The sequence below is a fragment of the Chiroxiphia lanceolata genome, chromosome 4, assembly GCF_009829145.1.
Source record: "Chiroxiphia lanceolata isolate bChiLan1 chromosome 4, bChiLan1.pri, whole genome shotgun sequence".
NCBI classification, from domain to species: Eukaryota; Metazoa; Chordata; class Aves; order Passeriformes; family Pipridae; genus Chiroxiphia; species Chiroxiphia lanceolata.
In genome coordinates, this window is record NC_045640.1 from 75,356,317 (window position 1) to 75,473,742 (window position 117,426).

General features: G+C 45.2%; 2 protein-coding genes and 3 long non-coding RNA genes across 7 annotated transcripts in view; 2 read left to right on the forward strand and 3 right to left on the reverse strand.

Annotated features, from left to right (window-relative positions):
- Window positions 1–13,389, reverse strand: part of LOC116785740 — a 23,062-nt gene extending 9,673 nt beyond the window's left edge. Inside the window, exons 1-2 of the long non-coding RNA XR_004356691.1 lie at window positions 13,378–13,389; window positions 122–123 (exon numbers count right to left, since the gene is read on the reverse strand). This is a non-coding gene — a long non-coding RNA (uncharacterized LOC116785740). The remainder of the gene's footprint in view (window positions 1–121; window positions 124–13,377) is intronic.
- A 20,276-nt stretch (window positions 13,390–33,665) lies between these two features.
- LOC116785706 lies at window positions 33,666–34,752 on the reverse strand. The gene is made up of 3 exons (XR_004356644.1): window positions 34,554–34,752; window positions 33,929–34,011; window positions 33,666–33,784 (listed from the first exon to the last, which is right to left on the reverse strand). It is a non-coding gene; the product is annotated as an uncharacterized LOC116785706 (long non-coding RNA).
- A 180-nt stretch (window positions 34,753–34,932) lies between these two features.
- Window positions 34,933–82,073, forward strand: BMP2K (BMP2 inducible kinase). 3 transcript variants are annotated; one of them, XM_032685542.1, is made up of 17 exons: window positions 35,286–35,317; window positions 37,446–37,576; window positions 53,954–54,072; window positions 54,417–54,522; window positions 55,510–55,652; window positions 55,985–56,106; window positions 56,808–56,889; window positions 57,519–57,651; window positions 57,997–58,100; window positions 59,525–59,604; window positions 60,553–60,713; window positions 61,999–62,177; window positions 62,785–62,880; window positions 63,554–63,732; window positions 64,134–64,291; window positions 67,349–67,462; window positions 76,776–82,073. In XM_032685542.1, the coding sequence occupies exons 3-17, from the start codon at window positions 54,016–54,018 to the stop codon at window positions 78,200–78,202; spliced, it is 3,141 nt and encodes a 1,046-aa protein (XP_032541433.1). In that variant the 5' UTR covers window positions 35,286–35,317; window positions 37,446–37,576; window positions 53,954–54,015; the 3' UTR covers window positions 78,203–82,073. The 3 variants fall into 3 exon arrangements, with proteins under 3 accessions (XP_032541431.1, XP_032541433.1, XP_032541432.1); XM_032685540.1 differs by lacking the exon at window positions 37,446–37,576 and having other exon boundaries at window positions 34,933–35,317; XM_032685541.1 differs by lacking the exons at window positions 35,286–35,317; window positions 37,446–37,576 and adding an exon at window positions 40,429–40,654.
- Window positions 82,074–82,706: 633 nt separating this feature from the next.
- Window positions 82,707–89,417, reverse strand: PAQR3 (progestin and adipoQ receptor family member 3). The gene is made up of 7 exons (XM_032685619.1): window positions 89,122–89,417; window positions 88,885–89,047; window positions 87,976–88,131; window positions 87,061–87,258; window positions 85,540–85,630; window positions 85,102–85,250; window positions 82,707–84,726 (listed from the first exon to the last, which is right to left on the reverse strand). The coding sequence occupies exons 1-6, from the start codon at window positions 89,304–89,306 to the stop codon at window positions 85,108–85,110; spliced, it is 936 nt and encodes a 311-aa protein (XP_032541510.1). The 5' UTR covers window positions 89,307–89,417; the 3' UTR covers window positions 82,707–84,726; window positions 85,102–85,107.
- Window positions 89,418–91,380: 1,963 nt separating this feature from the next.
- On the forward strand, window positions 91,381–96,938 carry LOC116785735. The gene is made up of 3 exons (XR_004356687.1): window positions 91,381–91,591; window positions 92,684–92,777; window positions 96,611–96,938. It is a non-coding gene; the product is annotated as an uncharacterized LOC116785735 (long non-coding RNA).
- The last annotated feature ends 20,488 nt before the right edge of the window (window positions 96,939–117,426 follow it).

A 117,426-nucleotide genomic window follows, 5' to 3' on the forward strand; every position in this document is an offset into this window, starting at 1 on the left:
GGAGTCTGTGATATTCTTTAATGCCTATCAAGTTTCAACTGTGTGGAAGTAACCCTTGATTTTTCAGTAAAAAGAGACGAAAATGTCTTTACGTATCTTTAGATCTTTATTAAGCTGCTACGTCTAGCAAGAGATTTTTCTGAAGCACCTCAGAGGATTGGGCCGTTCAGTTTCTCTTGGATTAATTGAGTATTCAAATCCCCAGCCACTTTTGAAAATTGTGTCTTTAAAGCTACATTCATGCATAGGTGACTCAGCTACAGAAATGGTAACACTATCTCAATTTATGAAAAGAAATTACTCTATTGAAGCCTCACAGGCAATCCCCTGGGGTGGGAAGGAAGCACAACCTGGTGTAAGTATGAAAAGGGAAAAGGTCTGTGTAAAGCCTACTGAAAGCTACAGGTGTCACAGCAGAGCAATCATGGATTTCTGTTTAAAGTCCACAAGTGTAATGCATTTCCATAAACTCAGATCTTATTCACAGACTTTATCTTCAGATTCTATCTCAAAAACAGAGCGAAACCATTTATGGAGCCTTTCTTTTATCTTCTTGCTTCAGATATGCACTGAGTGTTCTTGCTCTTTCATCAGAGAAAAGGTTTGCCTAACATCCCAAATAAGAAAGGGATAATAACATCAGCAGTTAAATAAAACAGACACAGTGTTGTGTTCCAAGATTTACAGGTGCCTGAGAGGAAGATGTGTCCTTCCCTCTCCTGTCTTAAAGCAGAATGAAAGTGACAGGGGGAGATTCCTCTGTGGATGAGATAAAGGGCTACAAAGTTTGTCAGCTGAAAGGCAAATGAGACTGAACCATTTGACTTTTCATGGAGATCTCCCCCCATCTCTGGAAGCAGCCGGCACAGCATGGATGGGTGCCCTGCTAACTCCCTTGCTGATCTGCCTATAACATGGCATGACCTCAAGCTTAGCACATTCTGACTCTTAAGCACAAGCTGGGCACACTCAGGTAGTTGTGTTCTTTCATTTCCTTCTCTTAAAAGGAAAATTCTTGCTATCAGTATTTAAGCAGTTCATATAGTGCCCTGCTTCACTCAGGAGGGCTGACAGCTTCACCACAAAGCATTTATTAACCAGAAAACACAGCTAAATGGAAGAAAAACTTTCTGCAACAAAAGAAGGATTTGTTCATCACTGAAAAAAAACATTTCAGTCTTGTATTTGGGAACCTGTACTTTCTTTCATCACAAATGAGAGGGCACTAACAAAGCAGAACATGGACAGGATATTAATGTTGGCAAAACAGGATGTTTTAGTGGTCCCCAAAGTGCTTTTTCCCCCCTGCCCTAAGCCAGCCTCTAAAGACGCCAGTTGAGCAGTGCCTGGTCTGCTCACTTGAGTGCCTACCCTTTTGGAGTGTGAATGCCCTTTCCTCACTGTCCCTCAGTCAGCTGTGTCTTGCTGTGTCTGTCAGGCCCACGTGTCTTCTGGGTGCACTTAGTGCTGTTCTGTGGCTGACTTCTCCTGGGCACTGGTTCTCTTTTCCAATACCAAACCACTGCCCCCGAGCTCTGCAAAATCGCTGTTTTCAGGGGACGTGAGTTTTCCAGAGCTGGCAGTTACTTCAGCCTTCCTAAAGGCTCAGAAGACGCGAGCAGTGTAGCACATGGGCAGAACTCTTCTGCAGTGGATCCTGTTCTGCCGGTGCAGAGTCACTTGTCAAGGACAATAGCTGTTGGCAGAGCATTAGTATGACAGAGTTGGGCATGCTGCCAAGGAAAACACTCTTTTGTGGTTTTTGCAATGTTTCGCTGGCCTGTCATTTTGAGATCGCCATTGACGGCAAACTGACAACTGCCTTTCACCATTATTAGAAAGAAAAAAGAGACTACTCAGCAAAATGGGTACCGGGCTTTGCTGAAGCCCCACAGTAACAAAAGCAGGTTGGGTAGATGATGCATGTGTGTGTGTGCCTAGGCTGCTGTGAGCCCTCTGTGTTGCAGGAGCCCTGCACGGTGGGCAGAAAAGGTTTACTCTCTACAGAATGAGGCTGGAGGGAGGCCCTCTTTACAGTGGCTTCTGAGAGAACTCAGAAATGATGCTGGTTGCATGAGACAAAGAGCCTTTCAACTTCATAGATGTTGGCTATAGGGCCATCTTTGTACATGGAAATTCTGCCTCTGTTGCCCCAGGGATCATGGGATTATCTAAATTGGCCTTAAGAAGCTGACTGGCTTTTGCACAAGAAGTCTCCTGGCATTTAACAAACTAAGTGGGCAGTTACAGCTGGGGACCATGAGGTTTCAATTATTTCTTGAGATGTCTGAATTAGGAAGAACAGTGCCTATTGATTCTCATCCTGTCATTCATCCACGGGAAGTACCATTGGATGCTTGAAGAAATGCTGTGTCTGAAAGGCTAAATGCCTGGAATGATCTTAAGTCACATAAGGAAGGAGCTGTGTGGCTGTGACCATGCCAAGGCATTAGTGATATCTGTGACTTCTCTGATGTCACAACCTGATACTCAAGGATTGCTCTTCTCTCCAGACACTTGCCACTTCTAACCTTCTCCTAGTACTCATGCTTTTGGTCTCCTAACCCTTAAAAAGGAGCCTGCTTCCTCTCTGCTTACACAGGCACTAAAATAAGGTAACACAGATGAACAGTACTTTAATTCTAAATGGCAGTGTTCAGACAGATTCACTGTGATCCAATTAATCCATTTTATCTTACAGCCTGTATGTCATAAGACTCTTTCTGAGAGTCCTGAGGAACCCAATCTGCTGATGAAACAACATATCAGCTGAGGCTTTTGAGGCTGCCACTGTCCCACATTCCCCTGTGTAGGATCCTGCCCAGAGATGGGAATGATGCTGCGTGATGCACCTGATCTGATCACTGGACAAGCTGCTTCCAAACAAGTGGAAGCGCCTATGCCACTGAGGGATTACAGCCCTGCCTCACGTACTCCTAGAAACCCCCTGAAATGACCCATGCAGCCTGTGCACGTGACATTAAGTGTCTGTGTCCGGGGCTGTTGTTGGGAGGCTGGTTCCTCTCTCTGGCTGCTCAAACGGCAGCAGCACGAGCTCTTCAGGGAAAGGGAACACGGCCTGTGTGCGGCAGGGCGTGAGCTCTAGATTGCCGAATCAGCAGAAAGCTGCTTTTCTCTCATCTCTCTGCAGCCTCCTGGAGTTTCATAGCAAAATGTTTTTAAGACAGCACTGAAGCATTTCCTTTTCAGATGGAGCTTCCTGTTTTGCCTACGTGGTCCGTGTCTATGCTTTGCACTACCCCCTCTTTTCCCTTCCCTGTCTGGGATGGATGTTGCTTTTTGTACCTCTGGTGTCCACGTGATCAGTGCATGAGAACTGCAACTGCCTCTCTGTCACCTAAAAAACAGCTCTCTCAAATACTGAACTCTCTGCACAGTTGAATATCAAGGTGGTTTCAAAAGATGAAAATAAAAATTTTCTGTGGCTTCCAGCAGATTTTAAGATTTCATTGCTAAGCCATTTTTTCCAGATATTTGATTTGATACAGGAAGCATATCATTATGAAGAGAACTCACTGGGATAAGCAGGTGTTTGTGTCTCTTGGGTGCAGGTGTACAGAGAGACTTTGAGTTCAGAAAGCATGAAACACCCTTCACCAATGCTTAACTGGGTGACTTGGCTTTCAGAATAACAGAATTTACTTGGCACTGGATGACACATAACATGCCAACCTTTGCGACCAGAAGACGGCCACTAATGTTGTGCAGGTCTCTTTATTTAGCCATGTCCTGGCTAGAAAGAACATCAAGACCTTGGGAAGAAGGGAAGATTATGCTACAGTTACAAAGAAGCTGCTGATTGACTCTATGGCTCGAGAGCAGTGGCTATGGGATGGTGCCCCAGTTCTGGGAAGGAATTGCCTTCGGCTACAGCTCCTGTTCTTCAGCCCAAGCACCCTGCACCCTGTAACCTGCATAAAATAGCACGTGGGACATCTGACAAGCTGGTATGAAGGGATGAAAGATAATGATTTTGTGCTGAGAGCCAAGAGCTCCAGGAATGAGAGAAGCTGGGCCTACCAGTTATACAGGTGTGTTGCACTAGGGGGGCTCAGTGATATGATTAAGTTCAGATCTGCTCTACATTAGTGAAAAATGCTGTTCTTCAGAGATTGAGCTCTGATGAGCATTATACCAAGAAACTAGCGAGGTGACACCCAAGCCATGGGTGACTTGTGCCTCCGATCAGGGTGGCTGCTCATGCTGGTAAGAGATTATGGTACGCTGTTCCCTCCAGGCTCCAGGTAAGGCTTTGCTGTAACTTTCCTCTGGCAGAGGGACAGCCAGACTGCACTTAATACAAGGTAGATTTCCCTGAAGGACTTATGTAAGTGGGGAGCAAATGCCTTGTACTTCAAAGTAGCATTGCTTCAGGGACAAAGCTAAAGGAGCTCAGAGAGGCAATCGGGGAGTTAATTGCACCTTTGATGTATCCTTATCTTATCAGGATATGCAGATATAAGACCTCTGAGAGGCTGGCCAAGTGCTAAATTGTTGGCTACGTAGAGACTGAGTCGATGGGCCTTGGTTCCTTAAAGTGAGCAAGTCCTGGAGGACTTTAATCCCAGAGCATTAAGAAAATAAACTGACATTGCAAACTATGAACTGTAACTCTCCTCCATAAAGCAGCAAACGTAAGTGCATGGGACAAAGGCCTGGGATACACAGAGCATGTTGCACCTCTAGGGATATTTCAAGTTGTCTCTGCTTCTGAGGTTCAAGGACATCATCTCTGAACTCAAGTGACTGCTCTTTGTAAACAAGATCCTGATCCACTTGCTTCAGTTCCTACAGAAGAGCCTGCTCTGGGGCTGCCTGCCAGCCAAGAGCCTGCATTATATTATGCTGGAATACGGAAAAACCCTCTTTAATTTTCAGTACAGGGGGGCCTGTCTTTGGGCTTCGTGAGGCACCTGCCCTTCCATCTGTTTGCTTGTTTCAGCCCTCCTGAGGAGAAGTGGTTATGGGGGGGATAAGCACTGTAAGGCTTGAAGGCTCTTTTTTTTTCTTTGCCTGTATTATCTGCTTAGCAGCTAAAACCAAGGAGGTTCTGACTACCTTTGTGGCTCTGAGATGTTGCCACTTTTAATCTGAGCCGAGGACAGGAGGATAGCCATCTGTCAGAAGTGTAATTTTCATGAATATCAGCTTGGCAGCCTGATAGGGGAAATGCAATCACTTGCCCCCAGACCTCCTACTTGAGCAAAAAAAGGATGACTTAGCAGAGCACTTCTGAAAAGGGACTATCCTGGTTATCTACGTTCTTTCAGATCAGCTTAATCTTGCAAGTGCCCTCCAAAGATAGCCCAAGTGACTCTTGACACAACGGTGTGATTGAGTCCTGAGCATACAGTGCTTTCTCCAGCTACCTTGACCTTCGACAGCTGAACTGGACGGGCAGCTATCAGTTCTCCTGGGTGTTGTGTTCTTGGCTAATCTCTAAGCCCAAGCACTTAAGGTTATATGGGGAGAAGAGGGAAAGGCACAGTTCCTGCTGCAGTGCAAGGTAAGAATCCCTGCCTCACAGCCTCTGATTTTTACACTTCTATTTCTGTCAGCTCAGGCTACCAGAGAGTTCCAACAGTCCATTGCTCTCCCTATCAATTGTAAGGGAAAAGGCCTTTCCTTCCACTTTGCTGGAGCGGTGTGCCCAGCAGAGGCTGAAGGAGTGGCATGGCACATGGGTGGTTAATAGTCTTGTTTTCCCATCTGCATGGGAACACAACTGTTCCTCTAAAGTTACTGCTCTGTGCAATAGGCTGCCGTCCTTCCTGACTCTGCATCCGGCAGCAACTTCCTCCCTTCAGATAAAGTGAACTTTATCTACAGAATTCTTAGTAACTAGAGGAACCAGCAAGAGGGGCAATCATGAGATCTGCTGGTATGAGCTAGGCTCTCCAAACTGAAGCTCAGCATGCCTTCCCTCACAGCACCCACAAGAGCAATTTCCCCTTCTACAAGGCAAGAATCAGGGGTCACACAGCTCTGAGTCCTCGCACACAACGTTGTCATGCAAACAGATTTAAAGTAGCACCTTAAATGCAATGCAGCACAAGTGTCAACACCACATTCTCAGGCTTGGTTTATGTACTGATGGTGGGGTTAATAGATAAAGAACTTAAGGGCTCATGTTCTGTTTGTTGCATTTGGATTTTGTGACACATTTTATAGTCCTTAAAGTGCACTGCTTTAACCACGTATATAAGCACAAATTATATACACATGAACTGTGCACTCAGTTTCTAGTCCTACTGTTTGGTCATGAGTCAAAGGTCAGAATTATGGATGATGGTACAAGTTCAACTCTAAATTATTCTCTGAAAGACTTCCCTGTGTGTGTCTATTTGGAGGAATTCTGGCAAAGAACATTGGCCTTTAATTACAGAAGGGGAAAAATGAAACGGAAAACAGTTTTGAAATGCTATATAACAGAAGTAGGATTATTTTGAATCTGGATTTTAGAGTTTCTGAAACCACCTTTCTGACTGAACAGTGAAGCAAACAATTATCTGTTTGTATGGAGTTCACATGATACCAATGTCTTTAGGAACAAGACTTTAGGGCTCACTCAGCCAGGAATTTCTAGGACCATTGGGTTCTCTTCGCAGATCTGTAACAGTCTTTATGTCACAGCACCAATCTGATCCTGCCACCTCTTCTCTGTGCAGACTTGAGACTGACGCTCCTTGAGACTGACACTCCTTGAGACAGACACTCCTTGAGACAGGTGTTTCTTCTGCTGTGCTAGAGCTTCAATGTCCTTCTAAAACAGTAAGTTGTCTCAAAAAAGGCACCATAATTTACTTGATGGAAAGAGGATGTAAATCAAACATACACTGACACTCTGGCATTACTCTTCTCTGTCTAACAGAAAATGAGTGGCTTTGTTCTGACCATAGAGCACTCTCATATTCAGTTTCTGAGACTGGGATTAAGAGTTGTACCTGACAGTTGGTGTTGTACAGTGGATGACCAGTCCCTGCTGCATCAGGTGCTATTTGAGGCACAAAAGCAATTAAGTAGTAAATAACTCCGAGGTTCCCTGGCTGTGCTCCAACGCTATCAAATGTCCATTGTTCTCCAATGTCTGACAAGCTGAGAGCTCTTAGTGGGGACCGTGAAAGGGTTTCTCTCTTCACTGCTCCTACTAGTGACAGAGTGTGGGACCCTAATGTCTTTGAGACACCTGTCAAGTGTGAGTTCACCTTTCAAGCCATCCTTCATGAAGATCTTCCTGTGCTGGCAGCCAAAGAGGCCAGTGCCAATTCAAAGTGGGAAGGAATCCAATAAGCAGCTTGTACTTGTTCTTTCTGTCCCTGGGTAAGCTGGATTCGTAAGTTATTGGAGAGGGAGGGGGAGGAGGTAAGAAATGCAAACAGCTCTAACCAGCTGGAACTAGCTCTCTCCTAGCTGGACAGTTACAATTTGTCAAACAGAAACAATGCCTAACTGTTCTCCTTGCGAGTAAACATGACCGGAACAAAGCCCAGCTGTATGTGTGTGTGCTGGTGAACCTCCTTGCACTTACTTGGCTGGCTGTCCACGTGCTGGTCAGTGTGTGGCTTGTCTCTTTTAATCAAAGACAAAAGGAGAGGGATGGGCAGGCAGTGACAGGCAAACATAACCCTTGCACGCACCGAGAGACCTGCAGTTTGTCTCTGCTGGGCCCATGGTCTGTCTCTGGTGTGTCTGAAAGATTTCTGCACATAGTTCCATGTCCTTTTTGACTGTGGAATCTCAAAACAGTAACAAGATGTAACTTGTTTTGTCACTGCTCCTAGTGATGGGAGGGAAGAATGAGGAGAATGTGTCCCATGGTGCCCGAGTGAAGTGGAAACAGAACAGTGAAGTTCTGAAGAAATGAAATAAATTAGGTTAATTAGCCAATCCACGTAATTAAAATTATTTTCTTTGTGTCGGTTTGTCCGTTTTAAATGCCATGGGGGGAAGAGCTGATGTGTGTCTGCCTAGGAACATCCTGAAAACTCTGACATTAGGGAGGGAAAACAGGTGGGATGGTGAAGTGTAGGACAGAGAACAGAAATGCTGGAACTAGAAAAAGCACTGGGGTGATGCACATTGGAAGCTCAGTTTAATTTACTTTCAGACAGTGAAGGATTTCTCATCAAGATGACTTGATGCTTCAGTCTGGATACAAAAATGAGAATAACAGGCAAAGGAATTGCCCTCCCCACAGGCACAGGGACAGGCTGTGTCATTAAGTCCCTGCAAACAGAGCATTAAAATCCCTGCTCATTTTCTGTCTGCTTTCCAAGAACTGTGAGGAAGATGAAGCACCGTGTTCTCCAGTTATGCCCTGGCTACACTATTCTCTCAAAGCCTTTCAGTGCCAAGGTCTCTGCCACGACAGTGGTCTCCTCGGCTGCCACCTTTCAGTTTGTTCTGACCATGGAAGACAATGCCAAATGGCAGCACAAACTGATCCTTGGCTCACAGTACTTGGCAAACCAACCCTGGAACTGATTAGCCTTTAACTTCACTTATCTGCTTAACAGCCCAGCCCTCTGAAGTCAGAGACTGGCACTGGTGCCAGCAGACTCGGGCTGGTGACACTGTACTGGCTCATACCGAGTCTATATCCCAGAGGTTTCCTTAGGAGTGTATGGAAAGTGCCTCAGGAAGGCTGAAGAATGAACGGCTTATTTTCTGATGCACAGGGGACTAAGCTTGCCAATACCCAAAGGCAGGAGAGGTTTCTGAAGCCCTCTGTGATGAAACAAAAGCCTGGCAACACTTAAATAGCCAAGGGGATACTGTAATGGCCTATAAGAAGTTCCCAGTTAAAAGTGAAACGTATCCTGAGTCCCCTAACTTAATATCTTAGGCTTCAGGAGGCAGTGCTCATGCAGAATGGGTGGTCTTCACAGTGTCCTTCACTAATCCCCCCTTAGGTCAGCCCTACCCTTTGAGGCACTTGCATCCTGTTTCCAGCCTGTCTGTTGCAAGTCTGGAGTTGTGAGGGTTGGGGATTTTGCTCAGTTGATCACTGTAGAAAAACCAAAAAGCTTTTGAAAACTTCCAGATTAAAAGAGGTAATTGTGTCAGAACTGAGAAACAGGGCATTGCCAGACTCCTGTCATTGAGGGGAGCAAGAGCAGGACAGGGGAGGAGGGGACAGGGGACGTGGAGAGAGAGCACAATGGCAGTCAGTGGCGAGTCCTCGTGTGGAGCAAGACAGTCTCCTGGCAACGCGTGGCATCGGTGGATAGAGCAAAAGGAGCCTGAATGAGGTGCCAGGGTCCATTTCAAGTGTTTTGGAGAAATTTGCTACTCATTTATTGCAGACCTGCCTAGTTTATTACTAACGTATTCTTCTGCTGCTACAGCAGCAAAGTGTATGTAGGGCACAGATCTGCCCATGGAAGAGCTGGGCAGTGCTTTTGCTTGGCCCTCTTCTGGATCCCTTCCTTGGCCGCGAGGTTTTGTTACCAAGCATTTGGTTGCTATGCCAACTTTTCAGCATTAAATCATAATCTAAGCACAGCAGGAGGTCAAAAGCCTTCTCAGGTCTAGCTGTGTGAGCAGGCTTGGCTGGACACTTCCATGGCCTGTCAGCAACAGCCCAGGTGAAAACTTACCAACAGGGCAATGACAGTTCCCTTTGGCAAAAGGAGTTATGCCTGGAAGATTTCCGCCTTCCCAGCTCTGCCACCAGTGTGAAACCAAGCCCTGTGTGTCACTGACACTATGCTGCACTGGCACAAGGTGCTGTGCAGTGCCAGGGGAGCGCTGGTGCTCAGGGCCCGCACGGGTGCTGGTGAGACAGAAAAGGCTTCCGTGTCTCAGGCTTGCTGAGCACTGCACTGTCCCTCTCACGGTGGGACTGTTCCTGGGCTATTAGAGACATGCTTTGGATTGTCAGGATTGAAGTATTAAAACAAGAAATACGCTGTTGATAAAGATGTGTACTAGCTCATTACAATGTTGAAGTATGTTGAGTGCACAGTTCGTGTGTATTTTCCTCCCACAGCGGGTCAACAAAGAGGCACACGGTAATTGCTGAAATGGCTCAAAATTAAGAATCTTAAAAGTAAGGCTGTGTTTTGCAGAGAAGACATGGAGCCTGAGTTCCCTCTCCTGACCTTTCACACCACTTTCTGCTGTCAACCAGCTCAAAGAGGGGGCACAAAGCACTCGGGCTGCTCTGTGCTCCTCCCATGCTGTAGTAAAGCCAAATGAATTTCCCTGGCATGATCTGGCACAGTGGAAAGTAATGGAGAATCTGGCCCTTGTGCTGCAGAGAATAATGAACTTTTCTTTTGCTCTCTTGCCTGAAATGTCATCTTAGATGTAAATAGAGAATGGAAGAAGGAAAAGGACTGATGAATATGTAGGACAGAATGGTTAAGTGAGCGCATGTCAGATGTTACCACTCTGATCCAGACAAATTTTTGTGCCTCTGGTATAAATGACTACACAAAGAATAAGATACGTGAGTCAGGGACAAACCTGTTAAATACAGATACTCATGGAGGCCCAATATTTACGGTCAAATGCAAACTGATAACTTCTGGACCTGGCCCGCTGCCTTGGGTCAATGAATTCACACCATGTTTACAATGAACACTGTACTTGCTCTCACTTTCCAACTCTGTTCAAGAATATTCTAGCAACTGCTGCATAGGAACACTGAGCTGTGTTGCAGGCCTCAAGGGAAAGGGAGCCTAACACTGTGTCTTTTCTTAATGGCAGCTTTTATTTAAAGTACTGGTAAATGAAAGGGTTCCGTTTGCCCCTGTGAGAGACATAATCCAGAGCTGTGCAAAATGCAAGATCCTCTGAAGGACATAATTCCCACACTAGTAGATGCCACTGGGGGACTTGTGGGTTTTTTTAAAAGACAAACACTGTGTCAGTTTACAGGAGCTCTGGTGAACCAAGACCTGTTGTACTGGCTGCTATACCAACAAAGAATAAAGACAGTGTTTTGAGTGTCCGAATTCGGTTTGGTTTTGATTCTAAAAATACCTATTCAAAGGTTCCAAAGATGCTCCCACTTAAAAACATATGTCCTCAAAGTAAGTGCTAATTATGTGGTGGATGTTGACTGTAAAGGCACATGTTGGGAAGCTCCGATTTCATGCTCTCTAGATAAGTATAGTTCAGTAGCTTGGACGTGGTTTGTTCCTTTCAAAACCAGAAACACCCTAGTGAAGCATAAGTAGTAAAAGGTTCTGGTAGTTTGATCATAATTGGAAGTGAAAGCTCACATGCTAGTTGTACATATATTTTTATCTCCCTCAGCTTTCATCTGGGATGTACAAAGGGTCTCAAGTAAAACAGTCATTTCTGTTTGACTCTGTATTCCACCTGTACTTTTATACTGTTAATCTTGACATATTTCAATGAATATTGAATTATTAAAGTATTGGATGTACTTTAATGAGGTACATGGAGCTTTTTATTACATGAATTAAAGCGGACTCTTGACTTCAAATGCTTTCTCACAACTAACTTTCTTTGTTAATACACCGATAGGAAAATCACAGTTACTGTGTTAAAAAGAACATGGCAAAAAGGTTCAGAAATGTGGTTGATGCTTACCTTCAGGGCTCAGAAGAGTACCAGAGGGAGAAAAGAGCTGAATTTTATTGATGTTGTCTGACCAATGTGTTCAGTGACTGTACTCTGAAAGATTGATACTGGCAGTACATGAATGCCAGCCCCTGGAAGAGATCACTTGGAGTTTTGCCACAGCTTCTGGCATAACCAAGTCAGATCTTGGCAAGGGGTGACTTTTCAGGACAAGGTTTCCTACTAGACTTCTTTAATTACTTTTCAGTTCTTGCACAACATAATACAGTACTGAAAATACAGTGAGAAATCAAGAAAATACCTGTAACATGGCGTGGAGTACCCACTGCCTGGGCTGTGTGTGCACATTGGAGATCACATCTCACAGGTCACCTGCACTCTTCTTCGTTTTCTGGCATCCAGGTGCAGCCCCTAAAGCCAGAGAGCAGCCTGGCTTAGTCAGCCCTGCTTTGCTGGAGGGGAGCACTTCTAGGCAACGTGCTGGGCAAACACACAGCGATGAGCTGAGACCGTGCAGAGCTCCCCAGCTAAAGCAGCACATGGAAAGTACTCAGTGCCTTCGATTCCTGACCAGTCAGGGGCTCCTCACCTACAGAGCAGTGTCCTGCCTCCTAGTCAGCACTGCTTCCTTGAGGCAGGGGTCCCCTGAACTTAAAAAGAAATGCTGCAGTACAGAGGTAGAGACTGTGGAAAGGGAGGTGCAGGGGGTTTTTTACTATGTAAAAATAAAAGCCACCAAGCAAAAATTCCATCAGAGTTAAAAAGGAAGTGAGAGGGAGATCTCCTTATTGCAGCAGCTCTGTTGTTCTGTTTTGCAGAGATGCTGGCATGATTACACAAAGTGTAAGGAGGATCAAAGAGGCAGTCTTGCAGATGACAGCACCTCTTGCCAAATCCTACTTCTTTATAGCCTTTCCTTCAGGGAATTCTGACAGCCGTGCTAAAGCTCTCTACTTATCAGGTGGTAGGTTAAAGGAAAACTTGTCTTGCAGGCTTCACATTGTAAATGCAAGTGCTTTCTTTGCATGTGCAGTGTGGTGTCTGCCTTAAAGATTATACACCATTATTCACCTGATTACAGGGACAACTTAAACAGATATTCCCGGAGGATTAGTGCTCCTGGACATGGGACCTTCAGGAGAAACAACGTGACAAGTGAGAGGCTACAGGAAGCAGAACTACCCTGTGGGACTGGGCTATTTGAATGGTTGGTCACTGATAGTCCATCACCACAACTAGCTTCAAAGACAAAGTCCCAAATTTTGTGGGGGCAGAGCCAGGCAGAACTGGCACGAGCTTTAGCTAGAAGTTACCGTAATCCTCACCGTGTGGATCGAGGCATGAACAGCAAGGCCATGTCAGTAAGGAATCATGGCTAACCTGGATATCTGTACCTTGGTGAGCAGAGGAGATGACTGCAACTGGTTAGCTTCCCATCCTGAAATGGGTGGGAAGGCCTCGGTTGTACAGGCCCCAGGAGCTGAGCAGCAGCACTACACCTTGCATCGCTAACGGGGGGGTCTGTTACCAGTTGGAGGGAGGGGGTTTTGCTGCAGCATCAGCTGTTTTGGAACAGTTGGGCTACGTGAAGATGGGATGACTTTTGTTTTGTCAGGCAGCTTGGCTGCAGAAGGACTGTCTCTAGCTGGGTACAAAGTGCTCGCTGTACACTAAGCTCCAGAAGGCTGTTTTGGAAAGCAGCTGTTGGAACGTGCACCCATTTTTTTCTGTGTGCTTCCCCCTGTGTTGGTAGCAGCTGTCCCTAAGGCTGTCACCAGGCACCGGACACAGCCAGACCACAGAACGCTGAACAAGGGCAACTTCCAGGGCAGGAACAGAAACACTGGAAACCACCAACGGACTCTCAGCAATACTCACTTAGCAAGGAGGAAGCTACCCTTGGGCAAGGCTCTGTCAGCAGAGCCAGGATCCAAGCCTGGTTTTCAGCCCTTGCAAAATGCTGTGTGCACTTGACCTGGTTGATCCACATGGGAGTAGGCCTGGTAGCGTTGCTGGTCTAGGCTCTGGCTGAGCCACACAATGTGGAGCAGGCTGCACCTTTATTACGTGAACTAGTACCAGTGGACAGACAACAGTCCAAGGTAAGGCGCACAAGGCTTCGTTCCAGTCTGGCATAGAAGCAGTAAACTGCACACCCAAGCAAGCTGTCAATGATTGCACGGGATACGTAACCTGTCAAACCCTCCAACAGTAGCTGCTGCTTGCAGGATACGTGGGGTGGTGACAGAGTAATTAAATCTGCAGGGAAGGAACAGGTGAGCACTGGGAAAAGGGACTGCCTGGATAATGCAAAATAATCTAAAACTAATATGCTTGCTCTTGAGCTCAGGTAAGGAAGGAAGGAGGGAGAGGTTGGACTGGCCAGATAAAGGGGAAGTATGGGGCCGGCCGAGCACTGTTTTCTAAAAACATACTTGCACTCTCATTTTCACTTGTAGAAGAAAGTAGGAATTGAAGCTGCTCACCATTTTCAGTGTTTTCTCTAGACTACAAGGTAAGTCCCAAGGGAATCTCAGAAGCTTGTCCTGTTCCTTCCCCTACCCCAGAGCAGGATTAACTACAGCTGTCTGTCCAGTCTGTTCTGAAAACCTCACTGTGCTTCAAACATCACCATCTCCTCAGGCCACTCATTCAATGCTTAATTATCCTTGCAGCTACAAAATTTGTCCATGATGTTTAACCTAAATTTCATTTGGTATAATTTAGGTACCCCTTTATTTGCCCTGATTAAAGGGAACATGGCTGCACGGACTGTTCCCTTCTTGTTTGCTATTTTTATCAATAATAGGCTACTCACCAACTCTATCTTCTCTTTTCTGGGCTAAACCATTCCTTCCACTTAATATTTACTCACAAGCCGTGTGGTTTCCAGACATCTGCTGGTTGTCACTGACATCCTCTTTGTTCACACCTCATCTGGAAGCACAGTATGCCACTCAAACACCAACACCTGCGGATGTGGAATAGAATGGAATGGAAGGGTTTATTCAAACCTCTTGGATGCTCTATTCATGTTTTCAAGTTACACTTGAATTCAGTTCTTCTGTAGTACAAGCAGCCCTCCTGGCCAGTGTCAGGTGTTAGATGCACGATATTTATCAGGTTTTAGAGGCACGATCTCTAATCTTCTTTTTCCCCATTAAAAGTATCACCAGATTTCTAAGGAAATATTTGACAGCACTGAGGTAGGAAAATACCTCTCTGGAAACTTGCAAAATACATTTTTCCATCTGGACAATGAATTATTAATAGCTAGAGTTTTCTAGCAGTTTTTGCACAACCATTAAAATATTTTCCCAGATACCATTTCTTTTGCTTGTTTAAAACATAAGACAGCCAAGGCCGGGCTGCAAAGGGAATGCTGCCCTGTCCTCACTTATCTGTACTCTCTCTATGGAGTTCCCAGGATATGATTCATGGCAGCTGCTGCTTTCCAGGCAGTGCTGTGCTGGCTGACCCTCACGTGCCTACAGATTCCGACCCATGAGGATTTTCCTGAGGCACAGCAGGAGGAAAACAATTGTTTGGGGAATTGTGGCTCTCTTAGCTACTCATATCCCAACCAAACCTTATGGCAATATTTTAGGGGTGGGAAAACGTGGAAATGCTGTTGTGCAATGGAGGTATGAGCTCTCTTTTAAAGGTAGGTTGTTACACTGCAGTGCAGCAGAGCAGACCAGCCTGCTCTTCCTTCTCTAGGGATGTGCCTTAGTGCAGATGTTTTAGCACTCCTTACTGGACTGCAATACTAGTATTGTTATTCCTCCTGAGCTTAAAACAAAACCACTGTATGACTGCCCAAACTAAATGAGAAGATGTCACTTTGCAGCATTTCTCAGCTGCTGGATCTGAGACCAGTTTCCTTTCATCGTTGCTGAGTAATGGGTTCAGCATTTCACAGAATCCTTGGAGGTTTTCTTAGCCAGTGTCTCGGGCTTCTCTCAAAACAAGTTTCTCTCTCCCAACAGGCAGTCAACGAGGAAGAAGACCTTATATGACTGGTGAAGCAGAGCCCCATGCCAGCCAGCTTGTAGTGAAACGAGGTCGCTCCTGAAGTACTTACATAACACTTGCTAAAGAAGTCACCAGAGTATAGTAAATTTAACCATCTGTTGGTTGTAACATTTCTGCTCTACTACAGCCATGAATGCAGAAAATGCTGTCCATCCCTTGGGAACACTTGAGCATCCTAAATTACTTGGCTGAGGCCGGGCTCAGAGCTGAGTTACTGCTCTGTGACATTGCTCCTCACTTTCCCACAGTTGCTTCCAGATGTCCCTTGAAGAGAAGGATTTTGATGCCATTTCCAAGCTGACGGTCAGCTGGGGTGGTCAAAACCCTATCATGTTCATCATCCACAGTGGGAGTTTCACACTGTGCTCTACTGAATAGTTTCTCAAAAAGCCTATTTTAGTCAGACAGTTATGTTAGAAGATTTGAAATGCAGTCCTAGTCTTAGAAGAGACCGATTTTAAAAAAAGGGGGACACTCCCCCCCATGAGGAATTAGTGTTGAGCAGTTAGCTCCTCCAGCAAATCCCAGCAGCTGACAAACAGAAGATTTTCCCTTTTTCTTTAACTGTCAGGTTTGAAGTGTGGGAGCTGACATTTCAGCAAAGTTTGCTCACACACATCCTGAACAGAAAAAAAAATACCTTTCTGAATTAATTAGCATCTCTCACAGGTGAGATGGCGGTGCAATAATATTCTGCATGCTGTGAGTAACAGCATCACAAGCCACACCTTGACAATGGGAGATGAAAAAAGTCTCAGTCCTGTTACTGCGTTTGCACTGCAGCTCCAAGAGCAGTAGGGAAGCAGAAGACTCTCCTTTTGATTATTCAGTAGTTCTGAACACCCACAGCAAGGAAACAGAAATAAACATAATTTCATATATGGACTCACTCTGCAGGTGAAGCTTCCACTCAACGCTGCAGAGAATTTAAAAAATTATTTTGTTTGGAAGCAGGTGTTAGACTGAAGCTAAAGTTGTGGCCTAAATAGTTTTTTAACGAGCTGTGCACATTACAACATTACATGAACAGCTCATGTGTGTCTGACTGGGACTGAACTCTTTTGCCTCCCACATACTGTAGTTCTAGGATTTGTTTCTGATAAGAGTAGTTGCTCTAACCTAAAACTTGTTTCCAAAACAGTACACCATGTGCAAACTGCTTTAAGATGTGAATCTGATTGCCCACTCTGGACTTGATGTAAAAGAAAATTTCCCCATGGAAATGGTGTCTGGTTCATTTTAACACTTTTATTTGCAGCAGTGTGGACTTAATCATTGATGTAGGTGAATTGTATTAAGGGTTTATGGAGATGTTTCTTTCTGACAGGTCACTAGAAAAGCCTCAAAGGAAATGAATCTGGCCCTATTTCTTTCAGTGTCTTTAAGCTAAGGCAGGAAGTAAAGGTTTTTCTTTTTGTGAAAAGTTATAAAACAACTGTGAATCCTTGCAGGGGATCAAACTCTGGAACAAGACCATTCTTTACAAAAGAGACTTTAATTGCATGTCATCAGTTGGTCTTTGCAGCACTGCTCTAGCTGACCTTCAGTTTATCTTCTGTCCAGACGTGACACATTGACGTGCCCCGCTTGGCCCCACATTTACATTTGCATGTGTTCTATATGAACGAGCTGTTTCTTTTCTCCCTCCCCCTTCCTTCAGTGTTTAAGCTTTTCGAGTTATCTGCTTCCTGTCCAAAACTCCCAGAGCAAACTTTTGCACCGCACTCTAACACAAACAGGTATCTGAAAGTTCTGTGGCTCTGCTGCCTTCCCAAGTGTTACAGCTCTGAGTGCACAGAACTTCCAAATTAGCCGATCAGATGGAGAGTTGATATTTTTCAACTGTTTTTGCTGTGTGTCAAGTCTTGACACCGAGCCAGGCTGAATTGGCAGCAGATCTCTGGAATAAGCCACGGGGAAAGCTGCAAAACACAGTCATTTATCTTTGAAACAAAAGCCCTGAAGATGGAATGTCTGATTCTCTTCTCGTTTGGACTGGTGTAAAGCAGGCACAACTCCTCTGAAATTAAGAGCAGAACTGCAGCAGGAAATAACTGAGCTCCTGCACTGTATGCTCCAGCACAAGTGAAACAGCAGTTCTGTATGACAGAGAAACATCTACTACTTCACTGGGTGAGAGGGGGCACAGGGAAAAACAAAAACCCAGCATCCCTTGGAAAGCTTTTTTAGACTGGCTTGGGTTTTTTAAGGTGCATGCTCCCTACACTGCTGGTGGAACTCCGTGGTCACTGAGAGCCTCTCTACGTTTCCAGTGGTGACACTGACAGAGTTTGGCTAATCCAATTCCATTCCCCTGATAGCGGGATTTCTTGTCTTAAAAAGCAAAAAAAGTCAGTAATTTGCAGAGTGTTGTTCTGTACTTTTTGCCAGTGAGCTTGGCTCAGCTTTCCCCCCCCTTCTGCCCCAGTAGCAACGCAGAGCAGCTATTGAGTTAGCAATGTTTTGCTGGCTCACTGCTGGTGTGAGATCAGCCCGGGCGCTAAAAACTTTCCTGTGTTCAGAAGGGCTATTTTGAAACAATCTGATCATGGCTGCCAGGACATACAATGCGGAAGTGAGAAAATGCTGAGGAAGTAAAATGAGCTGCTGAATGACACAGATCTCATCAGATCTTAAAGGGAAACTCCAAGGTTTCAAAAGAGCTGTTTTGAGCAGCTGATGACTCAGAATAACGCCTGTGAAATACAAGTCATTTATTCCAGGCTGATACAGGGATGGAACCTGTACTTATTCAACTCGTTGTCAAGCACAACTCCCACTGCAGTCAGTAAATGGGACTCCAGAGACACGTATCGCTTTCATTTGACACAGAGGCAGTCACACCGGGATCTTTTCCAGTGTCAGCCAGTGAATAAGCAGCAGAGGCAGCGCTGTGTCTCAGTAATGGGAGCGCAGCACACGCTGCTCACAGATTTACAGCCCGAGTCTGAGCACATGATGCTGTCTGGTCTGCACTATGGGTTAGTTTCAGCTTTTGTTACGTAAGAAATGTAACTTTTCCCTGTGTGTTTATACACATGTGTGTGTTTATATACACGCACCAACGGAGTACCAGAGGAAAGGAAAAAAAACAAAGGCAGTTTAAGACAAATAAACACATAACCAAATTTTTAGTTTAAATATGTCACGTATGTTAAATATATCAAATGTTAATGAACAGTCTTAAAGGAACTCTTGACTTTTTGGGGCTTTATGTCAATTTTCTGGCTAGAGTTAAGCAATATGGGTGAACTCTGGTGAGAAAGCTGTATGATGTATTTGAACAGAGAAGCATATAAAAATCTTCCCCATCTGTGTGCCTTGAAGGGACCTGAGCCATGTTTATAGTTTGTTCTGAGGCACTGTGGCCTGTGCTTAAGCCTGGCCTGTATGGCCATAGCACCATTTTAGCACGGTTGCTTTGTTGAGCAGATGTAACTGATATAACACAAAGCCCAACCAGTAACAGGCCAGTTATGCTTTCCAGTGTATAAATGTTTTGCTCATCTCCAGCAGGAAGAAACTGTGGGTCTTTTTCCAGTCTTGAACAAATTTTTTATTTACAGTATGAAAATAATAACTAAGCTGCGCATTTTTCATTCTGATATGTGAAGGCAAAAATAATTCTGCTTTGTATTAGTAGGCCAAGATGGTAATATGCTTCTATTGTCTGGGCTCATTTTGAGTTCAGGGTAAAGAAATCCCTCTGCACTGTGTTGAGTGGGTTGAAAAACTGTATTACGGACTTATCTCTGTTCCCATTACAGTGTCAATATAGGCTGAGAGTAATTTTGGCCATGTCTAGACAGCGGTGTAAGACATCATGTTGGCATGTGCCACAACAACCTTCCATTTGAAAACAAGGTCAGTGAGTGCTGCTGGCGTTGCTACATATAATTATTATCTGAAAGCTGACAGCAATATCAACAGACAAAATTTTTTTTATATAAAGTGAGGATGCAATTTAAGCAGCTGTTTATTTGTTTTACTTGGTACCTCTTCCAGGGAAAAAAGCAAAAACTGTTTTCTCTTACTCTGCAATGTGACTAGAATATCACTTCCGTGCCAGAAGGGCAAATGAGTGGTATCACAGACAAGAGAAAATAGAGTATGTTTTCTTTAAGAAATATCTGGCATGTTAAACAGAAAAACCTCTGTTTGAAAATCTGGCAGCTCACCTTAAGGCATCTTAAAACATGCGAGTGAGCACATTAGCAACTTCCTGTTGCTGGCAGAGCTGTCTAAGTGTACCCTAACAGTATGGAGAGATAATGCAAAGCCCATCTGGAAAGCATGCAGCAGCCTCTTCAGAAAACACTTTGCCTTGGAACAAATCACATCCTACTGCTCTCAAAAAGCAGAGGACTACGAGACCAAACTGCCTTCAGAGATTCTGTTCCTGTGGCAAGAGACGGGAGATCATTTCTCCTACTAAAACCACACGACCCTTCTCTATATTTGCAGATGTCATGGTGGTGAAGTAAATTGATGCATGAAACACCTTTTTTCCGTGTAGGCAGCAGATCACTGACCTGTCAGTCTCACGTCACTGCAGAAGCAGGAAGAGCACCTACCTGCATCTCATCACTGTGAGTCCCATGCACAGTTCACTACACTCTGTGCTTTTCTACCTTAAATTTCCCATGTAGGAAGTGGGTGAATATGTAAGTCTTGCCTCTGCAGCCAGTGTTTTTCACAGAACAGAAATCTAGTGCTTGTGAGCATGAAAAGAGTATGGCCTGAAAAGAGCCTGCAAATAACAATTTTTTTCCCAGTGCAGCCCTGTCAGAGAATTTGTGATCAAGGGAGGAACTGAAAGCACTCCCTGAAGGAACAGAAAAGCTGTGACATATGAAAGTTCCTTTCAGGAACAGTTACCGCACTGTGGAGGTGCAGAGCAGCATTCCCTACGTTTGACAGCTACTCTGCATTTATAACCCTAGCAAAAGACTCACTTTTTTTGGTAACTTCCTTATCGGAATAAAATGTTTGTTTTAGTCATGACTGCTGGTCCTTGATGAGACCAAATTCTGAGTTACTTTCAGGGAAGCAAAAAGTGAATGCGATGAAGTGTTGAGCCTCGGCCAAGCTCCCTTTGTGAGGTCTGCAGTGCTGCTGCAGTTCTGCAACAAGGTGTTCATGCTGATTTGAACCTTGTGGGATAATTTTAACTGGCTTAGGGAGTTATTAACCACTGGCAAATACAAAAAGGCACCATGCTAGACTGACTTCTCTTATCAAAGTCTTTGTAGAATCCCTCTTAGCACTGTTGTTGGATCTGATACCTTGGAAAATCACTGTCCAAATCCTGTGGATTTGGCTTCTAAGGTGCACCTCAGTTTGCTTCTGCTGCTTCTATCTGTAAAAATAATCCCTCAGGAGACAGAAGTTACAAGGAGTTAAAGAGGAAGTGCAGATTAAGACCAGAGAAGCAAAAGGGAGAGTCAAGATAAAGGGGAGAAAGCAGAAGATAAAGTGCAAAATCTATGAGAGAGCTAAGGAAGAACAGGGACGTGCGAACAACTAAAGAGAAGGATGATCTAGGAAAGGGCTGGATCAAGAGTTATAACATTCAAGAACGTATAGCTGAGAAAGAACAATGGAGGAGGTAGTGATAATTGATGGAGTTTTCTCCTTGGAATGCTTCTGTGATGAGTTATCCTAAATATTCTCTTAAAGAGAGACAGGAAGGGAGCAAGAGGAAGCGGTTTCCTTAGGAAGATGGGAGGTTCACTTTGCTGTTGCCTTTATGCACTTCTGACCTCCTATTTCTTCCCCACTCCCCATTTAAAGTATCCTAATTATTACCATACTGCTTGCCCTACCATTGAGAGATATCACCCTCCTCCTCAATGTTACAGGGCATTTTTCCCTTCCAGGCAAAACCATCCTGTCTGTGCTTGTAATTGTGTCTGTGTTGTTATGGACAAGGGTCTTTTCATTCCAAGATTCTGTGAGCTATTCTGGCCAAGCACACTGAATGAAGCATTTATTGCTTTCCCTCTAATGCAGTTTCCTTCTGCAGGACACTCCATTTTAAAAAAGCTGCGATTAAATAGCCCAGGAAATATTGGACCAAAATATTACAGAAGAGATTGCTTGTCACAGCATTTAAAACATTCCATGATGCTGTTGCATGTGGGACACTGATACTCTTGCTGGCTCTGAGGTAGATGAGGATCAAGAGACACAAACATCAGAATGCACCACTTAAAATAAACCAAATGTGTTTTGATGAAAAGGCAGTATGGAAGGAACCCAGCTCTGGAAAGGACTTCTGACTGCAGAGAACAGTTTGGTGCATCTCTTTGGGAATGAACAACTTCTATGTGTACATTTGTTTTCAAGCCTTTGAAATCTGATTATTTTGGGAAGTATCTATTTAGAGAGATCTGTGATGGCTAACTAAACCCACTTCTTAATAATTTCTGGGATCTTGTGGTGTAGCATACACACTGCCTTCCTCATGGAAAGTTTCTAAAGCAACAGAGGCACCGCAAATTAGCAGGGTACCACAACTCACCGGGAGTCACAGACTAAAGGAGAGAGGTTTGGTCTTCTGTCTCCTCCCAGCCTGCATTGTGTCCACTGGAGTATCTCATCTGCACAGGGCATGAGCCAGTCACTCACTCTGCCCCTTTTCATGTGCCCTGCTGAAAGCGTGCTGCATTCAGGCCCGGGGGGGTCTTCCACAGGCAACCGGACCAGAGTGACCGGGGCATGGGGGCTGGACACAGGGCCGAGGGTTAGGCTGAAACCTGCTATTGCTGCACCGTCAACCTCTTTAAAAAAACGGTGCTACACGAAAATCAACACACGTGAAGAATTATCCGCGGGCGTGTTTTGTAATGTTGTTGCTCCCTCTCCACCCAAGCTGGACCCAGGGAATCGTGTTCAGGCTTGCATCAGCAGGCAGTGTCTCAGAAGTGCAAGTACAGTACTGCTTTCCCAGACGGAGTTCACTGACAAGTCAGGCAGAAAGACGTGCCTCAAGAGTCACAACTGGAAGCAGGATTCGCATGTTAATATCAAATTTGGAAATAACCAGGTAGATACACTGCTGGTGCAAACCTCCACAGCTGTATTCTACAGCCTCATGCTGGTCTATGGCACAGCATGGATTTAACTAACTTCATTAGAGTTAGGCTGTAAAGGAACTCCTCCTGTTTGAATGACTTAGAGCTAATGTAATATTTGTGGAAAGCTGAGCATTTTGTACTTCCTATATTTGGGGAATAACAAGGAAGAGCACCTAATTTTTCCAACCTCAATGTTTATGGATGTCTGATATTTTCTTTGCCATTTGCATTGTGGAGAAAAACTGTTTCTGAAGATACTAAGAATCCTTCAATCTGCAAACAGTAGAGAGTCTCCATATATTTAGTGTCTGCCCAAAATTTATGTCTGCAAATTGAAAGCATAAATTTATATAAACAGAAACCTCACAGTAGCATAAAAGGCAAATAAAGCCTTATAATTTAAATGGGAAACAAATGAAGAAAATATTTTCCAACTTTATCCAGCTCTGCCCAATTGGTAAGCACTAACAAAGGTTGACTTTTCTTTTTGGAAGAGATGCCTGCTGGGGAATGAAGAAAACACTGTGTTGTGGGAAGGATAAACCAAGACAGCTGTTTAAATTGCTTACTGTAGTATTAAGCTGTTCTTTGTACTTTTGGTTTATTGCTTGTGCCCTTTTTTTCTGGAGTTGCCTAACATGGTGTATGAGGATACAAAAAATGGCTGGAATTATATTTGTGAACATGGCTTAATTCTCCACTGGAGCAAGCAGTGGAAGAAGAGAAGAAGTTTGAGATGAGCTGTCTGGTTTAATCATTGTAAGGCTGGCTGGGCAAAGGGAGCTTTGCTTGTTACTAGGATAGCAGTCATGGAAACGAAAACCAGCCTAACAGAAGCGAGCTTGTCTGTTGATGCTGGCAGAGAGAGACACCAGAGACATCAATCTTCTTTGTTCAAAGTAGAAATGGTTCACAGGAGGTCAAGTAGTAATTTTGGTCTTAAAATAATGTTGCACATTTGCCTGCCTTATGCAGCCTTGAAACCTTCTTTTAACTTTCTATCAATTAAAAGCAGACACTTAGACAAGCTATTGTTGAGCTAAGTGATAGAATAAAGGTCATGGAGCTTCAGGGTAAGGATGGCTCAAACTTGACATCTCCTGAAAAGCCAAAAAAAGAGAATTCACTCGTTACAGATATTTTCTCTGGGAATTACAATAGTCAACAGTGAAATTCCCACTGGGTCCTGCAACAATAATATAATTATATTTGCCACCTGGAGAGGGAAAGCCTAAGAAATGATAATGCCAAGTTGAGTCTGCCACCTTAAGCCTGTTCTTTTGTGCGTTAGTGAGTCTATGATAAAGTGACATATTGTTTCTCCTTTAGAATATAGTGGGCAATTTATTCTACACTCTTAGATATGCTGTGTGTTCTGCACTTCAAAGGACATCAAGCCGTTCTTTATCTACTTCATCAATGACAGGCAAGTTTGTATCCTGCTTTTAATGATGCCGCACATGCGTTTTTCCAGAGACAAAGCACGTTCGGGGAAGAACTGCAGAGCCCAGCTCGGCAGAAGATTCGTGCTCCCATCAGACCAGGGTTACTGTGGTGGTTGTTTATCAGGCTGACACTCCTTGTACCTCTTGGGCTCCTGTCAGTGGTGAGCAGTGACAGAGTTTCTGACTCCCCAAACCACATTTATTGGACATATTTGGAGCCAAGTTGTGCAAGTTAAACCTCATTTCAGATAAGTAATTATTTCATTTGATAATAGAATATAGCTCTGAACCCCAGACACAGTTGCAGACAAAAAAAAAAGCTGTGCTGCAGTTGGCTGGCCTCAATTGTTTTCTGTCAGGCAGGGTTTTTAGTGTATGCTGCTGGTGACTTCTGCCCTGAGCATGCACACGTGTTCCCATGGATATGGAAATTTTTGCCTTCATGACTTGTTCTCCCCTTTCTCAAAGAGCTCACTTACTATCACTGCACAAATGGCAACTTAGCTCCTCACACCTAATTTTCCATTATACAAGAGTTACACAGCACTAAAAGAAAGAATTTACTTCTTCCCCTCTGCAAAAAGAGGCAACTTGCAAATCTCTGTATGAAAATCTAAAATGTAGGAAACATCTCAGTTTAGTCATTTAGGCTTCATAAATGAGTTCTCCGAGAATAAAGGCCTGGATCTCATCTTTGTAGATCACTCAGAAGTCATAGCATGAAGCTGTGCCTTTAGCCACATAGCTGTTTAAAGAAGTGCCTCATAACGTGGCAGACATGGGTGCCTTCAGTAGCAAGCCTACGCTAAGACCACTCAGGCTCTGCATTCTCCAGGTCTTAAAGCATTTCATGTATAAAGCACAGTGTTCACATATGGAATCAGAATCTTCTCAGAAGCAGTTAAGGCTGGCAGAAGCCCAGCTAGAGATTTTGGTACCTTATCTAAGGAATTATATATTCCACGCTGCATATATATTAGAAAAGGATACATTTAAGCCTAGATGCGACTGTCAGTAAGCACCCCTTGGTGACAGAGACAAGCTGGAGGAAATGCAGGAAGGCTCTGCTTTCCTAGGTCACAGCCAAGAGTTTTTATTTCCAGATAACTCCAAAGTTATTAACTGAAAACTGTCTGGCTTCATAATGACAGTGGGGCTTGAAAATGCTTCTGGAAATGACACTTACTGAATCAATGAATTCAAACTAAATGAAGCACAACTGCGACAATTTTTCTCATTTTGCAAACTGTATCAAACATGAGAAAGCTAAGAAAACAATAACACCATTTCCCTTGAGAGAAGGTAAATCCACCCAACAGATTTTGCTTTCAAATAAATGGACTATTTTTTTAAAAAAATGTTTACATCTGAGCACTGTTTAAAAAGTCCAGCACAGGCAGATATGTGTTCTGCAGACAGATGAGCTATTTAGGTAAATCGGGATATTTATACGGTGATATTAGGATATATTGCTATATGAAGCATTAGTTTGGGACTCATCCAGACTTTGAAAGTGAACCATACCAGATGCTAAAAAGGAGAAAGTAAACCATAGATATAGAAATAATGGAAACACTTCTTCTATCACCTGGAATGAAGCACTAAAGTTAATAGTGCACATTAATGACTGAATAATGAATCAAGCTGCTCGAGGTAATTGTGAGTCTCCTTGTTACCAAAATAGATGGCTCCTTTGCATGTACCTGAGGTATTAATCTCCATAACCTTAGTGGCAAAGGGTTCTACAGGTTAGTCCACTGTTATATATATATATACATAACATTGTTTCTGTGTATGTTCACGTCTATCTGCTGTTGTATAGTTATATCCTTTTCCAGAAGCAGTTTAAACTGCCTGCTTTCAGATTTAATTAGCTACCTTATTTTTTGAACACAAATACAGAGCATACTAAATAAATAATTTAATCTTATTCTTTGTTTTATATACCAATATCGGGGTCATGGCCTTATCAACACTGCCCAGTCCAATCTTTACTAAATTTCCTCGCACAGGCTTTTCCTGCGGTATCATACAGCAGTGCTAACAGACAGTACCTATGGATAAGGCTGCCTTAGGTTTGGAGATGGCACTTGGCAGATTTTCTAAACGTTCGAGTTTGATAAAGGGCAGGATAGCAACAAATAAACATAAATGCCCTGCTACACTTTGCATATACCCAGGGCTCCCAGGGAAGAGGGAGAAATGATCTCTTTGATCACAGATGAAGTACTTGAGCAAGAGTTTGAATACAGACTCTGCCTTGATTGATTTAATTAAATCAGTTCAGAAACTGCTTGAGCAGTGTGCACACCGCGGTGATTTAATTAAGCTCACATCTGAACTGGTCCTGCTACGCTGGAGTGAACATGAGGCCCCAGAATCCAATCACTCCAGGCAGTGGCAAATGTCTGAGGTATCAGCTGACGTGTAACACATTTCCACCGCTGCCAGACACTGCTGTCAAACCTGGGCTGGCACAGTGAATACCTGGGCTGTACCTAACATCAGAGGGAAAGAGCAAGCACAAGTCAAGAGCTTCCCCTTGCTCCCACAGGACAATCAGCTGTCCCAGGCTTCCATCATTTCTCTCCTAATCTCCCCTCTGTATTGCTGCCCCTTTGACGGTGTTGGGAGGCCTAGAGGGGAGCAGGAATCACTCATGAATGATGGAGGGCCAGGCTCTGGTGGTTGCAGACTCAAGTTCTCAAACGTTATGCCTTTTTCGTTCTTTCTGCTCTTGTCAGAACAGTGTTTACATGGGCAGTGCCCAAGTTTGGTTCATGGCTCACTGGATTGCTTTTACTCATCTCCTCTCAAGGACACTGCAAGTCCGAATTCATCACCCTTTGTAAAGACTAAAAGCATTACTATTATTTGTGACACTTCGTTTAAACAGTAATGACTAGGTGTAGGCATTTCCTAGAGACTAATCAAGGGCTAGAAGGAAGTGATGGGCCAGGAACCCGCAGAAGAATTGTTATTGCAATTGTGAACCGAGAAAAAAACCAAGGAAAAAATGCAGAAAGGATTTTTTTTAAAACTGATTACACAATTTTATTGGCATTGGAAAGCCAATGCATGCTCTGAAAAGAATGTATGTCTTGAAAGCTTGTCAGATTGTTTCAATCATCTTTCAATTTCCTAGCCAACTTAAAAAGTGAACTTGAAAAACATTTTACACTTTTGCTGGGTTTAGCTCACAGTTCCTTCTTCCGAACACACACTGTCACAAATCCTGATTTATGGTCCTATGCAAGCCCTTCTGCCACATGAGCAGTTTTTCCTTCTATCGCTGAATGCAGTTTTCATGTGTTCTGTAAGCTAACCTCCAGCACTTCATTGACTTTGCAATAAAAATTGGAATGATTCCCCCAGTGCAGTCAACATTTGAAGGCCCACTACAACTAAGCATGGAGGAACACAAGAGGAAATTAAGCAGCCAGCCCACTGTGGGCTGGAGCCACTGATTCTTAACACCTCTGCTACATGTCACATTAAGTAGCACTAAGTTGGTGTTTCCTTGCCCTCAATGCATAAAAACACTGAGTTCCGTGAACATGCTCAGCTCCTCTATGTGTACCCACTAATTCAACTTTAATCTTTTCTGAGCAGACACCTGTCTGTTTAGACTTCAAAATGAATCACACAAAACACTGAAAAGTTTAAAGCTTCCACAACCTCTTTGATAGGGGTACTGTGTTTAATGGGTTTTCTACTATTGATTCCTTACCCTAAATATAGGAAAGGGTTTCCCACTGCCTAGTTTAAATTTTCTCTCCCATAAATAAAAGACAAATTATTCTTCCTAGTAGTAAACACTGAGAAATGGTGAACAACTTCTCCAACTTAACACCCTTTGCATCGCAGGAAATTAACACAGCTCCAACATAGTTCTTGCCCTAATAATCATCTCTGTTAGCCAGGACAGAAAGTTACTCCCATCTCGTGCCAAAGACTCCTCTATCCTATTAAACATGCACTTGGGCTGCAGACCATGAGATGACGGTCATTAGGACATGCAATAGCTCTGCCTTTACCTTTTTGCACCGTGGAATAATGGACAGCCTATTTCAGGAAAGGCTACTGCAAAATCATGAACATGATTTATTATTACAATATTCCTGTTCCTACTCAGATCTGGCATAAACTTGCAGCAATTCCCTTTTCCCTGTCTTTCCCACTGTTGTGGCATGTATCTTCAACTATGCTGGTGGCAGGCAAAATCGTTCCCTCTCCTTAGCCTGGATGCAAATGCCACTGGCTAAACAACTCACTGAAGTCTTAGTGATTTTTCTAACAAAACCAAACAAAACCTAGAGTTCATGGCTCCACAGCACTTGAAATATACTTTCAGCTAACAGCTTGTGAGTGGAAATAACCTGTCTGCAAAATCAAGCAATTTACAAACAACAGATCTGTATTTATAGGTGAGCCTTTAAAGGTAGGAGTCTGCCAGCAATGACATCTATAGTCAGTGTAGTTAAACCATTTCAGTGGTTTAATGGGCAGCAGCACAAGGACTGTTCACTTGTGACCCAAAAGACATTCTTTCTTCCCAAGCTCTCAGTTCCAGGGTTTTTTTTCCCCTCCCTTGAAGCTTATAAGACTATATAAAGCAGTAAGTATTTTTAGCATAAGCACTAATGACCAGGGATATTTTTGCAGTTCTCTAAGACTCAAAAAATACGTGGGGAGAAAAAAGGCCATTGCTCATTTTATAGAACAACTCTTAACAGTAAAACCTATCTCTGCAAATAGGGTAAAAAAAAAAAGATTTGAAATAGAATTATTTCTCAAACCTCAATGGCTGTGGCTTTTCCAAAACTTTTTACTGCTAATTCACAAGTAATTCTGGCATGTACCAATGCCTCAGGGGGGTTTTGGTGATGCTTGGATTTTTTTTTTTTCACTATAAAGTACTGTATTTACCTCTCATAGGTACTTAAACAAAGGATGCTACAGTCTAATTTGTATGCTGCTGAAATTAAGATATTATACAGGCTGTGCACTTGTGCTTGACCTTCAGCTTTTGTCCTTTTAATCCTTTTGTCCTCTTAAGCAGTTGTAGAAGCAGCAAGTAGTATTGGTGCTGGAATTTGGGCATTTTAGTGTTCTTTTAACAAAGTTTAGCTTTCAGGAGTGGGAACACCAACCAGCCAGCCAGATCTCTGTGTACTATCAGCAGGCCCTTTATAAACAGTGTATTGAGGTTTAAGAGTTGCTGAGAAAGGCCACGTGTTTCAGTCACATGTCTAATTTTTTCAAGGAAGAGAGCAACTTTCTAAGACTTATTCATTACATAAGCTGGGATGGTGGCCATCCTTCGAAAGGCTGCACAGAGCACACTTCATTTCTATAAAAGAAAATCCTTAGATATTTTTAGGACCGCAGAAGTTAGTTGTTAAAGAAAGGGTGAGATCAGGCTTTGTTTCTAAGAGAGAATGAAATCAACTGGACTCCTGGTAAGCTGGGAATAACCAGGAACCTGGACAATGGAAGGCAGGGAAGAGGTTCAACTGCAGGAGGCCCAATACAGATCTAAGACTGCTCTTATAAAGCAAGCAGGAACATGTTACCCTATCAAACAAAGCCAGAGGCCCGGTCATCAGCACAAACACAGGAGACTGTTCTGTTCCAGAAAGGAAACAGATTAATATAAATGTAAAGCAATTTACCAGGTCAGATGTGAACAATTCTGAGCCTGTTACCCCCTCTTTCCTATTCCTTCCTCTCAGATTTTCACCAAGGACTCTTACAAACACAGCTGCTTTGCATTTTCCCCACTTTCCCTTACTGTTTTGAAGCGGCCAAGGGTTGTCATCTCAACAAGGAATTTGTATTTTGTTTGGTCTCAACGCTGCCTGTGGTACAAGTGACCGAATCTCGTGTTGCATGCAATAAAAGACTCTTGACCTCAGTGTCAATGAGAGCTGCGCTGGGTGTCACCAAAGCTGATGTCAGCTATTTGCACCTTGACTATTTTCTCCAGCTGGCTCCTCAGTTTGTTTCCATTTCAACTTCAGAAATCAGCAACTTAGTTGCTTTCCACAGCTCCCTTAGTTTCCTCCCTGACTAGAATTAGCTGATAGAAACTGAAAGGAATGAAAACTTGTCTGTGTTCCCAAGGTCAGTGCTGAGCATGCAGCGCTGCTCAGACCCTCCGAACCAGGGGAGCCTCCAGAGGATGCACTTGCTTTCTGCCTGATTTGTGCCATCCCTCTGCTCCGGTGACTTCAGTCTTTTTGTTTTTTATTCCCCCCACGTCAACATATTTTCCATGCCAACACGTTTCACAACAGACCAAGCTCTTTCTGCTACTTTGTATGTAAAAGTAAGCGAAGCAAAAAAGCCTTTCATTACTACTCCTGCCTCTGAGATGTGGAGCTGGGATATGACTTCATCCTAGAAAAAATGCAAAACCAAACCCAAACCAGTTGTCTCCTGGGGTTTTCTTAGCTTTTAGCTCATCATAAACATTTTGTGTGGTTTCAGTAACCGTGCCTAAAACAGACTCCATCAGGGTCAGCAGTACAAAACTAAGACACAGCATTTTCTGAGATCGGGAGATTGTATAGCCTACTTCAATGTGTAAGTGATGTTTCTCACGGCTCTCATGGGACCAGAAGCAAAATAAACATGCAACAATGAAGCGATAAGAGGGGAAAACTAAAAGAGCTCATTGGGCAAACCCAGTCTCTGGCAGTGCTTTGTTCACACTGACTAAATTATTACAAAATAGAAAATAACCCTCACGTACCCAAATGACAAAAATTTACTGCAGTAATTCCTGAACTTGAGGGACCTTGAGAGCCTCTATTACCAATTTCTTTAAAAGTTTTAATACATCAATAACATGTTTCTGTAAGAGTAGATTTCTTTCCTTTTGTTTCTAACACTCAGCTTGGGTAATTAGAAGGGAAAGAGTTTATCCAGAAGCACCAAGAGACATTTCCAAAACAACACCCACACAAAGGAAGTTCTCTACTTCTATTTTGCCTTAATAACTACTTTCTGTAAGGGATTTTTAACTTTTTTGCAGGAACTTGTTTTATTCTCATGGGATTGATTTAAAACCAATTTATGTATTGTATAGAGGAAAGAGTTATGAGTAGGGAGAGATGTAAGGAAAGAATTGCTTGAGAAACAGTAATCAAGGTACAGGCATTTGAACTATTCAGCAGTTTAAAGAGGATTAAACCATCACGTTTCCAACTCCAAGCGCATGTGAAATATCTGGTGTTTCATTTTTTAAGCAGTGTTCTCAGCTAGAGCTTTCCTCCATAAATCTTCAATGTATTTTGCAATGGAGTAGCTAATCCCTACATTAATTTTATATGGGGGGAAATACAGTCACTGATACACCCTCTGACACCGGCAATCACTCTAACACTCTGGACACTGAGAGTACAGCCGCTGCTGCACTAAAAACCCCTCCGGGCCTGCTTTTGTGACACTAACTGGGACAGGAGCTTCAAGATGTATGTTACCTGCTGAATAGAGACAGTAAGTGGAATCATTTACACACCATATAGCTCTGCCATTACACAGCTATTAGAAAAGGAAAAACATGTTATTTTAGACCCCAGGCAATAAAAGGAATGAAGAAGCCAAACGTTCCAATATTGTGGTGGAGACATACACGGCACGTGGCTGGGACTTTTTTGTTGTCTCTCCTGTTTTCATGCAGTGGAAGTTCGGTGTTGACTCCACCGTCATAAAAAGCAGAAGCTGACCTTAATTGCTCTTTTATTTTTATTTTTTTAATAATGAAAGCTCAGTATCTCCTATGATTTCATGACTCATCAAGCTGAAGGTTTAAGAAGCAAAACATGACACAGACCATCATCCCCCACTCCCCCAATGATCACTGATGTCCCGGCTTCAGTGCAGCCTCTGCATCACGATCCCCCACTTCCTCCACCTTTTGTAGCTGATCTCTCCTTACCTGAGGATTCATCTTTCTGATCTTCTGTTGCCACTGCATTTTTCTTCAGATGATCTACTGCTTCACATAAACCTGAAAATAACTGTGCGTGTGGGTGCTTTCAGGGTACTGAGATTTGTTTTCTGTTTGTCTTTCAAGCAGTGCAAAGACCTTTCTGATCTTTTACCACACACATTCCAGATGCAGGAGACAGGAGACCGAGGCATCCCTGCTCTGCCTGAACCAAAGGAGAGTTTTCATTTCAAAAAGGAAGAACAAAGTTTACTTTGGGTTTCATACCTTCGCTGAAAAAAATCTCACAACTCTTCCCTTTTGGAAATTAACTCAGCTTCTAGAAATATCAAAGCGTTGTTCTGCTCAGGTGAGGAATTAAAGTCAGAGAACCCATATACACATTCAAAATTACCCCCGTTACCTGCTTAGAGGGCCAGGCCCGTGTTTTTTAAGTGAGCTGTCAAAATTGTCTCTATTACTGAACTTCCTTGACCTATACTTAAATAAAAGGGAATGCATAACACGAAACCTCCTCACAACACAGTGGTGTCCCAGAGGAAAAGACCATTTGGTGCGAGGGTTGAGGTGGAATGGGCTGTGGAACACGGCTCCTGGAAATCACTGGCAGGAGGCGAGCCAGCCCTGCAGCCACTGCCCGCTCACAGCTCAGTGTGCAGTGCTGATCCACTGCTTTGCCAGCTATGCCCAGGAGCTGACCTCTGTGTCCTCCAGGATGCCACGACAGAGATTAGCAGCGTTAATCCCAGTATAACAAGAGGGCTCATTTTGTCTGGCCTATAAATAAGTCCAGCGATAATATAATCTCTTACTTTAAAAAGAATAAAAACACATGGGTGGGGATGGGGACCCCAAAGCCAAATAAAAACTCACCAGGGTAACCTAAAAGCCAGTCCTGCTCTCAAAGTCACAGTGGCTTTTAGCAAATTCATTATTTTTACTGAGGACCAGCAAAATTGTGCTACTCAGTGGCACTAAACTTCCGTGCCTATAGCCTAGCTGCATTTTTTTCCTCTAAGATATCATTAAATATCTGAGGAGCATAGGCATATCTCACTGTAGGAATGCCCTCATTAACAAAACATTGCTGCTCAAGCCATCCCTCTCACAGAACTCTGTTCCTTTCATCTGCACTCAAAACACCTTTCTCTCCCAAGGAAAACTGTGAATTAATCTCTGTATGCTGCTGAAAAATTGATCTGTTGCTACTGAAAGGATGGCAATGACTACAAAAAGGGGACTGCTAGTGCGAACAGCTTATCGGTGCTTTCGATGTGTGACAAGTTGTCACTTCAATAAATAGTCATTTTCTTACCCACTAAGAGTGTGGCAATATGATTAACTCGAAACTAATTTGGTTCTGACTTCTCCAGAGTTTATACTGAACTGATGGCTGTAACTGATATCCATCCAAAATCTAGGTGTTCTGTGGGAAAGGCCTCGTAGTTAAATTCCCACTGTAACTGCCAAAAATGCAGCTCCATTTATTCATACGAGAGACTGACAGAGTGTCCCGTATCAGTTTTGTTTTTACTGTATGCTTGCATTCGGTAAGGAGAAAAAAAAACAACACACAAGTACCACAGTTTTATTTAGACAGGGGGGACTCCCAAGGAGAACAGGCTTGGAATGAAGTTACCTCTTCAATGCCTGCCATCTCTCACCATTTTTGGATGATGTTCGGCTTCAGTCTGAATGTGGATTTGAAGGGGAAACTTGAGATAAGTGATTTGTAAGTGCAGGGGGTTTTTCTGGTGTTGTCTCTATGGAACTGTGACAAGTACTGCCCTAAGCAGCCAGGCTGGCCGTGGAGCAGCACACTGTCAATGACATACCTCTCTGTCTGTGGCTCCCCAGCTGCTGTGGCTCCAGTCTTTCCAGTCAAACTTCAGCGAGGGAACGCGGGACACGGGACTTCCTGTGGTTCAGAAATGGTTTTATAAGTACAGTTCTTATTTTCCTGAAGATTTCACTGGGTAAACAAGCTTGTGTTAGTAAATTCCCAAGTTTGCTTTGTCAGTGTTAATAGGGAAACTGTACATGGTCAGTACATTTCACAGTGGGAAAACAAGCATTTTGCATTTCATTGATGGTTTCCTGTCCAGATCCATCCTTTTACCCCTTTTCTGCCAGTTCCCTTCAAACCTCTGCATAGTGCATTTGCGAAGACGCACCACTGGAATTCACACTTGTCATCGACGCTTTTCACAGTTATTTCATAGAAACCCAGAATTGTTAGGGCCGGAAGGGACTTCTGGAGATCATCCAGTCCAACCCCCCTGCCAAAGCAGGGTCACCCAGAGGAGGTGGCACATCAGCACCTCCAGGTGGGTTTGGAAAGTCTCCAGAGAGGGAGACTCCACGACCTCCCTGGAATTCCCCTTCTGGAAGCATGTCACAGACCCCGCAGCCTCCACAGCCCGGGGCGCGGAGAGCCGTTTTTACCACCGCGATCCTCACCAAGCCGTCTCCACATTGCTCCTGGTACACTCCTTCCAGAGGGCACGTCCCGCTCCGGGCTGTGTCGGTGAGGCCCGAGGGCCGGCGTCAGGCAGCGGGGAGCGGCGCCGAGGGTCTCCGCGGGCTGTGAGTGCCCCGCCGGGCGCGTCCCCTCAGCGCCTCCCGCCCCGTCCCCTCAGGGAGCGCGCGGCGCCCCGAGGGCGGGAAAGCGCCGTGGGGGGGGGCACTGAGGGGGGTGTGTCGGTCTCGCGCCGCGCCTCGCTCCCGCCGCACGTGCCGGCCCGGCCGCACTTCCGGCCGCGCGGGCTCATCTGCGAGGGGCGGGGGCGGCCCCGCGCCTGCGCTCTGCGGCCGCGCGCCGGCGGGGCGGCCGCTCCCGGCACAGCGCGCGCCGTCCCCTCAGCCGCCCCGGCCGGCGGGGCTGCGGCTGCTCCGTCCTCCTCCTTCCTCCTCCTCCTTCCTCCTCGCCTTCCTCCTTCCTTCCTCCTCCCCTCAGGAGCCGGCGGCGGGTGAGGAGAAGCGGGGCCCGCGGCCGGCATGTGAAGCGGGGCAGCCCCCTCGCCTCCTCCTCGCCTCAGGCTCTTCCCCGGCTCTTGCTGGGGCCCCGCTCGCCATGAAGAAGTTTTCCCGCATGCCCAAGTCCGAGGGGAGCGGCGGCGGCGGCGGCGGGACGGCGTGCGGCGGCTCCGGCAGCGGCGTGGCCCTGGGCAGGGCGCTGACGGTGGGGCGGTACCAGGTGACCCCCGAGGAGCCGCTGGCCGAAGGTGAGGACGGGCCGGTGCAGGGGGTTTGGGGGGTGCTGTTTCGGCCGGGGGCTCCTCGGGGCGCTCGGAGTTCCCCGGCACGCTGCCCTCGGTGAGTGAGGCGGGGTGAGGTGTCACCAGCGCCTGTGTCAGGCTTCTGCCAGCAAATATGAAAAAAAAAAAAAAAAGACAAAAACCCAGCAAAAATAAAAGGCATGGCCTTCCTTGGTGTAGGGCAGCTGGTTGCTGTCAGGGTCACGAGTGGCGGTGCGGTGCTGGCAGCTTGCGCTGGAGAGCTTCCCCTTACTGCGGGGTGCTTCTTGTGGTGAACATGCACTTCATGTTGTCCGATCCCCTCTGGGACTTCGGGAAGGGTCCTGTGAGTTTGTATAGTCGTAGGATGGTCTAGACTTTGTTAGCTGTACGACTTTGCTAGAAGCTGGAGTGGGTCACCAGCAAATCAGCCGTACTTGTGTTTTGCCCTCTGTGTGTGTGTGGGAAACAGTGTGGTCTTCATTTCCCACAGCTGGTAACCCGTGTGATGGATAAAATGCGTGAATTCACTTCCCAGGTCACTGAGCTCAGGGTTAGACCTGTATAGTTCATACTTACTGAGTAGTTACAACACACGCTTTGGATGTTGTGGGTAAAAATAATTCACCTCTGTCACTTTTATGTGTGTCGCTCAGACTGGTTTATGTGTAAATGTACTTGTAAACTTTGATTGCATATATGCATTTCTTGATGAAGATCTTAAGAGATAGTTTTAACAAGTGCATGCAGATAATATTACTGTTTAAAATCAGAACATATAGTAAGCACTTGTATTTTCATTACTATCTTGAAAAGGTTATTGTAGAATAGCAGATTTGGAGTATTTTGAATGCAGTATTTTGTAAGTGGGATATGGAGATGATGTCAGGGCTTATCCACCAGCGTAGCTGGTTACCTAAAGCATGAGTGGTCCTTGCTGAGAGCTACTTCCAAGTCATTGTGATCTGACAGACCGGAATTTCTCAGCAGGGCTGGTGGCAGGATAGAGACTTTTTAAAAAAAGTAATGACAATAGGCTTATGGACAAATTCAGGAGGTAACACAAACCCCATATAGGTAGTGAGAAGGAGAGAAATTGCACAGTGCTTGATTCAGTTTAGCATATTATTAAAATGTTTTCTCATATTGTGCTGTTTTAAGAGTCACTACAGACCACTTTATTTCTTTCTGTAGCTGGCAGAAACAAATGGATAGTCCTTAAGGGCTTGGGGTCAGAGGGAGTCCAAATTTTAACATTTGAGTTAAATAATTCATGCGAATTATCTTCCTTACTTTTGAGTCTGAAATAAAAGTTGCATATGGATGCTTGGGACAAAAGCTGATAAGAGTCAGGGCAGTGTAAGCCTGCTGCATTTTGGGGAAAGTCCCCAAGCCAACACCAGAGCTGTTGGGCAGAGAGGACCCAAAGAGGCCTAGAGGGCAGTAACAGGTGGGGTAACTGCGTGGTTGGGATCACAGGGACATGAGGGAGTGGGGGGGGCTGATTGGCAGCTCCCTGATTGTCAGGGAGCAGCTGGGCTTTAACAGGGTGTGTCCACTTGGGTGCTCCTAACTGACCACAACAGTTTATGGATCAAAAAGTACCTTTTCATCTAGGAATTACTTGTTGACAATCAAGCCCTTGCCTTAGTGACCATTAATAGTAAGTATGTTACTGCTGTTACATTAGTCATATTGGTATCTGTAATTAATACTGAACACTATAAATCCCCTGTTTAGTAATCCTCCTCTTGGGAGGGCAGAGAACAAACTTTTTTCCTCTATCCTGTTTGCACAAGGCATTTCTTTATTCCAGTTTCTGAATCCCAGTTTAACTGAGGCTTTTACACTTGTCAGGTAGTTGCTGTTACTCAGTGCAGATGAAATCCCATTTAAGAGGTTCATATCCAAGTTATAGATTGTGCTACAAAACGTTAATGACACGTGAAGTTCATTAATCTAATGAAATGAACCAATCTATTTCGTAGGGGATATATGATGTTCTGATAGATGTGGTATGGTATGTTGTATTGATTTTTTTTTGCTTGTTTTTAGCTATTGGGATTAATAGCATTGTGTGTCTGATTCATGTTGTTTAACCCCATCCTCCTTCCAGATTTTGCTCTTAGGAAGGCAGCCCCTGGTTCTGTAGAGGGTTGAGGCTCCTGGTAACTAGAGTAGCATCAGTCGTTGTGCTCTAAGGCTCAAGTTGTGAAGACCTTGTTAGGCTGCAGGGATGGATCTTTGGTAAGTCTGCCACGTTGATACCAAGTTGACTTCAAAGTGCTTTTCCTGTGGTCTTTGACAAGATGATTTTATTTCAGTGTTTTAAAGGCAGAAGTATGGAGCATTATGATCTAGTTCTTTTGAATAAATATAATGTTATCTAAGGTAACAACATTCTTTTAGGTAAAGAAGCTATAAAGTTGAAGTGCTGTAGTTAGGAGGCAGTTGGGTGACTTCTTTGGTTTTAAACATACCTATTCTGTGGTGACTTCTTGGCCTCCATGACCCAATGGTCAGTATGTTGTTGGATGGAGGTGTTTATTTTTAAGGCTTATTTCTCAGATATGGGGGAAAAGCAGTTAGTTTGGGTTAAGGTTTGATGTAGAATTCTTATCCATTTCAAGGGAATGGTAGAACTATATGGAATAAATGACTGATAGAGAGTGAAGGCTTTCTCTTTTTGTGTTTTTGTTTAACAAGAATATCTGCAATTCAGCTGAAGTTTGGAAAATTTAGTGACAAAAATATGGAGGGTTCTCTGCTGAAAGTTACAGGTGGTGCATGGGGACTTTGGTATTGAAGAAGTTCAGAAGTTGCAGCAAACTGAAAGTGACCAAGTATGAAACATGCTTTTAAATAGACCTTAAATGTTAATGCAAAACAGTTTATGTTGTGATGAGTGAAAAGGAAAGCGAAAATTAGCAAGTACCCAAAATGTTTTTGGCTTAAATAAGGAGGAGGTAGAAAGTTGTGACTTGATATGTGGAAACTACTACTTCATTATTGGCCTTGATTAGACTTCAATAACTCCTTTTTGTTTAAGAACTGCAGTAAAACTGATTTTTCTGCATTCTCTAAGGGTAGGTGTTGGAAGATGCTAATTTGTTTTATTGTCTTGATTGCCTGGCAGGGCTTGAGATGTTTAAACTGCATAAATAAATAAAGACTTTGCCAGGTTTTAAAGTTCTCTTAGTACCACGAGCAGACCAAAGGGGTTACGGTAAGTGTTGTAATTTAGTATGTGGGTATGTTTTAACAAGTGCAGATAAAGCAGAGACAGTTGCAAGTGTTAAAAAAGAGACTGCATGTGCAATGTGCACTGGACTTCCCAGCTTCCCTCTTGAACCTGACTGACTTTGTTTGGAAGCTCATTTGTGGGCAGGGAAAGACGGTCGTCATCTGCTTTTCATTTTCACTGAGGCTGGATTAACGGAATTGTGGGGCATGTGCTGTTGCATCTTATAAAAATAAAGCAGCGCTGTGTCCAGCCCTAGCCACCAGCAGTTCACCCTCTCGCCAGGCAGTCCATGCTTATGAGAGCAGAGGTGAGGTGCCAGACACTGACACAGGAGGAACAGGGTGACACTGTGTGCAGCTTGCTCTGGAAGTACCCAGAGGGGATGGAAACTACCTCTTTAGTGTCGGGGAGCTCTGGATGGGATAGGGTGATCGTTGTGTGTTACTGCTCTTGTGCTGTAACTTTCTCTCCTTCCTTTGCCCCAGTACATGTGCAAAGAAGCTGTGTGGTAGTGGGTATACTGGTTTATTTTTTATCATTTGGGCCGATAAAGTGGTGAGTCTGGAGCTGTGTGGAGTTGAGCCTTCTGCTGCTGTAGCTTAGGAAGCTGTTGCTGTTTTAATTGACCTTGTATCTATCTAGGACTAGAGAGGAGGGGAAAAAAGCCACTCAAGAGGTGATTGCTTATAAGTTCATTATTTAATGTTTGTATAACGCAGAATGTTTGCTTCATATAGTTTTCTGTGAAAAGGAGCCTTTCAATAGGGAGAAAAAGTGAAAGCCTTGAATATTCCCTTTATAAAATTGTAAGTGGCATGCTCTTTTACAGTTTATCTCACAGCGCAAGCTCTCAGAGTAAAGCCCCATCCCGCTTGGCAGGTTTAGGGTAAGATAATGTGATTCACTCTGGGTCATGTGTGAGAGAAACAACAAAATTCTCAGGAGGCTCAATAACAAACTGGTCATTAATGCCCGGAGGGTGAATGTCTTTCTTCTGTTTTAGCCCCTCTGAGGGTCAGCTTGACTGTCTCCCAGAGAACCTTTCTACAGCTCTGGGTTACACCAGCCCCTGGGTCGGTCCCCGCCATTTTGGGGCAGCCCCTGGGTCGGTCCCCGCCATTTTGGGGCAGCCCCTGGGTCGGTCCCCGCCATTTTGGGGCAGCCCCTGGGTCGGTCCCCGCCATTTTGGGGCAGCCCCTGGGTCGGTCCCCGCCATTTTGGGGCAGGTCATGCTGTTGGCTCCCGCCACTTTGGACTGGACCAGAGATTCGCTAAGGCTCCAGGAACAGGGAGGGAGCAGTGGTTGTCCCACCTATGCAGAGCTCGCCCTGTTCCCCCTGACTTCCCACCTGGTTATTTTGAGCCAGTCAGTCATTCCTCTGGTCTCTTACACCAGTGAAGGAATGAGCTTCTTGTGAGCTCTACTGTCCTTACTTAAATTGAGTGTGTAGTCTTAGCAAGTACTTTGACAATACTTATGATTTGGTTTGTCTCTTAAATTCACACAGTTTCAATCAAGGCCTAAGAAAACTGTCACCTAAATGGAGAGGAATTCAGGTCCTGTTTTGTGAGATCTTGTGCTGTGTGTTTGTAGATTTTTGTGCTGTTTAATTTTCAGTGCAAGTGTTTTTTCATGGAGATTTTTCTTCAATTAGTTGTCTGAGGGAAGAAGGTGAGTCTTCAAATAGGATCAACATCACAGCAGTGCTGAAGGTGGAATAGCTTATTGTCCAGATAGGAGATGTACCAAGTTTTTAAAAATCATTCCTGGAATAAGGGTAGTCTTGGAAGTTTTGCTGTGACAGTTTTGGGGGTTTTTTCTACCTTGTGTCTTAGCAATAGCAGTTCAGTTAGTAATCCAAATTGACAAACTTTGTGTTGTGAATAAGGTTCTCTTTCCTTTTGCTAAGTCCCACGTCAATTAACCTTTCATACCTTGCTTTTTAGGTCTTTAGAGTGAGTTATGTGGAGGATATGCAGCTCTAGCAGCTGCTATAAATTCGGAAAGGTGCTGATGTACAGCAGACACTGCTTCATCTCATACATGGTGTGGCTTGTTTGTTGTGCTGTCTTCTGGAGAGGTAAATGAAGAGAAGTGCCATTATAAAGGATCTGTGAACTTTAGTACTTGCAAGTGTTTTGATGTGGCGTGGACTGAATTTTTAACTCTGTACACTGGGACAGCTTATCTTTGTGGCAGGTGTTATGAATACACTTGGGGCAGGGTCGCTTCTCTTGCGACTGGGGCATGGCAATCTCCTCCCATGTGGCTGACCTGTTCATTATTGGTTGTCTTCATTAATTTAGTGCTTATGTCATGTGACTTGATGCTCTTTGCAGTAGCTGCTGTTTTGTTTTCAGTTGTAATCTAGTTCAGTTGTTCAGGTGGATTATGAGCTGGAAGGCTGTCTGGAAAGATAAATTGTGGAATTTGAGTTGGGATTGGTCATGTCGATATTTTTCCAGAGCGTAAGATTTCTGAATCTATGTTTGCACATGACTGTGAAGGTCAACCCTGTTATTCTATCTCAAACAGTTTTACTTTGCTAATATTGGAATAGAAGATATAGTTTGTTCAAGTTGAAGATACAGAGGACAAAAAGCAGCATCAGTACTTCAAACTTTCTGATTTCCATTTTGTCTGAAAGTATAATGCAATACACATGGATCTCTTGTGCAGTCCCAAAGATAGGCATGGCTACCTTATGGCAAGTGTAGCTGCAGATTGGCAGGTGCAGAGATCCTGGACCAGCTTTGGATCTCTGGGTGATGAAAGATAGGGAGCCTGTGCTGTAGGGCTTGTGGTTCGTCCTTGGTTTCTCAGGCCTAGTGGAGGCAGATCACAGCTTGAAACAAGAGCATTGTTTGGCTGTTGCAGGATGTAACTGTGTTCTGTGTAAGGAAAAGGCAAACAAACCAGGAAGTGGTTGGGGATTTGCCTGTGATCCTGGTCTCACATCAATATGCAGGTAAAGGTGTCTTTTCATGTAGCGTAGTGCACAAAATGAAAGCTCTAGTTCAGTTCAGCTCATCACATAGCTGATGTGCTCATGGTGGTACCTGGGGACAACTGTCGCTGTCACTGTACTCTCCAGAGCTCTCTTGTGCCTCTGGGACACGGATGGGGAAATGACCACATTGGGAAATACCTGTAGGCTGACAAAGGCATCTGTTGTACAGCTAAGACCAAGTTCATTTCCTAGGACACATGGTCTAATGCTCTTGATTATCCAGTTCTTGGTCCTTGCATGCCTTGAGGACACTCCTTTCTGCACTGTGTCTATGTGGACAGGTCCTGTTACACCTCTGAACTGCACACAATTGTTATGTTCTTTTTCAGGGATGTTATCCATTTCATTTTTGTGTGCCCAGAAGTAGTTAAATACTGAGCAAGCACCTGGGAATCTGGTAATCCTGCACTAAGTTTTCAAGATAGTGACCAGGAGTCACATGGAAGAATTACAGGAAAAGGAACTTGATTTGTAGTAGTCATGGTAAGATGATACACAAATTCAAGCCATCTTTCCTTTGCCAAATTTTGACAAAGGACAGATGTAACCAATGCATATGCCATCTCCCTGCCTTTTTCCTTGCAGAGCTGTTTTGGTAAAGTATGCTAATGCTACAGTAGTCAGAGTGGGAGGGTATGCGTGTGTGTGTTGCACTAGGAAGCTCCTGGACACCCTCAAAGAGTAAGGTAGCATGGAATAATAGAGGATATGTTAGCTCTGTCTGGAAAAGACACGGCCTGACTAAAAGAAACTGTGCAGGATCTTAATTTTTTTGGTTTAACTGAAAGGTGTTTTTTTTTAATTAAACCTCAGTATTTTGCATGCCAGCATTGAAAAGACAAATTGTCAGCTAAAGGCAGTGGAATTCCTTTTCAGGCAGGTGTAAACTAGAAACCAGTAATTCTGTGAAGAGGGTATGTATTTCTCAGGGCTGTTGTTAGTGTAATAGCAGAGCTGCCAGTCATTAATTAGTATGTTCCCTATGTGGAAGGGTTCGTACAGTTGCTCTGTGCATGGAGAACTGGAGTTACTGCCAGAGATGGGACTAGATCTCTAAGGAGCAGCGCAGTTACAGGTCTGTACTGTTACGAGCATAACTGTGAACTTCGATGTCTTTCCAGTTGGAGATGTTGGTTGTAGCTGTAAATGTGCACACACCTGCTCTCTGATGGGTGTCTCACTTCTTGCTGAATAGGTTTCACCTCAGGTTCAGAGGGAAGATGTTGCAGGTGCTCAGTGAGGCTGTGCTGCTTGTCTCTGGCAGTGCTTTGGTTTACAGTGTTTTGTTTGTCTTGATTCTCCCGATTCCCAACCTTGTGCTATATTTTACTTGCTGTAGCTATTTTTTGCCTCTGTAACATTGTAGCTAAGCAGGCTGCCACAGTCTGCAGAGTTGGTGTTTGTAAGCAGAGCTGTGTTAACTGACACTGTGAATGCTCTGTGCCTGCCAGCGTGGAGAGTAACAGTCAGGTGACAGGCTTGGGACTGACCAGCAACACAGCCGTGGTCAGTCACCTAATTGCATCCTTATTGCCCGAGGTGCTGTCCCATGCAGGCATCTGTTTTGTTTTCCTTGTTTGTCTTGTTCGAAGGTTTAGCTTAAAAGCTGTTAATGTGGTGGCTGAACAGCTGCATCCTGAAGTGTTAGGAGTATTTGCACAGTTGTGGTATCCGGAGCTGGCGGTCTGAGGGGAGTTGGCAGGTCTCAGTGATGGCAAGCAGCCGTGCAGTGATGCAGGTCACATCATCTCTAGTCTGTCATTGTGCTGCGGCAGAGCCGGCTTGCCCTGTGTTCTTCCCTCCAGTGGAGAAAGACAGGTGGTGAGCGTGAAACCCCTTCTCTGAAAGGAGATGGTCTGTGGTTTTCTTTATCATAGTCTAGCTGCTGACAAGAAAGGAACATGAATTCCTCTTCTCCTGCTTTCCTGGTTGTCTTGGGAATGGATTTTAGTCTCTTTGAGTGTTTGTCTACTGGTTAAGAAAGTAGAAACCTTTGCCTTCCTCTCTTGCTTCACATGTTCCTTGCTCACGCTTGTCTAGGTTGGTTACTTTTACGTAGTTGCAGTGGGATATCTTGGGTGTGGGTGAGGTCAGCTGTGAAACTGGGCCTCTGAACATAGGCAGGGTGGAGCAAAACATAGGAGAGGGCAGGTTACCAAATGGAAATAAAAAATCAGTTGATCCTAGGGGTCTGTTTCAATGAAGTGGAGAGTATTTCTTTTGGTTTGAATACCTTGGTTCTTGAACAACATAAACCCAGGTGTTACAAAACACTGTCTGTCTTGTGGAACTGGAAAATGGTGGACTTGGAGTGTTCTCCCTGCAAAGGTATGAGAGTCTTTGGTTCTTCTTCCTTCGCCTTATGTCTGCCTTGCTTCTGAGGCACGTGGTGAAAGTACTGAAGAATTGATGATGTAGGCTCACGGGAGAGTGAACACCTCTGAGCGTTTTTTGTCGTGCTCTTCGAGAGGTGTCAAACCCGGTATTGCTGTGAAGAGCATCACATCGCCTCGGGGAGAGACGTTATTCCGCAGACGGAGAAACAAAGAAGATGAAGGGATTTGCCCCAAGTCATACAAGTCTGTACATGAGATACAGTAGAGTGTGGAACATCCTGGTTGTGAGATGGTTTCTTCCTCATAGCTTTTGTAACGTGCTATGCCTTGATTGCCACACACAAAACTACGAAAGGAATTCTGATATTCCAGGGCTTGAGGAGATTTTATTCAGAGTCATGTGTATGTTGGGCTTCCTTCCAAACTTGCACATTATTTTAATGGACGAATTTGTTCCTGTGGTGCCTAGAAACTAATACGCAAGTCTCTAGGAGTTATGTACCAACACATAGGAATGGTCCAATTCCTGGTTTATTTTGGGTCTGTTGTACTGACTCATTTCATTTGTCATTTTTTTTAATTTGCTGCTTGGACTGTGATTTTTATCTGTGGATCTTGTCTTTCAGTAGCAGTTCTAGTGAGTAATTGTTGCAGAATTTTGTCTCTTTCCTTATGAAACAAAAATAGCTTCGGAAGTCAGTGATTAATATGACATTTAATTACGTTCTTTTGCAATTGCTGTAGATTGAAAAGCTGAATGGGCATGTATTTAGAGAAACTGTTGCTAAACAAGTTTTTTTTCTTGTTTTGGGTAATTTATTTGCGTGTAACTATGGAAGCAGTACGGAGCAGATAGATCACTAAACAATATAAGGCACTAAATTACTCTTCTGACATACACGTGTGAGGACCTGACTGAACACAGCATGTGTTCATGAGACTAGAAGAGTGAATGAAATTCGGTATGTCAGCATTGGAGAGAGGATCAGTTCTGGGTTTGTGCATGATGTGCAGGAAAACAAGCTGTCTGGAAAAAAGCAAATGAAATAATTGCATCCTGCGAAGCCCTTCTGTCTCTCCCTAGAGCTCAGGAGCACAGTCTGTGTCTGCAGAGTTGAGACCTTCACCTTGAGGGGAGTTTAGATGGGTTATCACTTGGCCTTTACTTCATGAGAACTTGTGGAAGCAGCAGGAGGATTATTTTATTTTATCCCAGAATGAGCTATTCAGAGGTTTCTTAGGCACTCTGAAGATAGAAAAGCAAGCTTGTGTTGTTATGGTAGTTCTAAAAGCAATGTACCCAAACAGCAACTCAAAAGGAAGCAGTGTGCTGCATCTGATTTGGTTTGGGCTTGTAGATGTCTTCAGGTGCCTCCAGTTTTGGTGTGAATCCACAGTATTATCCTCCCAGCTTTGTGCTTTTTTGATTTTTCCATCAAATGGACTGTTTCAAGTCTTTGATATGACTTGCTCTTCTGTTAAACTGATATGGAATTTTATAGCGGGATTTGTAAGAGGAGCCTTTTGTTGAAGGACAGCTTTGAGTTTAGGTCCTTTTTGGAGACTTACCCACAAACATGAGTCTGCAGTTTGGTCCATATGATGAATAACTGCCTTGTTCTGAATTCTTGCTGTTGACTGGCTCTGCCTTGAAACACGGTAGGTAGGTGTATGAGAAATATTAAATGATTTTGATAATCTTGACTCTCATACTCAGAGTGCTCTTGCCACTGCAGCATAGCGACCAAGCTGCTTATATGGTTTAGAAGTTTCAGTGTCTCTTTTTAAGTTGTCAAATGTCACAGTGTGAAGTTTGGAATCCCAAGCATAAAAGTGCCCTAAGGTAATTGGGGTGGAAGTCTTAAGAGATGTTTTATGTGCAAATTGAAGTATTTAGATGTATTCAGCATAGATAGCATCTGCATGGAAGTTCTTGAAGCTCTAAGGAAGTATTATTACCTAAACTGGTTTATAGTTCTCTTTATTGGTGTAAGCAGGTTGGATCTCAGATACTGTGCTCTTGAGAAAGTTTATTTAGGAAGAAATTCTTTACAGAGAGGGTAATCAGGCATTGGAATGGGCTGCCCAGGGAAGTGGAGGATTCTCCACTCTTGGAGCTTTTTATGATGAGACTGGATGTGGCACTTAGTGCCACAGTCTAGTAACTGCAGTGGTAGTGGACCAAGGGTTGGACTTGATGATCTCCAAAGTCTTTTCCAACCCGGCTGATTCTATGATTCTGTGATTCTATTGGCCCCCTGTTGATCTTATGCCAGATAGGTTTGTATCTGGGCATACTCCTTTGATTTAAACATACACCAGTATTTGCACACAGCTACAGAATAGGAGGTGAGATAATGAACATCCTTCTTCTCATTGCCTCAGTTATTCATATTTGATGTTCTTAACGCTAATTCCTGCCAGTCAGTCCAGTTCTGATCGTGCTCACTTATGAAAAGTGGTCAGTGGATTTCCTGGTGACTACACTCAGATGGGAATGTGTGAGTTTGACTCTGTAGACTCTTTCTAGCAGTGAAGAGATGGGTTTTGTTTTACTAATTCAGTATATGCAAGATGCCTTAGACAAATAGCAAACCAGAGAATCTTCCAGTGACATCTGCCTTAGTCTGAAATGGTTCTGGCATTAGAAATGGCTTTGTTTGTCTGCATGGCCTGGTGGCTCTTGTCTTTGTGTTGCAGCCAGAGGTGGCACTTGTCCAGGGTGCCATGGAACCAGCCCTTGGGCTGGAGCTGGACACTGTGTGCTGTGCCTTGTTTCTGTGCCATGGCAGCTTTGGGACAATCAGTGGATCAGTCAGTCACATGTGAGCTTGGAGATCCCTTCTCTGACTCACTCTGCTTTGGATTTTTGTGATACCATATTTAAACACAAGTAAAACAGTGATTTTAAGGAACATGCAAAGCAAACTACATAGCAAATAAGTGTGTGTGATGTTTGTTTTCTTAACTGGTTGGTAACCATGTGGTATGACAATGGAATTTAGTTCCAAAGAAGTCGTGGTGGTTGCATAGTAGCTGTGTAATATATCTGTACCCACTGATTTAACCATTTGGTGGCTGATTTTGATTTTGACATTTGTTGATTATATTGGAGTTAAAATCAAGTTCTAGGAAAAAGTAACTTAGCAAATGACTTTGGAAATCCATCTCTAAAGTGACCTGAATTCACGCTCCTCAGTGTTGAAGATTGGGGAACTCCATGTTTCTGTCCAGCCTATATGCACAGATCATGTCATTGGTGTGGTTTCCCAACTCCCTCTTTTCAGGTCAGACCAAACAACAGAGGGAGCTGAGTTAGGTGGAAAAAGTCACAGGAGAGGGGGGGAAACATGTTGAAGATAAAACTGCTGTTGAAATTTTTTTAGCTTTTTGGTTGTTGGTGGGGGTTTTGTTTTGGGGGATGGGTTGGTTTTGTTGGTTTTTGGGGTGGAGTTTTTTTTGTGAACTGTGATAGTGGATGTTCATTGCAGGTGTCTTACCAATGTCTTGGATAGATTGAAAAGCTTTCTTATGAAAAGTTGAGCAAGAAGCACATCCTGCCTAAAGGCATCCCCTTGGTTACATCTTCAGTAACCTGATGTGTCCAGTGGACTGAAGTTTGAGAGACTAAAGCTTTAATGGCTCAGTGAAATGGAATTGAATTAACACTTCTGGCCTAGATTACACAGCATAATCCCTTTATATAAATGTTTAGTCAGAGTTTTGACCTGACAAAAAATAGTGTTCAGGTTGGTTGTTAAGTTTCTGGTGTATGTTAGTGTTTGGTTTTGAATCTTAGTGTTAGGAAAAGGAAGTGTTGGTGACATGAAGCTCTGTCTCTTGGAGAAATATCTTGGTTGCTCCTGCAAACAGCTGTCACTCCTGACAAGTGTTTCTTGACTTCAGAAATGTGGATTGTTTCTTGAAATTTTTTTTGATTGCAGAACTTGTTTTGTGCCAGCTAGGGACGTGCTAAAAATCAAGTTAGGGACATAATTATGAGGACTGTAATGCAATGTGGATGATGAACTCAACAGAACTTCGTAGGACTGTACAGAGGAAACTCTCTTTAAAAATGCTGACGTGCTGTTGAAGTGAAAGCACATCTGTTTAAATGTACTGGGATGTGCAAGAGGTGCATTTGCAAAGGCAGAAAGAATTGGAAGAAAATACATGAGTTGGTTGCATTACTGTACATCTCCAAAGTAAAAATCACCCCAAAGATCCTTGTTTTGTTGGAACTTAGTGTTGTTTGCAGGCTGGAAGATGGTGCCACGGGCACTGAAGTAGCAGATGCCCAACCTGTGCTGTCTTTAAACTGCGTAAGGTATCTGTGTTGAGCTGAGGTGTCGGCTGCTCTGCGCTGAGGCTGCACTGGGAGCAGACTGCATCAGTGTCTGCAAACGGAAATACTCGGGCAGGCGTTGTGAGCAGAAAGCTCTGATTCTTTTTGTTTGCAAAAAGTACCGTACCCTTCGCTGTGTCACATGTAGCTTCAGGTTTTAATAATTCAGTAGTGAGTGTCTGTATGATAGCACAGCCCTAGAACTTTAAGAAATGTCTTTGAATGAAGCCTGGTGGATTGTGACTTGCTGCCAAATTTTACCCTGATTACCTACTTGCAGTTTGTTGAGATAAGACCTGTTTAATACTCAAGTGTTTTCTGCTACAGTGTGATTTCTGGAGGTGAATGGAGGCTAACGTTCTGATATTTAATTGAACCGTTGGTGAGCTGCTAGTCGTGTTCTGTGCTACCTTCCTTGTAGACAGGAAGGAAGTGTTAGTTACATGCAAGCATCTATTACATACAGTTATAGAGGTGAAGGTGTTAGTCTATTTTTATCCCAGTGAACAGCAAGAGGAGGTGATGGCATAATACATGAACATAGTACAGTGGTTGTGACTAATTCTCAGGCAGCTTGATTCAAAATTGAAATTTTGAAGTGTTTTTTTGTATTTTTCTAACCAGAGTATGTGGTAAAGGATCAGTTCTACCCTAAGAAGTAGCGTGTTTTGTCTTGGGTCATAAGACTTACTCCTTCCAGGGCATATCAAATGCTTGCCTTGTGCTAGAGCATGCATTAAATCAGCTATTCAGTCAATCTGGTTTCATTTTCCTTCAATTTAGAATATTGCAGGAATTGCAGGTGTGTCTGTTTCAATAGCTGTGTTCAATTCAAATGGTTAGCAAATTTCTCTGCATTAGGAAGTCGGTGGGTTTTGTTTCTCAACAGCAGAACAGCCGAGGCAGTCAGGCAGAAGGTGACACGGAAGCAGTGTTGTCACTGCAGTAGTCCAGTATGTCTAGTAAGTCACCTGGATACTCTTGAGAAGCAGGGAGGGTGAGGAGTATGATGTCCTGTACTGCAGGACATGGAGCTCTGTTCCTTTTGCTGTTCACTGGACCAAAGCTTGAGCATCTCAAGTTTGGCCCTTGGGCAAGTCTGGTGCGTGGGTGTTACTAAATAAGGAAGCTTCACAAAATCTATAGCAGACCTTAATTCAGCTTTCCCAGCTCACTCAGTAACTTGAAGTGCTGTGGATGCCCCAGGTCTCTGATGCTTCTGTCAGAGCTTTTTGGGACTGCAGCTGGAGCCAGGAGAACTTGATATGCGGGAGTGCCTGCTGGAGGCGGGGCAGCAGTGCTGGTAACACAGAGGTGCAGACCTGCCTGCTGGGGCTGCACTGTGGTGTCCTGCTGGGCTGTGATTCGCAGCTGCTGTTTTTCCAGCACTGCCTAGGAGCAGATACTGAGTTGAGGAAAACAGTGCTGCTTGTCTAAACTAGCCTTGATAGTCAGCTTGTTACATGGTGGGAATTTGTGTGGGCAGTGGGAAAAGGAGCAGTGGTATGTCCCTTGGAATGCATTGTCTGCACACTTGAAAGAAAGTGGAGAAATATTCAACTCCCAAATGTGTCTGTAGAAATGCATTATTTTAGAAGTAGGGAGCTATTTCTGCCTTGGTTTTGGGAATGCTGAGAGTGCAAGCTTAGAGGCAACATCTGTCAACTGCTCTTCTGGATGGAGCTGTGTCTCGGGTGTGTTTATGACCAAGGCTGATAAAAAAAAATCAAGTGGCTGAATTCTGTGTGCTTTTAAAGGTATTACTCTCACAAATTATATAAAGATCTTTATAGCTTCAAGAATTAGTGTTACCTACAAAAAAGTCAGGTATTTCTTGTGCCTGCTTTTAGTGTAGCACTCATAAACGTGCCTGCAGCGCGGTGTACTGACCGAGAGAAGGCAGTGCCTCTGGGGGAAGGACTGCTGTCTGTGTGGGGAGGAGGGAGGCTTGGAGGGTTAGTACAAGTGCCCTGAAATTATCCCAGTGGATGTCAATGAACATGCAGAGTTACCGGCAGCGTAGCAGTGCACCACAAGAGAAGCTGAACAGCTGTAAGGGGGGTGTGTGGCATCCTAGTAGTGTGTGGGGATCACAGGAGGAGTCCGAGAGCCAGGAATGCCTGTGTTTGTCACATATGGCACAAAGATGTGATCAAAACTGAGCTGCAAGAAACAGCTCTTGGCGTGGGTTCTAGTCCTTTCTGGAGTTTCTTCTTAGGTGTCCTGTGCTATGGACACTGGCTTCTCTTGTGTCTTGAGTATCTCATAAAGCTATAGAGGTCAGAGTTCCCTTTGTTTCCCAGCAAAGAGCATGCACTAGAAACGCTTTTCGAGGTTTTGAGGATTCTTTCATTATGGACTTAAAGGAAGGGTTTATTTCTTCTAGTTGCTGGGAGCCTATTTGAAGGGCATTCATGTTCCAGCTGGTCTTATTTTGTATTTTGGGTGGATTTGTAGCCCATAAAGTGATTCACTCCAGTGCATTCAGCTTGCAAACTACAGTGCTTGGGAGGCTATGCAGTTCTGGAGGTGGGTCATCCCTGGAGTGGGGTGGCTCTGACTGCAGGTCAGCCTGATCTTGGGAAATCTGGTTTTGGAATTAACAGGGAGGAGACATGTACACATGGTCCAGGCATCAAGTGATGCAGAGTAAGTTAGCAGTGAAAATATAGCTCAAGGCAGAAGTGGATTCAGAACACAGGTGAATACACTGGAATTTATATATATAAATATAATAAATGAATAAATATATAGCCAGGGATTCACTACTTGTCAGAATAAATAGCCAAGGGATGCACTACTTAGAGGAACGGCATTTGGTACTTCTATTTTTTTTTTAATTATTTAAAAAAGAATTTAATTGTCTGTATATCTAAAATAATGCATAATTTTATTCAGAGTGTTTGTTGATATTATTCTGGACTATCTCTCAGCAGTCTGAAAGATGGTAAAGGTGCTGGAAGATTTTTCAGCCTTATTTTGTTCTACCTGACTAAGCAAATGGGGTACTTGGAATTTGGACAGCTACACTGTTTCCTGGTTGGCGTTTCAGGAATGTGACATGATGAAGTGTAAATTGAATGTCGAGGCCTGTGAAATTAGTCAAGGTTGACCTTAAATATGCAGAGGGGAAAAAACAGATAAGTGTGGCTGATGTAGAATTTCATTAAAAACAAATAAACAAAACCCAACCCGGGAAAGAAAGGCAAAACATTGCCATTTAGTTGATAATAAGATCCCAAAAGGGAATAGGTAAGTTGACAGAAATGACGGTTCAAGGGGAAAAGTTAAGAAAGAAGTGTGAGCTTTGTAAAGAGTTTTTAATTCTGCTAGGTATCTACTGGCTTATATAACTTTAGATGCTATTTTATATATATTTATTTATATATATATAAATATATATTTATAGATATAAAAATATATATATTTATATATAAATATATATTTTTTTATATATATTTGCTTTTTAGCAGATATTTCAGAGAAAAGTGCAGTGTGACTGTCCTGTGTAACTTTTGAGGATTTTGTGCTCAGATGAGTTTGATGGAAATAAAGGACTGAAAGAGATGAAGCTCCTACAAGCCTTTTGTGCTCTAAACCCAGATGGCCACTGAGCCCCAGGCAGCTCAGTGGGATGGGGGAGAGAATGGGAACGGTGAGAACTCTTGGATTGACATCAAGTTCACTGAGTGAGCTTTGGTTCAGAGGTGTGCCACTTGACCCTTGGAGGAAAGAGTTTTTGTGGTGTTGATATTTACTGATGGAAAATCGTTCAAGGTCACAGGTCTTCTGGCCAAAACCAGGACCAGGTCTGCTTTTACGGCTCCCCAGCACTCAAGTGTTGGCTGATATTGCCACCTAATGGCGAGAACAGCACTTGGCTGAGGATTTAGGGGCTTTTCACTCCCTTGTATCGGTGGTTCTTACGCAGTCCTGTCTGCTCAGGTTACGTCAGAGCTGTTGTCAGGGGAACTTGAGTCGTGGCGTTTCCTTCTTGTCCTTCTACTAGTCAGAGAGAATTTTAAGGCTGTAAAAACTGGTTAAGAAGCCAGGAAGCGATTGTCACTTTATCGTTATGACTGTTGTGTGTTACCTGAGTACTGCTTTATGGTTTTGGTCAAATATTGGTGCTTAAAAGCAAGTACTTTTATTGTGAGGATAAAACCTCTTCCAGTAAAGAAGGTCTGCACGTCCCTCTGACATGATTCCCCATGTTGGTGTTAGGGGGCCCTTCTGGATCATTTCATCCCCAGCTGGAGTTCAGCATTAGAGCTTGAACAAATAAAAGTGTGTGTCCTGTGAAATTTTTGGGAGGACCCTAGGGCTGTTGTACTAAAATTGGCAGTAATTCTGTTTTGACAGCGTAGCATCACATTTGGCTAAATGAGGAATTAAGTTTTAAAATAATAAGTATTTAATCTTCAAGGGAAATTTCTTAATAGAGCTTAACTTCTCGAGTGCAAGTGATTATGTGCTTGTTTGCTCAAGCTCGTGAGACCTGCATTAAATGAGGTGCATTATACTTGATAAACACTGCTTGCAGATGCTATCAGGAGACATGAAATGCGTGCATTTCAATTGGCTGCCTGATTATCACAGAAGTTAATCGCTCTAATTTACATATTTCTGTCCTGACTCTGTACCCGAGCTGCTGCCCTGGCTGAGCGTTCCCATGGTGCAGTTGGCATACGATCAGACAGCAGTCACTTAAGGAAGGCATGGATTTTTGTGAGCTCTTCTCTGAGGTGGATTTCCTAAAACTGTGGGAAAGCTGTGCAGGTGAGCCTTGAGGCGGTGCCAGTGTGACCTCCTTGAGGCCTTGAGCAGTAGGCAGGACTAACAGGGGACAGAAAAGAAAGGGGAGTGTTGATTTTTCCCTTTGGTTTGCCCAAGCATTTGGAAGTACTTGCTGTGTAGGCTGTTTCACTTGGCTTGTGGGTATAATTCCTGCCTCAGTAATTCTTCTCTACCAGCGAAGAGGGTAAAATCCCCTCATGCTGGGAAGCTGGAAGGTGGGCTCAACTTCTGGCTTGCAGTTTATGCCACGGTTGGACTAAACATTCCTAGTGGGACTGGTTGTGAGAAGATGCTGAGTTGTACTCGGTGTGTTTAGTGTGGTTTAAATAAAAACACTTGTTTTAGAGCTGACTGCTTGCACTGTTTGGGAGTGCAGGGAGGCTCTTGAGGCAAACCTGGAAAGTTACTTGACTTCTTCAGCATCTCTCAAGACTGTATCTTGTTTTAATATTTTACTTCTTATGTTTTAAAATGTAGATTTAGGGAATTAATATTAACCCTTATCGAGTATTGGGGGATTTAGAAATGTGGAATATCTGGAGAATACCTTCACTTGGTTCAGGTTTTTGGATGACTCTAAGTACTTCAGGGTTAATACCTGTATATGTAGTTTGTACTGGGTTTGAATGTGAAAATGCTTTTCAGATTATTTTCATTTAATATTGAGAAAATGTTTTCATGTAATATTTTGAGAAAAGAATAAAATCCTTATGTCTTTTGTCAAGAAGACTTGAGATTAATGGAGTGCGATAGCAAATCTTTAACTTTTTAAAGTGTTTGTCACTTAATGACTGACACAGTCTTTCTTATTCATTCCTTAGCATGTAGTCATGTTGACTACAGAAGTTACCAACTCCAGTAGCTTTATTTGTTTACACTTCCGTTTTCCAGGTGGCTTCTCGACGGTGTTCCTGGTCCGCACCCACAGTGGGATACGCTGTGCACTGAAACGGATGTGTGTTAATAATGTGCCGGACCTCAACATATGCAAGAGAGAAATCACAATTATGGTAAGAAGGCCATTACTTGTAACTGCAGAATGAATCAATCTGTGGTATACACACACCTAATGCCTCTGCAGTGATAGTTTTTTCTAGATCCTGGTTTGTTTTGACCTTATGGTTCTGATTTTGCACTGTTAGTTTCAGAAAGTAATGCTGTGTTTAGGGTTGGTGTGTCATTAACTTCTGAAGCAATTATTAAAAATGTATCTGGTATCACAGTCAGTTTGGTCAGTACATCTGGTTCCCAAGCAAAAGAACTTTCATCCGCTGCTGCAGTGGCGATTGAAATTCTTCCTTCCTCTTTTAATTTTTTTTTGGTAATGAAATGTAATTTGCATTTTCTTTTTCAGAAAGAGTTATCTGGGCACAAGAACATTGTGACCTATTTGGACTGTGCTGTCAACTCGATAAGTGATAATGTTTGGGAGGTGCTCATCCTCATGGAATACTGCCGAGGTAAGAGAGCTCCTGAGTTTTCAGAGAAAACACGGGGAAGATGTTTGTAGGATCACCTGGGATCTTACTTAGAACTGTTAAACCAGTTCATGTAAGAGGTAAACATAGATGTCTCATGTCTGGAATCCCATTAGTTCATTACACTCTCCTGTTGGCACTGAGCTGCTGAGCTCTGAGGAAGAGGTAAAAGTGAGTTTCACTTGCCTCTGTAACTGAGTATGATTAGGAATGGGGAAATCAATTCTCTAAGTATGAAGGGAAATCAGTGCGTGTTCTGCTGTCCGTGCTAATCAACAGGTAGTTGGAACATATTCTGTGGGAAAGATTGCCAAACTTGTCACCACTCTTCTTGCTTGGTTGCTTTTGGGTTAGATGATAACATTGAAGATACTTTACTCTTACCTGCCAGGTGACTTGTTATAAATGAGCATAGCATAGTGAGTGTTGATAATGCCAGCTAAAAGAAAATAGTCCTGTGGTCTCCCACCTTATAATGTAACATTCTTTCAAACAATATGTAAAAACAAGTAGTTTTTGGATCCCCACTGCCCCCTACACACATGCACTAAGTTCTAAGTTGATATGGAATGAACTTACCATTGAGTTTAACTTGTGAAGTTTGTCTAAAGCTTAGGGTGATTGGACATAACATGAGACAGTGTTTAACCCAAGTAGGTGAAGATAGTGGAACAAGTGCTGCAAGTACAAAGTAAATACTTAGAGCTTAGGAAGAAAAGCCACCCTGTGGTCTGTAATGCTTGAATACTTTGAGATGAGATGTATGCGCATTACATTTGCAGTAGAAGTGGTAATTATTACGGCTTATGCAATCTGTACCATAACAAGCCATTTGGAAAAACAGGTTTCTTTTGTTTAAATACAGTGACTGGAAAACTTCCTTGCATCTCATTTGTGCACTTGGTGCATATAAGTCCTCTGTACCTGATAGGAATTACTTGAAAGAAATTTCTCTTGTGGTTTCTTTAGCTGGGCAAGTTGTGAACCAGATGAACCAGCGTCTACAGACGGGTTTCACAGAGTCAGAAGTCATGAGGATATTTTGTGACACCTGTGAAGCTGTTGCTCAGTTGCATCAGTGCAAAACGCCCATAGTTCACCGGGATCTGAAGGTATGAATGCCATGAAAAGGGAATCTGGGTTAAAATCCATCATCTACCTGAAAAGCACTGAGGATATAGAAGGTATTTCAATACCTAAGACTGACTGCTGGTTAGGCACTTGCTATGGATGGAGCTGTAAACAGAGAGACTAAACCAGACTTGAAACAGAGACTACAGAGGCTGGAAACAGTTTTAGCATCAAAAACTTATTTTAGTGTCTCTAAGTCTATCAGTTGATTTTTCTGAAAACTTCCTGTTTGTGTGAGAACACATAGTAACACTTGGAAATTAATGCTGGTATTTCAACACATAATTTTTCTGTGTATTGATTTCCTTTCAAGGTGGAAAATCTACTGTTAAACGATAGTGGGAACTACGTTCTCTGTGACTTTGGCAGTGCCACTAACAAATACCTGCATCCGCAGAAAGATGGAGTTAATATGGTTGAAGAAGAAATTAAAAAGTAAGTTTACTTTTAGGTAAACATCTTTTACATCGCTTTACTATCATAAGCGATGACTGCTGGGAAACCCCATGTATTGTTGTGTGGTGTGCATGTACCATTAATATGAATTGAACTTAATGATTGACCTTGAGTTAATTTTGGCATAAATATAGTAAAAGAGTGGAACACACGCTCTTGAAATTGTGTATTAGTATGGTTTTGCCCCTTTGGGCTAACTACTGCAGAGGAGTAAATACAGGCTGCTCCTTCTCAAGTTTAAAAAATGGTGATTTTTTATCCAGCTCTGAAGTATTTGAGCTACCACTTTAGCAGTTGTTTTGAGATGTTAGTCATTTTGAAGTCTGCATTCTGTATGCTCTGGTATGTATTAGGAAAGCTGTTGTAGGACTCTTGAATCACACCTTCCAGATGACTGGCTGCTTATGCACAGTGACTTTTGGAAAAGTGTACACTTCTGGGGAAATAACAGTAAAGGCAAATTTTAGCTGACCTATTACTTATTCTTCGTTACATCTTGCTACTTAGAATATTCTTTGTGATGCTGCAAATGCAGTAAATGACTTGGATTATGTGAGACAGTTCCAGGCATGTATCTGAAACTTGTGTGTGATTGGTGTGTATGTGGCAGATAGGGGGAAACACGCTTGCAGTTCTGAGGCGGTCTTCAACCACGTCCTCTCTTTATTTTACGTCACTAGGTACACAACACTGTCGTACAGAGCTCCTGAAATGATCAATCTGTATGGAGGAAAGCCAATCACTACCAAGGCAGATATCTGGGTAAGCAAAAAATCACGTAGTATGGAACTCATTCATGAGAGGCAATTAAAAGCAGCATTGACTGACTGAAAAATTAGTTCTTGGAAAATAAAACACATGATGCAGCTGAAGAACACAGAATATAGTAGAGATCTTGGATAGTTAACTATTTGGTAAGTAAAATGAGTGCCACGTTTGATTTTTTTTTTTTATTTTGAAGGAAGGGGAACGTGATTTAGAGTTTTTCTTTTTTTGTCAGCCCTAGTTGCTGCTTGATAGTCCCCAGAGATTTCTTGTGGAAACCAGTTGGCAGCATGATCAAGAAAGGTGTTTTTATTAGGTGCTGTGCAGTGAAGAAAATAAACTGAGTGCAAAGGCTAGTGGGCTATCTCCAGGTGATGTGACACTGAGAATGCAGCTCTTGGTATGCCCTGGTTTTGTAGTTTATCTATATAGGAGTGAGTGGAAAAGCAAGTTGTGTCGCTGCTTGATATATCAGCTTGTCACATGAACTGTTCAATAGTGCGGGTTCTACACAACATGTAAGCAGCAGCTGTAGCCAGGATGAAGTTTGTGTCTCATTGGTGCTGCTCTCTTGTGTAAAAGGCTTGCTCTCATCCCTTCACAGTGCCCATGTTTGTCTTTTACAGGCACTTGGCTGCTTGCTGTATAAACTCTGTTTCTTTTCCCTTCCCTTTGGAGAAAGCCAAGTTGCTATTTGTGACGGCAGCTTTACCATCCCGGACAGCTCACGGTACTCCCACAGCGTGCACTGTTTGATCAGTAAGTGTGTGGGCAGCACAGCAGTGCCTTCATCTCCTGGAGCCAGGGAAACACAGGTCCTGCTCATGGAGGAGAGTCACTGTGGTGGGAGGTGCAGTCTGAGGGAGTGGTGGCAGTCGCTCCTGGCTGCCACCTACACTGGCCTTGGAAGGGAACCTTGCTTGTCCTCTTGTTCCACGGAGGACTGTGCTCCAGGGCACAGACCTGAGGGGCTGCCTGCAGAGGGATTGCAGAAGCCTAGAGCAAACTCCTTGAAATGGCACTAAGAGGGAGCCAGGGGAATGAGTATGAGCAAGTCTTTCTCCTGGGCAGCTGATTTAATGGATGGTCTTACCAATTTTACAGGATATATGCTTGAACCAGACCAAGAGAAGAGACCTGATATTTTTCAAGTGTCTTACTTTGCCTTTAAAATTGCCAAAAAGGATTGTCCCGTGTCTAATATTAATGTAAGTAGTCTTTAATTTTATCAGTGTTTTCAGTGTATTATGTAGGTAGCATTGAGAAAAGTCTGTCAGGTTGCCTGAGAGATCAATTTAATCATAAACCGTATTTCTAAATGTAAAACATAGCAGAGAACACTTGAAGCTGCTGTTGTGTACACGCAGTATGAGCTCTGAACAAAACATGTTCTTAATTTTGGTGGGGTAGCTTCATGGACTCTATGGATACTGCATCGTGCAAAGGACTTTTAGTCATTAGTAATCTCTTCATTTAATACAATTAGTATGAAATATACTACAGAACTTAAACTTGTTGACAATAGAGGGTTTCATGTTGTAACTGTAGTGTCAAGAGCATTTGTTTGCTTTGGGCAGCCCCTTTTTCTCAATCATCCTTAGCAAATGTGTTAGTCCCTTGGAAGGACCCCAGTGAACTGAAGGCAATAGAGCAGTGCCTGGGTTAACCTATATTCCTGCCCTTGCTTTCCATGGGAGTTTGACCTTGGCAAGTGTGAACTTTGTCTCAAAGGTCACCTCCTTCACAAATGTAATTTACTCTGTGATGGAATTTGAAGGCACATCACTAATGTTGATTATTATAAAATGGTTCTCAAGAGAAGCATCAGGAAAAAACCATCTCAAATTTGAGTTTGCAACAGTCAGTTATAGTGAGCTCTGCCTTCAGGGACAGACAAGTGAACTTGCTGAGATCCTTGGACTTCCTTTATCCTTGTAGAAGGAGGTGTTCAGTAAGTGTGAATGTTACCCTTTGGATACCCGTGTTAAAAAAATAAGGAGAAAATCTTGAAGTACTTGACAAGTAACTGTCTCTACTATTGGTGACTAGATTTTTTTAGATTTGCATTCTGTACATGCATTTGTCATTAGAGGTGATCTTTGTACTCTCTCCCCCAAAACTGCTGTTTTCCTTGGTAAAATATGGTTTAGGTGATTCACTCAGGAATTTATTTGAGGAGGGGGTAAGTTAAATGCCCAGGGAAACTTGGATGCTGAATGGTTTTCTGGAATTTGCATTGCAGTGCAAGAGCTAAGTGGGCTAAAAACAGTTTCCTCCAAAGATTGGGCTTGGAATTTAGTTCTTCAGCTTGAGGCTGAAGTAAGTCTGCTCTGTGCAGTCACACGAAAATGTTTGAAGAAAATGTTGCACTTCATTGTTGATAGTTGTTAGTGTGTAAATGTAGTGAAGTAGTTGACAAAACAGACCAGTCATGCTCTGGTTTTATTTCTGCAACAGATGGGAGAGTGTAGAGATACTGTTAAATTAAAACTCGTTTAATCTACAGCTGTGAGTTGAGCAGGAAGCCTTGTAACATGAAAGTCTTAAACCCTAGTATTCCTCTTCAATATGTAATGATTTCTTTGTTTCCAGATTTCATTTTTTAAATTTATTTAAATTTGTTTTTCCCAAGAGTTCTCCTGTCCCTTCAACTCTCCCTGAACCCATGACAGCTAGTGAGGCAGCTGCTAGAAAAAGCCAAATAAAAGCAAGGTGAGAAGAGGATGTGACTTCATTTTTTTTTTTTTTTGGCAAAGATTGTTAAACTACATGTTGGTCTGAAACCTGTTTGCAAATGCTTATTAATAAATGAAATATTACTTTAGTAGAAGTCATTAGGTAAACTGCAATTGTAAGAGCTTCAAGTCTCCCTTTGAATTTCCACTCCTTTGCTTTTTTCATTATATTGAGAATCCTGGGAGGAAAAACTGAGAGCCTGTTTAATGAAGGTAAATGGATTTTGTTGGGTTTTGCTTCTGGTGGTTTTGTGGGTTTTTCTAAAAGTTCCAATTTTATACCAAAGTAGTCCCTTTTGTCCTTGTCAGTAAAAACAAACCTATAACATTGGGACTTCCTATTGATGCTTTTGATTTCTGCTATGGTATAGTGTGTGCTTAATGATTCCTTTACACTTTTATTCCTTGTTAATGGAAGTTTGTTAGGTTTTGAATCTATCAGCATGTGTGACTGGGGTACTTTTATTCAGCTGTAATTATCAGTTCTACTTACAAAAAATAGAAATTAAAACACAAGAAATGAGTAGAAGTAGAAACGAGTTAAGAGATGAGATTTTCCTTTATCTTATTTCCTGTCTGTATGAACAGTCAACATGTTTCTAGTCAGGACTTGACTTCCACTCACTGCTGGGAACTGAGAGGAGATTATTCAGGGAGATACCATCTAGTGTCATGATCTCCTTGGGAAAAAGGCTGCTGCATGGCTCCTTCTTAATGATGTTCTGTGTTAGTCGTATCCTAGAGCTACCAGGGGTGGTGGGTAGAGTTTTGGGAAGCAAACTTAAGGTACTGAAGTGCAATGCAGAAGTAGAGTAGCTCATGGTTAAGACATGATTGAGCTATTAAGAGATCTACTGTGTCTAATTTGAAGAAGAAATAGTTGTCTTTAATGAAGTATCTTACATGGGGAAATTTTCCCATTCAGATTAACAGATACTGTTGGACCAACAGAAACCTCAATTGCACCACGGCAAAGACCAAAGGCCAATTCAAGCACTGCCACTTCCAGTGTGCTGGCGATCCAGAGCTCAGCAACTCCTGTCAAAGTACAAGTTCCTGGGGAATTTGGTAATCGTGGGCAAAAAGGTAACTTAAGGAAGTTAAAGGATGGACCAAAATATATGAAGAATGAATCTCACAGTTCTTCTCCTTGATCTAATAGGGATAGCCTTTAAAACTCAAATTCATCTGCCTTTCCTTATATACCAGAAGTCAAATCTTCATCCTTTCCAAAACACTGGAAATATGTGAGTTGGAAGTGGCCAGGTACCTTTTCATTTTGCTTACCACTGCTGTTTAATGAACTTTCTCACTGAGAGTTCTTGGTCACTTTTAACTTGAAATTAATTCACAAAAAGTATGAAACTCTTCTCCAACAAACTACTTTTATTGTAGTAGGAAAAATATTCTCCTGTGCCTCAAAAAGTCATGAGATATCAACAGTATGTTGGTGGTATTTGTAGGCTGGAACCGTGTAAAAATATCACTTCTCTAAGGACTGACAGATTGATTTCACATTCCACTGAGTGCAATAGAGGGGAGTCACTGGGGGAGACACAATTGAGTGAAATGGGTTTTGAAGAAATCCTTTATGAGTTCTTCTTTCTCATTCCAGAAGGGTTATGGCTCTGATAAATACTCACTTAAATAGGTATCATTTTTATCTTGAACACTTTCAATTTGCACTTTGTGCTGTTATGTGTCTATTACTGTACAGGAAGAGTGGCTTCAGGGCTGGTATTGAGAAAGTATGACAAGGTCACTGAGAATGTTTGTGTCCCAGTGTGAACAATTTTTTTCTAGATGGGATGTAAGTAGCATCCAACTTGGAAGACTTTTCCTGTTCTGACAAGGAACGGATCATTCCTGGGCACTTGAGAATATAAACAGCATGCAGGAGATTGATTTATGTTGGTAACTGTTTACTTAAGTGGCTGCAAAAACAATTGAATGGCCAAAGCAGTCAGGTGTTCGGTTTAATGGAGCATGACAGGTGAGCCAATAGTTCCCTTACAGAAAAAAATGTGTTGTTTTGTATACATACAAAGCTGTACACTTCGAGGGTAAGGGTTTGAGGTACTACAGTGTGTAACTTCAGTGTTAGTAAAGCAGAAGTCTGGAACCCAGCTCGCTGTTGTGAGACCAGAGGAAGCTTCTGGTATCTTCTAAGTAGAAATGGTTCATTTGCAGGCCTGGAAGTATTTTTGGAGAAGCGAATTTGGTACCTAACAGCTGTCCTAGTTGTCAGGGTGGGAAGGGAAGCTCATGGACTGTGTCACCTTGAAGCGTTGAGTGAAGAGGTAGCTGCCAGGGAGAGCTGTGGCTGGAGTTGTGAGATGGGGATGTCAGTGGTGTTGTGTGACTGTCGCAGGAACCACGCGCCCCGGGAACGGCCAAGAGCTCTCTCAGTGCCAAGGGACCACCCCGCACGGGCCGCAGCAGCACAGGGTCCTGCAGCAGCTGCAGCAGGGAGACTGGAGGCTGCAGCAGCTGCACCACCTGCACCACCAGCAGCACCAGCCCACCGTGCAGGATGCTTACATTCAGCAGGTACAGTCACATCTGTTAGGTGTGTCTGACACACTCCTTATGCTTACTGGTGTAATGCACTTGGAATCATGTGCTGCTTAAGCATTTCTGCTGTTGCTGACTGTGGTTTTTCCTGCTAGAAGAGCTCCTGTCCCTTTGTACCTTAGCTTTGGCCCTTCGTAGGCCCTGTAATGCTCATCCTAGGAAGTTGCTTGCTTTATGCTGTTTTGTTTCTGCAGTTTGACCCTGAATCCCAGCTTGCTTTGCATCGCCACCGTGTGGCTGAAATGAAGGCTTTATCTATGTGTAAGGGTGCTTGGGATAAATATTAAGAGTTACCTAGGTGATTATGCCGTTCTTGCAGAAGATGGTTGTACGTGGACCAGTGCTGAATATGTAGTGTAATTTTTTTGTTAAAAATGAGGAGGTGGGAAGGAAAAAGCCTCCAAACAGAATGATTAAAATGCAGTGACTGAATTGCAAGCTGGTTCTTGGTTATGTGGTATCTAAACTGAAAAATGCTGTGGAGTCAAAAGTGGTATTTTTAATTGATGCTTCTTTTGAATATCTGGCTATTTCTGAAGGGGGTCATGACTTCTCAAAGCTGTTTTTTCCTTCTCAACTCCAGTATCAGCAAGCAGTACATCAGCAGATGGTCCAGCAGCAGCTGTTGCTGCAGTCTGTGTACCAGCAGCAGCCTGCCCAGTCGCAGTATCCTGCCATGGTACGTCGTGAGTGGAACAGAGGGTACAATCTGAAAATGTGGGCTGTGTTTGTAAGTCTGTTGTGTAGATGAAGTGAGAGAAGGGTGTGAGTAGTTATAATGAGGTGTGGACGTGGTAAATAGTGTGAAGATGGGGATCTGAAATGGTATTCAGTGGGGGAATTTACCCAAACTAATCTGGAGTTGCAGTTGTGTATTAATTGGATGGGATATATTTTTAATTTTATAAGTAGGTATATGCTAATTTGAAACAATTGGTGCTTAAGGTTTGCAGTAGTGACCACAGCAACAATTACATTATACTACAAAGTGACAGATGACACAGTGATATGAAATTCTTAACTGAAGAGCAAGAGGAACTAACTGGCATATCCTGTTTTTTTTTTTTAAATCAGGAGAAATTATCCTGAAATTGTGATTACTAATTAAGAGTTGGGTATGCTGTGCTGTGCAGTAGCATATACTTAGGTTGCAGTAATTTTAAAAAGCTAAGTGGTAGTAGGCTGGAAAAGAGAACCAGTATTACTGACCTGTTGGAGCAGTTTCTTTGCACCCGCGTGTTCTGGAGTGGGATGGTGGGTGGTTGTTTGGCTGCAAGTCCAGTACTGTGAGTGGGCAGAAGAGATCGACCCGGCCCGTGTGTGTTTTGCTAACACAACCCTGCTGCCCCCAGGTGCAGTATCAGCAGGCTCTCCTGCAGCAGCAGATGCTGGCCCAGCAGCGGTCACAGCAGGCACAGTCCCCTGAATACATCACCTCTCCACAAGACTTTGCACCAGCCTTAATCTCCTACCCTGGCTCACTCCCAGTGCATGCTGGAACACTGGCAGATCCTCCCCATCCTAAAAGCAGGTGAGTGTTCAGGCTGAGGTATGCTCAGGGGTTTCCTGTGGCTTATATTACTAACTGTGATTAGCACTACTTAATAAAGGGTAATAAATAATGACTTTCCTGTGAATTCTTATGAACAACAGTGTGTGGAATAAACCCCCCCCGTTCCTTTCTGATTTAAAAATAAAGAAAAACCCAGATTTGTCCAGTTTCACTGATGTTATGAACTAGGTTATATGTTTATATAGGTTCTTACTAGATTTCCCTTAAGGTAGCTTTCAGATGCATTTGGGATGAACTGTTAATGGACATGTGTTCCTTCTGTGTAGTGTTTTGGTATAATGAAGCGTGTCTCAGATTTTGACCCTGATAAATAATCCTGTTGATGTTTCTTTCTTTGCTTCCTTGAACTGACTTTACAGGTCAGGTATTCCTGATGCTGAAGCAATTGCTGGTTACCCAAAGCAGAGCATCAATAACCCGCCTGACATGTCAGGCTGGAACCCATTTGGAGAGGACAATTTTTCCAAGTTGACAGAGGAGGAGCTGCTGGACAGAGAGTTTGACCTGCTGAGATCAAGTAAGGGACGCTTGAAGGCTTACTTTGCTTCCCAGTAAATGAGGGCTCTGTAGTTGCTCAGCAGTTCCAACACCTGCCTGTCCAAGGGCCGTGCGGGCTGTGTACAGAACATTCTTTCTGAGCATTTGAGGGCACAGTTGGGCCTGTCTTCTTCCCTTCCTTTTCCTCTCTGAAAATGTGTGCAATAGGAACTCGCCGTCTCAAACTGGTAGTTACTGGCTCAGTTACTGCAGAAATGGTACTGTCGTAGCTCTTCAATGCTGCTGCTTGTGTCACCTTCACTGTCAAGAGGCTCTCAACAGCAGAGCTTTGTTGTCAGATGGGAACAGAAGTTTGGCTGCTTGCTTTATTCCTTTCCAGCTTTTTTCTTGCACACCAGAGCAGAAGATTGTGTGGGTCTGATATGTCCTTTGAAAATGCCTGAAAGAAAATTGATCTATTACATTATGTTAATGTTTTGTAATGTCCTTTCTGATGAGTGGCTAAATGTAAGGGCTGCTTTATTGTTCTGATATGGCAATAGTTGAATAAACTTTTTCCTCTTGAAGTCAGTTATCTCCATGGTTTTTACTTGGAATTACTTCCTCTTCTTAATTGCTTAACACATGCTTGTTAGATGCTCTTCCTATAACTGATTTTGTTGAGATCAGATTTATCAGTGGGACTTGGAAGATGTGACAGCATCAAAAAACAGCTTGTGCATGCTCGGCTCTCTATCAGCAAGTTCCTTGCAATTAAATGTGCAGTAAAGTTGAATTTCAATTAATTAAAGAACACCTCTGCCTTTAGCTGGGTCTTTCTTCTTGGATTCCCATGTCCTTGAATGTAATTGAACAAGATGTGCACACTACTTGTTAGTCCTTAAGGAAAGTAACTGAGTGGGTTTGTTTGTGAAACTCTAGTTGATAGTTTTTGATTATGTTTATCAATTAAGACTTATTTTTGAGATATAAAAGTAGCCTGGACACATTTCACAGTACAATTACTTACTGCTAGCTGGGTAATGGCTAATGTACCAGCTTAAAAATGAGCATGCCTTCCAAATCCAAGTTTAGGATTTGATTCAGGAGTGGAATTGAATATCTTTAAGCATGCTGCTTCCACATGAGGCCTTCAGTCATTCAAAATAATCCACTCTTGAGTCCAGAGCAGGTTAGTTTGTAGCAGGTGGTCAGTACATTATCCACTGTCAGAATCTGTAACTGTTGGACTGGTGATGGTAAGTTTGAGATGGGCTTGGTTAACCCACAAGTTGTGCACAAATAAAAGTGCCAAAGACCACATTAACTGAGGCTTGTTTGGGGCTCACCTCTTCAAGGTAATTCAGTGCACAGGAGAGCTGGGTGTGATAACACACTCCATACACTGGATCCAGAAAAGTCAACAGCAACATTCTGCTTTGTAGCAACCAGCATTAGGTTTACTAGTCACTTGAGTACAGAACTTGTCAAAATGAAAAGCCATGACTGCTTTGAGCAGCAGCACACTAGATGGCAGGCTTGTTTGTACGGGGTGGGCTGCAGTTAAGAGTGGTTCTGAGGCCTTGGGGCTTGGTGTCTGTTTGAGGCCCAGAGCAGGGAGAGCTGTGGTAGTTGGTATCTGTGTGTGTTTGTACACAGAGGTACACACGTCACAGCCTTTAAAGACCTTCTAACTTGGGTTTTTTGGTATTAAGGCTGTTTGTATTTTGGTATCATGTTGGGCACAATAACCTTAATATGAGCTTATCTCAGTGTTCACGCCTTTGCTGCAGCCAAAGCAGAAATATATAGACTTTGTCCCCTGGTACTTTATCAACCTTAGCTGGAATAATGAGAAATTGGGAGATGGATTGTACAGTTGAGGCTTGGACCTATAAAATTGTCTTTAACTGTATGATACTTCCTGGAATTTCCTCAGGTCTGAATTAAGATTCAAGGGTGAGATCTTTTTAGGTGTAGGTTATCTCTTTTGAGGGGAAAAGGCTGTTGGTTTACTAAGCAATTTTTTTGCCATCTAGAGAAAGGAGAAGTGCAGATACAGGTCTGATAAATGGTTATATTTTTCTATTAGTAAACCCAATTGCTGTGCCATACTTCACAACTCTCATACTGTTATGTAAGTTTGTCTTTTTGCCATGTTATATGGTGCTGAGTAGCGTTCAAAACATAAACCCCTTTCAAAAGTCTACTTTATATTGTTGAGCTGATGCTTCACACATAAATTAAAGATGTTTCTTAGTCTGTCAAATACTTTTAAAGCTGATGTACTCATGACAGTAACACATGAGTAATTAAATATACACAGCCTTTGTTAGAGGATCAAGATGTTGTCGCACTTCATCAGGCTGATATTACTGTTGGATTTCATGGGTTGAGTGGCTTAATGTCAATGTGTGCAGTGATGGGGGTATTGCTGGGATGATTCATCACTTCTGTAAAAGGGATCTAACTCCCAGATCACGATACCTTGCTCACACTTGGTGAATGCTTTCCTAGTAGAAAGATGGCATTTACAGTTAAGGGCAAGGTACAGCTGGATGGAGGTGTCTGAATGGAGCACCTCTGTGATATGGAGTGACAGGTTGGAGCTCTGTGTTCTTGTGTACACTGCTGTTTCTCTGCTGTTACCATCACTCAGTGATGGGACAGAAGCAACAGGTGATGCTGAATTTCTGACAGCATTGTGAAGAAGTGGATTTCTTAAACAGCTTCTGTAACCACTCAATAATCTGGGCAGAGCTGGGAGCCAAGAAAAGGAGTGTGCTGTCTCGCTGGGAGGACAGCAGGCCTGCTTTCACTGAGTCACACAAAGGTGGTTGTTAGGCCAGGGGTCACCCTGGTGCTCCAACAGACAGGTGTGGGTGCAGTCTCCCAAGTGCTCTGCCTGTCTCCTCTGCAGCCTGCACAGTGGGAAGGAACTGCCTGGGCCAGCTGGGCTTTCACCTGTCAAAAACCCCTAATAGAGAGTTTATTATTCCCTCACCCTGTGCAGCACATACCTTGCATAGGCATAAGACCTGCCATTTTTATTTTATTTTACTTTATTTTTTGTTCTGTTTCATTTTGTTTTTTACAGACAGGCTGGTGGACAGGAGAGCATCTTCAGATAAGAATGTGGAGCCACATTCTGCTCCACAGAAAAGTCCTCCTGAAGATCCCTTTGGTTCTGTTCCTTTCATTGCTCACCAAGGCAAGTTACACCTGTGACATGATTACCTTGTAGCTATAGGTGTACATACATGTACACGTATGTGTCAGAGTGTGCACAGAAGTTAAACCACCAAAGAGTGGTTGAGGGATCAACTGCCTCCTGAAAGCACTCGGGCTAAAGAGATTTTTTTATTGTGCTAATTACCTCCAATGAAAAACCACTTGTGCATCTGGCTCTGGTGCCTGTATGGTGACACTGTGTATCCTTAGCAGTGCAGTTCTCCTGGACCAGTGTAGAACCACAAGTGCTTTTGCTGAAGGCACATTATTTGCTAAGGCCAAATTCTGCCACTTCCCTGTAGTCTGCTTCTTACTCACACTGTTTCTGTAGTTAGTTCTCCAGACTGAAAGCTTCTGCTGCATTTAATGCACAATTTTGCTACAAAGTGAGTCAAACCCAAACATTTTGTTGTCTCTACACGGGGAGAGGAGGGTGGACATTCATTATTGCCTTTCAATTCAGCTTTGATCTTTTTTTACCTTGGATGGAAGTAAAACTAACATGGTATGTGGGCATTGACTGTGACTGGGAAACTGCATCATGGTCCAGCTTAATCAACAGTTTTCACATTTGGTTGATCAGCACTTTAATATTTATTTCGGTACCTGTGACAAAGTAAAGCCTATGTGATAGCTAAATGTTAAAAACAGCTTGAGTCACTTCTGGAGCCACTTAGGTGCTTACTGAAGTTTTGTTGAGAGTTCTTGTGTGACAAAGGTGCCTTAATATGACTCTTAAAGACTGTTCTTACAGAAGTTCAAAAGCTCAGGTAACGTGCCTTAAAATAAATCAGTTGGGGTCAACCGAAGTTATCCGTGTTTTCTTTCAGTTGGATCTCACGTTCTTGGAGATCCTCTGCTAGGGCTGCTTAGTGCTCACAGGTGTTCCTGTGCTGCACGTAGTGTTGGGTGAGCAGGGTAACGTGTTCTGCAAAGCCATTGGTAAAAATCCCCCACAGCACCCCTGTGTGCTCCTGTTGTTGGACTTGAATTCATTCTGTTTGGTCTAATACTGTGCTCTGAGTTTGTGGTTTTGTTCTGCTCACTGGACAAGATAAGTTTGCCTTCAGTCATCTTGTTCATGTCCAGTAGATCAGTGCCACATGAAAACCATTTAAGTAAAGAAGGGTTTGCCCTATAGGTGCTGTTGGGGGGGGGTTTCCCTGGAGTCTTAATTCAAGTGGTTGCTTTGGTTTGTAGGTGAGCCTGAATTCACATGCAAAACAAACGGGGTAGTTCTACTTGATGTGAGATGGGGACCATCAGGTGCTCAGTCACCTGCCGAGTATTCCTGCCATTGTGTCCAGGGGTTGTTTTGTTGCTTTCCTCACCTGAGATCTTGGAAGTGCATCTGCTCATTGCTGGTTTTTTCAGTTGGTTATAATATAGCTTGGACTGTAAGGAATGCCCTCGCTGTATTATGTTTCGTGTCTTAATCTTTGTTACTTTGAATCCAAGTTTTAATTCCTGACATACTAAAAAATAAAGGAGAGATGCCTTCTGTTAAGGCCTGGAAAAACCAATTCAGTCATGGCTGAAAAACCAAAGTGCTTGGGACATGCTGAGCCGGTTTGGGAACTGGTACCTGTAGCATTGGAAAAAAAAATCGGGCATTTTTCAGTAGCCTTTTTTCTCTGGACTTGTAACTGGCACTTAAACAAGAGTACGTACTGGCTTGATTTCAAGGAAGATATTGTTAATTATGTGTTAACAGTGAACTGCACTTAGTAAAAATCTCTGATACAATAAATCTTTAAATGTAATGATTTGTATTTTAAGCTGATTTTTGTTCCCCTTTGAACTGTTCTTGGTAATGTCTTGAAATGAGGTGTTGTAAGACAACTAAGAAAAGGAGAATGCTGTTCACTTAGACATATTTCATTGCTCATTGAGGGCTTTCTAGGGCAAAGTTGACAAATGTCCCAAATGTTTTGATTTCCTCTTGTCCTTAAGATTCTTATGTAACATGTTCTTTCAAGTTTGTTCCTTGTAATTGTAAAAGATGTAACAGAAGTAAACCACGTGTGTACCTTACTCAGGGCATCATCCAAGAGCAGGTGACTGCATGGAAAGTGGGGTAGGAGATTAATATGTTGAGTGCAATTCCAGTGTTTGGGTGAGAGACTCTGAACCTTGTTAGAGCACAGGTGTCCTTTCCTTACTGTGACACGTCTCGGAGCCAATGAGGAGTGTGTTAGCACTGTTTGCCCAGGGTTCTGACTGCTGAGTTCTGACTTGTTGGATTACAATGGGATGAAATGTTGATGCTATAAACACAGCATTTTAATGAAAATAAAATTGACTTTATTGAAAAGTGACAGCTCTTATTGCAAGTGTGTTCTACTGTCTTGGCCACAGTTCTGACTCCAAGGTGGTTATTTTTCTGCTTGGTTTTCTTTGCTGTGACATAGGTCTGTTGTATAAATGGTGTATGTGGGCTGTGGCTGAGTAGAGTCACCCAGAGGATCTCTCTGGTTTTGGAGGCTTAAGGGTTCTCTACTTAAAGCAGCAGCTACTTCCTGTCATCTGATGTGAGGTGGCAGCAAAAAGCTGAAAATCACATGCCCTTTTTTGACTTAACTTCACACCAAGTGGTGGTACTTGGGCAAAATTAAGTGTCACCAGATATGTTTACGTGTGTCTGGGAATGAGATGCAAGGGAGATGCTGGGGTTGGAATTGGAAAACTTTGATCATTGCTGGAGAAGTCCATGGGCTGCTGTGAATTGTGATATATTGTGATATGCTGTGAATTGTGGGATATTCCCTGTGGAACTGAGAGTGCATTTCAGATGGCACTGCTGCAAGGATCACCAGAGAAGAAAACCTGGAACTGGATGGACTACAGCTGCTTATCTGTCAGACCTTCTGTACTTACTCTTGTCCACTGGGAATGGAGAACCAGTGACAACATGTTACCCCAGGCATGATGCCCAGAGGGCACATGGGGTGTGAAACCACCTGATGTGGTATTTGGGGTCCTCTTGGGCTGATGGAGAGGGAAGCAGCGTGGAAGCACTTGGTGTGTATCCTGTTAAAAGTGTCCTCACAAGCACTGCATGTAAACTTACTACATACACTAACTTATGTCTGAATGTTTGTGGAAAATAATGTCTTGAGACTTGAGATGACTGGAAAATTGGCTTGGGAAAGCATTCCAATGCTCAGTTTGTTAGAAACAAACGTGGCGTTGCAAACTTCTTATGAAAAAGAGAGAAGAAAGCACAGATGAATAACCAGCACTGAGGCACTTAGGTACTTACCGGGGGAAAACAGATTCTGGTTCTGGAATGCCTGAAACACCGAATGGTGACAATTGTAAAAAATCGTGTCCTGTCGTCAGCATTTTGGAACGGAAGCTTTTGGTTCAAGTGTCCATTAACCAGCTTGTGTTCATTTGTTAACATCAAGTTGAGTGTTTCAGAAACTCAGGCAAGACACGTTGTAAACTATTTCTAAATGCTGAGAAGGAAATGTCGTAAATATAGTACAGTTTGCTGTTGAGTTTTACTAAGTGACCTTTTGCCATCTTAGGTTTGTTCACACCAATTCTTTGTGGGATGAAACTGGGCTAGATTGCCTTTTGCTTCCCTCAGCTTAATCCTGACATCCAAAGAAGTAATACAAGACTTGAGGTAACACTCAATGATGTGGATGGACTATGTGAAGTGGAGGTGTTGGGAACCTTGCCTGGTATATGTTTGCCAGTGCTGACCTGGAGCTGTCTGACAGGCGTTTGGGTCCTGTGGAGACTCTGTGTGAGCTGTCTGCTGGCTTGCCTTACTGGGATAAGGCTCTGATTCAGTCCCTCTCATTAACTGTTCTACTGAATGTTTTAAAGCTCATTTGGGCTCTAGATGTGGTACTTCTCCATCGAGTCACTTGGCTTTTGTAACCTCCACAGATAACCCCTTCCCAGCCACTGCAGCCTTGTTCACTGTGCAGAGACGGGGGATAAAAGCAAGTTCAGTTCCTTAGCAGCTTCCTTCTGACTTCCAGACTTCCTGCACTCAGAGACGTAGTGATGTCTGCAAATGGTGATTTTAGATGTCTTGGAATAAGAGGGGCTTTGTGGGGTGATGTGTGTTGTGCCAGCTGTGTGGATCTTGGAGAAAACCAGCTGTCTGTGTGCCAGGTGGCAGTGCCATGGGAATGATCCGGAGCCTTGAACGCAACATGTCTCTGAAAAGACCCTGCTGCAGTAGCTGATGATGAGCATTCACCATATCACAGCAGAAGAGTGATGTTCTGGCACGAAGAAACATGGGTGATGACTGCTGATGTAGTTGTTTCGTGTACTGCTTGGAACAGGGTTTCAGAGCACTGCAGGTGTTGTACCATAGCTGTGGAGCCTTGGGACCACTGTGGAGTCGGGGCCTTGAATCGCAACACAGCTCGCTAGAGCTGAAAAAGAAACTACAGACATCCGAACAGGAGAAACAAGAAGACTTGAGCCACTGTGACAGCACTAAACAGCTCATGCCACCAGGTCGTGTTTGTTTGGCAATTGATGTTCGGGATTATTAAGACACCCAGACCTGCACAGTGATATGGCTGTTGTGCAGTGCTCCAGATTGAGCTAACTCAGCAATTAAATTCAGTTCAGATCAATATTTGTACTCGCTGAAATGTTACTCTATATCCTCTCCTGGGCTCCAGTTTCAGGTATTGGTACTGCTTGCTGGATACAGGTTCCCTGTATCAAGATGGTCTTTAGACTTCAGCTTTTCCAGAGAATACTTCCCAAGTAACTTGAAATTATCCACCCATCACTAGTATAAATTATATGTGTGGGCTCTGCCAGGAATTTGCTTTTTCTCTCCAAAGTGATTCGGTGGGGGGTTTTTTTGGTTTGTTTTTTTTTTTTTTTTTGAACAATCATGCACACATTTCACTCCTTTTATGACACGTTTCAACCTTTAGACTAATTATTGAAAAGAAATGTCAGCAGTAGGCAAGGCAGAAGTGTGATGTTCTCCCATTTTTTGTTTTTCTTGAAAATAAAGGTGGTAAGTAGTGTAAATCCATTACAGTGCTGAGCAGCTGCTGGCCTGGCTCTGATCAGAGAACTGGTGCAGATTTAGTTGCAGCCCGTGGGTAATCCTTGGGCTGACATGTGGCAAATTGTTCTGAAATGATGGTGGCAGTATGTTCCCAATTCCAAGGAAGCTTAAAGCTCTTATGCCCCACTCCTGAGCCACCCCCGCAATACCCTAAAATGAGGGGCCAGCAGAAGGCATGTAATTATTGCAGTTGTTAGAGGGAATTCATCCTCTTATAATCCTGTGTCTCGAAAAAGAACATCAGAAAATTTCCTTGAAGATTGGGATCTTCTTATATGATTAAAGATGTTCCACCTGGCTCGCATTTGAGCAAAGAACAATTGTTTGCTACAAGCTGCAAACCTGATTAGAAGTGTGGTAATCTGAACAGCACATTGCAAACAGATGTTACTGACCAGTGTGCAGCATTTCGGTATAAATATGTATCTGAACAGTGTCTGCAGCGGGGCAGCCTGAGAAGAGGGCATGAAATCAACATGACACAACGCCTCAGTTAGGAAAGCTGTTTGGCCAGAGCATTAAATTGCCATTAAGCAGGAGATTTTCCATTTTGGGGCATTGTTTCTGTGTGTAGTGCTCTTTATTTCATTTGCTAACTTCTCTAGCAGTGAGAACAGGGACAGCTGAAGTGTAGAAAACCAAACTTCCTGTCATGATATAAAACCCAATAGTTCTAGAGAGGATATTTTTGTTTCTTTGGTTTGGATTTGACACCAGTTTTCCTGAGGCTAACCTGAAGCCACTGTGGGTGTGAAGGTGCATGCAGAGAGGGTTTGTTCCTGAAGGTTGGCCAGGTAGGACTAAAAGTGTTGAAGACGAGTATCTTGGAGTAGTTTCTGCTTGGAGCAGATGGCTCTGGTTGTTTCCAACACCTCCACACAGACTGAGGAGTAAAGCAAGACACTTGCTCTTTCCTGACAGACACCGATGGGGGAGCAGTGAGGTCACCACTCTGGAAATACCCCTTGGAATACACGTGTTTTTTCAAACCCATGTAGCAGGAGCAGTTGTTGCTCACAGCACTATCTGATGTGTGCCACTGGCTTTCCTGCTGACAGCATCTGTGTAGGGTCATACATGGGGTGCTGGTTCTGAAACTTTGATAATGGTGAGCTGTTAGTGTAGGTTGTGAGTTTGTGATCACGGATGGGTAATTCTCAGGCTGTACAGTACATAGACATTGATTGCTGCTGCTGCCATAAACAGGTCACATCCATAACTGTCAGAAATGATGGATAAGGAGGAATCTCCTGAAAAGCTAGAGATTTGGAAACCCTGTTCAGAAACCACTGATGAGCTCAGAGGCACTCATTGCCTTGTGCTGCGAGGATGTTATATCTGGATAAAGAAGTATTCCTGTAATATTTTCAGTGGCCTCTGAATGGAGATATTTTAGATAGTTTTCTCTTTTGGGGGTGCACACTTACAAAATGCACACATTGGGCTTCCTTTTCCTGCCGCTGCCTCACTGCTGCCAGCACCAAGGCTGGTGTGTGCTATATCCGGTAGAACAAGAGGCTGCAAAAGTGACAAGAACAGGCTGCTGTGGGGAAGGTGAGGAAGGTGCTCAGCGTTTCCTCAGACAGTGGTTCAGAGCTGCAAGTGCACAGAGAAAACACACGACTTCGTACGCAGCAAGCATGTGGGCTCTGTCTTTGCTGGGGACCCACACCTCCAGCAAGTGGGATTGCTGAATGAGTCTTTCCTGCCTTCATCCCAGTTTCTCTAGAGGTGGGAGTTGCTAGACTTGACTGGAAATCTTAGGGTGCTAATATAGATTGCCAAAAGACTGGGTTGTCTGGATGCCTGACTCCCAAATTCATTAGCAGGAATAACAGAGTTGAGAATAACAGGTGGGGCTGTGGAGGTGCTGAAGTGGCTGGTGTGCCAGTGCCAGGATGTGGAGTGTGGGGTGGGAAACTGCTCCAAGTGCTTTGCCAAGTGCTGACAAGTCCTGTTTGCTGTACTGGAGAGGTCTGGTACTGAGAGGTATATGTTGTGTACCTTAAGTTATGTGGTCAGTGAGTCAGTGGCTGTTGGTAGAGGTTGGAGTGGGTTTTATCTTGTCAGTGCCTTTTGCAGTTTGTTGTCCAGGGATTGTGTGTGGCAGCATTTAACAAATAATAATAGGACTTTTGGGAAGCCAGGTATACTAGGTAAACTATGGTTCAGTTCTTGCCTTAAAAAGAAATAAACCACTTTATAAATTGTTTTCTGTGTATTAAAATTATATACAAAGGTTCAATTGTTGCTTGGGAGTGTAAACTCCTGGATATTGACATATAGAAAATGTTCGGGGGGTTTGTTGTGTAAGCGTTGTTAACATCTAACCTAGAAATATTTCCTTTTAAATCTATTTGCGTTTATGCTAACATTAATGTTTCAGTAAATATTGGAAACAGCAGGATTTGGAGGCTGGGGGGTTATAGTGCAATGTGAAGGCTGTACCTTTGGGAAATCTCAAGTAAGCAGCAAAATAATCCAGATTCTAATTTAGTGGGTAAAGCAAATATGTAGCATTTAAAATTACAGTAGATAAGAAGCAATCTGACACCAGAAGCAAAGAAGAAACAGCTCAAAGCCCTAATCACCTGATGTTTTCAGTCATTCTGGTCATCTTGTTTTTAAATCCATACATAAATTGTATTGCTGCCGAATTTTGATTATTTCAAGTGTAATGGCAAAGGAGCCAAGTAGCTGGTGGATGAGGAAATTCGATGTTAATTCCCTTTGAAAAAGGAGAAAATGCTACTGTAAAACACTGTTTTCTGGTCTAAACTAAAGCATAGAAAGAAAAGAACCTGACTTGGCCTGAAAGTTGCATGCTAATTTCTTTGTGAAGGGAAGAATTAGCTGGGATTATTTTGTATATTGCAAGAAGAAGAGTGTTATGGGCTGGATTCTGGCTGAAGATCTTTATTGTAGAAATAGCTGGTGCCCAGAGGCATCCTCAGCTTTCTCAATCCTGTTAACACGTGGAGTCAGTTAAATTCCAGTATTTGTGTAACGAAGCCACAAGTGGAAGGTGCTGGTTTTGGTGGGAGGGTCTGCAGTCCAGTGCAGTGCTGTGGGTAGAGCTCACGAAGAACTGTGTGGCAGGAGCAGCCCCTGTCCTCAGCTGGTGTCACACACTGGAGATGTGAGGAGCTTGTCCCCACAGCCGGGGTGCCTGTGGGGGCCTCCCTGGGCAGGACTGCACACATCTTGGGAGTGGCTCTGTGCCTGCCAAGAGGGGAATTCTCACTGCTCCTTAAAGCAGCGTGACCCAGGGTGATCTGTGTCTGAGAGAAAAGGGTATCTTAAGAGCAAATGTACCTTCCAGCTGAGACTACATTGCTTTTCCTCCTACTCCTTCTTTGTGATAGAAATCCAAGGCTCCTGAAAACATCTCTGCCCAGCACAGGGCTCTGACACAGGGACAGACTTGGCCTGCTGAGTGATGAGACCTGTGCCAGGGCACTGGGCAGCGTTTCCTGCTCTGCCTGTTCTTGCCATCTCTTTTCTTTACTGCTGCAAATGTTCTACTGCTCCCAGAATTCCCAAGGCAACCACCCCACAATTGATTCATCAGTGAATTGTTCTTTTAGCTCTAGTTGTCAGTGAATAGTGGGGAGGAAGCTGTCAGAGTAAAATGAATACCTAAATTTCCTTGCTATAGAGAAGCTGAGCTGATGAATCCTATTTAGACACAAAGTGGGAAGCACTGCTCTCAAACTCCAGGGGTAGCAAGAGCTCTTTGTGCCTCATTTGCCACACTGGAAGTTAGAATGGGCTGTCCTCACGACTAGAGCACTAAGCTTGTCAGAGCAGACTTGTCAAAGCAGAAGCACTACCAGAAATAACTCTGATTAAAAAAAAAAAAAAAAATTAGTTTTTCCATGCTGCTGGCTCGTGTTTCCCTGGAGAGGAGCAGCTGCACAGTGAGTGTGTTGGAAAAGGTGTCTCGGGAGATCGTTTGTGTCCTTTGGTCCCTCCTCCATGCCCCAAAAGTACTGGTACTGTATTTCCAGGCACCTTGTGCTCTACGAGTAAAGCTGGCAACTCTGACTACTGATTCTGTGAGCATTGTTAGAAATATTACATCTGTTTTTAACTCATTCCCCTCAGTAAGTACAGGATATGTGTGTTTACATCAGCTCCTGCCATGTGTGGCTGTGGAGAGTGTGGAGTAAGTGTTGACTTTGGTTTAAGTTCTTTCTTTTTTCTTTGCTTTTTTTCTTTGGACCTGCAGGTTCCCCTGGAAAACAAGTGGATAACTCAGCCAGCAATCAAGGAAATAACCTAGGAACCCCAACCAAAGCTGGAAAACTGAGCCATGCATTTAGAGATCCCCGGCCAGGGAGGAAAAGTGCAGAGGGACACGTGACAAAAGGTGGTGAGGAGTCAGAGAGTGATTTTGAATCTGACCCTCCCTCTCCCAAGAGCAGCGAGGAAGAAGAAGAACAGGAGGATGAAGAAGTCTTGCAAGGGGAGAACGGAGACTTCAATGATGACAATGATACAGAACCAGAGAATTTAGGCCACCGCCCTCTCCTCATGGACTCTGAGGAAGAGGTGGAGGAAGAGGAGGAAGAGAAGCAGAGCTCTGACTCTGATTCTGACCGTACCAAGCAAAAGTCAGTGGAAGGGCTCCTGAGCAGTAGGTTCAGAGACGGTGTGGGCAGCAGTGAAATCCAGGAACCCAGTTCAATGCACACATCCTCATCTGAGGTGCCAAGCACTGTGATCAACCCTGACCAAGAAGTCGATGTGTTTGGGGCTGTGCCCTTTTTCACCCTGCAGCCTCACACAAGAGAGAAGATGGACAAAGATGTTTCCTCTCAGACAGTTTTTCCCAGCCTGGCCCAGGACCAGGACGACTTTGATGTTTTCACAAAAGCCCCCTTCAGCAAAAAGGTGCCCCAGCAAGACGGGCAGGTGTTGGGAACGGAGCCTCTGCTCTCCCCCACGTCTCCACGGAGCGTGGATATCTTTGGCTGCACGCCGTTCCAGCCGTCCCTTCTCCCCAAGTCTCCTGGGAGCAGAGAGGACCTGTTTGGGCTGGTTCCTTTTGAGGAGATCACAGGGAGCCAGCAGCAGCAGAAGGTGAAGCAGCAGCGGAACCTGCAGAAACTGTCTTCCCGGCAGCGGCGCATGAAGCAGGAGGTGTCCAAGAGCAACGGGAAGCGCCACCACGGCACCCCCACCACCACAAAGAAGGGGCTGAAGCCGAGCTACCGCACCCCGGAGCGAGCCCGCCGGCACAAGAAGGCGGGACGCAGGGACTCCCAGAGCAGCAACGAGTTCCTCACCATCTCGGACTCCAAGGAGAACATCAGCGTGGCCTTGACCGACAGCAAGGACCGAACCAACCCTCTGCAGACAGATGAGAGTCTGCTGGATCCCTTCGGAGCAAAGCCCTTCCACCCGCCGGAGCTGCTGCGGCACCCCCAGCACCAGGGCTTTGGGGACAGCCGCGGGGACCTCGGCACGGTCGTCGTGGCTGGCAGGCCGAGGCAGAGCTCCCTGCACGGGGCCGTTCATGGTGGGGACGGGCTCAAAACGGATGACTTTGGTGCGGTGCCCTTCACAGAGCTGGTCGTGCAGAGTGCACAGAGCCAGCAGCAGGCACTGGAGTTAGATCCATTTGGAGCAGCTCCGTTTCCTTCTAAACAGTAAAGGCTTCCAGTGGGTTCTCCCCCGTCCTCTCCAAGTCCCTTAATAAAGGTTTAGTGGAGTAATTTATGTGGTTGAAGTGACAGGGACCTTGGTTGTGCAGCTTGTTCAGGTTCAACAGGGCATGGCCCACTTGCACAATGGAATTGTGAATGATGGCTAATTCTGATTGGAGTTTCTGGTGTTCTTTTTTTTTTTTTTTTTTTGTTGAAAAATATTAAAAACAAACTAGGAGGCCCATTTTGTTATGGCAGATGGCTCCCGGAATGGAAAGAGGAATTGGATATGAATCACTGTCACTGACTTGGGGGCTGTGGGACATGCTGTCATTCTGCACTTTGGTGTTGCCTTTCTGTCCCTCTGCAATGTGCAGAGGTGGAGGGGGAACAGGCAGAGGGAGCACATGGAAAATGTTTTCCATATGTACAGGGGGGTAATGAACTCCAGTGGTTCTTCGTGTTTCAGGCGCAGCAGACCTAAGAACCAAGACATACTAATATCCAGATTATCTGCTGGAAATAGTCTTTGCTTCCTAGGTGAAAACTACCTTTATTAATCATAAAAGATAAAGCAGCCATGTCCTCAAGGGGCTGTGGCCCAGAATTCCAGAGCACAGCTATGGCTTGGGACCTGGCAGACATCTATGCAGCTGCAGAGATGAAAGGCACATTATTTTTTTGTGTGCCTAAATGGTCAATTTCTTTTTTTTTTACGGTAAGTGCCATTAATGTAAAATAGCAAACTGGAAATTTAGAGTCAAAACTAAAGATACAGAAAATATACTGGTTTGTGAGAAGCCTGAATGTAGGAGAGTGAGCCAGCAGGGACACAGTCAGTGTTTGCAGCACTTGGGAGACTCCTCAGCACACTGGAAGAGGGGCTGGTTTATCCTTGGGCACATATAGAGTGTTTAGTTGACTTGCACAGTTGACTGTGGGGTGACTGTGATTGGATTACAAATTGGGATTTGTGTCGGAAAATACCTTTTCTTCTTCAATTTTTATTGCAAAGAAAATATGTATTCTCTGAAGGCTGTTGTTTTGTACAATAATAGTTTTATGAAATGACTGTAACCTAATTAATGCTCTTGTAAGTTTTGCTTCCCTGCTCCCAGCTGTGTTCCGGCCCAGCAGGAGCTGGTGGCTGCTGGACCAGTGAGCTGCATTCACACCACAGAGCCTTAGGAGCAGGACCCCTGTTGTGCTGCCCAGGACCTCGGGAGCATGAGGTGGTGGGGAGGTGCTGTGAGCACTGCTGAGGACAGGGTTTCATTCCTGTTTTAGAGAAGCTGGTGCTGTGTGTAGGCTCGTGCTGAGCCATGGACACTGTCTGGAGCCAGTGCCCCTCGGGACAGCCCAGTCTGCCTGGGTTCCACGGCCATCCTCAAGGACATGGAAGGAGGTAGTTCCTCGGCAAGTCTCACCTTTATATCCTGCTCCACTGAATGCCAATGAAGAGGTAATGGATGTTCGTACATGGAGGATGGCAGTGTTGGTTGGGTGTCCTCATGTCTCCCCTGTCACAGGAGGTAAAGTGAAATATTCAGGGTTGTGCTTTTTTTTTTTCCCCCCTAAGCCTCCTGCTGTTTATACAGTGGTCCTGAGATCTGTGAAGGGGGTGTGTGGATCCCTTACAATATTTGCTCAAAAACCATTGAAAACAAATCACGTGACTCCTTTGGGGTCAGTTTGATCAAGTACTCTCTTGGGTGTATGTGAGAGAGCTTCCCCTCGCCCTGGTATCTGAAAGAAGCTCATAGCTATCCATACACCATCACTACCTTCATCTTCCTCAGTTTCATTTTTCTCACAGGCTGCAAGTGGAATATTCCAGCTGAGCGTGGCTCAGTGTGCCCTTTCCAGGCTTAGAAGTTAAGCTCGTAGGAGGTTCTGAGTAGAAATGTTTCAACTCTATTTGCACTGGAGTTTCCTAGACTTTATTATTGCTCTTCTCACCTGTTTGTTTGGTGCCAAAGGCTGTAAGAAGCACACGCCAAGTTTTGTAGCATTTTCTGATACTCAGGTTAACTGTCTTATTCCTTTTTTTTATCTCTGCATGTGCTTATGAGCTGCCTTCCCTGGTTTCCTTCAGAGCTGTTACTCACCTGCCTGAAGAGCTCTTGGAACAGAATGAGATGACAGATGGGGCAGGGGGTAGAAACAAAATGAGACTAAAACAGCAGAGAGTAAACCCATGGTCCTAAATGTGGCTGGTCCTTGCCAAAGTCGTACAGCTGCTGCCTTCCCAGTGGGAAAGCAACGGGAAAGGTTAACCGAGCACGTGGCACTGGGGCTTGGCTCCAGGGCCAGGGAGGAGAGGTGGTGGCTGTTGGACACAGAGGGAGAAGGTTGTGCAGACCTGGTGTGGACAGAAGTGTTCCGGTAAATTAAGAATAGAAGGAAATATGTTTGGTTTTGATCAGTTTGCCCTGAGACTCCAAGCTGAGGAGTACTGCAGGTTTTCCTTGTGTGGCGGTTTGGTTGGATTTTTGGCAGAGGGTCTGTACATGGTTAAATTGCAGCACAGCAAAGCTCAAGTGAGGTTGAGCACAAACTGAGATGAGGCAAAGGCAAACTGTAAATCCCAGTTTGTCTAAAGCTGGCATAACACCTCAGGTGCACATGAGTTATGGCCTGTGACATTTGCTTCCTAGTGGCCTTAACAAACCTGGTTCTTTGCACTTGAGATATCAAACAGATTTTTGTATAAATGCAATTCCTTTGTTTCTAAAGTTATTTTATCATTTCTTATGACTGAAGAGAGATTAGTGCTACCCACCAAGCTGCCTTTGTACAGTATATGTTGTTTATACACAAATAAACCCAAGCTGGGATTCAATTTCAGCCATGATCCACTATTCAAAGGGGTTGGAATGTGGGACTGTCAGGGAACAGGATATCCTTTGCCTTTTTTGGGGTGTGTGCTCACCGTGGAGCACCCTGTGACCTTACTGAAACACAAGGAAGCCCTTGCTGCAGTAGGCATGTACCATGCTGCCCAGGAAGGCAATAGTGACAAGGTAAGGGGCTGACACTTCCCTTCTGGCCGAAAATCCCCGTGGATCTTTACAGCTTCTCCTTCAGCATGCTGAAGGACTGAAGCACAGGCCTTCTAGGATCAACTGCTGGGGAGAGTCTGTCCCGGGGTACTAAGAAACTCTTATTAGTTGTGGTCACTGAAAGGAAAGCCAGGTAGTTGTGCTTGTCTGTGGACTCAAAGGCCTCGAGGTGTGTGGTTAACTGCTCTGGCTGCCCCGTGTGTGTGTGTGTGGGCCTGTGAGCACCAGCATTGGAGGAAATATCTTCTAATCACGCTGGGTGTCCCAGTTAGTTAAACCAAGTACTGTGAAAATAAGTTGATGTATTTGCTACTGTGAGAATAAGAGTTTATCTGGAGTTTTTTATCCTATATCGTGTATTTTTATATACGAGAAGTCTATATAAAATATACACATGCTCGCACACATCACGTACCCCTTGGAGGTGCTGTGGTTTGGGTAACCCAGCAGCCACAATCGTGTTTGTGACTTGGAGTGAATATGAGGGAAACCTGCGAGGGAAAAACAAGTGCCAAGGGTGGCTGCTGTGCTACTGTTCTGTAGTGCTTATTTTGAAAGGAAGTCAAGGAGGTTGTGTGTATGGCTAAAGTCGTGACTGAGGCATCACCTAGTACTAAAGAGCATAAAAACTACTTTAAAATTGCTGGCATTCAGCTTTGAAGTGCACTTTCCTGAAATACACCTCCATTTCTTGTTAGACTTCAAGTTTCTAAAGCTTTTTTGTGTACCACTAAACAGAGAACTTTTAACTTTTTTGTGAGGCTGATGTATGTCAAAATCCTTGGAGTTGTTAAATAAACAAACCTGGTAACAGTGCCTTTGCAGGTCTCCTTGAACTCTGCATTGTGAGGTATTTGTGTTTAGGCTTTGATTTACTCATTATAAGCAGTGCTGTTTCTGCTGAGTGATTTTGTGGTGCCACTGTCTTTAAAGTGTTTTAAAATACTTGTGTTTGCTGCTCAGTCGTCTTGCTTTGTCCAACTGGTTAAAAACGTGTGGATCACGTGCTATTTTGAATTCCTTAGGTTCAGTGTTACTCTTTAAAGCCTTCCTGCAGACAGGTTGTGTGTGGCTCCCAGTGCCACTGCTGTAGACTTGGCTCTGCACTTCTAGACAGAACTCTTATGTGGTTTGACCCCCTTCTAGCAGTAGTTTACTCAGGCAGGTTTTTTGAATGCTACTTGTACTGATTTTACTCAGTTGAGCTGAAATAAGAATGGAAATGGTCAATAAAGAGATGAAGCAGCAGCAGGGCTTGGTTAGTAAACAGTAGTGGCAGTAGGTTGTAAACCTGAGTTTATCAGCAGATTTGTCTAGAGATGCTCCCCCAAAATTCCAGAGACAGTCTCCCTGTCTAGTTAACCCCCAAGGCGTGGCACAAGTGCCATGGCTGAGCCACTCACATCTGTTGTTTTGCTGTGTGAGATGCACAAGTGATCTTACTCCAAGGAAACCACCAATGACCTGGACTTTATTTACAGGTTCACTATGTACATAGACGACCATCATGCAGCTTGATAAATTTTGTCAGGGTAGTAAAAATGCACAGCTTGGCAGTCAGTTTCCTTATCCAGTGAAAACTGATAGAGTAGTTAAGAGTTTCCATAAAAAAAATACATTAGTAAACTCTAAAGTCAGTATGATTTCAGAGCGCAGACACATTCTTCAGATATTATTGTACACATAAGACTGGAAATTACTTCTGTACTTGCAGGTTTCTTGTCAGGCTTCAGTAGTAGTAATTAGTGCACTTGAAACTTGCTTGGTTGTCAAGTTAAAAAAAAAAAATATAAAATCAGTGTTTACCCTGGAAGGCTTAAGGTCCGGGAGCTGAACTGTAAATGCGGAGTCAGTTCTTGCCAATGCTTGTTTCTGGGGTTAAAAAAACCAAAACAATAAAAAAGCACCAAAACAGCCCTCTGAGCTGAACAGAAGCATCCCCAGCCAGCACACTGGGAGGAGCTTGTGTCCTGCCTTCTCCATTGCCAAGGAGTTCAAGTGCCTGTCTGTAAGCTCCAGAGGAGTTTGTATCCTGCCTTCTCCATCCCCAAGGATTGTTCAGGTGCCTGTCCGTGAGCTTCCACTGCTACTCTGTGTATTCTTGGCACACCCTGACCAGAAGGGCTGAGGAGCAGAGCTCGTTTAGCCCAGGCAGAGGGAGCTTTGGGGGACTCACAGAGACTGCCCACCCCGAGGAGGGCCCCACACAGAGCCAGCCTGTCCTCTCTGACTATGGGGACAGAGCCACTTGGGATTAGTCCTAATGGCATCATGGTGCATGTGGAGCAGCCTCCAAATGGATAATGCTGACACTTGGGCAAGTGCAGCAGCAGCAACAGGTACCGCTGCCTGACTGAACTGTCAGCGTAGGCACAGCTGCTATATACAAATCACTTAAAAATGTTGCCTCTAGCCCAAAAATCCAAAGGATTTCAATCCTGTTGGAAAGACTGGCACCCCTGGAGGTTAATCATGCTGAGCTACAGCTACCCAATAACTTGTGCATTTCATGGTTCCTGGGTGTGGAGTTTATATGCGATGGTTCCACAGCAGATTCTGAAACTCCAGGAAGCCTTTTCACTGTGGCAGGATTATGGCAGCAAGTCCTTTTGGGTAACAGCGGCTGCGAGTGCAGTGTAACCTTTCATACATGGAAAAGCCAAAGGTCAGAGATTTGCATCCCCAGCAGGTTCACTACTCAGGCAAGTCCACTGATTGCAAGACAGCAACAAACATGGGCACACAGGCTTAGTGCCTCTCCTGGAATATTTGACAATACTGAAAGGATCTAGAGAAATTTCTTCAAGCAATGGCACTGCCCCTATTGGAGGCAATTTGTAAGATCTGCAGCAAAGATCTAGCTGTGCTGGATGTGATCTTAACTTCCAGAAAAAGAAAAAGAGCTTGTCCAGAAGAGGACACAAATCCACTGAATTCCAGTTTATGTGTTCCTGTACCAATGCTAAAGCACAAGAGCACCTTTCAGGCAAAGGTGGAAGGATGCACAGACCACAGAGCTGTGCTTCAGATGCAGGACTGGGTCCCATGGTTTTACAGGCACACTGTCAGGAGCATCCTCCTAATTATGCACCTGAACAATACCCAAAATCCTGGTGTCCACACCTGTTGGCTCAGCCAGGGGTACTCACTTCTGCTGTTTGTCTTTGCCAGGCAACAAAAAGTCCTACCGAGATCTGCGTGCCGAGTTGGACAGCCCAGCTTCCCACTGTCCTGCTCGAGGAAGACCTGTCTGGTACTTGACTGCAGAACAGCAAGTGGCTGAGAAGGAAACGTCTCCCAGATCCCAGGCAATGCCGTTGGGTTTATCAGAGCTTGTGGCAACGCTCTGTCCCAGCAAGAGGGTGACAATCCAGGAGTCAAGGAAAAGAACTGCATCAGTGCTTCAGTCCATAGCACAGCTTGTTATGTGAAGTCCAGCCCCTCAGAGACAGAAATCCCACTGTTGCCTCTGAAATAGAGCAGGGAAACAAGGTGAATCACTTACTGGGCACATGAAATCAGCAACTCATTTGATTTCCACAAAATCCAGGAAAAGGCTACTTAGGGACAAAGACTAATGATGTCTTGAGACTATTAAAATTGTGACACAGACCTAGAAGGGATCTGGCAGGGCTTAGTCCAGCCTGCTCTAGAACTGCTCAAGGACCCAGGAGCTCCACAGAGCCTCATCCAGTGCAGCAGAGTGCCTGGCAGCAGATCTCTGCTTTTTCTTTACAGGAAGCATTGCACCAGTCAGCACCTGCTCTGGGGAAGGGAGCTGCGCTTAAACCCAGGATCATGTCAGCCTGTGGCTGTTAGACTGTCCCACTGCCCGAGGCTGTACCTTTGCTCACAAGTCCACGCCGTACTCGGGGCAGGGCTTGCTGTGTCGGTATTGCATGATGTACACCGTGGACTGGTGCCACCAGTACAGCATCACCACTGCCAGGATGTGCCACACCTGGTGGCTCGAGCCGAGGTAGTTCAGCTGGCCTGTGGGCAACAAGGGCGAGGGGTTAAGCTGTGAAATTCAGCAACAGCAAGTGCAGTGCAGTTAGCAATCAGCCTCCTGCAGAGCTCCTGCACACCCTGCACTTGGGGGGAGGCGGGGCAAGTTCTTTAATGAACTCCATGGAAGTTGTCTGCCTCTTCTCATGCAAACACGTGCACCATTTTTCTCTGCATGGGAACATGGTCAGCTTGTTCTCTCCCAGGAAGTTCACACACAGCAAGGACTGTGACACTGCAGGAAAAAAAAACTACCCAGAAGAGAATTTCCTACCTGGGAAGTATCTTTCTGGAACTTTGGAAATATAGAAGAGAAAAGCTACAGCAGCGATGAAGTACATGACAACTACCCGCGGAGCAAACTCCTGCAAAAGAAAAGGAAGCTCTCCTATTCTGTTAGAAAGCAAAACCAGAAAAAAAAGTCCCTGAATATAAAGAAGAAAACGGCATGAAAACCCTGAATCTTCCTTCACTGCCTATGTCAGCTGTGGACAAATCCAACAGGGAAACAAATGCCCAACTCTGAGAAAGCCTGAATGGGAACAAACTTGTTTTATTCCAACCTTTCTGCTTCTACACACAAGGTACTCAGTGTTCCCACGCAGCCTGCAGCAGACATGGCACTTGTCAGTGAAAGGCCATCTGCCACCACCCTGGCCCCACACAGAACAGTTTGGGTGAGGGAGACTGCCCTGCACATCCCACCTACCCACTGTAACTGTGGCTGCTGCACCCGAGGCCATAGGACTGCTCACGCTGGGTGCTGAATAACCAGCAACCCAGGCATCAGGTGGGTTTTCCTTAGCAGAAAGTTTTGTTACCTAAGTGGGGCGTTTTTGTGAAGAGTGGGAACACAGTGTGTACCACAGGTGTCATCCTGCTATCCCAGGGGAAACAAAGCAGGGAAGACATGGGGAGACAGCTGCTGTGGATCTGATTTTTAGAATGCTGGTGTGAAATGCCTTGTCTGAAGGCCACATGTGGGCACCATTCCCAAATGGTGCTCTGCCACATTCCACAGCAGATCTGGACTGGGCTAAACCATCACCCCAGGGACTGCCCTCCATCCAGGCCAGCCTAAGACCATGCAGTTTCTGCTCACTATGAAAAGGAAATGTTTCCTTCAGCACCATCAGATTGCTGAATAATGGCAGTGATTTCAGGGGTTTCATACTGGGGCACACTGCACTGCCTTTAGCTGTACTGGGCCTCTGGTTTCACGGGGTAATTCCAAGTGGAGAAACCTGAACAGGGCAAGAGTTTGATAATGTCACAGTACTATTAGACAAGGACTGCGTAAGAGACAGAGGGCTGAGCAGGCAAATGCTGATTTCTGCTGCCAACCCAGGGAATTGAAGAGGAAGCAAATAATCACCCCATCAGTGTCTCCTGGTTGCCCTGTGGAGCTGTGGAGGTGGCCAACCCCAAGCACTAATGCAGCCTGACAGACTCCTTCGGGCTCCACAGCCACCTCAGCTCCTGGCCTTGGCCCGGTGGAACGAGGGTGTGGTCTGCCCCCCTCGGCTGCTCTGTCCCCAGGCAGGGACACACCTCCATCCAGCTTCCTTCTCACCATGCAGGTCTAAGGCAGTACAGCAGGCTGAACCTATACAACCTGTCTATCCCGATCACATATCTCAGTGTTTGCATTTGGATCGTACCGACCAAAAGAATTCTGTACCTGAAAAGGTTTTAACTCCTGCTGCTTCCCCGTCGCTTCCCCGAGTGTAAGAGGACCCAAGGAAGATGGCAAGTGAAAAGCAAAAGGGAATCTTATTTCATTCTTTTCTCTTACCTGTACAATGGATGCGCTAATGCCACCATTGAGCCAAACCCAGTGGATGGTGGGAATGATTCCATAGCCAGACACGGAGCAGAAGATGATGGAGCGCAGCCTGTGCCACTGCTGTGTGAGGTAACTAGGATGGATCTGAGCAAAAAACACTGCCAAGATCATGGCCAGCACAGTGATCAAATACACCTGGCGCCAGTACTGAGGGGAAGAGAAACAAAGGCAAGTCTGTGGGTTTCTTATCCTGTGTAAGAGTCAACTCTGGGCAGGAAGTTTCAATGACAGATCACAGTGATAGATCAAATCTGTCCCTGCTGCAAGCACCATGGTGGGTGTGAGTGCAGGGACTTGCAGTGGTCAGCTGGCAGTGAGGGGAAGGGACTGTATTGCTTGGGGCACCTACAACACATTCTTTATTCCAAGCAGTGCCTGCACCCAAACACTGTCAATGCACCTCTGCCTCAGCAGCCCAGTTCAGCTCCCTGACAGTGTATACATGGCAGGCCTTGGAAGGAAACTCATTTCACTCCTCTATTAGATGGAGAGAAAACAAGCTTGTTTCTGCCTCCTGGCAGCTACCTCATGGGCAGTGCTGTTTGAAGTGCCTGTGGTGGGACACATCCCACGATCAGCCTCAGGCACTGGACACAGGCAGGACCTGTAAAGTTGCCCTGCTTTCAGAGAAATTCATTTTCTTGAGGCTTTGTGCAGTTGACAGCTGGAAAGGAAAACCTGCATTTGCCTGTCCCTTCAGCCAGCACAGTTCTGCTGGGGCCAGAAGGACACGTTTCAGTTCCCACCCCTCTCTCCCCACTCCTGTTCTGCTTGGACACCTGCCACAAACCCCCTTCCTACAGCACGAAAGCAACAACAGGACCACAAGAACTAAGCGCTGCATGGACAACGCTCCCGACTCACGTTACTGCAGTAGAAGGCATAGAACACGCCTGACACGTAGCAGCCCAGGATCCCGATGGAAATTCCTGCGTAATCCAGTGCCATCCATCGCCGGCTGGTCTTCTCCGAGCGGTGACAGCAGAACAGGTGATATCCTACTGAGCAAAGCATACAGACCTACACAGAGGTTCAAACGAGGATGATTAATTCCTTAAAAACCAACAGGGAGCACACAAGCTTCAGCCCTGCAGCTCGAGCTGGCTGCTGGGCCCTGGCACATTGTGCGGGTGTTTGCTCCTAGGCTGGCATCAAATTCTTTCCTCAAGAAACATTTGTTCCTCCGTGACCCTCAGCAGGAGGAGGGAGGAGCACAAGAGCAGTGCTTTTCTAGCCAGCAAGGGAGTTTTCCCCACTTCTGGCTGTACCCAGGCATCCTGTACTGGCAGAGAACACGTAGTGCCCTTCAGCTCTGTGCTCTTGCAGGGCCAGTGTCCATCACAGGAGCCTCAGCAGCCACAAGTGACACACCTGAAGTCTGCTGTGGGAACAGACACATCTGACATGGAAGCTCATGCTCAGACCAGCTCAGAAGTCAGAACACCAGCCCTCCTGCCCTACCTGACCATCAGGCCATGGCTGAGGCCCGCGCCCCGGTGGGAGGCCCTTTCCAGCAGCACCTGATGCTGTCTGGGAGCCACGTCTGACACCGCTCAAGGTGCTGGAGCTCTGAGACACAGCCCTGACCTTGCCCTTGTTTTTCCACAGGCTCTCTCCTGTGCCAGCTGTGTTCAGTCCTCCCCAGTTTATTGCAAGGAGATGCGACCGACCCAGCGAGACTTGTCCCTTGCAGAGCAGTGCGGTTCAAACGGCGCTGTGCCCGCACGGTGCGAGGGGCTTTAACCCCCCGGGGTGCTCCCGGCCCGCGCCTACCTGGAAGCAGAAGAGGCAGACGGAGCAGATGACGAAGTCTTCGCGGGAGGCGCCGGCGGCGGGCAGCACGGCCGTCAAGTCGTAGATTCCCAGCGTGAAGAAAAGCAGGAAGCCGAGCAGGTGGCTCCAGATGTTGACGGTCTCGTTGGAGAGGATGAAGAGGCTGCGAGGAGACACAACGCGGGACAGGCGGTGAGCGGGGCCCGGGGGACCGGGGGGGGAGCGGGGCGCGCTCACCTCTTGATGCAGAGGCGGGAGGGCAGGTAAGCGCGGTATCCGTCGGTGATGTAGGGGTTGTCCTTCAGGAACACCGGGATCTGCTCGTACGTGTACAGCCGGATGCCGCGGGGCACCAGCACCGGCCAGTACTGGTAGCTGCCCAGCTCGATGTAGTGCGCGCTGCGCAGCAGCTTCTGGTGCATCCTGCCCGCCGCCGCATCGGCCCCTCCCGCGCCCCCCTCACGGGCCAGGGACCGGGAGCGGCACCGGGAGTGGGGTCAGGATCGGCCGTGATGGCGTCACCGCGCGGCGCCAAGCGATGGCGTCACCGCGCCGCTCCTCCTGGCGCCGCGCCACAGCGGCCGCCAGGGGGCGCCCGAGACCCGCCGGCGCTGCCCGGGGCCCCTCAGACCCCCGGGATCCTCCGGGACCCCTCAGACCCCCGGGATCCTCCGGGATCCTCCGGGATCCGGGACTCCTCAGACCCCCGGGATCCTCCGGCACTGCCCGGGGCCCTCCGGGATCCCCTGAGGCCCCTCAGGACCTGCTGGGATCCCCCGGGCCCCCCAGCCCCCCGGAATATCGGAGCTGTGCCTTTGAGCCAGTTAGCCGTTCCCCTCAGGCTCGAGGCTGCAAACCTTTGTGAGGAGAGGCCAGGAACGCAGCTGTCAGGTGAAACGATGCTGAGGGTTGTCGTTCCCAGCGGGAGTTGCACTTGAACCGTACAAGAGCAAGCTGAAGTTAATTGTGATCATGATTATTGCCTTTTGGGAGTTTTCCCTGTGTACCCCATGAGGTACCAAAAAAGTTTTAGTCATGAGGACGACTCATCCAGGCGGATTGCATTGCCTCAGTAAGAACAGTTGGGGGTTATTTACCAGTTCCTTTTAATATTTTTTTTCCTAATTTAAAAAAAAAATGAAAGGGTAGGGGGAAAGAAGTAATTCCCTAGGTGTACTATGGCTCTTGTTTTCGAAGTTGCAAACAAGTGTGCCCCACAGGGTAACTGTGGTTCACCTGCCCCTCCCCACAGGTCCTGTGCCGTGCAGAACTCTGCCAAGGTTTTTTGTCTCGTTAAACCAAGTGGTGTGACGAGTGTGAAGGATTTTCCCATGGCAGAGGTGTGTAATGTGAAGTAAAAGGTAAGAATGATGGGGGTTTAATATCCGTACTGACAGGAATTGGTCCTGTTTTGGCTAACCTAGTATACTTGGCAGTTAAAATCCCTGAACCAGAGTAGTGGGGCCAAGCTAACAGTAATGATCCCTATATGGTGACCATCTTTTTCCTAAAAGGTGTCCCACTGGCTTTTCTCTGTGCAATGCTTGCTCAGAGAATGAGAGAGATGATAGATGTTTTTGCAGGAGTAAGAATACAGTTGCCACGTTAATTTGGTAACCTCTCACTGCTGGGGAAAAACTGAGTGCATTCCTGCCAGCTCCTGCTGACACACTAAGAGACTCCTTGTTTGCTCCAACGGTAACTCACTTTCCTCAAGCCAAATGGTGCGCACAAAGTTGCTACCAAGTTAAAAATCTTAATTAGTCTTAATTGTCCCTTGACTCATTAGCTCTCTGAGAACACTACACCTGGAAAGAGCACTTTGTTTCTAGGCCTCCTGCAATTTAAATCAATTCCCAAGCGCTTCAAAGGGTTCAGTCAGAAGCAATCAGAGCTGACAGCACTTTTTTTTTCTAAAAGAAGCTGTAATTGGCTGTTAAGTTAAAGCTTTGAAGCTTTGATGGGAGAAGTGTTATAGGTCAAATTAATAGAGAAATTTGAGAAACAATTAGGGCAGCTTTAAATGAATTACTTCCACTATTTATTTTGAGCTTATTGAACAATTGCGTTGTATGTGTATGGGATTGAAATTAGCCATCTGTGCGAGATAGCTTTGACCTAAATTGACCTCTGGGGTAAGTAAGTAGCTTGCCCTAATTCCTACACCAGATCCCGAATTTTACTGGCAGATAAGCTTAATTGGGAGTAAAGATGAACGTGCCTGAGACGTTCCATACTTTTCTGTTGGGGCTGAAGTGATCTGTGCAGGCAGAGGTAGGGAAGGCTTTCGGAGGGGGGGTGGTGGTGAGGAGGTCACACGTGAGCAGAACTGTCTGTTAGCCCTACCTGCCTGCTGAGGGACTCATTTAGGGCAGGTAGCTCGGGGGCAGCTGCAGGTTGGGGATGGGGGAGTGGCTGCAGCCCCCGGCAAGGGGCTGTGACCTGCCCTTTTACTTCGGCGGGCTCGGGGCCCTGCGGCGCCGGGCGGGTGACCGGCTGCGCCGAGGCATAAGAGCCGATGACTCAGCAGGAAGCTCCCAGACTCCGGGGGCACAGATTGGGAGGGGATAAACGTCCGGGGAATCCTTTGTAGGGGGCCCTGCCCGAGGCACCAGCTCGAGCTGCTACGATGTGTCTGCACCACGTTTAAATTACTCAAGGAACAAGAGATGTGGGACTCTGCCACGGGAAACCTGGAGTCGAGTTGGTAAGGAAACCTGGTCTGATTGTCTGAGATCCGACAGCATCTGTTTGTGCGCTGCTCTGGTTTTTCAGGGAGCAACCAGGGGAAGAATAATGATCCAAACCAAATATCTCATATGCTCTTTGCGGAATGTGAGCAAAACCCAAAGCGATTCAGTTTTAAAACTGAAAGGGTGGAAATATTCTCGGTGCTGATTTTTGAGACGTTGAAAGTGGTTTTTCCGCCTCTCCTTTCCCTGTGCTGCAGCGGGTCGGGAGGGGGCGGGGGCAGAGCTGGGTGACAGGAGGACCCGAGGCAGGCGGTTCAGGGCACGGCGCTCCCTGCCAGCATCCTCACGGTTCATCCCCAGCTTTCCCTCCAGGTGTCAGCCTGGCTCCGCGCTACCGCCACTCCTGCCGCCGCACCTGGACCTGCCTCCTGGCAGCCTCGGGCTGCCTTTCCATCCTCATCCTCATTCCACAGAACTCGGGGGCGCACCCCGCGGGGCCCGGGCCTTGCAGACGCCTACCAGTGCACATCGGGGCGGTGCTGGTGTCCCTCAAGTTGCTGCTCCGTGTTTGATCATCTTCTGAAGTGCCCGGCAAAACGCCTCCTCCTGAGTTTTGTTTGGGGGCTTTTCATGGGTTTGTTACGAGTAAAGAAATGGGAGGTGCCCTGGGTGGAGCACTTAGCTTGTTTAGAGTTTTCCGTAAAAGGCAGACTAGTGTCCAGGGATGAAACATGTTATCAGCCTGCCTTGGTAGGGAAAATGCATTTGGGAATGTTACTGGAAGACATCCCTGTCTTCCTTTCCATCATGCCCATAGCCGTGTCGGTGCATAGCTCGGGGTTTCTTTGCCTGTGATAAACACAGCTGTGTTTTCCCTGGGGACGGGAGGGAGGAGGGATATTTTGGAATGCAGGGGTGTTTCAATGCAGAGCCTGTGGCTTGAGTACAGACACTGGTTTATGGGCACAGAGGCCGTGTAGCTGCTCATGTGTGTAAAGTGCTCTTGGTCCAGCATCCACGTGCACAGGGCCATGTGTGCACGGCGTGTTTGCTGACATGACACCAGGAAAGGGAGATATTAAAGCCCCTTGTCTTGTGCAACGCAGGGTTTCTGTCTCCTGTTCTTGGAAGTGGCCGAAGCTGCTGTGAAATGGCCTCCGGGATGTTGGTACACGGGGGAGTCACGTATAAGAAAATAAGGTTTGTAGCTGTGTGGGAGTCAAAGAAGCTTTGAGAGAGAGAGAAAGTGTGTGTGTGTGTAAGAACAGAAATCCTGGGACACCCCTGATCCACCAGCTCCCTGCAGGAGACAGCATTAGGAACTCAAGTACCTTGTGTTCAATAACGACCTTAATACCAAGAGAGCTTGATTTCAAGACCCTCTTCCCTGAAGGTCTTCCTTCCTCACACTGTCCCTGTTAGGATTTTTGTGGCTAAGCTCTCTGTGGTTTCCTGCAGCTCCTCAGCTGAGTGCTGAGCAGCTTCCAGGAGTGCCTGAGACACATTGCCTGACAGCTGCCGCGGTGACTCCGGCTCTCTGCTCTCCCCGTGGAAGAGATGCTGTGTGCACTGAAGTGACTTGGTTTGGTAGGGCTCTTCCTTCCTTTTTCTAAATTTTTTTTTTTGGGGGGGGGGGGGACGTTTTTGTTTTCTGATTCAATCCCCTTGGCTTTCAGCTCCAGCTTCTGAATCTCGACATCTGTCAGTGGTGCGATAAATTCTCTCTGGTGATAAGAGAACAGCTGCCAATAGCAAGAGCAGGGATGGCACTGGGGCTCTCTCCTGCAGTCAGCAGAACCTCCCTGTGCACACAATGGAGAAGGCACCTCTCCTGCCCAGCCCACTGCTCTGCTTCCAATTTAGCAACATCTTTTCCCTCCGTGTTGAGCAGATGCACATGAACAATTGTGCAGCGTAATAGAGTCCTAAACCAAAAGAACTGGAAGTAATTGACAAATGGCTTTCTTCGGGATAGCTTCTGAAGGTGGAAGTAAAGGAATTTTTTTTGAGAATTTAAGGGATTTTCAGGGAAAGGCAGAAGCTGTTTGCAGTGCTGCTTAATCGTGTGGGATAGTGTTTCCTAGTGGAACAGTCTGCTTCTAGTGAAAATGGTAGAGGGAAAAAACCTCCTTTGCGTGGAGTCCTGAATTTTTGGGCCATAGGGTGTGGGTTGTTTGTTTTTTGTATTTAAAGGTCTCCCTAACTCCAGCCTGCCTATAAAATTTTATCCCAGCTGGAATTTATGCTATGACAGAAGGCATTTTGAGACCAACTATTTTGACTAGAGATGTTTTATTTTTCTCGTTGTGGTGAGTTTAGTTGATGTATTTATAATGAGGGTGAAACTCCAGGAATTGTGGACAGCTTTGGCCCATGAGCTCATTTTGCTTTTGGAGAAGCATGTGGGATTTGGACATTGCTAAAAAAGAACCAGACCATTCCTGTAGAAGTCCTAGGCTCCTCTCACCCACTCAGAGTCTGATAGTAGATTTCCCAAAGGGGATTGTGTCTCCAAGACACTTAAAAGTCAGAACAGGCTTTCTGTAAAGTCATCCTGTGGTTGTGGGTTTTGTTACAAATCCTCACTGTTGCTGACTGACTGCTGTGGGTAGTTGTCTGTTTGTGTGTCTGTGGTCATGCTTACAACTTCTCATTTGGCTCTGATGAGGATTTCTATGCTGAAATCAATTGGACTCTCCCAGGCTTTTAATGCACTCTTCCATCTGATCCGTGAAGTGCTGGTTTAATCCCAAACAAGGCCCGGGTACTGGCACCTGGGATCATCTCACTGTACCTCCTTTTGCCTTGTTTTTTCCTCATCTGCCAAGATGAGCACATGCAAATTGTGATTTTTTTTTTTCCTGGCTGTCTTGCTAAATGCCAAAATCTCTGCTAAGTAGCAGTGGTATAGTTTGAAAATTGGAGATATGAAAATATAGGTTTGCCTTGCCTCTGAAAATGCTTCATAAAGATACAGGAAATGGGGAGGAAATTATTGTCTTTTTGCTGACTGCACTGTGGATATTGTTGCTTGCCTGCCAGGATTGGGTTTTTGCCTTTGCTACTCTAGTTTGTCTTAGGAGACTTTAGGTTTTCCTCAATTATTTTAATTACTAAAATTGGAATCACATCATCTTTTTGACACACAGTTCATGTTCCTCTCTCATCCTCATTCTCTATCTGGCTTCTTTAAGTCATGGAGACTCTTAAGTGCCAAGATGTGTGGAGAAGGCAGTGTATGGGAAGGGTGAAGTGCTGGGAAGTCGGTGAAGAACCAAGTACAGTGTGTAGCCAAGCCCTCCAATTGTTTTTATTCCATGGTTTTGTGACGTCTTTTGGCTACTTTTCATGATGGTAGATGCCCCAGTCCTATCTCGATGTTGGCCTGGGAGCCCTGGAATGCTCCTCCTTAGCCATTATTTGGACTAAAAGCTCTCTGCAGAGAAGAGAGAGAAGGAAATTGGTAGCCTGCTTTCCTGCCCGATTTTCCCTTTTTTTTCTTCAAATTATTTGTCCATTTTATCTATTAATTCCATATACTTAAGCTAATGTGTTGGTTTTTAAGTTGTCAAACTTTAAGCAAGGTCCATAGAAGATTGTTTCCCAGTCTTAGAAGCATTTTTGGGGATTTTGCTCTGTTGTTCTCCAGTTGCATCCTCCTTGCCATTTCCTTCGACTCACAAACCATGCTATGTGCTGCATCTCGTCAGTCATACGAGACTCATCAGCATGTCCCAAAAGTGCTGTCGGAGCACTTGGATTTGACCAGGCTTGAGGATTCTGTTCCACTTGTGCTCCTTGCTCTGTGACCTTGGAATGACGGTAGCACAGTCTGTTCTGGGACAAACGCGGCGGCGACTGAACTCCCCGTCTGTGCTGTGCACATTCAGCTGAGGGGGGTTAGAGTTGTGGTACTCTCGCCCAAAGCCCATCTTGATCCTGTTTCCTGTTTTCCTCCAGTTTGCTGAGCTGATGGATCCCTTCTGACGGCATTCCTGCCGTCGGAGTGACTGCTGGAGTGCAAACCCTTTGCTCAGCAGCAGACAGGGCGCTGGAGCCGCTGTGGTGCCAGGCTGTGCTGTGTCACTGGACAGTGATCTTACCCACGAGTGAAGGGTGCCTCTTCCCCCGCTGACAGCTGCTGCTCGCCACATCTGAGCGGCAGCAGTGCCTTGGGAGAGCCTGCAGCTGATCCGTGCTGCCGGGAGGGGTTTGGAGAGGGAACCGGAGCGCAGTGTAGGAATGGGGCGCTGCTCACAGCTCTCTGGCCTGTCCTAGGGCCATATGTCGTGGAGAGCCATCGGGCTTGGCTACTCTGGGTATTCCTGGCAAGCTGGGAGTTTTTTCGGCAGCCTCACAAGGAGCTGAATGGCCGCAGATGCTTCCTCCTGACTGGAGCTGGAAGTTTGAAGGGCAGCTGAATTGGATAATGTTGGTGCTTTGATGCAGAGTGTGAGAAATGGTGATGAGGCATGAGGCAGAACAGCTTGCTCGATTGCTGCTGGAGTGACTGTGCAGTGCTGACAGTAGTTAAAAACATGGCTTTTGTGCATAGGCTTGGTTAATATATAGGACTTGGAAGGCAGCTCGGAACAGCTATGGGCAATGGCCACAGGCTCTCTCTGTCTCTTTTTAATAGAGTCACTTCCCTGCCCAGAACTGCACTTTAATTTTCAGTCTCTTTAGGGTCATTAGGAAAGGCTGACATTTTGGGAACATTTGTACAGTACAAATATGAATAACAGTATCCATGCTTTGTCAGACAAGGGAATGTGCAATGAGGTCAGGGTTATTTTCCTGGTTGTTAGCAGTGGTTTCAAATATAAAGCATGGTGTTCCTTTTGCTGGAGAGTTAGTCCAGAGCAAAGGCTCAGCTGGGGTCTCAGAACCAAGACATACTGGATGGGTTGTGCTTTCTTGGGGCCCCAGGACATGACTGTGTTGAACTTCCCAGAGGAACCTCTGCTGCAGTAGGAAAGCCATTTTAACAGCTCTTGTTCTCTGCTTGGCCCTCTCTTCTGTGTATTGAGCAGGAAGAGCAGGTAACTCTGCCACCTGTGAGAAGTCTGGCTAGGCCTGACAGGGCAAACACCACACAGAACCTGGCTGCCACCTTGGATCTGGGAACCTGCCATCCTGCTTGTGTTCAGGCAGTCCAGTTTGCTCTCATCCTCACCCTCCTTGAGTATCCAGAAGCTGTATCAGCAGTTCAGGAAGTGAGACCTCTTAGTTCCTGCTTGACCTTGCTGGCTGTGCCACTGCAGGAGGCAGAATCCCAATGGAAGCATTGCTGCAGGCAGCTGGGAAGGGCTGCCCTGTTCCTCAGGTCATGGAGAGATCTGCTGCTGCCAGCCAGGTTGAGAGGGAGCTACAGGATGGGCGGCAGTAACCTGAGAGAATAGATGACCTTGGCATGTCCATCTCTCCATATCCAAGCAGGTTCAACTTCGTGTCAGTTTTTCAGACAGCTTTCTCAAACACCAGTTGATGTGCCAGCTGTCTGTACGGTGGGATCAGATGGATTGTGATCAGTCCCTCCCTGAGTGATCCCACTGGTTTCAGAGGGAATTCTTGTTTGAGAGAGATATTCCCCCGTGACAAGGGTGTCCTTCCTGTGCAGTCCCAGCATCTCTCCTTACACAGTGCACATGGGGAATGGTAGAAGAGACAGTGATTTTGGGTTTCTTGTTTAGCCTCAAAGTATTCATCCTTGTGTTCTCCAGGTTAGGACATGCATCAATTCATGGAAGCGGATGCCAAATGCCCGTGGAGTCGCTGAAAGAATATTTATCAACATTTCTCTCTCCACCACATTTCCAAAAAATCTCAACAGGAAAAAAGACCTGCAGCCTCATTATTATGTCAGTGTAACTTGTGCCATGAGGAGATCAAGCAGGCATGTCAGTGTGGGACTGTCAGCGTGAAGAGACCAACTGTGGCTGTGTGTGCAAGCAAGTTCTGGGCACACCATGTCAGAGGGACTGCTGAGGTTCTTCCAGGCTGCTGGAATGCCCTTTTTTCCTCTTTTCTTTTTTTTTTTTTTTTTCTTTTTTGATGGATGAGTAAATTATTAGGATGTGGACTTGTCAAACAGACTTGCCAGGTTTTCGGCAGTCGTCCCAAGTGGACTGCCTAAAAAAGGGCTGGCACTGCATCACATGGAATGACCGATGATATGTCATATATTTTTAATGGGCAAAATGTTTTAATAAACATTCTCCCTCCTAAAACACTGGATTTAAAATAGGTTTTAGCCTTGAGCCATGTAGCTACCCAGCTGTGAATTTTATAAGGCAACAATCTCCACACCATTAGATGTTATGACTGATATACCAGTGATGGCAATAGTAAGTATTTCCACACACTAAAAAAGTTTCTGATAGCAGTTAAAAGAAGTATGGCTCTACTTGAAAGATTTTCTCAGCTCAGAATTAAAGCCATTTTCTGAAATTATGAAGCCAGGCATGTACTGTCTTCTAGTGAACTGCAGGTTCTAAGTATTCAAGCCATGCTGATTGCTGCTCCTGACAGTTTTAATCACATTGCCTGACACTTTTGGAAATCAACATTATTTTTCTTTTCATGTGGTTTCTGCATCTTCAGCCAATTAAAATTCTGCTGAAATGTTGCACAACAGGACAGATGAGACCCCATCTTGATCCACTGCAGTTGTCTTGCTTCATAGGAGAAGCCTGCTTGGGCTATTTGGGTTTTTTCTGGGTTTTATTTAGTAGTGTGTGGGACCAGATCTCGAGTTGAAAGGTGATCCAGTGTCCCCTGTTTGGACAACTGAAGTCCCTCCTCTACACTGACCTCTGTGCAGTGGTCAGTAAATCATGCAGCCTGTTGGAGGTCTGTTCCTCAGCATAAACCCATTGCAAGTCAAACACTGTCCCTCTTTAAAATGTCACACCTCTTATCCACCACAGGCAGTGAGATCAGTGTGTGTGTGTCTGAAAGAGAGGGCTGGTAGAGATGAGATGCTTCTTTATCTTTGTAGTGATTTACACATGGGCTAAGAGAGTTCATGAAGTTGAAAACAAGTGCTGTTGTTTCTGGGCTCTTTGCTGTTTGAGGTGGGCTAGAGCAGATGTGTTTTCTGTGATTATTTTTAATTTAAGTTTAGCACTGGGGCATTTATTCACTTTAGAGAAGATCCCCTTTTTTATACAGAAGGCATTCTGTTACAGTTTCAGTAGTCATTCAGAAATTCTGCACAAAGTGATTCTTTTAGTAGTGTACAATTAGTTTCAAGCTGATGAAGGTGACAACAGGCTTTCTGTCATGTTCTTGTAGGACAGAAATAGAAGCACAAACATGGCTTACAAAATCTGACTGGAACTGATATCAGAGAGGTGTTAATCTTTTAGCTGCCAGCTCTCTGGTGAGCTGATAGAGCTGTAGTGAACAATCTAATGGCTTAGCTGGGTCATGTCAGGTTTTTCTCCTGATGTCTGTAAAAGCATTTATAGCAGTGCAGGAAGGAACTTTTCATTGCTGCTCATGCAAAGATTTGTTTGATTAACAATTAGGTATTCCAGATAATTAGACTTCGTTTTTAATGTTTGGTATGTGTCTATTTTTGGTGGCTGAACCATAAGAGCCTTGAAGAGAACGTTGAGAATTTCAGGTGCAGTTTCCCATATTTATTGCATTTAGATGGAAGGCAACCTTCCTTCCAGAGGGGAATGAATTGCTGTTGCTCCATAGTTTTGGCATTAGCCATTGTGGTGATGGCCAGGAGGAAGAGAACTCGGAGATCCTGGGTGCTGGCTGCTGTGAGGGCAAATGGCACCCGGCAGCCTCTGTCCCACTGAGCCTTCAGCCCTAAAGCACTCCCAGGGATTTGTGCAGCCTTTTCGCCTGTGATCCTGAGCTGGCTTAGGGCTCTAGACGACTGGATTTGTTGGCACTGAGCAGGATAAAGCTTTGCTGAAGGTTATCCCTTGTGATGGGATCTTGTTTCCTACCACTAGCCCAGGTATCACTCAGTCCCATAGCACTCCTCTCCCTGTTCCTCATGTGCTGGCTCTAAGGAGCAGTTAGTTACATGGCAAATAAATCTGATTCCTTTTAGATGAAAAATCGAGTCGGGTAAGTTGCTGCTTGTTTTGCTTTGACTGCTGTGTCTATTAGGCAGTGATTTCTGGCACTTCCCCCTTGCTGTTGTCACCCCTCATAAACTCCATTCCCAGGGGCCTGACAAACTTGTGTGGCACTGGAGAGCAGCGTGGCCGCCCTGCCACGGGAGGGTGTTCCTGCCCTGGCTGCCCGGCCTTGCTGCCTTCCCCCTGCAGCCGGGGCAAGAGCTGCAGAGCTGGGTGCTCTGCTCCGGCACGGCAGGGAGGGCCACGCTGGGTGCTGGGGGGGGAGAGGCTGGAATTCTGCCCCTGCCATGTTAGTGCTCAGCCTCGCCTGGAGTGGGCAGGGCCAGCACGGTGACCTGTGCCCATGTTTCTGTGTGTGCCAGGTGTCCCTGTGGGCTGAGGAAAACCTTTTGGTGGGGTGAGGACAAGGGCAGAGGGACCCCGTGGTGTGGTGTCCTCAGCGACCATCTCTTCCTCCCCTGCACGTGGAGTAGGGGTGGGTAATTCACTCCCTCCCCGAGGAAGAGGAGCTGTGCCAGCACCTCTGTCCCCTGCCGTGGGACAGCACGTGACCCCCCATTTCCAGATGCTCCCTCGTGCCCTGCTGTGAAGGCAGGAGGGCAGCACAGTATTGGCACAGCCTGCACGAGGATCTGGGTAAGTCTTGAAAGACTTTGTGGGTTATGACATTCCCCTAAATGTGCTGAGCTTTCTTTAACCTTTCATAAAACATTGTGATCTTTATGGACTGTATCATATTGTGCAGTAATGTGCTTTATTGTCCACAGAATAAGCTTTTCTTAAAGATAATTGGAAAGCTGGAAATGGCTGCTATCGGCTGATTTTTTTTTAATACATTATTTCTGAAATGGGCCTGGTGTAATAATGACCCTATCTGTTTAAGATTTAAGATTTGTCTTGGCAGAGAAAATTGATCCATTTCACCTTTGTCTAATGGAAATTTTTATCTGGGATTATCTGTTTATGTAAATGAATGTTCCTCTGAAAAGAGAACTTGAGGGGGCTGTAAATCTCAGTGACACTTTAGTTTCATGGGGGGAAAATTGGAAAGGATTCTAGTATTTATCTGACTGAAATTGGTTATAAAAACAAAATTATCTTCATGTACCTGCTGCATCTGATGTTTCCTGGAATTTCATTACCTTTTTGAATAATGCAGCATTACACTATATATAGGATTCTCTGTGATTAAGCCCGAAATTGTTGGGGGGTCATTTGCTGGCACTGTAATTATCAGGAAAAGGCGGCGTGTTTGGGGCAGTGGGATTCTGATTCCTGCCCTAATGGGTACCAATTAGCACAATCATATTATTCAGAGGACTCTGAGAAGAGCGGGGAAAATATACCACGACTTTTTTTCCTTACGAATTTTATGTTGGTTTGGTTTTTTGTTGTTTTTTTTTTTTTCTTTTTTGTTTTTAACCGAGGAGTGAATCTAATTACAGGGGAAAATGTCTTTGGCTAATCAGCTTTTGTTTTCTGTTTGCAGAGCAGGACTGTGAATGTAGCATTTAAACTAATGATTTAAACATCATCTTTAAAAGCAGTTTCACTGTTAAAGAGGCAGACTAGGATTTTTTTTTTGCCAAGTTCCTTCTTGAGCAATAGATGACACAGCATGACCGGGCTGGATCCTGGCTGGAAGGACCACGCCAGACACAACATTTGGCTCGTGTCTGCTAACAGTGAACATGTTTGTCTAAGATAGCGGTTCTAAGTGCTGCCCCTTCTCTGGCACTGCATGGGACTGGTCGAGAAGGGACAGCTGAGGTGATTTTGTACCTATTGTTATATTTCAAAAGGTACTATACAAGAAGATGCAGCTTTTTGGAATTTTTTTAAAATTAACCAAGTTGAAAACCCAGTGTGTTTTCCCATGAAACAAAGCTACTTCGTATCTATTCGATCCTTGCCATCTTTGGCAAACCAAAAAGGATTTAGAAGGTATAATGACATGACAGTGTCAATTGTAGTTGCCCAGAGGGAGCAGAAGAATACACACCAGACATGACCATGTGTTTAACAGGTGAAACTTTTGGTTGCTGTTGCTCAGCAAGAAATTGCGGCTCTCCTGGAGTAGAGGAAGAGCCGTTTTAGTCTGTAATCTGTGAAAGAACTTCAAGTTACAAAACAATGCCCCATATTTGTACATCTAGTTAAGTGGCCTAATTTCCAAGCATCTTCCAAAGCTGGTTGCTCAGAGCCTTCAAAAATCACCTGTCCAAGCTGCCCACATGGAGAATAAGAGCCTGACTTTGGAGGTGCATCATCCGGGTCTTCCCAGGCTGATTGCAATGGGAGCTGGGCCAAAGGCTTTAATGACAAGGGGATTTCCTCTCTGCACTCAGAAATCATAGCTGTAATTGATGCTCTGCTGAGTTTCAGCAGGACTTCTTCAATGGTCTAGCCTAACACAGCAGTTAGTACCAAAAATATTTTAATAAAGCTAGTAAAAAGGGAAAATCAGCACTTATCCATGGCTTTCACTCTGTGATAGCTGGCAGATTTCTCTTGAATCTTCTGTGTCTTAATGTTGCTGAATTTATTTCCATAAAACTTCTGGCAGCAATGTTCCCTGCCCAAGTTCTTTACTTCTGTGACTTTCTGCTCCACATTTCAGGCAGTCATTTCAGCTGGAAATATACATTATTACCAGCTCATTAAATCCAAAATAAATGAAGTGGAAAATTACAGAACTCCATGGATTACAGTGCACCCAACTCAAAATAGAAGTGTGTGATTAAAAACAAAATGGTCTTCATTTTAAAAATGGATTAATAGTTTTGGGCCCAGCTGGCAAAATATCCCACAAAATGTGTTTTCAGAGTAGGGCTAATGTAAAATAAATGCCACTAACGGTGCGCAAGGTGGGCCTCTACAAGTGCAGGGCTTTGCAGTACACAGGCTCAAACAAATAGAAGGAGGATACATATCTGTAGTATAAAGCACTGAAAGACAGGAGTGACACTTGAATAATGCAGGGAGGAGGACAAGGCTTTGCTTTGCCTGAGCTGAAATGTAAATGCACCTGTAATTCCTTGCAGAACTGGAGCATGGTTAGGCTCTGCATCCTTACTTGCTTGCTTTGAAGGTAACAGTGTTAATGGCCATTAAAGATAACAACAAATACATCGCTAGACAAAGGCCCTGGGCTTTGAGAACATTTTGGCTGGCAGCACTAACAGCCCAGCATTAAGTGGTGCCATACAGGTGAATCACCTCCTCCTTGCAGCACAACCAGGTTGAAAGAGGCAGTGTGTGCCTGAGTGTATGTACGTCCATCTGTGTCTTTAATCTTCTCTGTTTCACTCATTTCCCCTGGTTTGGGTCTAGTTTCACCAGAGGTTAAGAGAGATGAGACTGGATGAGTGGTGAAACAGGTCTTTTTCATCTTGTGTGTCACTATGAGTAGTGCAGTAGAAAATAGGAATGAGCCAATGTGAAAAGACAGGTGGGCATTTTGCAACATAGAAAAAACTGGATTTTCTCGTGACATTTCATCAGGTCTTCCAGGCTTTGTGAAGTATTCCCAGGTTTTGGTAAGTCTTATCATTCCTTATAAGGTGCAGAAAAAGAGAATATTTTAAACAGTCCAGCATAAATTATATTAAACACTAAAGGAAAAATCCAGTTTGTGCAGTTAAAAACTCAGCAGGATTTTTTCCTAGTTTGTCCCACAACAGTATTTAACTGCTGCTCTTGGGCTGTGCTTTGTGTGTGAGCTGGACTTGGAGAAAAGGGCTTTTGCAGCACGGAGCAGACAGTTTGCAGGTTCAGAACTTGGGGTTTCTTTACATATGTTGAATTTAATGTCTACCTTGCTTGTGTGGCAGAACACAGCAACCCTGCATCTCTGCCTCTGCTCTCCATCCTCCAAGAGCTGTGTCACACAATGGAGAAGGGAAGAAGACAAAAAAACCGTGGGCCATCTGTAGCTGCAGATGGGGATTTGTGGACGGGGTATAAGCTGCAGTCACTGAGTAAGCAGAACTGCCCAAAATATGTCACCCAAATTGACCAATCAGGCTGGGCAGGGGAGCATTAGCCCGTTTGGATGCATGGTTGGACAGACCCACCCCAGCAACTGTGCAGCACAGCCGGGCAGCCAGAGCTGCCTCAGCTTCCCACCGCGCTCCGCAGCCCGAGAGCCGAGCTGCTCCTACCTGGCAGCTCTGCTTACACCTCCTCCCACAGCCAGGTGTCATTTCCCTTGTTCACAATGCTTTGCAAGAAATCTTGTCTTTTTTGTGATTTTTTTTTTTTTTTGAGGGATGATATGAGACCTTTCACACTATTTGAGAGCTCTGAGGTGCAGTTTAGTGACCAGGTGTTGTGATGCTGCAGTTGGTGAATGGATTCTGTTTTGTTTGGCCAGCTGTCTGCTAAATTTGCTCCTATTACTTAAATTTCTATTCTAAGAGATAACAAACTCCCCACAGTGCTGTATTTATTAGGGAAATGAATTCTGAGGGGAAAAGCTCCTCAGTTTGTCCTATTCCTGGGGAAAGAATTCCTTAAGGTGGAAGCCATACACGTTCCTGCACGCCACACCAGCTGAATATTCTTATTGCAAGACAGGGAAGCTTTTCTTTGCATTCCTTTCCAAAAGAGCTCATCAAACCCAGTCTGTTGTCCATAGAAAGTTTGCTGTATTTCTGTCAAGTGTTTCAGGTCTGTGTTGTTTTACTTTAGGAGAGAGAAGCTCTGCAGTGCTGTGTGCAGTGCTGGGAGGTGATGGTTTGGCAGTGCTTTCTCTTGAAGCAGGTCTGGCCTGTGCTGAAGGGGCAGGTGGGTTCCCTGCAGGCTGATGGACTGGTATGGATGGGTAGATGGAAACTGGATAAGAGGAATTCAACAGATATATGAGTTTCCTGTATGAGGAGAAACTCACTGAGGGTGATGAGCTCATGGAGGGATCTCTGAGGTGGATGTTTTGCAACCAGGACCTTTTAAAGCCTGGGCAATACTGCAGGGAACTTCCCATAAGGATCAGACATTCATCCCTTAGCACATCCTTCAGGGTGATAGACTTGCCATGGCTTATGTACATGCCAAAAACGTCAGGCTGTGTTCCCTCAGAGGATGTTGTGTGGAAACCATGGAGTGTTGGACACGCAGGACGGGAGGTGGGACAGGAATCAGTGTGTGTCACCTTTCCTAGCGGGGTTCTGAGATGAGTGAGAGAACTGATGTGGATAGGAGAGAGGAGAGCAGTGAAGCTGCTGTGGCTGCTTTTCCTCAGGAACAGTGGCAGACAGGTGCCAGATGCAGCTGTGCAGCAGCAACAATGGGAGGTTTGGCTGCAGGCTCGAGGTCCCTCAGAGCACTTTGCTTCAGCTGAGGGCTGAGATTCCAACCCGGTGACTGCTACTGAAGGTCCATTTGGGGTTTAGGTCTCAGCTGACAGAAAGGACAGGCTGCACTTAGACATACTGCATTTGTTTGCCAAGTACCCAGAGCCAGGTTTTATTTCAGAGAGGGCAGTTGTGACCATGGCAGTTCAGCCTCGCAAGCATTTTCTTCCTTTGTATTTCATGCCACTTGTTCTCTGAAATGGGCCTGGTGTTTTGTGAGCTGTGAAGAGTCAGCAAGCCTGCAGGACTGCAGGGCAACAAGCCTCCTTGTAATGCCTTTCAGGATGGCTCCATCTATATTAATGGTGTCACTAAAAATATTCCCCTTTATTTAGGGGAGCATAGTCTGCCTCAAGAATCATCTGGATAAGAAGAGCTGTATCCACAGTGGGTAGCATTTTCTTTAAGGTATGAACTCTTTCTCTGACAGTTTTAAAATGACACCCACTCTCAACTCTATTGGAGGAGCTGGCACAGGAGGCTGGTGCCAGTTCCTGGCTGCTCCTGTGTTTGACATGAGAGCATTTGGCTACATTTTTATGGTTAGGAATAAAACTGTAAGTGTGGTCCAGTGTGGTCATTAAAACTATATCTCCAGGTAGTATAAGAGTGGTGAAAAGAGAAACTCAGGTATCAGTGTGCTTGGCAAAACAGGTCACACTGACACTGCATTTGGTTGTGTTGCTGTTACTGTCTGTTCACCAAGAGCACTGGAATGCTGTGAGTGAAACACTCCTCAGGGTTGTCAGGAGGCTCTCGCCTTTGCTCTCCTGGAGTTTTTGCTGTCTTCATGAGCCCCGTGGTTCCTGGGAGCCGGTGCATGGTCACCAAGCTGTCTGTCTGCCCCCCGCCACATGGCACTGTGACCACCCAGCTGTGTATGGCCCTGCTGTCCATTCTTCACGTGCTGAACTGGAAGTAGAGGTTTTTCCTCCCAGCTCTGCTCTGATTCCAGCTTTCCGTGGTCAGCATGTGCCTTTGCCTCTCTCCAGCCTTTGGCTGTGGGCCCTGTTCTACATCCAGCAAAAGCCTGTAGAGCAGCACCAGTGCCAACAGGCTGCATCAGCTCCTGGGTGTTGCTATCCCCTCCCACTCTTTCCTTTTCCTTTGCTCCTCACTCCACCTTCCTGACTCTTTACATTCCCCACACCTCCTCCAAATCCCTCCTCCTCTTCCTCCCCCCCGCCCCTCCCTCACCCAACAAAGTCTGAGGTTCTTCTCGCTTGTAATTTGTCGCTAATCAGCTGTCAGTGTCGGAGCAATGATGAGAGGTTCATCTCTAGCTGAGGGTAATGGCCTTAAAAGTCACCGAGTCAATGTCAATGGGATCGCTCCAATTCAATCAGAGCCCTGGATGAGGAATGGCCCCCGCTGACATTAGCACTCATTTTGAGCCCAAGCATCTGGGCCCTAGTAAATAACCATCAGTGGGTGGGTCTGGGGGACAGGTCATTAGCCCCACGAAAAATAAATATCGTTTCCCTTGATGGCTGCGAGTAATTTAGCTCAGACGAGGAAATTTCACCCTAGATTAAGTATGATGAGCCAATATCAGTCAGAGGAGGCCAAACAGTGAGAGCTTGATGAGATAGAGGGAAATTTATATGCAGCTGGCTGAATGCAAGATGAGTTTAAAGAAATGATGTTCTCTTCCACTCTTTAGCCATGTGCAATGCCGGCAGTGCGTTCCTGTGGCTGACATCCCTCCCCACGCCCCTGGGGCTCCCCCGGCCCGTGGGCACACGTCTGTGGGCTGCACGCACCTCCCAGTGCCATCTCTGCCCACTCCACCAGCACCAGCCCCTGCTCTCGAGCTGCTGGTGGCTTTGGCATGTGCTGCCTCGGAGCCAGAGCAGTAGCAGCTCCTGGAGAGCTGTGTGTCGTGCCTGTGGGCTGCCCTGCCCATCCCAAAACACAGAGCGGCTCCGTGGCTCCAGAGCCACTCCAGGCCAGGGGAGCCACTCCAGGCCAGCGCCTGCTCCCTCTTTCTGCATGTTTGCTCTGCACGTTTGCTCTTTGTGTTCGCTGCTTATTTAACCCATCAATCCTGCACACGATATGCTCGGGGGCTGTTAATTCCACCCCTCCAGCCCCTCTTTATTGGGAGCACACACTGGGAGTTGTGTTTTACGTCTGCTGGAAGCAGTAAGCAGGCAGCTTCTCTCTCCCTCATTGGCCCAGCTCTGTATCCTGGAGCTGTGGCTGGAGGCTGGCTGAGGTCTGTTCCCCCAGCTGTGCTCGGAATACAGATCAGCAGTGCTGTAGTAACCCGTCCAGCCAGGTCTTTTAGTTTCCCATGGGAAACTGGACCAGGAGTATGGAATGAGCCCTATGAACTGGGATACCAGTGGAAAACTGAAGCAGGCCAAGAGCAGACAGAAAGCAACAGAAACCATGTGGAGAAGCAGGTTATTGTAGCGTAGGCATGAAGGGGGGAACTGCCAGTGGAAGGAAGCAAGAGGCCTTGCTACAGCTCGGGCAGTTTTGGCTATCTCTGAGGCCAGTTTCTTGGTGTTAGAACTCATTAGCTGTGCTAAGAACAGCATTCAGACTGGTTACGTGGTAGAGTTGGCTGGTTTTATACCCAATTTCTACCTACCTAGTGCATTTCCTTGTGCCTGAATACTTGTCTCACCTCACTTATATTCTCTGATTCCTCAGTGAAATCTGTCAGCCAGGAAAGACCAAGCAATTAGCAGGTCTGACAGAGAGAAGAAAAAGATGGAAATCTGCTGGTACTTTTTGATGAAAAATGGAATCAAGTATTTCATTCCAGAAAATGTTCTGAGATCTTAGCTTTTCATCCCAAACCAAGCTGAAAACCTGTCCATCTCTCTGTCTGGCCGTTTATATATTTGTTTTTCAATACTGGAAATTCCTGAGAAATGAAGATTTTGAATTTTGTCCCGAATTTTCACTTCTGCTTCTTTCCCAGTGATATGATTGTTAACTGAAGAGAGAAGCTGCTCATAGCGGAGGGAGTGGGGCTGATTTTTTTTCATGCAGGTGAAACAGAGTAGTCAACACAAGTAACTGTAATGACTGGCCTGGGATCTGGTTTTAAAGGTGTGGAAATCTTTGTGTCCTGCCAGAAAACAGTGTGTGGTTTTGGCATACAGAGGTTCCTGGTGATGGAGTGAATGTGAGCCTCCCTCCTGTCTAATGCTTGTTTTGCATGTTCTTCTCCCCATCTCTTGAACTTATCCAGTTCTCAGTGTAGCAGAGCTGCAGGTTCTGTTGCTATCAGAGTTGAAAAAATAAATGAAAGCAATAACAGTTTTTTGTGTAGTTAATATACAGTGTCTTTTACCCTCTCTCCTCCCTCTTTGGAAAAAACATCAATTGGCAGGATGTCATGGGCCTGAGCATAGATCCCTTGGAAGGGCGAGGGACTGTTTGGATTTACTGACAGCCCCTGTATTTCTCTGGGAAGCCGTGCCTGGGGTGGGTCGTAGCTCTGTGGCCTGTCCCACAGTCAGGAGCAGTGCAGTGCAGGTAGAGGTGTGTCTGTCTTCACTTAACCAGGCCACAGTTGTACTTTCTGTGCAGTAGGATACGTGTAGCAGAATTGGAGTTCTTGGCTGCATTTTCCTATGACAAATGGACTTTTCTTTATTATTGGCTTTTGCTGGGGTATTGCAGTCTTCAATATTTTCTTTGTCTGGTCTACAGCAAACACTGCTGAGCTAAATTCTGACTTGGTATAAGCAGGTGTAAAGTTAGCAGAGTTGCAGCCACTTGGGCTAACCCTGTCTTTGGTCCTGGGCCTGCCCTGCTGCCTTGCCAAAGCAGAAATTGCCATGCCTGGATTTTTCTCCCCTTTTTTTTTTTTACCTCCTTTTTTCCTGGGCTGTGTTCATTCTCTCTGACACAGTATCTGTCTCCTCATCTCTTGTGTTGGTACACGAGCAAATTGATGAGCAAACCATTGACAAAGTCCTGATGGTGGAGGGGCTGATGATGAATTGGGGGCCATTACAGCAGGTATTGTGCTTGTTCTACCAGCTGACACTGGACTTCCCTCCTAATGCCAGTTGCCTTCTATCATATGGGAAACGGATTGGATGCCGGCTTCTCCCAATTAAAGGCAGTGAGGTCATATACTTCCTAATTATGGGCTAGCCCATTGTGTCTAAATGTGACAGACATGTGCTTGGGAAATTGCCTGTAATGCCTAAATAAACATGATGAACTCCACGGCAGATCTGAATCGCAGTTGGAAGTGCTCAGCCTCTGGAGTGCTGCTCTGACATGGTGACAGCCACTTGTGCTGCTGACCCCCGTTGGGATCTTTGTTCCTGGCACAGCACTGCCATTGTGTGTGTGTGGGCCCTCACTCACCCTTCCCCTTGCTCTGGGGCAGGAGTTTTCACAAACATGAATCAGGATCTCACAGGAAAGCAAAACAGCTCTGCTGGAACAGGAGGAAAAGGTTGGGAAAGAGAGACAAATTGAGTTTACACCAACAGCAGGAGCAGGTGAATGAGCGGGTCTGTGACAATACAACAGCACGAGGCAAGATGGTTAAATAGAGACTCCTGAGAAATCTCAAGAGACTGCCGTCACCTCCCAGGCTGGGAGATGTCTCCACATGGGCAAATTCTGCTCCCAGGTACTTAGGAAGAAATCTGGACTATTTCCAGACAAGCAAAACCAGTCACTCCTAATTCAGACCACAAGCATAATGTTGCCCTTGTGTGTTAAAACTTCGAACTTGAGAGGATAAAATCTGCGTAGATATTCAGGAAGAATCTTTTGGGGATGTATGTATGTTAAATAATGCACTTAATGCTGGACCAAGGGCAATGTAAGTGTTGGGGTTTATCTGACACCGGAGGCAAAGTGCTGTATTTCCCAGGCAGCTTGCTCTTGGTTGCATATGTATTAGTTTCTATTGATAGCATTCCCTGCAGGATAGTTTAAACTGGCTAAAGCCCCACTTGCAATTTTCCTGTGTTTTATAATGGTTGGCAATATTCAGTGCTCACTAGCAGTCACACATGCCTGCTGTGCCTGGCTCTGCTCCACTTCTGCTCCATTTGTTCCCTAGGGCAAAGCCTCTGTCTGCAGGTTGGAGTCTGAGTAAGGCAACTGGGATTATCTGTGAAAATAACCCTCTTTGTGGTGTCCAGAATAGCTGGTACCATTGCAGAACAAATGTGGAGCAGTTGTGAAGGGGAGCTGAGTGTACACTGGTCTCCCACCCTGGTTTTCCAGCAACATCCCTCAGTGTGCAGATGCCACCAGTGATGTCACCAGAATCAGGCGGGTACCTTGAGTTAAACCTGAACAGAGGGATTTTGTCACAGCAGGACATGGGGAAGCTTTTGGGCTTTTAAAGTGAGGAATAGCCAAAAGCCAAGGGGTTTTGTCAGGTCAAAGCCCTGTGAAATAATCAGGACTTCATTTAAGGAGTGACTTTTTTTTATCTTGCCTGGTCAGGAAAGGCTGGGGTCAGGGGAGTGGGTATAGACCATAACTTGTATCCCTAATTTTCGGTGTCCAGTTGTCACGTGAGCCTTCAAGACCGTGCCTTGTTTGATGGGTGCATATAGTTGCTGTATTTAAAATAGCACTTAATCTAAGCAAGCTTTCTGTTGTTCAGAAGTAAACAGCCTTCTACCAGGAGCAGGGAGTGAGGGTTTTACAGCAGTGCAGTTGGTAATGGGCATGGTGGGATTTGTGGTGAAGGGCGGACTGGGTCCCAGGCTGGCCCAGGCCATTCAGGCTGTTTGAAGTGCTGTGGTGAGGCAGCAGCTGGCAGAGCCTGTCCTCGTATATGAGCACAGCCTAAGTATGTGCATAAATGGAAATTGCAAGCAGCTCTCCTCAAATCGGCGCTCGAGGTTACGTGCTGGTGTAGGCAACCAGCTGGACTGAGACTCATCCTGACAGGTACTTTCCTGTGGAACAGATCAGCATATTTGCCTGTGCCTTATGGCCCGAATCCTTCAATGCTGCCTGAGCAGAGTGCTGCCTGCCTGCCCTGTGATAGGGCTGGAATGATTTCCTCTGCAAGCTGTATTTTCTCCTTTGGACTGACGGGTGTCAAACCCACGGTGGTGTCGAGACAGATGTGAAGTGCTCGGGGCTCCCGGTAATATATCGTGCCCTGTTGTTTTATGTTGATAGCACGCTGGCACAATTTACGTCAGCTATTCTGCCTTACCTTGAACTGGAAGGCACAGCAGCTGTTGAGTTTATATTTACAGCGCTCTAAGTGTTTAGGCCATGCTTCTGACAAGCACACACATAATTCACGGGGCTCTGCAGTCTCATGGGCTCTGATAGACCCATTGCGTGGATGGAAGGAAAGGCACCTGGTGGGAATGAGAGAAGGGGTCAGTTCTGAAGAAGGGCTGTAAGTTGCTTTTGTAGCAAAATGTTGGTTCTCTCCACCTTGCAGGAACTGAACTGTCTCAAAAAAGTGTCAGTGCTCTCTCAGATTTGGTTACAGGAGGCTGATATATGCAAAAGTTACCAGAGAAGAATAAGGTACAGAGTCTGAAGGGATTTTTGTCTTCCCCTTTCAACATTCCTTTCCCTTTTTTAACCCTGCCATTAACAGGTTTAAAGTTAAAAATGTGAATAAAACATGGGAGCATACAAAGTGAGGCTAGGTGGGAGCTGTTGTGGGCTCGAAGCTGTGGCTGGATATGTTGCTGAATCCCAGCCTCAGCTCAGGTGTGCTGAAGCGTGAAATGAAGGCTTTATTACCCCAGGATGTGTGCTACATTCTGGCAGGGTCTTGAGAAGGGCTGTTGGTTGCAGCTCTGCAGAGGTTTTCTGTCCTCTGCAAACGATGTTACATCAACGCTGTTTATTTGGCACAAGGTGAGGACATTAGAGGAATAAGCAGGTCTTGCCAGTAAGGGTTTCATTCCTAGGGTGAGATTTAATGGCATCAACCAATCCATTTTAAATGACCTGGCTGCTGCAGGCATGGGGCTTTTTGGGAGATAAGGAACGCTCAGGCAGCCAGAATAGCAGCTCTGAGCTCTCTCTAACTTCTTGTGAGGCTGGGGAATGCCATGCAGGTGCAGGATGCTCCTGTCCATGGTGGCTGTGTTTGTCTAAGCAGAAGTGGGAGTAACATTTCCCAGAGAACACGAGAGATAAGTCTGCTCTGCTGCAGGCTCACGGTGTGAGCTTGGGTTAGGTCAGAATCCTCAGATGCATCTGCACGCTGCGTCACAAGTGATATCTTGTAGGATATAGAGGCTGAAGTGTCTCAGACCATCAGGGTCCTGCTCTCTTTGGCTTCACTGACACTTTGCCCTGACACACTCGAGATCTACCCGGGCAAATCTTGCTCCATCTGCAAGGGTTGTGTTTCCCTCCCTCACCAGGGTGCTGTGAGAACAAACGCAGCAGAGATTGCCAAGTGCCTATTGATAATAGGAGCTACCCATATAACTACCTGACATGGATAAGCTGCTTTTTTGTTCGTGTGTCTGGTGTTATTTATCCCTGGAGCATCCTCTGAGAATCGAGAGCTTTCTTGGGCTTTACCTGATGCCTTTAGGCAGATCACTGCTGTCCCTGCAGTCATCCTCTACCTTATTCCCACACGCTGTAACACACCCATTAGCTCTTTTGCTCACTAGAGTTCATTTACAGTGAGCACCACCTTCACTGCCTCATGTCTAGGACCCTTCTTTCTCCCTCTGCAGAGCCCCACTGCACAAAAGCAAGTTGATGCCTGGAATTCGCTGTTCCTTTCCTATCCAGATGGCCCCTCCGAGCCCCACTTGACCTCTCAAGAGCAGGCTCTGGACTCAGAAGCGGGAATTAGCAGGCTTCATCTTCTCCTTCGCCACAAACTGTGAAGAGCTTGGGCAGGAGGTTGGCTTCAGGGGGAGGCAGTGTATTGGAACACATTGGAAAAGCCACTTCATGCGAGAAAATGTGGCAAGCAGCGCTCTCAAAGAGCAGGTTATCAAACACAGAAGGCAAAAGGTTTCGGAGAAGACATTCTTAGATTTCAAATGTTGCTCTCAGCAAGAGAGTAGGGCAGCGCTGCCTGTGTGTCAGCTGCAGGAAGAGCGTGCCTGTCCTTGAATAGCTCTGCAGTGTAACAGTGAGATCATCCTGTTTGTGAAATGATGGCATTTTAATCCATTGCAAAAAGCTCTTGAGCTGGCCAAGTTCTTCTTCTTTCTCCCCCTTTTTTTCTCCCCCTTCCAGCTCTCATTGACTGCAGCCAAAGTGTGGCCAGAAAGACTTTGCAGGGAGTGGTTCCAACAATATTTTCTCCAGAACCAAGACATCCTTACTTCCGCCAGCAGCAAATTTTGAAAAGTGATTTATAAAGTCCCAGGCCTGGGAGCTGTGCAAGGGAGACACCACAGACCCTTAACTGGAGCGCTGTGAGATGCAGTACTGGAATATAATGAATAATATTCATGAATCTGCCATAATGCTGGGTGTTATCACTCATTACCATTGTAAGAAAGGGGTGATTAAACTAATAGTTAGTGAGAGACATTTCTGGTGACAGGAGGCAATGATGAGAATGAACTGACTTCAGTATACATTTAGAACTCGGAATAATGGGATGTGGCAGGAAGCCAATAAGTGAACATGGCCCACAGCTCGGATCAATGAATTACTTTTTGCCGCTTTACAGCAGTACATGGTGTTTAATGAAAAATCAATAGCCCCCTGTAACTCAGAGCCGTAATCAATCGTTTGACCTGAATCTTTCCCTTTTTTCTTCTTTCCTTTCCCCCTCCCCTCCAGGGAAGGTGTCCTGGGCTGATGACACAATTCAATTGTGAGGAGCAGTACTTCACCAGGCTCACAGAGGGAACCTGACACAGCCCTGCTGCAATTTATACCAGCTCCAACATAGATATTTATATGGAAAATCTGGGGATGGGCTTGGCCAGGTGCTGCTGCTGCCTCTTGCAGAGAAATCAGGGCCATGCTTGTGGCATGGAGGTAAGTCATGCTATCAGGCCTTAGGCCTCCATTGCCTGCCAAGGCTGTCTGAGGGGTTTGTTTCTACATCAGGAAAGGAAGAAATTGGTGTTGGAAGTAGGTGAGAAATCCACCCCACCCAGTAGTGCCTGTTGACTTAGGAGGAAGGATCCATAACTCTGGATGTTGGGGCATAAAAAGTTTCTGTCTGAGTTTTGCTGAGAAGTTAAGGAGATTTTGCTGGTAATGCTGGTGTGTCTCCAGAGTCTTACTGGGCTGCACTAACAGCAGGTGGGGCTCATGTGCAATTACTCCTGATTTGCATCAGTGAGGACAGAAAGAAAAACCAGTAATAAAACCCTACTCTCAGCAAGTCCCAGGAAAGGACAGATTTTGGAAAACTAAGGTTTTATTTCAGAGCCACTCGACTGAGGTTTTTTTCTTGGGTTTTTTGTGTCTTTCCTCTCCCTTGCTGGCTCTTTGTTCTAATCTTGTCACCAACTACCAGAATCAAAGGTGGTGTCCAAGGGAAGGAAATGAAGCACTGACAATGGTGAGGACCTGCCTGCTGTAGGATTGTTCCCAACAGCCTGTTCCTGACTCCTTGTGAATGCCTCTGTGACAAAATGGCACGCTTTGCCCTGCCAAGACAGCTCTTAAATGGGAAGGTATTTGCTCCTAACCTCCTGAGCTCTAAAGTATCACCTCAGTCTGTCGGTTTTGGTCCCTCTTTAACCACTGACTAAGCAGTTTTCTTCCTTGATACATCGGAGAGATAAATGGGTAAAGCTAAAATTTCCAGAATCTCTCCAGTTCCTCACTCCCCACACCCACCCCAACCCCGCTGGTACTTGTTGTGGCGCAGGAGGAGACGAGAGCAAGGGTGTCTGCTGGCTCTGATGGCTCCCTTCTGCTCCTGTGCCGGCCCGGCCGCTGCTGTGCCTGAACGGCTGATTTCCTGGCACCGGCACAGCGCCGGGCCCTTGGCGCAGAGCACGGCTCATGCAGGACTGCCAAGCAACGCTTCCCAGGGATCGTGTGTGCCACAACTCTTGCTCGGTGCCACATGTGCAGCCTTGGCTAAAATGTGTGTGCCCCGGGGTGTAGGAGCGAGCAGGTAGGGATGGGATCTGGGTGGGCTGGGGGAAATGCTGAGCGGAGGGGGCAGGTTTCCTGAGGGGCACGGGTTTAGTCATGTGTGTTTTGGTCTGTTAATGAGTTAGGGTTCTGGGGTTCTTTGGTCCAAAAGCTCTTACAAGATGATTCCTTGCCCTGTCCTAGAGCTATCAAGATGTGGAACAAGGGGAGTGGATTTCACCCAGAAAGCACATGTTCTAGGGTAGCTGAGCACCAGTAACTTTGGGGTTGCTCCCAAAACTGTTCCTGGCTTGGTAGAGAGAAGGATGCAGCACTCAGAATATCTATGCTGGCTTTGTGTGTCGTGTTTGGCTCTGAGGGCACACTTACTGCTTTTATTCCTCTCTGATCCCAATATCCTGAGTTGTGACACTGTTATGCTGCTGTGGGCGAAAGCCAAGCAGTCTCTGCTGGGGCTCCTTTTCTGTCCTGTAGTTCCCAGACTTTTACTGTTGTTTAGTCTGAAAGAGGACTGGATAAGGGCTTTGAGAACTGGCTTCAGGGGATATGATCCCTTAAATGCAAGGAAAATGGAAATAGTGAGACCCTTTGCTGGAGAGCTTTCTCACTCCCCACTGCCACATCCCGCCCGGGAGCTGGCATGGTGGGTACCAGGTACCACCCTAAATAGAGCAGGGAAGCAGGACTGCTGCTGGTAGCAGTGCTGGGAGTCAGAGAGGCCACGAAACTCCCAGTCTGGCTGGTGCAAACCTCTTCCTGCCAGTGGAGCGAGTGAATCCGCAATACCCCTGGATTGCTGCAATGGCAGCTTGGCAGGTGGCTGCGGAGCGACGAGGAGCTCTCAAGCTGTGGTAAAATGCTCTGCCTGGCAATGATGTAACGGGCCACGTCCTACCCGAGCTCGTGTGCTGAACAAAAAGGGCCAGCTCCTCCGCTGGTGTAAACTGGAGGGCGAGGGCTCAGCCCTGGGGGTGCTCGCTGAAGTCTCGCCATCACTCTCTTCAGCCCTTCGCCTGCCGTTTGGAGATGAACCTGTATTTTTACCTTCTGCTGCGTGTCTCAGTTGATCTCTTTTTTTTAAATGCTGTTTGTTAATTCACATTGTGTCTTTGGCCGACCAATTATATGCATGGCCATATTGTGTGACTGCAGCAGTCTGGTGCGGCGCAAGGAACGGCGCATCATGTGAGACGCTTCATCTCCGCGAGTAACCTCGGCACCGTGGTAAATGAATACATGAATACAGGGCAGCCAGGAGAGATGAAACGCGTTGACCGCTGCCCCTACTCGCCACACAAATGTCATTCTTTAGGAATTTTCCCCAGCCCCCCTTTCTTGTTTTCCTGACACATTTTGGTCCCTTTTTCGCTTCTCCCCTTTTCCCTTAAGTAGAGATGACACAGATCAATACCTTTGATGGAAAGTAATAATCAGGCCTATTAAGTGACAAAGGTTTACTCTGTAACAGCTGTGCTGGCGGGAGAGGAGAGCTTGTCTGACTAATGAATCATGAAACAATCAGGCAGTAGCCATTTGTGTTTAGATCTGTAAATATGGTGTGGTTCAAGTGCCAGACCATCTCCAGCACTCCAGCTGGGGGCACAGATGGTCCACATTCAGCACAGCACAAGTGTAAAGAAAAGCTTCCCCCTTCCCCCTCTCCTGCCTGTCCCACAGTGCCCCTCTCAAAGGAGAGAGCAGCTACCTTGGGGATACAGTTGGGCTGTGGCAGGAGTCCTGACATTGCCCTTCCACACCGAGCAGCTCCCAGCAAAATGATTGTTCCCTTGCTTGTCCAAGCAGGGAAAAAGCCAGGAAACCCATCAAATCCTGCATTCTGTATTTATGTAGATGTCTTATGTTTTGGACTAAAAAAATGGGGATTTATTCCTTGTTTTCTATCCCTTGGATTTCTTCCTTGTGCTCTGCAGATGTATTTCCCTCTGAAAGGCACAGTGATGTCCACTTGTTACTCCTGAAGGGCAAGTGAGTGGCACAGCAGGAATTCAGAGCTAAAACACAGGAGCAGGGCCTGGTGAGAGAGGGAGGGAAATGAAGTTGTCAGGGAGGTCAGGCAGTTTCCACTCTCTTGACTTCAGCTGGAATGCTGCCTCTAGTACTGGGGGTGAGGCAGCCTCTCTGTTGGCCTCCAATGGGAGACTGACTGGCCAAGCATGGAAGTGCCAAAGGCAGGAAGAGGTGAGCACGCAGGTAACCCGTTGCCTGGGCTTAGTGCTTTTGGGGGGAGCAAGGCTGTGCTGCTGAGACATATTGTGTTTGAATAATGTATGTCTGTGTCTACCCTGCCAGAATGATAGGGTGTGATTGAAAGCATTTAAAAAATGGCTTGTTCTCTTTTTGTTGTCT

What these genes read in the sequence shown, in the direction of transcription:
- BMP2K (XM_032685540.1), top strand. Translation starts at nt 35,167, where the DNA reads ATGAAGAAGTTTTCCCGCATGCCCAAGTCCGAGGGGAGCGGCGGCGGC. An exon ending in GTTGAAGAAGAAATTAAAAA is followed by an intron (nt 56,107 to 56,807) that starts GTAAGTTTACTT and finishes TTACGTCACTAG; the next exon opens with GTACACAACACTGTCGTACA. An exon ending in TCCTTTCATTGCTCACCAAG is followed by an intron (nt 67,463 to 76,775) that starts GCAAGTTACACC and finishes TTGGACCTGCAG; the next exon opens with GTTCCCCTGGAAAACAAGTG.
- PAQR3 (XM_032685619.1), bottom strand. Translation starts at nt 89,306, where the DNA reads ATGCACCAGAAGCTGCTGCGCAGCGCGCACTACATCGAGCTGGGCAGC. An exon ending in TCCCGCCTCTGCATCAAGAG is followed by an intron (nt 89,048 to 89,121) that starts GTGAGCGCGCCC and finishes GTCTCCTCGCAG; the next exon opens with CCTCTTCATCCTCTCCAACG. An exon ending in TCCAGAAAGATACTTCCCAG is followed by an intron (nt 85,251 to 85,539) that starts GTAGGAAATTCT and finishes TGTTGCCCACAG; the next exon opens with GCCAGCTGAACTACCTCGGC.